We start from the raw sequence: 144,179 nt of genomic DNA, 5'->3' as shown, positions 1-144,179 counted from the left end.
TGAGTCTTGGGGTGTAGCATGAGCACCTAAATGAAGGCCTTTTGTGATGGACCAGCTTAGGAGGACCAGACCTATGATTGGTCGGGACGATTCTGATCTTAGGAAGCAGTTTGATCGACTGCATGGCATGGACTCGCCGAGTCGGATGAGCAGACTCGGCGAGTAGCTTGAAGAATAGCTGGGACTCGTCGAGTTGTTCTTCAGACTCGGCGAATGGAGTCGGGGTGGCCCCGCGATTCTTCCATGAGGAACTCGTCGAGTCAAAGGAGATACTCGACGAGTAGAAAGGGAGCATCCAGGAATTTGTGAGGACGACTAGACTCGCCGAGTCGCCAGGGTACTCGCCGAGTCCAGTCGAGATGACCGTTGACCAGAGTTGACCTGTGTGTGTGATTTCTTAGGGTCAGTTAACGTGGAAGATAAAAGTATTAATAAGAGATATATTGTTATAGGGAGCTTGTAGCTCGGCAGATCAGGTGCAAGTGATTTCGGGGGTTGCTAACTTCCAGCATCCACGAGGTGAGTCTTCTCACTATACTGTACCCGGAAGGGTTTGATTGTGTGACCGGAAGGTCGAATATGTTATGTGTTATGTATATATGCTATAAATGGAAAGTTAGTTGCTACGCGTGATATGCATGTTTATATGGGCCGGAAGGCAAAGTGTTATGTGATAGAAAGGTCAGGTATGATATATGATATATGTGCTTTATGTGTTAGAGTAAATGTATTATGTGCAGTATATGTTTTTGGGCCGGAAGGCAATATGTTATGGGCCGGAAGGCAAAGTACTATGGGCCGGAAGGCAACACGTTATGGTCCGGAAGGCGATTATCTCATGGGCCGGAAGGCATTGTGCAGTGGACCGGAAGATCAGGGCCTGGAAAGGCGTATGTGCGTAAGGTGTATATTGGGGAACTCACTAAGCTTCATGCTTACAGTGTTTTATGTATGTTGTTTCAGGTTCTTTCAGTAACGCGGGATGGCACCGGCTCGATTGTACACACCAAAGAAAGAGTTGTATTCTGGAGGATCCTGGTTTTCTACTAAGTGAAAATGGAACTATGTTTTTGTAATTCAAATGTGTATGAGATTTTAAACAAGTGATTTAATATTAATTTGATTAATTAAATGAAAATTTTGCCTTGAAAATCACGGTGTTACAAATTGGTATCAGAGCCTTGGTTTGAGGGATTCGGATACGCCTTCGGGTAAATCTGAACTCAAACTGAGGAAGTAAGAAAAAGTTTTCAAATAAATAGTTTTCTAAAAGTGAATAAGAGTTCAAAGAGAAAGCAAGAAAGAGCAGTGTGTACAATCAGCCAGAGCCAAACGGTGATTTCCCAAAATACCCTTACTTTTGTGTTATGAAATATCTATTATGCACTTTATGAGATATTATTGCATGCTAGAGACAGGCTAGGTATTTCATATCTTAGGACTAGAATGGCCTGATTTGTGATGCCTTAGCCTAGGATTTGTTGTCATATGTGCGTTATGCTTTTGAATATGTGATGAGCGAGAATATCCAGTTAGGACGCACGAGGGGTAGAGCTACAGAGTTCAGTGGTACTTCGGAGGATGAGTCGAGAAGGTGGAGCTATCACAGATAGGGAGACCTATGTATTCTTCGATGCTCGAATGCTGCTTGCTTTGTGCTTTGTGGAATTCTCGATGATGGGAGTCAGCTACTACGTGAGTATGATGATACTCAGGAGGTAGATGGTTGGCATCATTAGGAGCTCTTCAGCAGCTGATAGCAAAGAAGTGGGAGGACGGCGGAAGGGACTAGGGAGTAAACATAGCCAGATGAGTGCGCTGCTAGAGTAGAGGATTTCGCTGGGGAGCGAGTACACACGATGGATTGGTAAAAGAGGAGGTCGATCAGCTACTTAGGAACTCTGGGATGGCCCGTGTGGAAAGTATGGGTAGATGTGGAAGGTAGTATGGGCTCGTACTACTGAAAGCAGAGGACCCATACTTGATACAAGGAGCATTCTGAAGGTCCTAAGGAACAGGATGAGAAGTGATGTGATGGTTCGAGTACCATACATCGGAGCGGATTGCGGAGTGATGTTATGGTCTGGGTACCATACATCGGAACAGATTGAGGATAGATGTGATGGTTCGAGTACCATACATCGGAGCGGATTGCGGAGTGATGTTATGGTTCGGGTACCATACATCGGAACAGATTGAGGATAGATGTGATGGTTCGAGTACCATACATCGGAGCGGATTGCGGAGTGATGTTATAGTTCGGGTACCATACATCGGAACAGATTGAGGATAGATGATGTGGTTCGAGTACCGTACATCGGAGCAGATTGCGGAGTGATGTTATGGTCCGGGTACCATACATCGGAACAGATTGAGGATAGATGCTGTGGTTCGAGTACCATACATCGGAGCAGATTGAGGGGTGATGTTATGGTTCGGGTACCATACACCGGAGCAGATTGAGAAGGGATGTCATGGGATGAGTACCATGGTTCGTAGTGGATGATGCTTGTGACTATCTTGTTATCAGGTCATGATCGATGAGGTAGAAATCGGACGCTATGGGTTTTAGGCCTGTAGACCATGATTGAGTATGGAGAGGTATTCCTCGAGGGGAAAGGCGAGTGCCTAGCAGAGTATTTGGGTAAGGAGTTAAAGACAGAGGAAAACTTCGGTCGAGTCGAGCAATCAGTCGATAGAGGAGAGGTCACCTTCTAGGTGGGTGGTGCCATTATGTTCGTGTGCAAGACACGAGAGGCCTGATGTTTCAGTTTTGGATTGGGAGTACACCCTGCAGGTAGTTATCAACAATGTTTTCCCTCAGAGTATCAGGTAGCAGGTGTGCCGCGAGGCAGTGACTTATCCTGAGCAGACAGTCAGTTGGGACTGAGGTAGTCGAAAACCACACTACACCTAAGTGAGAATAGAAGGATGCGTCATAGTGGTAGCAGCGGAGAGTTCAGTCAAGTTTTGCAGTGCAGAGAGTTTTCGTCTATGATTGAGAGTGGGTCCCTGTCCTTGGGACAATTTCAGTGTTGGAACATTGGTTGATGAGCTGAGGTGAGAGGAACGATAATTGCGGTGCAGTCTATGAGCCAGGGATGTTATTGAGCAGTTGAGATGCTTAGTGTTCGATTGGTATGAGATTTGTAACGATTAGAAGCAGTTGTGATGAGAAGTTCTTGAGGAGTTCATCAGAGGTTCAGAGTATAGGGGGTCGATTGACTCCTTAAGGGGGAATTACTGGGCGTTACGTAGCACTTTCCTGGAGCAGGTACGATTTCGCTGGTGAAAAGTAGTTGTGGGTTGGGTGTGTGCTAATTGGTGATGGTTCGAACCCTGAGTGGGGGAGAACCGGGGGCACTATGTAAGAAAGAAAAGATTTGTCAAGAGTGGTTATAAGTGAAGTATATGGATATGCTGTAAGGAATCATGAGACCAGAGGTGTCGATGATCGAGGAAAAGGGTCAGAGTGAGTTAATGCGGGAGGTACTTGAGGAGGAGAACGAATGTATCTATGACAGGGGTTTGGTGTCGTTACAAGTAGATAGAGAATGTTTGGGTCGGTATGCGCATTCTTGGTTGGATTTTGAGCGTCAGAAGAAGGGTTTCGGAGAATCTTCAGCATATTTCGTAGCGTCAGCGTTTTCTCGTATTCCAATCGGGAAATTATATGCGTCGGAGTTGTAATGTGGGAAAATGTAGATCTATTTATGGGATTCTGAGGAGATGTATTATTGTATCTACATGATACTTGGGGTAGGAGATCAGTGGTCGTGGCAGGATCTTGTGATGTTCGGTTGAGGTATTCTGGGATATCCGGGTATGATATCTTTATTTCGGAGTTACTCGTGAATCTTGAATTGAATCGACTTGTGGTATATCAAGTATCTATGAATCTAGTGGGAGCCTCCGAGTATGGACATCCAGGGAGATTATTTGGGAGAGTGAATTTTCGCAAGATGGGCGTTTGTTATGATGATTGCCTTCATAGTCTATGACGGATATTCGAGTCGCGGTACTTACAAGACAGAGGGCGTTGTGATACTGCGGGGAGCTGAAGTACTCACTAGATGGCAAGACAATTTCAATGTTGGAATGTTTTCGAACAGTGTATGAGGTGGAAGAGTTTTGAGTTTGGGTAGCCCTGGTATTGAGTCTTTGGAGCTTGGATGTTGAGTCGGGGGCAAGACGGGGGTCTCTGTCTCTATCGGGAGATGCGGGGAAATGCGCAAGGAAGATGCGCAGCAGAAATCAGAGATTAGAGTTGAGACGATCCTCGGTTGGATTGTATTTTTCTCTCATGAGGAAAAGAGGATTTCGTGACTTGCGTGTCACCGGGCCGGGATAGTGGTCACGAGGAGGAAGTTAGTGGGATATTTGGATCACGATATGGGTGACCGTTGGGGGCGCAGCTGTGGAGTCAAAAGCTGATCTGGTACCCAGTCTTGAAGAGGAATATGGGAAAGGAGCTTATCATGATGACATATGAGGACACTTTAGAGTGAGTAAACAATCCAGACGCTCGAAGACATGCTTCGGGCAGGTGCATTAGATTTCTGAGAAAGTCGCGGTACGTATTGATCCTTGGTTGAGTTGTCTCATATCAACAACCATCATTAGTGCATTAGTATGCCGCCCTTTGAGCTGTTGCATAGGAGGTGGTGCCGGACCCTCATTTGCTGAGGAGAGGTAACGAATGGACCCGAGAGTCCTTGCGAGCGGATCCAGAACATGTGCGATACATGGAGTAGTGGCAAGGTCGTCAAGAGGATTTCCCTAGATAAAGGAAGAAGAAGGTATGTTGGGGCTAGTGCAGCATGTGCATGCGATTGCAAGCGGAGAACTCGGGAGAGTTGCTCTGAGAATTGAGAATGGGTCCCTCAGTTGTTCCGAAATGGATAAAGTGGGCTTAGGATCGGGGATCCGGTGATTCATGGTTTCCTAATCCTTATGGGTCGACTGATCGTTGAGATTTAGAACAGAGTTGCATCTTGGGTAATTCTCGGTTACAGGGAGTGGTGGACAGTGCAGAGATCGTGCTTGAGTCGACAGAGCAGATGCAGCAGGTGAATCAGAGGTTAATGATCGTCTAGAGTTGACAGAAAAGTTATGAGGACAGACGCTGTTGCAAGCATGTGTTTCAGGTCGGCGACTTCGTACTTCTGATGGTCTCTCCTTGGAAAGGGTGATTCGATTCAGGAAGAGGGGCAAGTTGGGGCCCCGATATGTTGGGCCTTTTTGTGAAGGTGCGAAGGTAGGACGTGTGGCCTATCGTTTGGAGCTGCCAACGGAATTGGGATGGATCCATGACACTTTTCATGTGTCGCAATTGAAGAAGTGTATAGCCGATGAGTCAACAGTGGTTCCACTAAAGAACAATTAGGTGGATGCGAGCCTGTGTTACGCTGAGAAGCCAGTGGCCATCAGGGATCGGAAGATCAAGGTTCTGAGGAACAAGGAGGTACCTCTGGTATTGGTTCGGTGGTAACCTCGGAAGAGATCGGAAGTGACTGGGGAGCCGGAACGTGAGATGCGGGAGCAGCATCCGGAACTATTTTCAGAGTGAGACTTTGAGGGCGAAGTCTGTTTCTAGTGGGGGAGAATTGTAACAGCCCGAAATCTCAAAGTATTGTTAAATCACATTTTGGGGTGTTTTAAAAGGGGGAATCGGCGAGTTGGAGCCTGACTCGCCGAGTAGGATCGCAGATTTGGTCGCGGGTTCGCGACTGGATTCGACGAGTCCAGATAGGGACTTGGCGAGTCTGCGCTGTTTAGCGTAAACCCTAGCTGTTCAGGTTTGGGGACGTATAAATGGGATCATTGGTCATCGTTGTTCCCTTTTTGCTGCTGAGAAGGACCCTAAATCGGTTGGGGGCATCTAGAACAACGATTAAAGGCTATTGGTGATTTTGAAGAAGTTATTGTTCAAGAAGGGGAAGGTTTTGGCTAAAGGAACAACAAGGGAATCATGTTCTGAGGCTTGGGGACACAGAGAGGGCATTATTCAGGTAACATTCCGGATTATATTATGTTATGTGAATGTTGTTGGATTAATGTCTAAGTCCATAACTATAATTGGTAAAACTTGACCCGACCCGGCATGGTCCATTTGGGTTGCATGGCATCATGCACTTGGATAGACTAAAATGAGAGAAATAACACTTAAGGTTTGTTAATATATTATAAGTTCTAATATATTAATAAGGTTATTTAATTAGTATTGATCAAGAATTAATTTGGAATTAATTAAGTGATCAAAAAGGAGACTAATTAAATATATGGGTTGATTGTGTAAATCATTCATTCTTATATATGTGGGCTTGTGATCCAAGATTCCTTATGTTGGACTAAGTCCATGGGGTGACCCATGGATACTCCATGGAGGTTAAAATCCATGGAGCATAAGGAATGGGTAAAGTCATGAGTTACATGGTGTAACCCTAATAGCCACCATATAAAAGAAACCCATGGCTCAAGAAATCGACACTATGTGTGTGTATGAGGGCTAGACGATTTCATGAAGTGTTCTAATTTCTCTCAAGTTATTCCAAGTGTATTTGGTGTTGTGTGAACCATTTGAGGTGTCACACTTGGGGCACTAGGCACTCAAGCTTCATGAAGACAAGCACCATCAAAGAGGTATGTATTCTATTTTGTTATATTAATAGTTTTGTATGCTAGATTAGGATAATACCTTGGATGTTCATATTTGCATGTATAATAGAGAAAACATAGATCCAAGGTATTTAGGGTTGCATGTACACTTAGGAGTGTTAGAATGCTCATAACCCAACAGTGGTATCAGAGCCTAGGCTTGTTTTCTTGTTATACCTGCAATAGAAGCTGAAAAATCGAGTTTTGATGCTGTCAGCCCAGCTGACTCGCCGAGTCCATGAAGGGACTCGACGAGTCCAAGGCAAAATGCATCCAACTCGCCGAGTTGTGTTCATGCACTCGACGAGTTAGACCCCAGACAGCATATCTTCGAGGTTTTTGGCTAGAAATGGACTAGGAACATTACCCTAAGTTGTTTTGAACTTATAAACTTGTTTTTTAATGAGGTAATGTTCATGCTAATCCATTTTCAAAGATAATTGTCAATAGATTCATGTTTTGTATTAGTTTAAAGGTTAGACTAATTACATGAAAAAATTTGATTTGAATTATCTTGTTCTTATGAGTTGCTTAGATTAATAGAAAAGTTGAGTGAAAAAATTGTTTTCAATCCATTTTAATCTAAGAGTTGAGTATAAAATGTGTTTGTGTAACTTATCCTCAAGTTACATGAAGAGTCACATTAAAGACTCATAAAACTCATAAAGTTGGCAAAGGTTACAAAAATGAAGAGTCTAGTTCTAATTAATTGGAGTTATGACTCCATAATTTGTCCTCAAGTTATGGATGACCAAGAGTCTCTTCATTAAATAAATAAAAAAAATAATAATAAAAAAAAATAATGTAACCTTAATTAATTCCATAAGTTATAAAGATAAAGGAAAGGTTAATGCTTTATTAGTTTAAAGTCTTCCATAATTTGTCCACAAGTTATGGAACTTGAAGAGTTTTTGGATTAAAACTACTTTAAATACATAAGTTATGGAATTAATTAGTTTTGAATAGTTTCAAAACTTGCCCTCAAGTTTTGGAATTTGTAAAGTTCTCTCTTATGAATACTTTAATTCCAAGTTAGCCCATAGAATTTTAAAAGTTAAAATTCAACCCTTATACTTTATAATATTATAAGTTAATATATATATATATATATATATATATATATATATATATATATATATATATGTATAAGAGTAAAGTCGGTCTTACCGTTAGTACGCCTCATTCACGAAGCCGGTCTATAAGGTGGGTATAAGGTTGTTGCCTATAAAATGGCAACTTAATGGGTGTCTACTCTCACCCACCGCTTGGTTGACTGGTGGAGGGTCGTTAGCCGAACGGGTTTGACAGGACTATAATTCTCCCTTCATTAAAAGTATTAATGATAAATACTAAGTAACTAAACTCTTAATAATTCCCAATCTTAGTTACTTAGGAAAATGTGAATAAGGTGCTAATCCATGAAATTACACTTTACACTTTGTCTAAGTCGTTAGTGGAGCGTGTGTGGTTAACCGGCACACTAACTTGGACTTAACAAGGTAGGTAAAGGGTTACTTAATATTTATCATAGTATCGATGGAGCGTGTGTTGTTAACCGGCACATCGATTGAGGGGTAATTTATTAAGGGTACCAAGTAATTTGCATGGTTACTTCACACCTTGTTTTGTGATCCTCGGCATCCCAGTCACAAAACCTGAAGGGCACACTCGAGATTGAAACATGCCATTAAACAGTTCAATGAATCTCAAAAGATCTAGGAGTTTCAAAAACCAATTAAAACCTAATAATACATTTCGTTTATCTTGGTGGAAATTGGTGAATCGTCATTCACCTACCTTCAAGTTATAATATAGTTTGTTGGGTCCTAGCCTTAATATTTCATATTGGGTGTCATATTAAGGACTTTAAAATCAACTATCTTGAATCTCTCCGAAAACATGTCTGGTTTAGACATTTATGATCTTCCCAAATCTCTTGAAACTAGCTTTCCTAAATGAAGATGATGTTCCAATGGAAATCATACTTCTGTCACCTCCTCCAATTATTCTCCCTACCCCACAAGTTCTTTAAAAGTTTAAAGTCACTCGAGCCCTATTGGCAAGTAAAGGTCTTGGTGTGATTACATCTTGGAGATGTAGTCACATATTGACAACCCGGGAGAGTTAGGTGTCAAAGTCTTGAGAAAGTTGGTGGTTCAATCACTTTCTAAGTCACATAGTGAGTTCTTTTGGAACACCTATGAAACAGACTATGACAAGACCCTTAATGATCTTATCTATTTGCTAAGATCAACTTCCTGAAACTTTATGGACATTGACAATGGTGACACTGGAAATACAGAAAAAAGCATTCTCTTCCCAATGGAGAGGGATCGGCCATAGTCAACTCGGTTGAACAAATGGTAAAGAGAAAAGCTAAGTCTGTAATAGTCCGGTGTACCATTATCAAAGGGTCCATATGTTTATATTGCCAAAGTAAGGGTCATTAGTTGCGAAGCTGCCTAATTTACCTAAGGATGTTAAAGTCAATAAGATTGACTCTACTTCAGGTAAAAGTCCACAAATCTAACTCTGCTAAGTTTCTATTCTGAGATTTTTTGATACATGATGTGACTGGGTCACATGGTAATGTTTTAAGAATCAAAGAAAAGTAAAGGAACTTAAAGAAAGAATATGCTGAATCTGATCGCGTAGATGGATTTCTATCGCGTAGTTTGAAGATCGGATTCTTGAGCTACTTCTTAGGAGTTATGAGATATTGCTTAGGAATAGATAACAACAAGTTTTCATATGGATTGTAAGGATAAGTTTTTCCGCATAGTTTTTAAAATAAAAGAAAAATTTTGATTTTATTTATTTTAAAAAATATCCTTACAATGGCATTTGAGGAAAAAAAATTGTTGCTTATATGATTCCATTAATAGCAAGAGTGGAAATACGAAATTGATTCCTTCATTTGTGGTAATGTCTAAATTTACCAAATAAGGAAAGATTCTCATCACCAAGTCTCAATTGGACCGAAACTTGGAATCGTGCAAGTTGTATAGCAAGATTAATGAGAACTTTCAAGTATTGGAAAAATTAAGATTAATTACTTGTTCACATGGATGTGTGAGTCAAGTAATGGACTAAGGGATCGAGTACATAGTCATGTGCACTGATTATGTCCACCATAAAAGATATAAGGCTATTCGTCATATTTTACTAGAGTTCAGTAAATATGATTATACTTACAAGCTTAAGTGTAACTCTGAGACATTGGAAAAGGTTCCAATGCATAGCAGAGCGAATAAGAAGAATCAACTTAGGCAGAAGGATAAAAGTTTCTCAAATCTGAAAAGATGGGAGAGTACTTTAGTATTAGTTTTGTGATCATCTTAATGATTAATAAACCATATCAAAATTTGTTCTCTAAGGAAGTCTTAGTGCATTCTTATGACTAAGAAGAAGGGATCTTGAATTGTTGAAATGGTTAAATTAAGAAGATGAGCCATACTTCGTTCCAATACAAGTCTTAGAGTCATACTCCAAGATTGTAATTTGAGTGACATGTCTTTAATAAAGTTTAAAAACACTTGACAAATGTAAGAGTAAAAGTTTTCTACTCTTGTACATTTGAAATTGGTAAGTTGTGATGTTTTGGATAAAACAAAGACCAACTTCGGCCAATTGTGTGAAGTGTTTGTCTTGATTAGAATCCACACTATCTCTTGGATGTTTGACAAGGGAGTCTTATATGTCAAGAGGACAGTGGGAGTCTTAAAGGTCTTGAAATTCTCAAGAACTAATCAAGAATGAAACCTGAAGTTCTTCACTAGCACACGACTTGAGGTTTATAACCTATCGTGTTGACATATTCTGTGCCCATTCTAGTTAAAGTTGGCTTTGCATATGAGTTCTTAGAGTTCTCAATGTGTTGCACAACAACTTGGAAGCAATGGTAGGCCCTTGAGCTGCCAGGTGGCAAGAAATTAAGATTGAGTTCAATCCATATGGTTTTGGATTTGTCATTATCCTTGTCTTGTGATTATGGTTTTGACAAATTCATATGGGTAGGAACTCATACACCAATAAATCTAAGTGTCATAAGGTTTCTCTCTGATTCATGAAAATGATAGTGAGGAAACACTTCCACTAAGTAGATTTTAGCTAGATAGCAATTGGGATATTTGCATTCTCAAAGTCGTTAGTGGAGCGTGTGTGGTTTACCGGTACACTAACTTGGACTTGTGAGAAATGGCAAAGGTCAAAACTATCAAGACTATGATTACGGAATCCCTTTTCATAGTTCTTAAAATTGTTTTGACACACCCATGAGCTATCTAAGGGAAGGTGTATGTTTTTGATAAAGTCTTATCAAAACAATCTAGGATCAGAAATCTGAACTTTGGTAATAAAGTCAATAAAGTATTGATTTCTAGAAGTCGAGCTTTCTGAGTATATGTCAAAGCTAGTGGGAGCATAAGTGTTATGCTAATAATCATCATGTTTGCGGGAGCATGATAATTACGATAAGTATTGCAAGCTAGCAATGTTAATTATAGAAAACAAAAGGTTTCAATTGGGAAAAAGTTGTTTTGCTATAATTAAGGGAGAGGAAATTATACTTCATCTCAAATCTATAAGCTTAGATCATGAGGTTTTAATCATTTAGTCAAGGATATATATGAATTTCATGTTGGAATGGCTCAACATAAGAAAATTCTGTATATGGGTCCATTATTTGCGTTCTTAAATTCGATTATGATTACGGCATCCCTTTTCATAATCTGAATTATGAGAACTTGGCAAATAGAAATGGAAATGTTATAGCAAAAGACTGGTTTAGTCTTTATGTGAGACATCATGAATCGTGTCCCATATGCTTCGGATATAGGATCGATTACATGTGCTATATTCATCCTTTCTAAAAAATTTCCAAATGCCTAGGGCATTAAGAATGGAAAAGGTTTAGAACTGGATATGACTAAAAGGATTAAACAATGGTCGAGGACAATCTAAGGTTTACCAAAGATTGGTTGCTCAAGGACAGTTGGAAGTATAGTGATAATTCTGGAAGGACCATATTGACATAATCTGTGAGGAGGCAACTCTTGTTCAGAAGTGATAGTCGAGATGGAATCTGGAAATGTTTCAAAGTTAGAATTTTCAATCTGTGTAAGATTAAGGAAACTTAATGCAAGAAGGATGGTTCCAAGGACTTGATCTCCTTTGGAATGCTCTGTAATGATTGTTGTTAAGTCTTTCTGACTTTGTGCATAATCATTACAAGAGGATCGATGCATATAAGTTTAGAATCTAACAGATTTCAGTAAATGACATGAATTTGGAATTCTTGCATTTGCAGTAAGGATTTGGGAGTGTGAAAAGAGAATCATTGAAGTTATGTTCATTTGATCTAGTTCACAAAATAAAGATCATAGACAAACATATTATGCATACTTGGTGTATGGCATGACTAGTGTTTAGAAAACATAGTGTACATGCTTGGAGCATGGGACAACTATTGTTTTAAATTCAAGAATAATGTTGATAGCTGAAACAATATACAATAAATAATGTGTAATCATATGGTGATAAATAAAAGGTGTTTTATTTATATTCATAAGTTCTGAGACCATATTGGATTCAATTATTATTGTGTTTCACTTTGCATGTTTTGACTTCCCGAATAAACTAGGTTATTCTTTCGGAATGACTAAGTTATTCAAACCATCCACAGTCGGTCATATGTTAGAAGTAGATATGAATTAAGACTGTCATGGGATGGCTTGTAGAGGTCTAAGATGTTGGACAAAGGGCTACAACTCTCATGAGTGCTCATAAGTTCTGAGTATTGGATTCAACCCGCGCTCATTGGAATTACTTCATGGATTTTATCACGAGTGATCATGAGACGATAATATCTTATATTCTTCAAACCTAGAGATATGAGTTGTTACTATGAGTTGGTTGTACATTGATTGCACGAAACTGCATTTGGTAACTCGGTGCTATAAAACGTGTCTTTGTGTATGATTCAACAAGTAGTAGAACAAGCCATATGAGTCGAAGTTTATCCATTCCTTTTACCTTCGGGATAAAAGCGATATCTGTGGGCCCCTCGATGATTTGATGATGACAAATGGAAGTGCTCGGCCGGGCCAGGACTGATTTGATTTGTTCAATTAGTCAATCGTCATAAATCGGAAATCGGGAAACAACAAATGGACAGAGAGAATGATTATAATCCATGTCTCAGTCCATATGATATCTAGAATGGAGGAATATATGATCCCTTATCTAATGGACAAGTCATTGACAAAGATCAGAGTTCATCTACAAGGTCAGAGTTCGACAGAAGCTTTTGAGAGCTACGATTGCCAGTTGGTTCCTGAAGTCATACGCAATAATAGTTTTAGACTTATCCAAGTGGGAGACTGTTGGATTAATGTCTAAGTCCATAACTATAATTGGTAAAACTTGACCCGACCCGGCATGGTCCATTTGGGTTGCATGGCATCACGCACTTGGATAGACTAAAATGAGAGAAATAACACTTAAGGTTTGTTAATATATTATAAGTTCTAATACATTAATAAGGTTATTTAATTAGTATTGATCAAGAATTAATTTGGAATTAATTAAGTGATCAAAAAGGAGACTAATTAAATATATGGGTTGATTGTGTAAATCATTCATTCTTATATATATGGGCTTGTGATCCAAGATTCCTTATGTTGGACTAAGTCCATGGGGTGACCCATGGATACTCCATGGAGGTTAAAATCCATGGAGCATAAGGAATGGGTAAAGTCATGAGTTACATGGTGTAACCCTAATAGCCACCATATAAAAGAAACCCATGGCTCAAGAAATCAACACTATGTGTGTGTATGAGGGCTAGACGATTTCATGAAGTGTTCTAATTTCTCTCAAGTTATTCCAAGTGTATTTGGTGTTGTGTGAACCATTTGAGGTGTCACACTTGGGGCACTAGGCACTCAAGCTTCATGAAGACAAGCACCATCAAAGAGGTATGTATTCTATTTTGTTATATTAATAGTTTTGTATGCTAGATTAGGATAATACCTTGGATGTTCATATTTGCATGTATAATAGAGAAAACATAGATCCAAGGTATTTAGGGTTGCATGTACACTTAGGAGTGTTAGAATGCTCATAACCCAACAAATGTGTGCATGGATTAGGGTTTAAGGAACCCTTTTGTGATTAGATTAATGGTTACCCTTGTCCCCCAAACGATTCTAACCCTGTGTTGGGACCCTTGGAGGTCCAGAAGATCCCAGATCTGTGCATTTTGGGAATTGGTGAAGGTTTTGGATTGAAATCCTTATGCCTTAGGTTAACATGGGAATTATGAGTCTTGGGGTGTAGCATGAGCACCTAAATGAAGGCCTTTTGTGATGGACCAGCTTAGGAGGACCAGACCTATGATTGGTCGGGACGATTCTGATCTTAGGAAGCAGTTTGATCGACTGCATGGCATGGACTCGCCGAGTCGGATGAGCAGACTCGGCGAGTAGCTTGAAGAATAGTTGGGACTCGTCGAGTTGTTCTTCAGAATCGGCGAGTGGAGTCGGGGTGGCCCCGCGATTCTTCCACGAGGAACTCGTCGAGTCAAGGGAGATACTCAACGAGTAGAAAGGGAGCATCCAGGAATTTGTGAGGACGACTAGACTCGCCGAGTCGCCAGGGTACTCGCCGAGTCCAGTCGAGATGACCGTTGACCAGAGTTGACCTGTGTTTGTGATTTCTTAGGGTCAGTTAACGTGGAAGATAAAAGTATTAATAAGAGATATATTGTTATAGGGAGCTTGTAGCTCGGCGGATCAGGTGCAAGTGATTTCGGGGGTTGCTAACTTCCAGCATCCACGAGGTGAGTCTTCTCACTATACTGTACCCGGAAGGGTTTGATTGTGTGACCGGAAGGTCGAATATGTTATGTGTTATGTATATATGCTATAAATGGAAAGTTAGTTGCTACGCGTGATATGCATGTTTATATGGGCCGGAAGGCAAAGTGTTATGTGACAGAAAGGTCAGGTATGATATATGATATATGTGCTTTATGTGTTAGAGTAAATGTATTATGTGCAGTATATGTTTTTGGGCCGGAAGGCAATATGTTATGGGCCGGAACGCAATAGGTTATGGGCCGGAAGGCAATATGTTATGGGCCGGAAGGCAATATGTTATGGGACGGAAGGCAAAGTACTATGGGCCGGAAGGCAACACGTTATGGGCCGGAAGGCGATTATCTCATGGGCCGGAAGGCATTGTGCAGTGGACCGGAAGGTCAGGGCCTGGAAAGGCGTATGTGCGTAAGGTGTATATTGGGGAACTCACTAAGCTTCGTGCTTACAGTGTTTTATGTATGTTGTTTCAGGTTCTTTCAGTAACGCGGGATGGCACCGGCTCGATTGTACACACCAAAGAAAGAGTTGTATTCTGGAGGATCCTGGTTTTCTACTAAGTGAAAATGGAACTATGTTTTTGTAATTCAAATGTGTATGAGATTTTAAACAAGTGATTTAATATTAATTTGATTAATTAAATGAAAATTTTGCCTTGAAAATCACGGTGTTACAAAAACTTACATGGTGTACAACTATAAACAGTAAGGGGACGAAGTGCTCTAAACTAAAAGTATACTTTTAAAATATAAGAATTTTACGAAAAGTATACAAGTATATCTACATACCTAACACAGTATCAGATGTAGAACAAAACAAAAGTATTTGGGTGTTGAACACTACAGTTAAACCTGGGCAATTATGTAATCATTTCTAGGGTCAATATATCTTAATCAACTATATTCATTCAAGACATAACCAACATGTGCTTGGGAGTGGCTGTGGTGTTGCAGTAGGCCTAAAACATACCAAGTATTCCTACCACAAGGTATCAAAAGAACAAAGCATACAACTTAAAATACTATAGGAGTATTTTAGTCAGAGCTGAATAGATTGTAGAGATTCATTCCAAGTGTTTCTACTCATTATTTCTTAGCGATAGTTTACTTGCGTTAGTAACCCTTCATTGTTTATCGCTTAGTAGAACACTTTATCTATCAGATAAAGATATAACTTGTTTTATATCTCTTGATTCAATAGTCAAAAGGACTTATCATCTTCTTCTTACTGATATAGAACAAGATTCCTCCAAAGAAAAGATCCAACAAAAAGAACAACAATCCTCAAAAAGATCCAGTTCCTCCACCTTCTTAGTTTGATCCCGCCATGTTTCAGGTAGCTGTTACTGCCACTGTGGCTGCCGCAATGTCACAAACCAATTCTGGTGGCTCTAGCAGGTCGGGAAGTGGTGCCCAATCCCTCAACCTCAATCAAAACATGGGACACTAGAAGGAGTGTTCCTATAAAGACTTCATGAATTCAAAATCCACATCTTTCGACGACAATGGAGGTATTATTGCCCTGACTTGATGGTTTGGGAAGATTGAGTCTATCTTCGAAATTTGTTCCTGTTTCGAAGCCAGTAAGGTTAAATTCGCCGCTTTCACTTTCACAAACAGAGCTCTGACCTGGTGGAATGGTCAGGTCAAATCCCTAACCCTACCGGTAGCAAATGGTATGGGTTGGGAGAGCTTGAAAGAGCTCATGCTTGCTGAGTACTGCCCAAGGGGCGAAATACAGAAGTTGGAGCACGCACTCTGGAATCTAAAGATGAAGGGTTCCGATATTGCTGCCTACACCACTAGATTTTGCGATCTAGCTTTCCATTGTCCGGGAATGGTCACCCCGAAAAGCAAGAAAATAGAAAGATAAATTTGGGGATTGATGCGCCCAACTCAAAGAAATGTCTTGGCTGCTAGGCTAAACACTTTCGACAGCGCCAAGTGCCTGGCACAAACTCTCACAGATCATGGCGTTGATCTTGATAAAGTGATAGTCGCTCCTAAACCAGCTAAGGGAAGTGGCGAGAAAAGAAAGTTCTGGAAACCACAAAAGGGACAGTCTTCGTAGGAGCCCTCCAAGAAACAACATACAGTGGTAGTTCATGCTGCTACTACTCTTGCCGCTTGTCACAACTAGAAATTTTGTGTCATATAAGCTATATACTCAAGTAAAGGTTGAATCAAAAATTTTAAAGCATGTTTGATGCCTATTATGTAACATCAAAATTTCAATCAAATACATCATACAAGTACTACACATAGTCATCAAACAATTGGAAACCCTAGAAGTTCTTGTTAAATCCATTTTTGGACTAGAACTTCCTTATTGAACCTAAGTGGACCAATAAGCTTCCAATTTGACTATTATGGGCTTAGAACCCTTAAATGGGCTCTAATTGGACCCACATCTATTTATTTCAACATTTTGGGCCATATTGGGCCTAGAATGCAATGAATTAAAAGCTTTGATCCATGATTAACTTAATCTAGCTTAATAGGGCATAAAAATCACAATTTTATCTTATAAGGCCAATGATCACCCAAACTAACTCTAATATTGGGCTTAGGGGCAAAAAGCCCAAAAACTTTTTTTTCCTTTCCAAGTTCTCGTCTCAAGGCCCAAACCCAAGGAAGGTTGAAGAGTTGACTTGCCATTGCCACCTCATTTTTATCTTTTGGACATCCATGCAACATATCACATATACCCATGCATACATCCCCTCAAAGTCACTCTTCTTCTTCTCTCCCACTCACTCTCGGCCGAGCAACACCCACACACACACAAATCTCTCACAAACTCTCTCTAGATCACTCAAGGCTTCTTTCTTCTTCTCCATCCAAAATCTCGAGATGTAGGAAGCATTCAAGGGAGTTCTTCCACAAAAATCATCATCTAAGGTAAGGTTTTGCTTGGATCTATGACTTGTATTCCTTGTTTTATCAAAAATCTCTTCCTAATCCATGCAAAAATCGTGATCTTGCACTGTAGAAAACACCATAAACTCGAAAACTTCATCAAGGAGTGCAAAGGCCAAAAATCACTTCATTTCTTCCATTCTTTCTTCAAAAACCGAATCAACACCCAAGGTGAGTTTCATACCCCCTTATTTTCGGTTTTTATAAGTTTTTGTGGGGGAGAATACAAGCAAAGGTGTAGATCCATCATTATGTGTATGTTGTGGTTGATTTCTATGCTTATATGTAGGTTTTGTATGATTTTGATGCTAGATCTAGTTATGAAATGCTAAAAACCGAGATATGTATTTCATTATAGCATAAAATATACTACTACATGCAAAGTATACTAAGAAAAATAGCCAAATGGCTTGACAACACTTAATTTGGGCTAAAAACTCATTTTTTTGACATAAAATGTTGAAAATACAAAGTTGAAGGGCCTAAAATGAAATATTTCGAAATCTGATGGGTGAGATGAGTCAAAACAGTTTACATAATGTATTTTCTGAAAATATACTATTTGGAGGGTTAAAAACATAAATTCCAAGCTTATTGGGCTAAATATGACATTTTCGGCCCAATGAGGCCCAATATGCGAAATTTTCTAATTTGGAGGACCAAAACTGCATTTTTCTGTAAAACAGTGGACTATAAGTGTTCCATGTACTTTTCAAAGGTTTAAAATGCTTTTCAAATTTAAAAAGGACCAAAGTTGCAAAAATTTTCCAAATTGGGCCAAAAATGTAAAAATTGCAAAAAAGAGGGGTTATAACCGAGAAAACTGCAATTTCAAGGACTTAAGCTGTTTTCTATGAAAAATATGCTGGAAAATACTTATTTCAATAATTTTTGGTGTTAAAATGTCAAGAAAATTGATTTAAGGACCAAACCGGAAAGTTTTTAAATAAAGGGGTGAAAAGGTTAAATTTTACAAATAAGGAGGGACTGAAAACAGAAAATTCTCAAGGCTAGTTCAATACGTGCAATTTGACCAAATGATGGTACCACGCCTATCGACGAAATACAATACATTACAATACCAAAAGTCGTTGTCAAACGAATTGGTTCGGTCTCGAACCAATAAAAATCCGAAACTACTAACGCGACGACACTACGACATTACGACATTACGATTCATAACTAATAACGATTGGGAAGTCACTATACATGCGAGTGTGCATAGACGTCTACGCACCATCTTTGGGCCCCAAAAGTGTAAAATCTTGTTTGTTGAGCCTAGCTAGCCCAATGACCTGATCTTAAGGCCCAAAGACCTCTCTCTTACGAAGTGTTGGGTTTTACCGATCCGACATAACGTAAAAGGACTTTCAATGGCAAACATGCTGCTGGTCCCCAAGGGTCCTTCAGTGCTGCTAGTAAAGTCTGTAACTCACGATTGCGGGTTGGGCTTCGGGCCCTTCGCAATTGCAATGGTCTTGAACGACGCGGGGAAATACCGAGGGTTTCGCACCTTCTCTTCTTCCCTCCGGTCGTGGGACTACACAAGTCCGGGAGGATTGAGTTGTGTGAAGAATTACGAGTGACGCCTAAAGGATCGCTTGTAAGGTTGTTGATTGGACGTTTTCATTAATGCACGTCACAACACTTCACCACCCACTGTATTCTCAATGCCTCCGGAGCTCAATGGTTTCCTCTAACGCAACGAAACAACGGTACACAAACTAAGTAAAGCAAAGTGATAGGAAAACGTCGGGTTTTCCTAGGGTTTTCAACAATTACAATTATGAATTACCGGTCGAATTTCACAACTCTTACGCTTACATCTATAGAATTCAAACAAGCATACTCATGGATCATCACATATTTTTACACTATTCTATTTTTAGAAAATATCGGATTTTCTGATGGTTTTCAAACAATACATTGGATTTCAAACACTACTTATGAACTCACCAACATTTCATATGTTGACGTTTTCAAAATACTTGTATTCTCAGGTAACAGATAAGGTGAAGGATGATTTGTACTCTATGACGTTTTACTGTGGTTTAAGTAGTATCAAACAGTTATTTTTTTTTTTGAGAATGTAATGTTTTGAACAATGTAATGAATGTAACGTTACCAGTTGTATCATTCCAAATGTTGGTGATGTATAATGTTATGGTTCATGTATATGCATTGTGATGGTATTCAATGAGTCACGATAGCCCTCGGACGTTTCCGCCGTCTGGTTCGGGGGTGTGACAGGTTGGTATCAGAGCTTTGTTTATAGTGAACTAGCATATCTAGCCACACATGGATATGCAACTATAAACCAAAAAGAGGGACTAACATAACTCTGAACAAAACAAGTAAATAAAACACCCTTGTTTGCACTAGGAATAGGAACATAACGCCGAACCAAACAAAAATAATACTAGTGTCTCGGTTAATTCGGGAACTGTTCTTAGTGATACCAAGGAGTGAATGCAGCCTGATCAACTACATTTTCTCCAAAGTAAAACTAACACACGTCCTGATGAGATCGGGATTTCTAGGGAATCTAAAACTATACCCCTACCACCGAAAAGAGAACGCCTGTTTAGCTTGTGAAATAGCGGTAGAGTCATAGGAAAGTGATAGCTTATTCGTATACTTTCTCCCCGTCTTCATGGAAGAAGAGCATCAGGGCATTCAGCTTCACCAAGCCTTAGGAGCACACGGTATACTCGAAGACGAACCAGAGGGGAATCAGGAGGGAGTCCACGGCGTTGAACCTGACAAATACATGGATACCGACTATGAGTTCGAGGAGACCGACGATGACATGGGGGAGGATCAGGCCCCGGATATAGATCACGTCGCATCTCCTGTTAGCGAAGCGCAACAGGATCACCACGTCCCACCAGTGAATCCCGCGAGGGAAAATCGCACCCTAGAAGCCAAGATTGCCGACTTGCGGCAACAACTGTTCGCCATGGAAGCACGTGTCGTGCAAGCAGAGCTGGAGAGGGATGATGTCATTGTAGACATGACTGAGATGGCTCAGCTGTTGGCTCAGGACTTCGGCATATGATATCACCGTTATAGTAGGACGCAGCTCATCGCGGTTAGGGATAGACTTATCATAGTAGGTCGTTAGGAAATATGCTATGTACTCCGACTCTATGTTTAAGTGACTACACTACTCATAGAGTCGTTATGCTGTCGAACTAGTATCACTCATGTATGCTCCTACGAGCAAATTTTCATGTATCAAATGCGGATAATATTAATAAATTTTTATGTGTTTTATTATGATATTGCAAATTGCTATGTGTTGAGATATTCTTATTGATTGGTAAATGGTAGTAGTGTTTAAGTTCGTACCATGCACCTAGTCAGTAGGATCACGACCTCACTGAAACAATATACCCTCAACATCTTTCCGTATTGTGACAGAAAGATGCCTCCCCAACCTGCTCGCGGAAACCCAGGACCAACCCCACCTAAAGTTGACTCAGCCGCTTTCCAGGCAGCTGTATCTGCAGCAGTCACTGCAGCGATTGCACAAATTCAACAAGGGAACAATGGAGGAGTCAATGGGCAAGGAGCCGGAAGTTCAAACAATGGAATGAATCAAGGACCCACCAAGACATGTACCTACAAGGACTTCACAAACGCCAAACCACGAACTTTTAATGGCACTGGAGGGGTGATCACTCTTAAGCGATGGATCGAAAAGGTGGAGTCGGTATTCGAGATATGCGACTGCCCTGAGCACATGAAGGTGAAGTTCACAGCCTGCACTTTTGTGGATCAAGCACTCACCTGGTGGAACGGACATGTAGAATCCATGACACTCCCTGTAGCCAACTCTATGCCGTGGACAGAGATGAAAGAAATGTTAATGGCAGAGTACTGCCCACGAGGCGAAATACAGAAGATGGAACAAGAGCTATGGAACCTCACTATGCAGAACGCGAATATCGATGCCTACATATCGAGATTTAGCGAACTATCTCTGCTGTGCCCGGGTATGATCGCCTCGGAAGGAAAGAAGATTGAGCGATTCATCTGGGGACTCACATCACCAATTCAAGGGAATGTGATAGCTGCAAACCCCGAAACATTTGACAGTGCAAAGAGATTGGCAAAAAGGTTGTACGACCATAACAACAAAAAGGGAGAGAAGCCAGTGGAGGCTGAGAAGACGAAGGAAGGAGATGGCAAGAGGGGAAAGAACAATAAGAGGAAGGGGCGCCAGGGCCCCGACACCTCCAAGAAGCAGCAGACAGTGGCGGTTAATGCTGTTACCGCATCGGTTCCAGCCGCACCCCATGCTCCAACCTCAGCCACTTCAAATGCTTCCAGACCTTATTCTGGTAATCTTCCCAAATGCAACAAGTGCGGTTTCCATCACTATGGAGAATGCAAGGATTTTCAGTGCACCAGTTGCAACCGAAGGGGTCACACCGCAAAGTAATACAAGGCTTACCCTCCCCATAACCAAAATCAGGGAATCAACAACAACAACGCCCATGCCAGCGGCAATAGCGCAGGGCCTAGCTACACCTGCTTCGGATGCGGGAAGACTGGACACATCCGCCGAGACTGTCCCAACAACAACAATTTAAGAAATGGAGGAACAGGAAGGATGTTGACCATGGGTCAGAGTGAGGCTATTCAAGACCCCTCTGTTGTTACCGGTACGTTTCTCTTAAACCACGCATATGCATGCATCTTATTTGACACCGGAGCGGAGCGAAGTTTCGTAAGCAATAAGTTTAAGCACTTATTAAAAAAACTGCCCCAAAAGCTAAATGAAACCTATACGGTGGAAATGGCCAATGGGAAAACCGAATCCACTGGGGAAATCTACACTGGATGTACCCTAACTCTTAATCAACACGTTTTTCGAATAGATCTAATGCCAGTGTCAATTAGGAGCTTCGATGTGATCATCGGCATGGACTGGTTAAGCCCCCACCATGCCGAAATTATGTGCCATGAGAAGGCCGTCCGTCTTCGTCTTCCAAATCACGAAACCCTAGTAATTTACGGAGACAAATCTAGCATGAACCTTCGCCTCGTTTCGTGTATCAAAGCACAAAAATATCTACGAAGGAACAATCTGGCGTTCCTGGCTCACGTGGTGGATAAAACCAAGGAGGAGATTAAAGTTCAAGACATTCCCGTAGCATGTGAATTTCCGGACGTGTTTCCTGAAGATCTTCCGGGAGTACCCCCAGAGAGACAGGTTGAGTTTCGAATCGACCTTATTCCAGGAGCAACTCCTCTTGCTAAATCACCCTACCGGTTGGCTCCTTCCGAGATGCAAGAATTATCCAGCCAACTTAGCGAACTTTTGGACAAGGGATTTATTCGACCTAGTTACTCGCCATGGGGAGCTCCGGTGCTCTTTGTCAAAAAGAAAGATGGATCTTTTAGAATGTGTATCGATTACAGAGAGTTAAATAAACTCACAATCAAGAACCGCTACCCACTCCCACGAATCGATGACCTATTTGACTAGCTCCAAGGAGCTAGTTATTTTTCTAAAATAGATCTACGGTCCGGATACCACCAACTCAAAGTCCGGGAAGAGGATATTCCAAAAACCTCTTTCCGAACTCGCTACGGACATTATGAATTTGTCGTAATGCCCTTCGGTCTAACGAATGCCCCTGCCGCATTTATGGACCTAATGAATCGAATTTGCCGACCGTTTCTCAACAACTTTGTCATTGTTTTTATCGATGACATCCTCGTCTATTCTCGAAGCAAGGAAGTGTTGGATAAGGTGTCTAAGTCCATAACTATTTTTGGTATGTACTTGACCCGACCCGGCATGGTCCATTTGGGTTGCATGGCACCATGCAATTGGATAAACTAAATGAGAGAAATAACGCTTGGAGATTATTAATATATTATAAGTTCTAATATATTAATAATGTTATTTGATTAGTTTGATCAAGAATTAATTTAGAATTAATTAAGTGATCAAAAGATAACTAATTAAATATATGGGTTGATTAAGTAAATCATCCATATCTTGTATAGTGGGCTAAAAGGCTCCATGGATCATCAAGTTGGGTTTCACCCATAGGATGCTCCATGGATGCTCCATGGGAGTTACAAACCCATGAGTCATGGAAATGAAGAGTCATGACACATTAGGGTTTAACCCTAGATGTGTCAACACTATATAAGGAATTTGATCTCCTCCCAAATCGGTTACACAAAGTGAAAAGAGGGCTTGGCCGATTTGAAGAAGTGAGTATACTCTCATAAGTTCTTCCAAGAGCATTTGGTGTTGTGTGAAGCATTTGAGGCATCACCACTTGAGGTGCTAGGCTCACAAGGTTTCAAGGAACACAAGCAACAACAAGGTAAGTTATTCTATCTATACTTTATGTTGAAATTGTTCCCCATGTATGCTAGATAGGATATAGCCTTGGAATTCAACTTTGCATGACAAATTAGACAAACATAGATCCAAGGTTATTAGGGTTGCATGTACACTTAGGAAGTGTTAGTATGCTCAAAACCCATCAGTGGTATCAGAGCCTAGGCTTGTTTGTTCTTATTTGTTCTTAAAAGTTGAAAACAGAATCGAAAATTTGCTGTCTGCGATCGGACTCGCCGAGTCCATGTGTATCTTCAACCAACTCGGCGAGTCATGTTCATGCACTCGGCGAGTAGGGTCGAATGAGTGCAGAATTTCGATTCAGTTGCTGGAAAATGAATTAGAAACATTACCCTAAACTGTTTTAGTAAATATAAACTTGTTTTTGGTGGTGTAATGTTTTGCTAATTCATTTACAACAACTAGTTATCAAAATTACAAAGTTTTATGTAATTTTTGATTATGTTCATATTCATGTTCTTGTTCTTATGAAGTTTTAGATGATCATAGGAATTATTTGTAACCTATTTGGTAGTTTAATTCTTGATCATAATGTGTTTTAATGGAGTCCATAACTTATCCTTAAGTTATGGAAAACCAAGAGTCACTTGAGTTAAAAAACCATTAAGAAAACACAAGAGTTATAAAAATGAAGAGTCTTCATTTTATGACTCTATTAAACTCATAAGTTACAAGAAATGAAAAGTTTTGAAAGTTACAAAACTTGCCCTCAAGTTTTGGAACAAGTAAAGTTAAGATAAAACTTTAGTTCCAACCCCTAGAATTTTAAAAGTTAAAATTCAACCCTTATACTTATATTATGATAATTTAATAATTATATATATATATGTATAAGAACAAGTCGTCTTACCGCTAGTACGCCTCATTCACGAAGCCGGTCTATAAGGTGGGTATAAGGTTGTTGCCTATAAAATGGTGACTTAATGGGTGTATATTCTCACCCACCGCTTGCTTGACTGGTGGAGGGTCGTTAGCCGAACGGGTAAGACAAGGACTTATAAATTCTCATTCAAAGTATGATGAATATATAAAGTAACTAAACGTTTTATTAAATTCCCAATCTTAGTTACTTTAGGAAAAATGTGAATAAGGTGCTAATCCATGAAATTACACTTTACACTTTGTCTGAGTCGTTGGTGGAGCGTGTGTGGTTAACCGGCACACTAACTTGGACTTAACAAGGTAGGTAAAGGGTGACTTAAAAGTTTATTATAGTATCGGTGGAGCGTGTGTGGTTTACCGGCACATCGATTGAGTGATAAACTTTAAAGGTACCAAGTGATTTGCATGGTTACTTCACACCTCGTTTTGTGATCCTCGGCATCCCAGTCACAAAACCTGGAGGGCACTCCCGAGATCGAAACATGCCTTTGAAAAGTTCATTGGATCTCAAAGAATCTAGGAATTTCTAAAACCTATAAAAACTAAATATTTAATATTTCGGTTTTCGTGGTGGAAATTGGTGAATCGTCATTCACCTACCTTTCAAATATGGTATAGCTTAGATTACGGCATACCTCTTCTAAGTTATATTATATTGTGATTGGGTCCTAGCCTTAATATTACATTTGGGTGTTTTATTAAGGACTGTCTTAAATCTAAACTAAACTCGTTCTTCTTTTCAGATGTCTTCAACTAATGCTTCTGGCTCGAATCCTAATGGCTCCTTTACTCTTATGAGTCTATGTGGGAAAGTCACCTTTGATGGATCCAACTTCAATAAGTGGATCAAAAACATCAGGATGATTACTCGCTACGAGGACAAAGAATATGTCCTTGACAAGGAGCTTAAGGAAATTGACGAGTCCACTGCAACTCCCCAGGAGATCGCTGACTTTCATACTCATGAAAGAGATGCAACCAAGGTGGCTTGCATCATGTTAGCCACCATGACAGCTGAACTCCAAAAGTCTTACGAAGACTTCTACCCTTATGAAATGCACCAAGATTTGATGGAAAGATACCATCAAAGTGCACGAAAAGAGAGGTACGAAGTCATCTGCTCCATGATAACAACCATGATGAAGGACGGAGAGTCCGTCACGAGCCACATGCAGAAAATGTAAAGGTATGTGGATCGGTTGCTGAAGCTCAATGTGAACTTTCCTGAGGAGCTTGCAATAGATATCATTTTGCACTCCTTACCATCGTGCTATGATCAATTCCGCATGACATATCACATGAACAAGGAAGAAGTCACTCTCAGCAAACTTCAGGGACTTCTCAAGACCGCAGAAACAGGTCTTAAGGGGAAGTCGGTTGCTATCACTCCTACTCCAGAAACAAATCTGGTCTTGGCAATCGGGCAGAGTCGAGGGAGGAAGAGAAAGAGATCTTCAAAGGGTACCAAGGCTCGGACCCTTGATGGCTGTTCTTCAAGTGGAACCAAGAAAGGTTTCATTACTCCTTCTTCTGACCCAAAAGAGGCGGAATTCTTCTATTGCCACGAAAAAGCTCATTGGAAGCGGAACTGCCCAAAGTACCAGCAAGATGTAAAGGATGGGAAAGTCAAACCCAACCATGCAGGTAGTTACACTATCATCTCTAATAACTCACCCCATTCGAAATCTTGGGTCCTTGATACAGGTTGCGGAATTCATATTTGCTGTGACTTGCAGGGACTAGGAAGAAGTGAGAATGTGGAGGAAGGAAGAATAAACTTAATCATGGGGAATAGGAAAGTTACACCTGTCACCAAGATTGGAGTTTATACTTTATCGCTAAGTAGTGGGTTAAATTTAGATTTGAATAAATGTTGTTATTCGCCAGAAATGGCAAGAAATATTATTTCCTTTCATGCATTGTACAAACAAGGTTTCACCTTTTCGTTTGATAATGAAGTTGGTTCGATTAATGCTTTCTTTAATAATGTACTTTATTTTAAAGCATTACCTTGTGATGGTGTGTATGAAGCTGTATCTATTGTAGATAACTTAGGAAATAATGTTTTGTGTATTGATTCTACTAATAATAATAACTTGGATAAAGCATCGTTATGGCATTGTCGTCTTGGACATATAAGCAAGAAACGCATAGGCCAACTCCAAAAGGATGGAGTCTTGGAGTCGTTTGACCTAAAGTCAAATGATAGTTGCGAATCATGCTTACTTGGAAAAATGACAAAGTCACCCTTCACAGGCTCATGTGAAAGGGGTGAAGGTTTGTTGGACCTTATACACACGGATGTGTGTGGGCCATTCAAACATGCCACAAGAGATGCTAATCGTTATTATTTGACTTTTACTGATGATTACAGTAGATATGGATATGTCTACTTAATCAAGCATAAGTCAGAGACTTTCGAGAAGTTTAAGGAATTTAAACAGGAAGTCGAGAATTAATTGGGCAGGAACATTAAGATACTTCGATCCGATCGAGGTGGTGAGTATCTTAGTTCAGAGTTCCTCGACTATCTAAAGGAATGTGGGATTGTCTCACAATTGACACCTCCCAGGACACCGCAGTTGAATGGTGTGGCTGAGAGGCGTAATCGAACCTTGTTGGACATGGTTCGTTCCATGATGAGTCGAGCTTCCCTACCAATCTCATTCTGGGGGTATGCCTTAGAGACTGCCGCCCATATCCTTAATCTAGTCCCTACAAAGAAAGTTGCCAAAACTCCTCACGAGATGTGGACTGGTAAAGTACCTAAAATAGACCACATCAAGATTTGGGGCTGCGAGGCTTTCGTGAGACGCGAGACTCATGATAAACTCGAACCCCGAAGTGAGAGGTGTATTTTCATCGGCTACCCACAAAATTCCTTTGGTTACCTCTTCTACAGACCTAGTGACAACGTGGTCTTTGTAGCAAGAAGAGGAGTCTTTCGAGAAAGAGAGTTTATAAGCCAAGGAGACAGTGGGAGGCAAGTTGATCTTGAAGAAATTCAAGAGTTAAGTGGTGAAGGAACTTCAAACTCTAGCCCTCAACTTGAGGAGGAAACTCCTGTTGAGCCAATTGACGAATCTGTACCTCTGAGACGTTCCACAAGAGTTAGGAGTGCACCTGAGCATTACTATGGATTCCATATTACTGCAGAAGGTGAGACACTTATTAGTGATGAGACACTAGTAAGTCATGATGACCCTAACAGCTACGAGGAAGCCATGGCGGGCCCCGAGTCTGCTAAATGGAAAGAGGCTATGGATAGCGAGATACAATCCATGTATGACAATCAAGTTTGGAACTTGGTTGAGAATGTACCAGGTCGAAAGACTGTAGGGTGCAAATGGGTCTTCAAGAAGAAGACCGACATGGATGGTAAAGTACACACTTATAAGGCTAGGGTGGTTGCAAAGGGCTTCTCTCAAATTCCTAGAGTGGACTATGATGAGACCTTTTCTCCGGTAGCCAAGATTAAGTCTATTCGGGTTCTGTTATCCATAGCCGCATTTCATGACTATGAAATTTGGCAAATGGATGTCAAAACCGCTTTCCTTAATGGCAAGTTGGCTGAAGATGTTCACATGAGTCAGCCAGAGGGTTTTGTCAGTAACGAGTACCCTAATAGAGTGTGTAAGCTTGAGAAATCCATTTATGGATTAAAGCAAGCACCTCGCAGATGGAATCTTTGCTTTGATGAAAAGGTCAAGGAATTTGGCTTTTCTAGGAGTGAAGATGAATCTTGTGTATATGTCAAGGCTAGTGGGAGTATAGTTAGCTTTTTGGTATTGTATGTGGATGACATACTACTCATAGGAAACGACATTCCAACCTTGCAGGAAGTAAAGTCCTGGCTTGGAAAGTGTTTCGCTATGAAGGACCTTGGTGAAGCTGCCTATATTCTGGGGATAAGGATTTTGAGAGATCGGAGTAAAAGACTAATTGGACTTAGTCAAAGTACCTACTTGGAGAAGATTATGAAGAGATTAAGAATGCATAACTCCAAGAAAGGAGAGTTGCCCATCCAGAGTAGCGCCAAGCTGAGTAAGACACAAAGCCCTAGCACTGAGGCTGAGATAGCAGAAATGAGACGAATACCTTATGCTTCGGCTGTAGGTTCGATCATGTATGCTATGACGTGTACTCGACCTGATGTAGCCTTTGCCTTGAGCATGGTTAGCAGGTTTCAGGGGAATCCTGGCAAGGCACACTGGACTGCGGTAAAGAATATTCTCAAGTACCTACGAAGGACTAAGGACTGGGTCCTTACCCTCGGTGGGAGTGATGACTTGAGAGTTGTAGGGTATAGTGATGCTAGCTTCCAGACTGATAGGGATAACTTCCGCTCTCAGTCGGGCTGGGTCTTTACCCTAAATGGAGGAGCAATTTCTTGGAAGAGTTCCAAGCAAGAGACAGTGGCAGATTCTTCTTGTGAATCAGAGTATATTGCAGCTAGCGAAGCAGCAAAGGAGGCGTTATGGCTGAGGAACTTCATTGGAGACCTTGGAGTTGTACCAGCTATTAAAGAGCCGGTGGAAATTTTCTGTGATAGTGAAAGTGCTGTTGCCTTAGCCAAGGAACCAAGGGATCACGGGAGATCCAGACACATCGACAGAAAATACCATTTCATCAGACATCGGATCGAAGAAGGACTCCTCGTGGCAAAGAGGGTATCATCGGATGAGAACCCAGCAGATCCCCTCACGAAGGGACTGACTCGGGTTAAGCATCTCCAGCATGCTCGGAGCATAGGGCTGAAGGATGATATTAGATTTAGTAGTTAGATAATCTTGAAATTTGTAAAGTGTAATTGACATTTGATGATGAATAAAAGTGTTTTATTTATGAGTAAAGTGTTGCTATCTCTTGTCGATCGTTTACTACATTTCTTTTGCATGTTTTGACTTCCAGAATAATTTTGTTTGGTTTAACATATTATTCAAACCTCCACAGTCGGTCATATGTCGGAAGTAGGTATGAATCAAGACTGTCATGTTTGGTTGTAGAGGTTTGGGACAAGGCTACAACAATCATGAGTGCTCATAATTTCTGAGCATTGGACACAACCCACGCTCACTGGAATCACTTCATGGAATTCTATCTCGAGTGATCGTGAGACGGTAATATCATATAAGTCTTTAAACCTAGAGATATGATTTGTTACTTACGAGTTGGTTATGCATTAATTGTACGAAAAACGCATTGGTAACTCGATGTTATAAAATTGTGCTCTTATGTGTAATTCAATGAGTAGTAGAACAAACATATGAGTCGAAGTTTATCTGTTCCTTCTTGGATTAGAAGCTGATATCTGGGCCCCTCGATGATTTTGTTTTGACCTATGTACCGGGCCCGGTCAGAACTAGATTGATGTGTTCAATAAAGTTCTTTGTCAATCAAATCGGAAATCGGGAAACAAATGTTGGACAATAAGTAAGACATTGTTCCATGTATTTGTCCGACTGATATCTAGAACAGAGGATTATATGATCACTTATCTTAAATGGCGTACCATCATCTTCTCAAGTTTCGAGAAACCTTGTAAAGAGCTACGATTACCGATCGGTTCCTGAAGTCATACTTGCAGTAATAGTTACTAGACTTATCCAAGTGGGAGACTGTTGGATAAGGTGTCTAAGTCCATAACTATTTCTGGTATGTACTTGACCCGACCCGGCATGGTCCATTTGGGTTGCATGGCACCATGCAATTGGATAAACTAAATGAGAGAAATAACGCTTGGAGATTATTAATATATTATAAGTTCTAATATATTAATAATATTATTTGATTAGTTTGATCAAGAATTAATTTAGAATTAATTAAGTGATCAAAAGATAACTAATTAAATATATGGGTTGATTAAGTAAATCATCCATATCTTGTATAGTGGGCTAAAAGGCTCCATGGATCATCAAGTTGGGTTTCACCCATAGGATGCTCCATGGATGCTCCATGGGAGTTACAAACCCATGGGTCATGGAAATGAAGAGTCATGACACATTAGGGTTTAACCCTAGATATGTCAACACTATATAAGGAATATGATCTCCTCCCAAATCGGTTACACAAAGTGAAAAGAGGGCTTGGCCGATTTGAAGAAGTGAGTATACTCTCATAAGTTCTTCCAAGAGCATTTGGTGTTGTGTGAAGCATTTGAGGCATCACCACTTGAGGTGCTAGGCTCACAAGGTTTCAAGGAACACAAGCAACAGCAAGGTAAGTTATTCTATCTATACTTTATGTTGAAATTGTTCCCCATGTATGCTAGATAGGATATAGCCTTGGAATTCAACTTTGCATGACAAATTAGACAAACATAGATCCAAGGTTATTAGGGTTGCATGTACACTTAGGAAGTGTTAGTATGCTCAAAACCCATCAGGAAGAGCATGGCCAACATCTTCGACAAGTCTTAGAAACTCTACGATCAGAAAAACTTTACGCCAAACTCTCCAAGTGTGAGTTCTGGCTGTGGAGCGTGAACTTCCTAGGTCATGTAGTCAGCCAAGATGGAATCCATGTGGATCCCTCTAAGGTCAAAGCTGTAGAAGGATGGGCAATCCCGACAACGCCCACGGAAATTCGTCAATTCTTGGGATTAGCAGGCTACTATAGGAGGTTCATTCAAAACTTCTCTAAGATCGCCAAGCCACTTACCTCGCTTACGCAAAAGGGCGTACCATTCAAATGGACAGACAAACAAGAGATTGCGTTTCGAACCTTGAAACAAGCTCTCTGTAGCGCACCTGTACTATCTCTGCCTGAAGGAACGGAAGATTTTGTAGTCTACTGCGATGCGTCAAATCAGTGTTTAGGTTGCGTTCTCATGCAACGTGGGAGAGTGATAGCCTATGCATCCCGCCAGCTAAAGACACATGAAGTAAACTACACGACCCATGACCTAGAGTTGGGAGCTGTAGTCTTTGCCCTAAAAATTTGGAGGCATTACCTTTACGGTACAAAGTGCACCGTCTTCACGGATCACAAGAGTCTCCAACACATCTTGAACCAAAAGGAGTTAAACATGAGGCAACGAAGATGGGTTGAGTTGCTAAATGATTATGAGTGTGAGATTAAGTACCACCCAGGTAAGGCCAACGTGGTAGCTGATGCATTAAGTCGGAAGGAGTACTCTAATCGTTGTACGAAAACTCTCTCGATAACCATTCAATCACACCTGGCCACTCAAATTGCAGTAGCCCAGTCAGAGGCCATGAAGACAGAAAATAGAGCAAGCGAAGTATTACGCGGAATGGAAAAGAACCTGGAGGCAAAGGAGAATGGAGTATACTATTTCATGAACCGTATTTGGGTCCCTAAATTTGGAGGGTTTAGAGATGTTGTCATGAAGGAAGCCCACAAGACGCGATACTCCATTCATCCCGGTTCCGATAAGATGTATTTGGATATTAAACAACACTATTGGTGGCCTAACATGAAGGCGAAAATCGCGACCTACATCAGTAAGTGCCTTACGTGCGCCAAAGTAAAAGTGGAATACCAAAAACCCTCAGGATTGTTACAGCAACCAACAATCCCTGAGTTGAAATGGTAGGGGATTTCTATGGATTTCGTGACCAAGCTACCCAAAACATCAGATGGATTAGACACCATATGGGTAATAATCGACCGACTAACGAAATCTGCCCATTTCCTGCCAATTAAAGAATCGTACAAGATGGAGAGATTGACGCGTTTATACATTCGAGATATCGTGAGACTCCACGGAATAACAACATCTATCATCTCGGATAGGGACAGTAGGTTCACGTCCCGATTTTGGCAATCACTCCATAAGGCGATGGGAACAAACCTCGATATGAGCGCCGCTTATCATCCACAAACGGATGGTCAAAGCGAGCAAACCATCCAAACACTCGAAGATATGCTCCGCGCATGCTTGATAGACTTTGGAAAGTCTTGGGATACCCACCTACCCTTAATCGAGTTCTCATACAAAAATAGTTACCATTCGAGCATCAAGGTGGCTCCTTTCGAAGCACTGTACGGGCGTAAATGTAGATCACGGTTATGTTGGGCTGAAGTAGGTGACACCCAGCTAGCAAAAACTCATACGTCGGACGAAACACTAACGGGACCGGAGATCATCCGTGAAACCACGAAAAAGATCGTTCAAATTAGAGCTCGATTGCAAGCATCGCGTGACCGAAAAAAGAGCTACGCTGACAAACGGCGGAAGCCCTTAGAATTTCAGGTCAGTGACCGACAACTGTTGAAAGTATCGCCCTGGAAAGGGGTTATACGTTTCGGAAAACGGGGAAAGCTAAACCCGCGATACATTGGACCTTTCGAAATCGTCGCCCGAATTGGTCCAGTAGCATACAGACTGCAACTACCCGCAGAGCTAAACGGTGTACACCCCGTGTTTCACGTCTCTAATCTGAAGAAGTGTCTCTCAGATGAAACACTCGTCATTCCTCTTGACGAAATCGAAATCAATGAGAAACTCCTGTTCGTTGAGGAACCAATTGAAATCATGGACAGGGAGGTGAAGCGTACTAAGCAGAGTCGCATCCCGATCGTGAAAGTACAGTGGAACGCAAAGCATGGGCCAGAATTCACTTGGGAACGCGAAGACCAAATGAAGCAAAAGTACCCTCACCTATTCTAGCTTTCTCAAATCTAGCTTTCAAACAGAATTTCGGGACAAAATTCCCTCTAACGGGGGAATGATGTCACAACTAGAAATTTTGTGTCATATAAGCTATATACTCAAGTAAAGGTTGAATCAAAAATTTTAAAGCATATTTGATGCCTATTATGTAACATCAAAATTTCAATCAAATACATCATACAAGTACTACACATAGTCGTCAAACAATTGGAAACCCTAGAAGTTCTTGTTAAATCCATTTTTGGACTAGAACTTCCTTATTGGACCTAAGTGGACCAATAAGCTTCCAATTTGACTATTATGGGCTTAGAACCCTTAAATGGGCTCTAATTGGACCCACACCTATTTATTTCAACATTTTGGGGCATATTGGGCCTAGAATGAAATGAATTAAAAGCTTTGATCCATGATTAACTTAATCTAGCTTAATAGAGCATAAAAATCACAATTTTATCTTATAAGGCCAATGATCACCCAAACTAACTCTAATATTGGGCTTAGGGGCAAAAGGCCCAAAAACTTTTTTTTCCTTTCCAAGTTCTCGGCCCAAGGCCTAAACCCAAGGAAGGTTGAAGAGTTGACTTGCCATTGCCACCTCATTTTTATCTTTTGGACATCCATGCAACATATCACATATACCCATGCATACATCACCTCAAAGTCACTCTTCTTCTTCTCTCCCACTCACTCTCGGCCGAGCAACACCCACACACACACAAATCTCTCACAAACTCTCTCTAGATCACTCAAGGCTTCTTTCTTCTTCTCCATCCAAAATCTCGAGATTTAGGAAGCATTCAAGGGAGTTCTTCCACAAAAATCATCATCTAAGGTAAGGTTTTGCTTGGATCAGGGACTTTTATTCCTTGTTTTATCAAAAATCTCTTCCTAATCCATGCAAAAATCGTGATCTTGCACTCTAGAAAACTCCATAAACTCGAAAACTTCATCAAGGAGTGCAAAGGCCAAAAATCACTTCATTTCTTCCATTCTTTCTTTAAAAACCGAATCAACACCCACGGTGAGTTTCATACCCCCTTATTTTCGGTTTTTATAAGTTTTTGTGGGGGAGAATACAAGCAAAGGTGTAGATCCATCATTATGTGTATGTTGTGGTTGATTTCTATGCTTATATGTAGGTTTTGTATGATTTTGATGCTAGATCTAGTTATGAAATGCTAAAAACCGAGATATGTATTTCATTATAGCATAAAATATACTACTACATGCAAAGTATACTAAGAAAAATAGCCAAATGGCTTGACAACACTTAATTTGGGCTAAAAACTCATTTTTTTGACATAAAATGTTGAAAATACAAAGTTGAAGGGCCTAAAATGAAATATTTCGAAATCTGATGGGTGAGATGAGTCAAAACAGTTTACATAATGTATTTTCTGAAAATATACTATATGGAGGGTTAAAAACATAAATTCCAAGCTTATTGGGCTAAATGTGACATTTTCGGTCCAATGAGGCCTAATATGCGAAATTTTCTAATTTGGAGGACCAAAACTGCATTTTTCCTGTAAAACAGTGGACTATAAGTGTTCCATGTACTTTTCAAAGGTTTAAAATGCTTTTCAAATTTAAAAAGGACCAAAGTTGCAAAAATTTTCCAAATTGGGCCAAAAATGTAAAAATTGCAAAAAAGAGGGGTTATAACCGAGAAAACTGCAATTTCAAGGACTTAAGCTGTTTTCTATGAAAAATATGCTGGAAAATACTTATTTCAATAATTTTTGGTGTTAAAATGTCAAGAAAATTGATTTAAGGACCAAACCGGAAAGTTTTTAAATAAAGGGGTGAAAAGGTTAAATTTTACAAATAAGGAGGGACTGAAAACAGAAAATTCTCAAGGCTAGTTCAATACATGCAATTTGACCAAATGATGGTACCACGCCTATCGACGAAATACAATACATTACAATACCAAAAGTCGTTGTCAAACGAATTGGTTCGGTCTCGAACCAATAAAAATCCGAAACTACTAACGCGACGACACTACGACATTACGACATTACGATTCATAACTAATAACGATTGGGAAGTCACTATACATGCGAGTGTGCATAGACGTCTACGCACCATCTTTGGGCCCCAAAAGTGTAAAATCTTGTTTGTTGAGCCTAGCTAGCCCAATGACCTGATCTTAAGGCCCGAAGACCTCTCTCTTACGAAGTGTTGGGTTTTACCGATCCGACATAACGTAAAAGGACTTTCAATGGCAAACATGCTGCTGGTCCCCAAGGGTCCTTCAGTGCTGCTAGTAAAGTCTGTAACTCACGATTGCGGGTTGGGCTTCGGGCCCTTCGCAATTGCAATGGTCTTGAACGACGTGGGAAAATACCGAGGGTTTCGCACCTTCTCTTCTTCCCTCCGGTCGTGGGACTACACAAGTCCGGGAGGATTGAGTTGTGTGAAGAATTACGAGTGACGCCTAAAGGATCGCTTGTAAGGTTGTTGATTGGACGTTTTCATTAACGCACGTCACAACACTTCACCGCCCACTGTATTCTCAATGCCTCCGGAGCTCAACGGTTTCCTCTAATGCAACGAAACAACGGTACACAAACTAAGTAAAGCAAAGTGATAGGAAAACGTCGGGTTTTCCTAGGGTTTTCAACAATTACAATTATGAATTACCGGTCGAATTTCACAACTCTTACGCTTACATCTATAGAATTCAAACAAGCATACTCATGGATCATCACATATTTTTACACTATTCTATTTTTAGAAAATATCAGATTTTCTGATGGTTTTCAAACGATACATTGGATTTCAAACACTACTTATGAACTCACCAACATTTCATATGTTGACGTTTTCAAAATACTTGTATTCTCAGGTAACAGATAAGGTGAAGGATGATTTGTACTCTATGACGTTTTACTGTGGTTTAAGTAGTATCAAACAGTTATTTTTTTTGAGAATGTAATGTTTTGAACAATGTAATGAATGTAACGTTACCAGTTGTATCATTCCAAATGTTGGTGATGTATAATGTTATGTTTCATGTATATGCATTGTGATGGTATTCAATGAGTCACGATAGCCCTCGGACGTTTCCGCCATCTGGTTCGGGGGTGTGACACCGCTGCTCCTGCAACTCAAGCACCTACCATCGGATATACTGGTATACTCCCTCGGTGCAGCAAGTGAAACTATCATCATAACCCTGGCCCATGCCGAGAAATGCTCTGCAACAGCTGTGGCAAGAAGGGCCACACAACTCGTTTCTACAAAAACTCCAGTCCAACCAACCAATCAGGCATCTGGAGCGGGTTTCAGTCAAGCCTGCTATGACCGTGGGGAGGTTGGACACTACAAGAGAAACTACCCCAAGGCAACAACAACCGGAAACACAGGGATAGTACTGATTATGGGACAAGAGGAACCAGTTGTAGATCCCACAGTTGTTATGGGTATGTTCCTCTTTGACAACTCTTATGCAAGCATTCTTTTTGATTCTGGTGCGGAGAGAAGTTTTGTTAGTCATGTATTCAAACATGATCTCAAACATAAACCCTAATCTTTAACCGAAGTGTTTAATGTTGACATGGCTAATGGAGAGAAAGAGAGCACTAACAACATATTCGTAGGCTGTACCCTTACCCTAAACAATCATTATTTTCCTATCGACCTCATTCAGTTTCCATAAAACAGCTTCATTGTCATCATTGGTTGGGATTGGTTGATCCCCAATTGTGCTGATATCCTATGTTAAGAAAAAGCCATTTGTCTCAATCTTCCCACTGGTGAAACCCTCATGATTTATGGTGATAAACTCAGTTCAAACCTCCATATCATTTCTTGCATCAAAGCCCAAAAACTTATGTGAAAGGGATGTCGTGCATTCCTAGCCCATGTTATTAATGAAAATATGGAAGTTAAAGAGCTCGAGAGCATCCCCGAAGTTTGAAACTTTACTGATGTCTTTCCTGAAGAGCTTCCTGGAATCCCTCCCGAGCGCCAAGTCGAATTTCGCATCGACTTAATCCCCAGAGCTACCCCCATAGCTAAATCTCGATACCTAGCACCAACAAAAATGCAGAAGTTATCCAGTCAGCTCAATGAGCTACTCAGCAAAGGATTCATCAGACTGAGTTCCTCACCTTGGGGAGCCCTGGTTTTATATGTGAAAAAGAAGGATTGATCTTTTTGGATGTGCATCAACTACCGCGAACTGAACAAGCTCACCGTAAAAAACCATTACCCTCTTCCTTGAATCTACGACCTCTTCAATCAACTTCAAGGAGCTAGCTACTTCTCAAAAATAGACCTAAGATCAGGGTACCATCAGCTATGAGTCCACGAGAGTGCTGCTCCTAAAACAACATTTCAGACTCGATATGGTCACTACGAGTTTGTAGTAATGCCCTTCGGTCTAACCAACGCACCGACGGTATTCATGGACCTTATGAATCGGATGTGCCGTTCTTTCTTAGAAAATTTCGTAAGAAATTCTCCGAGTGTGAATTATGGATTCGAAAGGTAACTTTCCTAGGTCACATGGTAAGCAAGAAAGGCATAAACATGGACCCTTCCAAAATCAAGGCGATAGAGAACTGGTCAGCACTGAAGACACCCACAGAAATCCGTCAATTCTTGGGTCTCGCTAGCTATTATCACAGGTTTATCCAAAACTTCTCTAGAATTGACAAACCTTTAACCACTCTAACTCAGAAAGGTGTAGACTTTTGTTGGAGTAAAAAACCAGACACTATGTTCCAAACATTGAAGCAGACCCTATACAACGCACCTATCTTGTCTCTGCCCGAAGGGACGGAGGACTTCATTGTCTATTGTAATGCATTTAATCAGAGCCTAGGGTTTGTCCTCAAGCAACTAGGAAAGTTATTGTTTATGCCTTGAGATAGCTGAAAGTTCACGAAGTCAATTATACAACTCACGATCTGAAATTGGGAGTAGTGGTCTTTGCATTGAAGATATAGAGACATTACCTCTACAGAACCAAGTGCACCGTCTTTACTAATCACAAGAGTTTACAATATATCTTCGATCATAAAGAGTTGAACATGAGACATCGGAGATGGGTAGAGCTACTCTGTGATTAAGAGTGTGAAATACGCTACCATCCCAACAAGGCCGATGTGGTAGCAGATGCCCTCAGCCGGAAAGAGTGCTCAGGTCGCAGTGTGAAAGCACTAACTATGAGTATCCATTCCTACTTATCGGCACAAATCAGAGAGTCTTGGATGCAAGCCCTAAAACCAGAGAACGTGGCGGATGAAGCCGTGAGAGGAATGGAGAAAAACCTAGAGATCAAGGGAGACAGAGTCTACTATTTCATGAACCGGATCTGGACCCCAATGTTCGGTGGTTACAGAGAGGTTGTCATGAATGAAGCTCACAAGACCAGATACTTCGTTCACCCAGGTTTGGAAAAGATGTACCTTGATCTCAAGAAACTATATTGGTGGCCAAACATGAAAGCGGAGATCTCTACCTTCGTGGGAAAGTGTCTGACTTGCGCTAAGGTGAAGGTCGAATATCAAAAGCCCTCAGGTTTGGTTCAGCAACCGAAGATACCTGAGTGGAAGTGGGGGAGGATTACTATGGATTTCTTCACCAAATTACCCAAACCTCTGAGTGGGTATGATACCATCTGGGTAATAGTCGATCGGTTGACAAAATCCGCTCACTTCCTGCCATTCAAGGAGACTTTCAAAATGGAGAGACTGACGCGAATCTACATTCAAGAGATAGTTCAACTGCACGGTGTGCCTATGTCCATTATCTCCGGTCGAGATAGCAGGTTCACTTCGAGGTTTAGGTAGTCCCTACAAAAGGCTCTTGGAACTAAGTTGGATATGAGCATAGCTTACCATCCTTAGACAGATGGGCAGACTGAGAGAACCATCCATACCTTGGAAGACATGTTGAGAGAATGTGTCATTGACTTCGGTAAGTCATGGGACACCCATTTGCCCTGGGTCGATTCTCCTACAACAACAGTTACCATACCAGCATCAAGGTTGCACCTTTCGAAGTCCTCTATGGCCATAAGTACAGAACCCCCCTGTGCTCGGCTGAGGTGGGAGACACGCAGCTAGTCAAGAGATAAGTCCCCAAAAGCACTATCACAGGCCTAGAGATCATCCGTGAAACTACAGAAAAGATCGTACAAATCCAGGAACGACTGAAAGCCTCACGAGACAGACAAAAGAGCTACACCAATAAATGACGAAAACCTTTGGAGTTCCAGGTTGGAGACCGTGTTCTACTAAAGGTCTCGACCGGAAAGGCAGGATACACTTTGGAAATCATGGAAAGCTGAATCCAAGATATGTAGGACCATTTGAAATCCTTTCTAGGATCGGTCCCATAGCATACAAACTTCGTTTACCTCAAGAGCTTAGTAACATTCATCCTGTCTTCCACGTCTAGAGTCTTAAAAAGTGTTCATCCGTTGAGACCCTTATGACCCCTCTCGATGAGATTGAAATCAACGAGAACCTCAACTTCGTGGAAGAACCAATCAAAATCATGGATCGGGAAGTCAAACAAACAAAACAAAGTCGCATCCCGATAGTGAAGGTTCGCTGGAATGCCAAGCGGGGACCTGAATGCACTTGGGAGCGTGAGGATTTAATGAAACAGAAGTACCCCCATCTTTTTCAAAGTCCATGATTTGTATCTTTATTCTTGAATTTCGGGACGAGATTCCCTCTAACGGGGGGATGATGTGACAACCCGAAACTTCTATTATGTACGATTGGTCAATTATATCAATGTTAAACTCGATTCCATCACCATTTAACACCGTTTAAGGGCTTGTTCTCATCATCATTGGCATGGATTGGCTGAGTTCTCATCACCATTTAACACCGTTTAAGGGATGTTAAACGATAATCCCTTTTCAATCAACCTCATGCCAGTCTCGATTAAGAGTTTCGATGTCATCATTGGCATGGATTGGCTGAGTTCTCATCATGCGGACATTCTATGTTACAATAAGGCCGTTCGCCTTAATCTGCCAACCAGCGAAACTTTCATTGTCTTGGGCGACAAACCAAGTACCACTCTTCGTATCATCTAAAGTATCCAAGCTCGGAAATGCCTACGCAAGGAGTGTCACGTGTTCTTGGCACATGTTGTAGATGTGAAACGCGAAGTCGAAGACATCAAGAGTGTGCCCGACGTACACGATTTTCCCGATGTTTTTCCCGAGGACCTTCCGTGAATACCACCCGCGAGACAAGTTGATTTCCGAATCGATCTAGTTCCCGGAGCTACCCCAGTAGCCAAAGCACCCTATTGATTAGCCCCGGCAGAGATGCAAGAGCTATCCAGCCAACTGAATGAACTACTTGGAAAAGGATTCATCAGGCCGAGCTTCTCGCCATGGGGAGCACCCGTACTGTTCGTGAAAAAGAAGGATGGATCATTCAGAATGTGCATCGACTACCGAGAACTCAACAAACTTACCATCAAGAACCGATACCCCCTACCCCGAATCGATGACTTATTCGACCAACTCCAAGGAGCCAACTACTTCTCCAAGATCGATCTGAGGTCGGGATATCAACAGCTGCGAGTCCTGGAGAGTGATATTCCCAAGACGGCCTTCTGAACACGATACGGACATTACGAGTTTGTAGTGATGCCGTTCGGACTAACCAATGCCCCGGCCGTGTTCATGGATCTAATGAATCGGGTATGTCGTCCATTCTTGGATAAATTTGTGACCGTATTCATAGACGACATACTCATTTATTCAAAGAATAAAGAAGAGCATGGTCAACATCTGAGACAAGTTTTAGAGATGTTACAGACTGAGAGACTATATGCAAAATTCTCAAAATGTGAATTTTGGATTAGAAAGGTGGACTTCCTCGATCACGTGGTCAGCAAGGAGGGAATCCACGTGGATCCATCAAAAATCAAGGCTATCAAGAACTGGTTTGCGCCAACTACACCAACAGAAATTCGCCAATTTCTAGGTCTTGCTAGTTATTACCAAAGGTTCATCCATAATTTCTCCAGCATCACAAAGCCTCTTACCACCTTAACCCAGAAAGGTGTGACCTACGATTGGGGAGAAAAGCAAGATGTTGCATTTCAGACTTTGAAACAGGCCCTTTGCAGTGCGCCCATCCTTTCTCTCCCAGAAGGGACCGAAGATTTTGTGGTGTATTGCGACGCTTCGAAGCAAGGGCTGGGCTGTGTACTAATGCAGAGGGGAAAGGTTATTGCATATGCCTCATGAACTGAAAACGCATGAGGTCAATTACACCACTCATGATTTAGAACTTGGGGCGGTGGTCTGCGCTCTTAAAATCTGGAGACACTACCTATATGGTACCAAATGCACTATATTTACAGACCACAAGAGCCTACAACACATCTTCGACCAGAAGGAGTTGAACATGAGACAGCGACGTTGGGTCGAATTGCTCAACGATTATGAATGTGATATTCGCTATCATCCAGGAAAGGCTAACGTCGTGGTAGATGCCCTTAGTCGTAAGGAGTACTCTGGCCGAAGAGTGAAGTCATTAGCCATTTCAATCCATTCGCACCTGTCGCCACAAGTCAAGGAAGCTCAAATAGAGGCCCTGAAACCCGAAAACGTGACAGGTGAGACCCTTAGGGGAATGGACAAGAATTTAGAAATCAAGAGTGACGGAGCATGCTACCTCATGAACCGAATATGGACGCCCAAGTTTGGTGGACTTAGAGAGGTAGTTATGAGCGAGGCACACAAGACTCCATACTCCGTACACCCCGGGTCAGACAAGATGTATCAAGATCTCAAACAACTCTACTGGTGGCCAAACATGAAAGCAGAGATCGCTACATATGTGAGCAAGTCTTTGACTTGCGCCAAGATCAAAATAGAACACCAGAAACCCTCAGGACTACTCCAACAACCTGAAATTCCTGAGTGGAAATGGGAGCAGATTTCCATGGACTTCATAACGAAACTGCCCAAAACTCAGGGTGGCCAAGATACTATTTGGGTAATCGTCGATAGATTAACCAAGTCCGCTCATTTCCTACCGATCAAGGAAACTGATAAAATGGAAAAGCTATCGAGAATCTACATCCGAGAGATCGTAAGACTCCATGGAGTGCCAATGTCTATCATCTCGGATAGAGACAACAGATTCACGTCTAGATTCTGGCAATCATTGCAAAAATCCATGGGAAAAAGATTGGACATGAGTACAGCCTATCACCCCCAAACTGACGGACAGAGCGAAAGAACGATCCAAACCTTGGAAGACATGTTGCGAGCATGTGTAATCGACTTTGGTAAAGCATGGGATGTTAACTTACCTTTGGTTGAGTTCTCTTATAACAATAGTTATCATACTAGTATCAATACTGCTCCATTTGAAGCCCTTTACGGCCGTAAGTGTAGATCACCTCTGTGCTGGACGGAAGTGGGCGACACACAACTAGCAAAAGGTCTAGTCCCTGATAGCACCCTCACTGGTCCAGAGATCATCAGAGAAACTACTGAAAAGATCGTGCAAATACGAGAACGACTGAAATCCTCGAGGGATAGGCAAAAGAGCTATGGCGACAAAAGACGTAAACCCTTGGAATTTCAGATTGGCGATCGGGTACTACTGAAGGTCTCACCCTGGAAGGGCATGATACGCTTTGGAAAGCATGGGAAGCTAAATCCTAGGTACATTGGACCCTTCGAAATCATTTCAAGGGTTGGTCCAGTAGCCTACAAACTCCGACTTCCAATAGAGCTTAACAAAGTACATCCAGTATTCCACGTATCAAACTTGAAGAAGTGTTTGTCCGACGAAACACTTGTAATTCCACTCGATGAGATCGAACCAAATGAAAATCTTAACTTTGTGGAAGAACCCGTCGAGATCATGGATAGGGAAGTTAAACAAACTAAACAGAGTCGCATTCCAATAGTAAAGGTCCGATGGAATGCTAAGAGGGGACCTGAGTTCACGTGGGAACGAGAAGATCAAATGCAACAGAAGTATCCACATCTCTTCCCCAGCCCCTAAGACTCTTCTTTTGTATTAAATTTTCGGGACGAAATTCCCTCTAACGGGGGGATGATGTAACAACCCGCTATTTCAAGTCAGTAAAAATCAAGTCCTGTAACCTCTTTAAGAAAGGAATTAGAATATCATCGAAAAATGAAGTATTCAAAAACTCTATTTGGAGTACACTATGTGGTAGTTATCGTCTTAAGGTTTCAAAACATATAAATAACACAAAAATTCGAGTTATAACGAAGAAGTTATGATCATTCTAAGTTTTACGACAAAAACCAGCAATACGAAGTTGCGTAAAAACGCAAAGTTTCAATAAAACACTTTCCAACCTTAGGTGTCTAAATGAAAGTCGTAGATATCGTTAAACTACAAACATGCATAAAAAGAACGCTCAAATCGGACATCGTATGAATAAGTTATGAATTTTTAAAGAAATTCCTTAATCACGTCATTTTAATAAATAAATAATAAAAATAATTCCGGAATTTGCCAACGGAATCTAAATGAAAGTTGTAGATCGTAGTCTCAACTTCGCGGGGATATAAAGAACGTCAAAAACGGAGTTCGTATGAAGGAGATATGAATTTTAGAAGTTTGATAAATAATTTATATATATTTTTTATTAAAACATCGGTATTATCCGAAGGGGAGTCAGCGTCCTCATCCGAGGTATGCGCTGCGTACTCCTGTATGCCCCGTGTACCCGAGGAACTTGGCCTCAAACCGTCCACGTCGCCCTATGCGAGGCATCCGACCCGCCCGTCCGACCCGCTGTCCCATCCGACCCAACTGCCTGAGCCATCCCATCCGACGCCGAGGCAGTCGAGGCTTCGGTCACGCATGACGTACGCGTACGCGCTGCGTACGAGTGTACGCCCCACGTACGTGGCCTCTCAGGCCCCCCTATAAATAGCATGCAAGGGTTCCCGGGAAAATGGCCAATTCTCTCTCCTTTTTCTTGCGTTTTACCTCGTTTTCCATGCTCGCACTACCCCGAAGCCCTGGTTATTTTGTGCAAGTCCCGAAGGTCGATTTTTCTCCCGAGGAATCCCGAGATTTCCGAGGAAAATCCATTTCCCGAGACGAAACTCTGCCCGATTTTCCATCTTGCTATCTTCAAACTTTCAAGTGAGTTCATACCCCTTTCAAACACACTTTAAATACATTTTAAATGCTTTTATACTCTTTTAGGGGGGGAATACTGTTGGATAAGGTGTCTAAGTCCATAACTATTTCTGGTATGTACTTGACCCGACCCGGCATGGTCCATTTGGGTTGCATGGCACCATGCAATTGGATAGACTAAATGAGAGAAATAACACTTGGAGATTATTAATATATTATAAGTTCTAATATATTAATAATATTATTTGATTAGTTTGATCAAGAATTAATTTAGAATTAATTAAGTGATCAAAAGATAACTAATTAAATATATGGGTTGATTAAGTAAATCATCCATATCTTGTATAGTGGGCTAAAAGGCTCCATGGATCATCAAGTTGGGTTCCACCCATAGGATGCTCCATGGATGCTCCATGGGAGTTACAAACCCATGGGTCATGGAAATGAAGAGTCATGACACATTAGGGTTTAACCCTAGGTGTGTCAACACTATATAAGTAACATGATCTCCTCCCAAATCGGCTACACTAAGAATATAGAGGGCTTGGCCGATTTTGAAGAAGTGAGGATTCTCTCATAAGTTCTTCCAAGAGCATTTGATGTTGTGTGAAGCATTTGAGGCATCACACTTGGGGTGCTAGGCTCACAAGGTTTCAAGGAACACAAGCAACAACAAGGTAAGTTATTCTATCTATACTTTATGTTAAAATTGTTCCCCATGTATGCTAGATAGGAATATAACCTTGGAATTCAACTTTGCATGACAAATTAGACAAACATAGATCCAAGGTTATTAGGGTTGCATGTACACTTAGGAAGTGTTAGAATGCTCAAAACCCATCAGTGGTATCAGAGCCCAGGTTTGTTTGTTCTTATTTGTGCTTAAAAGTTGAAAGCAGAATCGGAAATTTGCTGTCTGCGAATGGACTCGTCGAGTCTATTGGGGGGACTCGACGAGTCCATGAGTATCTTCAACCAACTCGGCGAGTGATGTTCATGCACTCGGCGAGTAGGGTCGAATGAGTGCAGAATTTCGATTCAGTTGCTAGAAATGAATTAGAAACATTACCCTAAACTGTTTTGGTAATTGAAAACTTGTTTTTTGGTGGTGTAATGTCTTTGCTAATTCATTTACAACAACAAGTTATCAAAATTACAAAGTTTTATGTAATTTTTGATTGTGTTCATATTCATGTTCTTGTTCTTATGATGTTTTAGATGATCATAGGAATTATTTGTAACCTATTTGGTAGTTTAATTCTTGATCATAATGTGTTTTAATGGAGTCCATAACTTATCCTTAAGTTATGGAAAACCAAGAGTCACACTTGAGTTAAAACCATTAAGAAAACACAAGAGTTATAAAAAATGAAGAGTCTTCATTTTATGACTCTATTAAACTCATAAGTTACAAGAAATGAAAAGTTTTGAAAGTTACAAAACTTTCCCTCAAGTTTTGGAACAAGTAAAGTTAAGTTAAAACTTTAGTTCCAACCCCTAGAATTTTAAAAGTTAAAATTCAACCCTTATACTTATATTATGATAATTTAATAATTATATATATGTATAAGAATAAAGTCGTCTTACCGCTAGTACGCCTCATTCACGAAGCCGGTCTATAAGGTGGGTATAAGGTTGTTGCCTATAAAATGGTGACTTAATGGGTGAATATTCTCACCCACCGCTTGCTTGACTGGTGGAGGGTCGTTAGCCGAACGGGTAAGACAAGGACTTATAAATTCTCATTCAAAGTATGATGAATATATAAAGTAACTAAATGTTTATTAAATTCCCAATCTTAGTTACTTTAGGAAAAATGTGAATAAGGTGCTAATCCATGAAATTACACTTACACTTTGTCTGAGTCGTTAGTGGAGCGTGTGTGGTTAACCGGCACACTAACTTGGACTTAACAAGGTAGGTAAAGGGTGACTTAAGGTTTATTATAGTATCGATGGAGCGTGTGTGGTTTACCGGCACATCGATTGAGTGATAAACTTTAAGGGTACCAGGTGATTTGCATGGTTACTTCACACCTTGTTTTGTGATCCTCGGCATCCCAGTCACAAAACCTGGAGGGCACTCCCGAGATTGAAACATGCCTTTGAAAAGTTCATTGGATCTCAAAGAATCTAGGAATTTCTAAAACCAATAAAAACTAAATATTTAAATATTTCGGTTTTCGTGGTGGAAATTGGTGAATCGTCATTCACCTACCTTTCAAATATGGTATAGCTTAGATTACGGCATACCTCTTCTAAGTTATATTATATTGTGATTGGATCCTAGCCTTAATATTACATTTGGGTGTTTTATTAAGGACTCTCTTAAATCTAAACTAAACTTGTTCTTCTTTTTCAGATGTCTTCAAATAATGCTTCTGGCTCGAATCCTAATGGCTCCTTTACTCTTATGAGTCTGTGTGGGAAAGTCACCTTTGATGGATCCAACTTCAATAAGTGGATCAGAAACATCAGGATGATTACTCGCTACGAGGACAAAGAATATGTCCTTGACAAGGAGCTTAAGGAAATTGACGAGTCCACTGCAACTCCCCAGGAGATCGCTGACTTTCATACTCATGAAAGAGATGCAACCAAGGTGGCTTGCATCATGTTAGCCACCATGACAGCTGAACTCCAAAAGTCTTATGAAGACTTCTACCCTTATGAAATGCACCTAGATTTGATGGAAAGATACCATCAAAGTGCACGACAAGAGAGGTACGAAGTCATCTGCTCCATGATAACAACCATGATGAAGGACGGAGAGTCCGTCACGAGCCACATGCAGAAAATGCAAAGGTATGTGGATCGTTTGCTGAAGCTTAATATGAACTTCCCTGAGGAGCTTGCAATAGATATCATTTTGCACTCCTTACCATCGTGCTATGATCAATTCCGCATGACATATCACATGAACAAGGAAGAAGTCACCCTCAACAAACTTCAGGGACTTCTCAAGACCGCAGAAACAGGTCTTAAGGGGAAGTCAGTTGCTATCACCCCTACTCCAGACTCAACTCCGGTCTTGGCAATCGGGCAAAGTCGAGGGAGGAAGAGAAAGAGATCTTCAAAGGGTACCAAGGCTCGGACCCTTGATGGCTCTTCTTCAAGTGGAACCAAGAAAGGTTTCATTACTCCTTCTTCTGACCCAAAAGAGGCTGAATGCTTCTATTGCCATGAAAAAGCTCTTTGGAAGCGGAACTGCCCAAAATACCAGCAAGATGTGAAGGATGGGAAAGTCAAACCCAACCATGCAGGTATTTACACTATCATTTCTAATAACTCACCCCATTCGAAATCTTGGGTCCTTGATACAGGTTGCGGTATTCATATTTGTTGTGACTTGCAGGGACTAGGAAGAAGTGAGAATGTGGAGCAAGGAAGAATAAACTTAATCATGGGGAATAGGAAAGTTACACCTGTCACCAAGATTGGAGTTTATACTTTATCGCTAAGTAGTGGGTTAAATTTAGATTTGAATAAATGTTGTTATTTGCCAGAAATGGCAAGAAATATTATTTCCTTTCATGCATTGTACAAACAAGGTTTCACCTTTTCGTTTGATAATGAAGTTGGTTCGATTAATGCTTTCTTTAATAATGTTCTTTATTTTAAAGCATTACCTTATGATGGTGTGTATGAAGCTGTATCTATTGTAGATAACTTAGGAAATAATGTTTTGTGTATTGATTCTACTAATAATAATAACTTGGATAAAGCATCATTATGGCATTGTCGTCTTGGACATATAAGCAAGAAATGCATAGGCCAACTCCAAAAGGATGGAGTCTTGGAGTCGTTTGACCTAATGATAGTTGCGAATCATGCTTACTTGGAAAAATGACAAAGTCACCCTTCACAGGCTCGTGTGAAAGGGGTGAAGGTTTGTTGGACCTTATACACACGGATGTGTGTGGACCATTCAAACATACCACAAGAGATGCTAATCGTTATTATTTGACTTTTACCGATGATTACAGTAGATATGGATATGTCCACTTAATCAAGCATAAGTCAGAGACTTTCAAGAAGTTTAAGGAATTTAAACAGGAAGTCGAGAATCAATTGGGCAGGAACATTAAGATGCTTCGATCCGATCGAGGTGGTGAGTATCTTAGTTCAGAATTCCTCGACTATCTAAAGGAATGTGGGATTGTCTCACAATTGACACCTCCCAGGACACCGCAGTTGAATGGTGTGGCTGAGAGGCGTAATCGAACCTTGTTGGACATGGTTCGTTCCATGATGAGTCGAGCTTCGCTACCAATCTCATTCTGGGGGTATGCCTTAGAGACTGCCGCCCATATCCTTAATCTAGTCCCTACAAAGAAAGTTGCCAAAACTCCTCACGAGATGTGGACTGGTAAAGTACCTAAACTAGACCACATCAAGATTTGGGGCTGCGAGGCTTTCGTGAGACGCGAGACATGATAATCTCGAACCCCGAAGCGAGAGGTGTATTTTCATCGGCTACCCACAACAATCCTTTGGTTACCTCTTCTACAGACCTAGTGACAATGTGATCTTTGTAGCAAGAAGAGGAGTCTTTCGAGAAAGAGAGTTTATAAGCCAAGGAGACAGTGGGAGGCAAGTTGATCTTGAAGAAATTCAAGAGTCAAGTGGTGAAGGAACTTCAAACTCTAGCCCTCAACTTGAGGAGGAAACTCCTGTTGAGCTAATTGACAAATCTGTACCTCTGAGACGTTCCACGAGAGTTAGGAGTGCACCTGAGCATTACTATGGATTCCATATTACTGCAGAAGGTGAGACACTTATTAGTGATGACACACTAGTAAGTCAAGATGACCCTAACAGCTACGAGGAAGCCATGGCGGGCCCCGAGTGTGCCAAATGGAAAGAGGCTATGGATAGCGAGATACAATCCATGTATGACAATCAAGTTTGGAACTTGGTTGAGAATGTACCAGGTCGAAAGACTGTAGGGTGCAAATGGGTCTTCAAGAAGAAGACCGACATGGATGGTAAAGTACACACTTATAAGGCTAGACTGGTTGCAAAGGGCTTCTCTCAAATTCCTGGAGTGGACTATGATGAGACCTTTTCTCCGGTAGCCAAGATTAAGTCTATTCGGGTTCTGTTAGCCATAGCCGCATTTCATGACTATGAAATTTGGCAAATGGATGTCAAAACCGCTTTCCTTAATGGAAAGTTGGCTAAAGATGTTTACATGAGTCAGCCAGAGGGTTTTGTCTGTAACGAGTACCCTAATAGAGTGTGTAAGCTTGAGAAATCTATTTATGGATTAAAGCAAGCACCTCGCAGATGGAATCTTTGCTTTGATGAAAAGGTCAAGGAATTTGGCTTTTCTAGGAGTGAATATGAATCTTGTGTATATGTCAAGGCTAGTGGGAGTATAGTTAGCTTTTTGGTATTGTATGTGGATGACATACTACTCATAGGAAACGACATTCCAACCCTGCAGGAAGTAGAGTCCTGGCTTGGAAAGTGTTTCGCTATGAAGGACCTTGGTAAAGCTGCCTATATTTTGGGGATAAGGATCTTGAGAGATCGGAGTAAAAGACTAATTGGACTTAGTCAAAGTACCTACTTGGAGAAGATTCTGAAGAGATTCAGAATGCTAGACTCCAAGAAAGGAGAGTTGCCCATCCAGAGTAACGCCAAACTGAGTAAGACACAAAGCCCTAGCACTGAGGCTGAGATAGCAGAAATGAGTCGAATACCTTATGCTTCGGCTGTAGGTTCGATCATGTATGCTATGACGTGTACTCGACCTGATGTAGCCTTTGCCTTGAGCATGGTTAGCAGGTTTCAGGGGAACCCTGGCAAGGCACACTGGACTACGGTAAAGAATATTCTCAAGTACCTACGAAGGACTAAGGACTGGGTCCTTACCCTCGGTGGGAGTGATGACTTGAGAGTTGTAGGGTATAGTGATGCTAGCTTCCAGACTGATAGGGATAACTTCCGCTCTCAGTCGGGCTGGGTCTTTACCCTAAATGGAGGAGCAATTTCTTGGAAGAGTTCCAAGCAAGAGACAGTGGCAGATTCTACTTGTGAATCAGAGTATATTGCAGCTAGCGAAGCGGCAAAGGAGGCGTTATGGCCGAGGAACTTCATTGGAGACCTTGGAGTTGTACCAGCTATTAAAGAGCCAATGGAAATTTTCTATGATAGTGAAAGTGCTGTTGCCTTAGCCAAGGAACCAAGGGATCACGGGAGATCCAGACACATCGACAGAAAATACCATTTCATCAGACATCGGATCGAAGAAGGACTCCTCGTGGCAAAGAGGGTATCATCAGATGAGAATCCGGCAGATCCCCTCACGAAGGGACTGACTCGGGTTAAGCATCTCCAGCATGCTCGGAGCATAGGGCTGAAGGATGATATTAGATTTAGTAGTTAGATAATCTAGAAATTTGTAAAGTGTAATTGACATTTGATGATGAATAAAAGTGTTTTATTTATGAGTAAAGTGTTGCTATCTCTTGTCGATCGTTTACTATATTTATTTTGCATGTTTTGACTTCCAGAATAATTTTGTTTGGTATAACATATTATTCAAACCTCCACAGTCGGTCATATGTCGGAAGTAGGTATGAATCAAGACTGTCATGTTTGGTTGTAGAGGTCTGGGACAAGGCTACAACAATCATGAGTGCTCATAAGTTCTGAGCATTGGACACAACCCACGCTCACTGGAATCGCTTCATGGAATTCTATCTCGAGTGATCGTGAGACGGTAATATCATATAAGTCTTTAAACCTAGAGATATGATTTGTTACTTACAAGTTGGTTATGCATTGATTGTACGAAAAACGCATTGGTAACTCGATGTTATAAAATCGCGCTCTTATGTGTAATTCAATGAGTAGTAGAACAAACATATGAGTCGAAGTTTATCTGTTCCTTCTTGGATTAGAAGCTGATATCTGGGCCCCTCGATGATTTTGTTTTGACCTATGTACCGGGCCCGGTCAGAACTAAATTGATGTGTTCAATAAAGTTCTTTGTCAAACAAATCGGAAATCGGGAAACAAATGTTGGACAATAAGTAAGACATTGTTCCATGTATTTGTCCGACTGATATCTAGAACAGAGGATTTTATGATCACTTATCTTAAATGGCTTACCATCATCTTCTCAAGTTTCGAGAAACCTTGTAAAGAGCTACGATTGCCGATCGGTTCCTGAAGTCATACTTGCAGTAATAGTTACTAGACTTATCCAAGTGGGAGACTGTTGGATAAGGTGTCTAAGTCCATAACTATTTCTGGTATGTACTTGACCCGACCCGGCATGGTCCATTTGGGTTGCATGGCACCTTGCAATTGGATAGACTAAATGAGAGAAATAACACTTGGAGATTATTAATATATTATAAGTTCTAATATATTAATAATATTATTTGATTAGTTTGATCAAGAATTAATTTAGAATTAATTAAGTGATCAAAAGATAACTAATTAAATATATGGGTTGATTAAGTAAATCATCCATATCTTGTATAGTGGGCTAAAAGGCTCCATGGATCATCAAGTTGGGTTCCACCCATAGGATGCTCCATGGATGCTCCATGGGAGTTACAAACCCATGGGTCATGGAAATGAAGAGTCATGACACATTAGGGTTTAACCCTAGGTGTGTCAACACTATATAAGTAATATGATCTCCTCCCAACTCGGCTACACTAAGAATATAGAGGGCTTGGCCGATTTTGAAGAAGTGAGGATTCTCTCATAAGTTCTTCCAAGAGCATTTGGTGTTGTGTGAAGCATTTGAGGCATCACACTTGGGGTGCTAGGCTCACAAGGTTTCAAGGAACACAAGCAACAACAAGGTAAGTTATTCTATCTATACTTTATGTTAAAATTGTTCCCCATGTATGCTAGATAGGAATATAACCTTGGTATTCAACTTTGCATGACAAATTAGACAAACATAGATCCAAGGTTATTAGGGTTGCATGTACACTTAGGAAGTGTTAGAATGCTCAAAACCCATCAAATACAAGTAAACATACGGTTATTATCGTGTATTTTATAAAGTTTCACTTCACTTGTTTTATCGAATAAATCACTTGGAACTCATTACTATTATGGAAAACTCTTGTTATACTTTGCGTGCATTAGACAGTATACAAAGTATATAATGATTTCAAAGTAACTTTCATTGTTAAGTCATTTTATACATTCTAAAAACTTATGATTTTGCTTTGTCAAACATTGTGAAAAAGGATAAACTTTGCATAGAAAACTATCACTTTAATACGGGCTTAGTTGAGAATCCATGAGACGTGTATATCTTCAAACGTTACTTTTCTTTATTAGAAAGTAATGCTGCAAGTCCTGTCTATAACCAGAGTCTCCCGTTCGGAGAACGTGTCAAATGTGTATAGATCTATACGGGAAGTCATGATCCCGCGCCCTGACTGTTAGCTACAGTCCGTCTTTTGGGGTGACAGTTGTCATAACGCTGCGACGCCTGAAGAACGTCGTTACAGGCATATTATGTTTAGTATGGTTATAAAACTCATCGGATATATAATTATTATGGTATTATGCTTTTATGAACGAGTAGCTATTAAAACTGTTCTTCATCTAATAAATGCGATCTTCGTATAGTTTACTATATAAAACTATGACACAACTTTTGAGAACGTCGGTTTCTTGCGATTTTCGGTCTTAGAGACTGCCATTTATGTTAGGAAAATAAGGGTTTCTCCTGCATACAAACCAAACAACTAATAGGAAAATAAGGGATTTTCCTGGTGCAATTATTTACAACTTATAACACGAACATTTATATGCATTTCATACTTTTATAAGAAAATAAGGGTTTTTCTTGGAAAACAAAACAACTCGTATCTCAACCATTAGGGAAAATATGGGATTTTCTGGATCTAATACATTCACTTTCAACACAACAAATCACAACTCTTTACATTTGAAATGCTGCGTTTTCTGGAAAATATACACCCATTTTGGAATGGCATCCAATTTTTCTAAACTACTTATGAACTCACCAACTTAATTGTTGACACTTTTTCTTTGAAATAACTTGTATTCTCAGGGAACCGCTAAGCAGGTTTGGGAATCAACTTTTGGGATTAACGCGCTGGCGTTAATTACTTCTTTTGGATGATGTTTATGTATTTATCTTTTGAACATGTAATGAATACAATTATGTCAACATCTTGGAAACTTTAATATATATGGTGGTGTGTACTTTCCTTTCTATGAACTGTTATGATACTGAATATTACGTCCTCCGCCCCCGTACGTTTCCGCCGTTCTGGTTTGGGGGTGTGACACCCACCCCTCTGTACAGCCGCACACCCCTTTGTACGGCTGCACACACTTCCTCAGGGCCGTACACCGACTTTGACATCCATATTTGGCCTTAAAATTGCAAAACCACTAAGAATGGGGCCTAGAACCACTCCTTGGATGCTTGTAGGACCTTGGAAACGCCTTAAAAAACACTCCCCATCATGAGTGTACGACCGTACACTCATTGTCCGTACATCCATGGTTGTATACACCTAAAGGGTGGCCGCACACCCATCATTGTACACACCTCCACACCGATCTTACGCTCGAATCCTACGCCAAATACTGAGTTCATACCCCTACGCTTTTATAGTTTTTAAAATGTTTTCAGGGTGGAATACAAGCCAAACATAAGGGTTTTCTTAAGTTAAAAACTAATGCAATTTCAATGATTTTACATCAAACATTTAGATTCATTAACCCTTTGTAATATGCGGAGCATAAGGGACGTTTTCTAAACATAATTGCATAGTTTTCAGAATAGTACATGAACACAACTTACAAATCAAACTATAATAGGTATAGTTTAGGGAATTCATTATCGGTTTTACAGATTCAAACACATAAACTTTGACAGATCTAGTTTATCCATTACTACATACAGAAAACAAGAGTATTTTGCTAAATATTTATCTTTGCGTATAATTATTTATACTCTACACCGTATACAAACGATTTCGAACACGTGAGCAACAGAGCAACACATAAACTAGTTAATACCGGATTGTGAGACCTTCTTCATAGTACCCTTCGGGGTACTGATAAATCCTCTACTTTTAGTATAACAAAAGTCTCCTGGAGGGAGAGCGTGAGATTTGTGAATAAATCTATTCGGGATCGACAATCCCACACATGAACTTTTAGCTACAATTAGGTAGGCATGCCTGGGGTGACAAATTTTGTAACATCTAACGCCTGAATAAACATCATGGAGGTAATCAGTCATATTAGAATGGTTATACGAACTCACAATAGTAACAACTAACCTTTGTTTACAGGATTTTCCTTCTTCAATAGTTTTATTTTAATTAATAAGACTACCTACTTACTACACGAGAGGGTATTCCAGGGATACAACCTTTGGTTTTATTTTAAGTAATAAAGCTACCTTACATACTGGTGATAGTTAGGGTTTTCAACAGAACATACGTCATTTACTGGTGGTAGCCAGGGTTTTCAACAGAACATACGTCATTTACTAGTGGTAGCCAGGGTTTTCAGCAGAACATACATCACTTACTGGTGGTAACCTGGGTTTTCAAACATAACATACATCACTTACTGGTTGTAGCCAGGGTTTTCAAACGTAATACATTTTACTTACTGGTGATTGACCAGGGTTTCGATACAAATGATATTTTACTTATAATGAACTCACCAGCTTCATGCTGATATGTTTTCAAAACCGCTTGTATTCTCAGGACAATGATAGACAGGTACTCTTGCCAGCTTTTGGAGAAGACAACATTTTGGAGTCTCGTCTGTTACTTTTATTATATACTGATGTATACAAACTATCTTTTCAAAAAAATGTAAATATTATTGTAATGTAATGGTTGTGTTTACTTTCATTGCTTTGATACGATTGTTGTGATACTACGCATGACGTCACCCACCCCCGGATGTTTCCACCGCCTGTTCTGACGGTTCAGGGTTGTGACATATATCAGGTTAATTTAATTTTAAGTAGAGAAATGGATTTTTGTGATTTGCAAAATGAGTCTTGTTTGGCGCGACACATTCCAGCTTATTAAGTCGCGATGCGAATTAAGTGATGGTCGCAGCGCAGTACCATTATGTGTACAAAACCCTAAATATCTGGCCATGGGCCCTATGTAAAATAGATAACATTTAAGGTTCTTTATTATCATCGACCTCTACCCCCAGATCATAAACCTAGCCTCCATGTGCATTCTTGAAAACTTATATATATATATATATATATATATATATGTATGTATATATATGTTTGAGAGATTCTTAGTATAAAATATATCTCTTGGATCCCCGTGAAGCCATTTCTAGCTGATGTTTCCACCTTCTAAACCCATTATAAGCATTGTAAGTCATAAAGTTCAAGCTTTTCATTGATTCATGCACAAAGATTGGCGTTGAAAGTGAATTTGATCATTTTGGTACATTAGAATTGATATTCTTGGAGTTTGGGGAAACTTCGGAACCTTGGATTGATTATGTTGTGAAATCTAGTCATTTTCAGCCATGCATAAGAACTTGGCCATCATAGGACATTTGTGCGTTAGGTTTTGAAATTTGGATTGTTTAGGTCATATATATTAATAAAGTTGGAAACTTTATCCATTAAGACCCTTGATTAATTCAGATGTCTAAGTTAGAGCTTCTATATTAAAGGATTATACACTTAATGAAACAAGTGCATCTGCTTGAAAAGCATGACACGACCATGGAAGGGTCGTGACGCGAGGTATGAAAGGGAATCATGACTGTTTTGTTGCCTTTTGATTGTGATGCGACTAGAGGCTTGTTTGCGGAGTGATGGTCGTTGACCGTTGACTTTGACTTATTGACCATTGGTCGTTGATTTTCTAACCAGTTAGACTTTTGGTCAAACTTTGTTGGATTTGAACTGCAGACTAAGGTTTGATCTCTGTTTGATTTAGGTAGTTTGTGTAGTTGATTCTTTGAGGAATCATATGAGTGTTTGGTTTCAACTCTTCATAACCGTGCGATTTTTCTCCCTATACTATGTTTAATAGTATATGTCATTTGTATGATATGATATAGGTACTGTTAATGTGATAATATAATAGACTATATTATTCTTTTGTATGTATGTTGATTGCTTGATTGTATGATACTTTTATGTGTCACGATTGAGGGGTTAATACTGGAACAATGTTAGCATAACACCCTGATTACAAAAGGATAAAAGATTTGTTTTCGGTCCTAGTTAAAAAATAAGAAATTATTCATAAAAAGCATTCCTTTCGGTGGTATATAAAACATCATCATCGAGAGTAAATAGCAAAAGACTTTATATTTTCAAAGTAGCTTCAAAATTGTAATGCAGATGCTACTGCAGTCAAGCTAGGTCCTTCTCTAGAAAAGCCTGAAACAATATTAATAACATCGAGTAAGAGAAAACACTTAGTCAACACAACAATCACCCATTATATTAATCATATACCTCCGAAAAGTTGATCACACCGTTGTCATGATTAATGGAAGACTAATCTGTCACAACTAGCATTTTAGGGCTAGAAATTCATATCCATATACAACTAGCATCCTTTGTTTAACTATGTAACATTATGTTCAATATAAGTTAATTTTCATATTATGCAAGTTTACACATCCATAATTTTTTTTATGTCGAAACCTTCTTCATGTAAACCCAAAATGTAACTCAATGAGTAGCGATCACTCCACTTTGGGCCGAGAGCCCTTATTTGGGCTGTACGTCAACCTCCTAATGGGCCTTATTGGGACATGAAGAATTATTTAAGACTTAATGGGCCCTATTTGAGCCGAGAACCCTTACACTTACCTCTTTTGGGTGCAAACTTGTATGTGAGCCCTCATGGGAAAAAAATCTCTAAGGGCTATGTGTTCTCGGTTGCAATTCAAATCTAATCCCAACATTCTTTTCTTTCCTTCCCTCTCCTATTCTCATTTATAAAAAAGGGGTGGACTTTTGAGTGCCACCTTATAATTTTATAACATATCAATGTTATAAACTAACATGTAACTAGGAAGGAAAAGTTTGTCCATGAAATATCTAGGTTAGTCATTTTTCCCCCCTTATCCCCCCCTCATCAGCCGAGAGCACCCTCACCCCCTCATTTCTCACTTCAACTTTCACTCACATCTTCCTCCTTCTCTAAATCTTCAAGAACTCTCTCATTTTTCCTCCATGAAATCTTGAGTTTGTGTGTTGCTTCAAAAGATCCTCTTGAAGCCTTTCATCCATTTGGTAAATTGTTAACTATTGTAACATCCCAAAATATCAAGAGTAGAGTTGAAGGGCTAAAAGAGTAAATTGAAAAAGGGAACTCGGTGAATCCATGGGTAGACTCGGCGAGTAGGGTCGCGATATTGGTTGCGTGTTAAGTGGCCGACTCGGCGAGTCCAAGGCTGGACTCGGCGAGTAGGCGCTGAGTGGAGAAAACCCTAATTCTTGGGGTTGAGCCCTATATAAAGAACTTAACATCCATTCCCCAACCTATTTACTCATCCTCAAGTCCAGAAACCCTTAGCATTCGTGTGTGAGTGAATCAAATTGCATTTGGGAGCTTGAAGGGTATTTGTTGAAGGAATCTTGGGAGTTTGGAGGCTTGGAGCAAGGGGATTTGCTTGGATTCGAGTTTCATTGCAGTTCGGGCACTCTTTTGAGGTAATATCTCGTTCTTTGGCTGTTGCTCATTTGAATTCATCATTTTGAGGTTTATGGGGAGCTTAACTTGGGATGTTTTGGAGTCTGGAGGTTAGATCTGAGGTTGCTACCTCAGATCTGGAATGGGGAAGGTCTAGAGTGCATTAAAGTCCATGTGTTTGAGTGCTTAGTGAAGCCATCATATCCCAAACCCTAGCCCTAAAGTGAATATGGCCTAGATCTCTTTGGATTCATGTAAAGTTTGCCACTTTACGTGATGGATGGGTTGTAGGAGGCTAGATCTATGTTTTGGATCAATTGCATGGCATGGAATGCTTCTGTATGGATTCAGACCGGTGGTACTCGGTGAGTCACATGGGTAGACTTGACGAGTTGCTTGAAAATCAGTCGGAACTCAATGAGTTGGACAAACAACTCGGCGAGTAGGTTGAAGATAGCCTTAGACTCGGCAAGTATGTTATTGGAATCGGCGAGTCTTGTCGAAGAGTCACAATATTTTCTGGTTGAGTCGAGAATCGGTGAGTCAAGGGATGACTCGGTAAGTTGGGTGCGGGTGGACTCAGAGTTGTTGGACTCGGCGAGTCTGGTCATGGATTGACGGAAGTTCTGAGCTTGGGGACTCGGTGAGTCATCGGGTTGACTCGGAAAGTAGAGCCAGTCAGGGTTGACTTTGACCGTTGTCCAGAGTTGACTAGTTTGACTTTGTGGTGTTAGTCAGCCAGGGTCAAGATGGTATTAAGTAGAGATATGCTTGTGTTGTAGGAGGATGATAGCTCGGGAGATCGAGCGCTAGTGATTCCGAGATACGCGAGGTGAGTCTTCTCACTATACGTTACCTTGAGTGATATTTCGAGTTGACCAGAGGGTCTTATGTGCTATGTATGAGATTATGTGTTCTATTAGAGATTACGTGCTATGTGTTAGATGTATGCAGTATGATAATATAGATCGGGCCGGAGGGTCCAACGATTCAGACCGGGCCAGAGGGCCCAATGAGCTATAACTGGACCAGAGGGTCCGGCGAGCTGCGGGACTAGAGGGTCCCGCTGAGACATCTTGACCGGAAGGTCGGGTTTAGCCTTGAGTGGCGTATTTGTGATATGTGGTATTTTGGGGAACTCACTAAGCATTTATGCTTACAGTTGTTGTGTTTGACGTCTCAGGTACCAGCGAGGACTGTGGGAAGGCGACGGCTTGACTTGTACACACCCACACCGAAGGAATTCATGCTAGAGGGATCTTCGGATTTGTTTTCAAAACAATGTTGTTATGGATTTGAGGTTATGATATGATATACATTTAGTGGTTTAAAAATGAAAAAATAAATTGGAAATTTTACGTTGTTACAAGTTTGTATCAAAGCCTTGGTTTGAGGGATTCGGATGCACCTTCGGGCGTATTTGAACTCAAACCGAGGATTTGAGAAATTTTACAACCAAAACTACAAATCTTATAAAAAGAAAAAGAAGTTTTGGAGACAAGCAGAGTGGAAGGTGTGTACCGTCAGCCAGCACCCGAACGGTGAATCCCCAAAATACCCTTACTTTTGTGCTATGAGATATTTATGATGCACTTTATGAGATATTATAGCATGTTAGAGAGAAGCTACGTATTCCATATCTTAGGACTAGAGTGGTCTGATTTGTGATGCCTTAGCCCAGGGATTGTTGTTTTATACGATGTGCTTTTGAGTATGTGATGAGTGACAATATTTAGTTGGAATCCTTGAGGGGATTCGAGTGGAAGAGTAATCTAGGGGAGATACCTAGATAAGTACCATGGTACTTAGCAAAGGAGTAGTTAAAAACTACGAGGAGAAGAGTTGCAGAGTTCGATGGTACCTTCGGGGATGAGCAGAGCAAGCGGAGTTATCACCCAGAGTGAGTTATATATATATTCTTCGATGCTCGAATGCTACTTGCTTCGTGCTTTGTGGAACTCTTGATGATGGGAGTCAGCTAGCAAGCGAATATGACGATATTCAGGAGGTAGATGGCTGGCATCATTAGGAGTTCTTTAGCAGCTGATGGCAGAGAAGTGTGGGAATCTAGAAAGAGCCTAAGGAGTAACTGTAGCCAGATGAGTGCGCTGGCAGAGTAGAGAATTTCGCTGGAGAGCAAGCACGCGATGGAATTGGGGATCGAGAAGGTCGAGCAACTACTTAGGAGCTTTGGGATAGGCCGTGTGGAAAGTATGGCTAGATGTGGTAGGTAGTATGGGCCTGTACTACTGAAAGTAGAGGACCCATACTTGATACATGGGGTATTCTGAAGTTTCTAATGAGCGTATTGATGAGTGATGTTATGGTTCGAGTACCATACATCGGAGTAGATGAAGGATTGATGATATGGTTCGAGTACGATACATCGAAGCAGATTGAGGAGTGATGTTATGGTTCGAGTACCATACATCGGAGCAGATGAAGGATTGATCCTATGGTTCGAGTACCATACATCGAAGGAGATTGAGGTGTTATGTTATGGTTCGAGTTGTTGGGTTATGAGCATTCTAACACTCCTAAGTGTACATGCAACCCTAAATACCTTGGATCTATGTTTTCTCTATTATACATGCAAATATGAACATCCAAGGTATTATCCTAATCTAGCATACAAAACTATCAATATAACAAGATAGAATACATACCTCTTTGATGTAGAATGTCTTCATGAAGCTTGAGTGCCTAGTGCCCCAAGTGTGACACCTCAAATGGTTCACACAACACCAAATACACTTGGAATAACTTGAGAGAATTCTACACTTCATGAAAATTGGCTAGCCCTCTCTAGAATCATACTAGTGCCGATTTTGTCAAGAATAAGATCTTTATATAGTGTTACAATTAAGGTAAACCCTAATTTTCATGACTTTCCATTTCCTTGATCCATGGGTTCAAATACACCATGGAGCATCCATGGACCATCCTATGGGTTTTAGCCCAACTTGATTATCCATGGAGCATTAGCCCACTATACAAGTATGGATGATTTACACAATCAACCCATAAATTTAATTAGTCTTCTTTTGATCACTTAATTAATCCTAGATTAATTCTTGATCCATACTAATTAAATAATCTCATTATTCTTATTATTAATATACTAGAACTTATAATATATTAATAACCATAAGTGTCTTATTTCTCTCATTATAGTCTATCCAAGTGCATGATGCCATGCAACCCAAATGGACCATGTCGGGTCGGGTCAAGTCTTACCAATTATAGTTATGGACTTAGACATTAATCCAACAGTCTCCCACTTGGATAAGTCTAAAACTATTATTGCGTATGACTTCAGGAACCAACTGGCAATCATAGCTCTCAAAAGCTTCTATCGAACTCTAACCTTGTCGATAAACGTTGAACTTTGTCAATGACTTGTCCATTAGATAAGGTATCATATGTTCCTCCATTCTAGATATCATATGGACTGAGACATGGATTATAATCATTCTCTCTGTCCATTTGTTGTTTCCAAATTTCCGATTTATGACAACCGAGTAATTGCACAAATCAAATCAGTCCTGGCCCAGCCGAGCACTTCCATTTGTCATCATCAAATCATCGAGGGGCCCACATATATCGATTTTATCCCGAAGGTAAAAGGAATGGATAAACTTCGACTCGTATGGCTTGTTCTACTACTTGTTGAATCATACACAAAGACACGTTTTATAACATCGAGTTACCAATGTGTTTTCGTGCAATCAATGTACTATCAACTCATAGTAACAACTCATATCTCTAGGTTTAAAGAATATAAGATATTATCGTCTCATGATCACCAGTGATAAAATCCATGAAGTGATTCCAATGAGCGCGGGTTGAATCCAATACTCAGAACTTATGAGCACTCATGAGTGTTGTAGCCCTTTGTCCAACACCTTAGACCTCTACAAGCCAACCCATGACAATGTTAATTCATATCTACTTCCAACATATGACCGATTGTGGATGGTTTGAATAACTTTGTCATTCCGGAAGAATAACCTAGTTTATCTGGGAAGTCAAAACATGCAAAGTGAAACACAATAATAATTGAATCCAATATGGTATCAAAACCTATGAACATAAATAAAACACCTTTTATTTATCAACATATGATTACACATTATTCATTGTATACTGTTTCAGCTATCCACTTTATTCTTGAATTTAAAACAATAGTTGTCCCATGCTCCAAGCATGTACATTATGTTTTTCTAAACACTAGTCATGCCATACACCAAGTATGCATACTATGTTTGTCTATGATCTTTACTTTGTGAACTAGATCCATTGAACATAACTTCAATGATTCTCTTTTCACACTCCCAAATCCTTACTGCAAATGCAAGAATTCCAAATTCATGCTATTTACTGAAATCTGTTGGATTCTAAACTTATATGCATTGATCCTATTGTAATGATTATGCACAAATTCACAAAGACTTGGCAACAATCATTACAGAGTATTCCAAAGGAGATCAATTCCTTGGAAACATCCTTCTTGCATTAAGCTTCCTTAATCTTACACAGATTGAAATTTCTGACTTTGAAACATCTCCAGATTCATTTTGACTATCACTTCTGAATAAGAGTTGCCTCCTTACAGATTATGTTAATATGGTCCTTCCAGAATTATCACTATACTTTCAACTATCCTTGAGCAACCAATCTTTGGTAAACCTTAGATTATCCTCGACAATTGTTTAATCCTTTTAGTCATACCCAGTTCTAAACCTTTTCCCTTCTTAATGCCCCAGGCATTTGGAAAATTTTAGAAAGGGTGAATATAGCACATGTAATCGATCCTATATCCGAAGCATACGGGACACGATTCATGATGTCTCACATAAAGACTAAACCAATCTTTTGCTATAACATTTCCATTTCAATTCGCCAAGTTCCCATAATTCAGATTATGAAAAGGGATGCCGTAATCATCATCGAATTTTAGAACGCAAATAATGGACCCATATACAGAATTTCCTTGGGTTTTGAGCCATTCCAACATGAAATTCATATATATATATATATATATATATATATATATATATATATATATATATATATATATCCTTGACTAAATGATTAAAGCCTCATGATCTAAGCTTATAGATTTGAGATGAAGTATAGTTTCCTCTCCCTTAATTATAGCAAAACAACTTTTCCCACTTGAAACCCTTTTGTTTTCTATAATTAATATTGCTATCTTGCAATACTTATCATAATTATCATGCTCCCACTAACATGATGATTATTAGCATAACACTTATGCTCCCACTAGCTTTGACATGTACTCAGAAATCAGCTGACTTTCTTACCAAACTTCAAATTTCTGATACTAGATTGTTTTGATAAAACTTTATCAAAATCATACACATTCCCTTAGATAGCACACTTGCGTATCTAAACAATTATGAAGAGGGATGCCATAATCATAATGGTTAGACCTTTTTGCCACTTCTCACAAGTCCAGGTTAGTGTGCCGGTTAACCAGACACGCTCCACTAACGACTTTGAGAATGCAAATATCACAATTGCTATCTAGCTAAAATCTACATAGTGAAAGTGTTTCCTCACCATCATTTTCATGAATCGGAGAGAAACCTTATGACACTTAGATTTAATGGTGTATGTGTTCTTATCCATGTGAGTTGTCAAAACCATAGTCACAAGACAAGGATAATGACAAATCCAATCTCATATGGACTGAACTCAATCTTAATTTCTTGCCACCTGGCAGTTCAAGGGCCTGCCATTGCTTCCAAGTTGTTGTGTAACAAATTGAGAATTCTAAGAACTCATATGCAAAGCCAACTTTAACTGGAATGGACATAAAATATGTCAACAGGATAGGTTATAAACCTCAACTCGTGTGCTAGTGAAGAACTTCAGGTTTTATTCTTGATTAGTTCTTGAGACTATCAAGACCTTTAAGACTCCCATTGTCCTCTTGACATATAAGACTCCCTTGTCATTCATCCAAGAGATAGTGTGGATTCTAATCAAGACCAAACACTTCACATAATTGGCCTAAGTTGGTCTTTGTTTTATCCAAAACATCACAACTTACCAACTTCAAATGAACAAGAGTAGGACACTTTTACTCTTACATTTGACACGTGTTTTAAACCTTCTTAAAGACATGTCACTCAAATTACAATCTTGGAGTATGACTCTAAGACTTGTATTGGAACGAAGTATGACTCGTCATCTTGATTTAACCATTTCAACAATTCAAGATCCCTTCTTCTTAGTCATAAGAATGCACTAAGACTTCCTTAGAGAACTAATTTTGATATGGTTTCTTAATCATTAAGATGATCACAAAACTGATACTAAAGTACTCTCCCATCTTTTCAGCTTTGAGAAACTTTTATCCTTCTGCCTAATTGGATTCTTCTTATCCGCTTTGCCATGCATTGAAACCCTTTCCAATGTCTCAGAGTTACACTTATGCATGTAAGTATAATCATATTTACTGAGCTTTAGTAAACTATGACGAATAGCCTTATATCTTTTGTGGTGGACTTAATCAGTGCACATGAATATGTACTCGATCCCTTAGTCCATTACTTGACTCACACATCCATGTGAACAAGTAATTAGTCTTAACTTTTCCAATACTTGAAAGTTCTCATTCATCATGCTATACAACTTGCATGATTCCATGTCCCGGTCCAATTGAGACTTGGGTGACGAGAATATTTCCTTATTTGGTAAATTTAGACATTACCACAAATAAAGGAATCAATTTCATATTTCCACTCTTGCTATTAATGGAATCATATAAGCAACAATTTTTCCTCAAATGCCATTGTAAGGATATTTTAAAATAAATAAAATCAAAATTTTTCTTTTATTTTTAACACTATGTGGAAAAACTTATCCTTACAATCCATATGAAAACTTGTTGTTATCTATTCCTAAGCAATACCTCATAACTCCTAAGAAGTAGCTCAAGAGTCTGATCTTTAAACTACGCAATAGAAATCCATCTATGCGATCAGATTCAACATATTCTTTCTTTAATTTCCTTCACTTTTCTTTGATTCTTAAGACATTACCATGTGACCCAGTCACATCATGTATCAGGAATCTCAGAATAGAAACTTAACAGAGTTTGAGTAGTGGACTTTACCTGAAGTAGAGTCAACCTTATTGACTTTAACATCCTTAGGTAAACTTGGCAGCTTCGCAACTAATGACCCTTCATTTGGCAATATAAACATATGGACCCTTTGATAATGGTACACGAGACTATTACAGACTTAGCCTTTTCTCTTTACCATTTGGTCAACCTAGTTGACTATGGTCAATCCGTTTTTCTTGGGAAGAGAATGTCGTTTCTATATTTCCAGTGTCACCATTGTCAATGTCCATAAAGTTTCAGGAAGTTGATCTTAACAAATAGATAAGATCATTAAGGGTCTTGTCATGTCTGTTTCATAGGTGTTCCAAAAGAACTCACTATGTGACTTAGAAAGTGATTAAACCACCAACTTTCTCAAGACTTTGACACCCAACTCTCCCGGCTTGTCAATATGTGACTACATCTCCAAGATGTGACCACACCTAGACCTTTAATTCCCAATAGGGATCGAGTGACCTTAAACTTTTCAAGAACTTGTGGGGTAGGGAGAATAATTGGAGGAGGTGAAAGAAGTATGATTTCCATGGAACATCATCTTCATTTAGGAAAGCTTGTTTCAAGAGATTTGGGAAGATCATAAATGTCTAAACCAGACATGTTTTGGGAGATATTCAAGATAGTTGATCTTAAAGTCCTTAATATGACACCCAATATGAAATATTAAGGCTAGGACCCAACAAACTATTTTATAACTTAGAAGAGGTATGCTGTAATCCAAGCTATAAAACAACTTGAAGGTAGGTGAATGACGATTCACCAATTTTCACCAAGATAAACGAAATGTATTATTAGGTTTTAATTGTTTTTGAAACTCATAGATCTTTTAAGATTCATTGAACTGTTCAATGGCATATTTCAATCTCGAGTGTGCCCTTCAGGTTTTGTGACTGGGATGCCGAGGATCACAAAACAAGGTGTGAAGTAACTATGCAAATTACTTAGTACCCTTAAGTGTTTACCCCTCAATCGATGTGCCGGTTAACCACACATGCTCCATCGATACTATGATATACATTAAGTTACCCTTTGCCTACCTTGTTAAATACGAGTTAGTGTGACGGTTAACCACACACGCTCCACTAACCGACTTAAACAAAGTGCAAAGTGTAATTTCATAGATTAGCACCTTATTCACATTTTCCTAAGTAACTAAGATTAAGTATTATTAAGAGTTTAGTTACTTAGTATTTATCATTAATACTTTTAATGAAGAGAGAATTATAGTCCTGTCAAACCCGTTCGGCTAACGACCCTCCACCAGTCAAGCAAGCGGTGGGTGAGAGTGGACACCCATTAAGTTTCCATTTTATAGGCAACAACCTTATACCCACCTTATAGACCGGCTTCGAGAATGAGGCGTACTAGCGGTAAGACTGACTTTACTCGTATACATATATATATTATTAACTTATAGTATTATAAAGTATAAGGGTTGAATTTTAACTCTTAAAATTCTGAGGGCTAACTTGGAATTAAAGTATTCATAAGAGAAAACTTTACAAATTCCAAAACTTGAGGGCAAGTTTTTGAAACTATTCAAAACTAATTAATTCCATAACTTATGTGTTTAAAATAGTTTTAATCCAAAAACTCTTCAAGTTCCATAACTTGAGGACAAGTTATGGAAGACTTTAAACTAATAAAAGAATTAACTTTTCTTTATTTTATAACTTATGGAATTAATTAAGGTTACACTTTTTATTTATGTATTATTTAATGAAGAGACTGTTGGTCCTCCATAACTTGAGGACAAATTATGGAGTCATAACTCCAATTAATTAGAACTAGACTCTTCATTTTGTAACCTTTGCCAACTTTTATGAGTTTTATGAAACTTAAATGTGACTCTTCATATAACTTGAGGACAAGTTACAAAAACCCATTTTTAAATCAACTCTTAGATTAATTTGGATTGAAAACAACTATTTCACTCAACTTTTCTATTAATCTAAGCAACTCATAAGAACAAGATAATTCAAATCAAACTTTTTCATGTAATTAGTCTAACCTTTAAACTAATACAAAACATGAATCTATTGACAATCATCATTGAAATTGGATTAGCATGAACATTACCACATCAAAAACATGTTTATAAGTTCAAAAACATCTTAGGGTATTGTTCCTAGTCCAATTCCAGCCAAAAAAGTTGAATTTATGCTGTCTGGGGGTCCAACTCGTCGAGTGCACTAACCAACTCGGCGAGTTGGATGCTTTTTGCCTTGGACTCGTCGAGTCCCTTCATGGACTTGGCGAGTCTGCTGGGTAGACAGCACAAAACTCGATTATTCAGCTTTTATTGCAAGTATAACAAGAAAACAAGCCTAGGCTCTAATACCACTGTTGGGTTATGAGCATTCTAACACTCCTAAGTGTACATGCAACCCTAAATACCTTGGATATATGCTTTCTCTATTATACATGCAAATATGAACATCCAAGGTATTATCCTAATCTAGCATACAAAACTATCAATATAACAAGATAGAATACATACCTCTTTGATGTAGAATGTGTTCATGAAGCTTGAGTGCCTAGTACCCCAAGTGTGACACATCAAATGGTTCACACAACACCAAATACACTTGGAATAACTTGAGAGAATTCTACAGTTCATGAAAATCGGCTAGCCTTCTCTAGAATCATACTAGTGCCGATTTTGTCAAGAATAAGATCTTTATATAGTGTTACAATTAGGGTAAACCCTAATTGTCATGACTTTCCATTTCCTTGGATCCATGGGTTCAAATACACCATGGAGAATCCATGGACCATCTTATGGGTTTTAGCCCAACTTGATTATCCATGGAGCATTAGCCCACTACACAAGTATGGATGATTTACACAATCAACCCATATATTTATTAGTCTTCTTTTGATCACTTAATTAATCCTAGAATAATTCTTGATCAATAGTAATTAAATAATCTCATTATTCTTATTATAAATATACTAGAACATATAATATATTAATAACCATAAGTGTCTTATTTCTCTCATTATAGTCTATCCAACTGCATGATGCCATGCAACCCAAATGGACCATGCCGGGTCGGGTCAAGTCTTACCAATTATAGTTATGGACTTAGACATTAATCTAACACAAGTACCATACATTGGAGAAGATGAAGGATTGATGCTATGGTTCGAGTACAATACATCGAAGCAGATTGAGGAGTGATGTTATGGTTCGAGTACCATACATCGGAGCAGATGAAGGATTGATGCTATGGTTCAAGTACCATACATCGAAGCAGATTGAGGAGTGATGTTATGGTTCGAGTACCATACATCGGAGCAAATGAAGGATTGATGCTATGGTTCGAGTACTATACATCGAAGCAGATTGAGGAGTGATGTTATGGTTCGAGTACCATACACCGGAACAGATGAAGGATTCATGCTATGGTTCGGGTAACATACACCAGAGAATATTGAGAGGAGATGTCATGGGATGGGTACCATGGTTCGTAGTGAATGATGCTTACGGTTTTCCAGTTATCCGGTATCGATTGATGAGGTAGAGATTGGATGCTATGGGTTTTAGGCTTTTGGGCCATGATTGAGTTCGAAGGGGCATCCTTTGAGACGGAGGTTGAGAGCCTTTCAGAGTATTTTGGTAAGGAGTCAGAGGGAGGGGAGAATTTCGGTCTGAGTTGAGCAATCAATCGATAGAAGAGATGTCACCTTCTATGACCTGAGTGGTGTTATTTATGTTCATGTGCGAAACATGAGAGGCATGATGTTTAAGTTTTGGGTTTGGGGGTAAACCCTGTAGGTTGTCATTGATGATGATTTTCCACCAGAGTATCAGGTAGCATGTGTGCCGCGAGGTAGTCATTATCATGAGAAGATAGTTAGTTAGGACTGAGATACTCATGGACCACGTTACACCTATTTGAGTATAGTAGGTCGTATTGTAGTGGTATCAGTGGGGAGTCCAGTAGAGTTTATCAGTGCAATGGTTTTTGATCTATGTTGGGTATTGAATATGGGAGTAGGTCCCTATTCTTTGGACGATCCATGTATTGGAACATTGGTTGATGAGTCGAGGTGGGGGAGTATGATGATTCGGGACCTGGAACGACTAGAGGCCGTCGTCACAAGAAGTTCTTGAGGATTTCATCTGAGGTTTAGAGTCCATGAGATCGATTGATTTCCTTAAAGGGGATTTTCGGGCGTTGCGCAGCACTTGCCAGGGGCAGGTGCGATTCTGCTGGTAAAAATAATTGGCAGGATGGTTGTATGCCAATTGGGGACGGTTCGAATCCTAGTGGGGGAGAATCGGGTATTTTATTTAGGGAACCAGAGATTTGTGCAAGAGCGGTTAAGGGTTGGATACAGGAACCTGCGACTTGAATTCATGGGATCAGGGTCATTGGTGATTAGGGAAAGTTGCAGGGCGAGAAAATGCAGGTGGTGTATGTCTGAGAGAGAGAGAGAGAGATGAGTGTCTCCACGGCAGGTGGTGAGTGGACAGGAATTTGGCGGTGGTCAGGGCCGTCTCAAGTGGAAGGCTAGTGATGACAAGTATGGGCAGTCGAGAACTTCTGGGTCGAAGTATGGAGCAGCCAACTTTCGGGTGGTTAGAAGATCATCGAGCAGCCAACTTCCGGGCCGGTATGTGTATTCTTGCGTGGATTCTGAGCAGTAGAGGAAAGGATTCCAGAGGATGATCAGTGTGTTCTGAAGCGTCAACGCTTTCTTTGTATTCCAAGTGAGTGTTTGGATACACTGAAGTTGCGCATTGGGTAAAATGAAGAATTATTATGAGGCTCAGAGGAATGTATTATTGTATATGTATGGTGCTCGGAGAAGGAGAATCAGTGGTAGCGGCAGGACATTGTGATGTTTGGTGATGGTGTTCCGTGGTTTCCGCGTATAGCGTCTTGATTTTAGAGTTATTTAGAGTCTTGAGTTTGAAGCGACTAGTGATGTATCATGTATCTAGGGTTCCAGTGGGAGCCCTTCGTGTATTGCCATCAAGAGGGAATTATTTAAGGAAGTGGATCTCTGTAGTGATGGGTTCTGTGTATAGCGGTTGCCGCTAGAGTCTGTAATGCATATTGGGGCAAGTGTGTGACTACCTATGATAGTCTTCGGTGCATGAGTTAGTGAGCATAGTGGGTCGTTATAATGAGAATGAGGGTGTTGTGATGCTACGAGGATCCATAGTACTCGCAAGCTAGAGAGAGAGAGAGAGTCGTGATACTACGGGGGGCGTAGTATTCGCCAGTCAGAGGGTGTTGTGATGCTACGGGGAGCCGTAGTACTCGTAAGCCAGAGAGAGAGTCGTGATTCTACAGGGAGCCATGGTATTCGCCAATCAAGGGGTGTTGTGATGATACAGGGAGCTGTAGTACTCACAAGTCAGAGAGTGGGAGTCGTGGTACTGCGGGGAGCTGTAGTACTCACTAGTCAGTTGGCGTTGTGGTGCTACGGGGAATCGTAGTACTCACTAGTCAGAGGTTGTCGTGATATTGCAAGAAGCCATAGAACTCGTTAGACGGCAAGATAGTTTGATGATGGAGTGATCTCTCATCAATGTACGATGCAGAGGAGTTTTAGGCTTGAGTAGCCCTAATATTGAGTTCTGGAGCCTAGTGGTTAAACTGGGTGGGGCTGGGGCCTCCGCGTCTGTCGAGAGATTCAGCAAGGTGCGTAGGAGATATGCGCAGTAGACTCCAGAGGTCAGAGTTCATTCGATCTTCGATCGGATTGTACTTTTTGTATGAGGAGAAGAGAATTTAGTGACTTGCGTGTCACTGGGCCAGAATATTTGTCAAAGGGAGGAAGTTGGTGTGATATCTTGGGTTATGATATGTGTGACCTTTGGAGGTTCAGCTGTGGGGCCAAAAGCTGATCTGGTGTTCAGTATCGAAGAGGGATATGAGAAATGAGGTAGAGTTTACCTTGGTGATGTCTGAGGACACTACAGAGTAAGCGAACGATTCAGACGCTCGAGGACATACTTCGGGTATATATATAATAGATTTCGGAGAGAGTTGTGACATGTATTTGCCCTTGGCAGAGCTTTCCTGCAACAACAACCATCAGTTGAGCACCGGTGTGACACCCTTTGAGATGTTGTATGGGAGGAGGTGTCGTTAGTGATGGGTTTTGAGCATTCTAACACTTCCTAAGTGTACATGCAACCATAATAACCTTGGATCTATGTTTGTCTAATTATCATGCAAAGTTGAATTCCAAGGCTATATTCCTATCTAGCGTACATGGGGAACAATTTTAACTTGAATGAAGGATAGAATAAATTACCTTGTTGTTGCTTGTGTTCCTTGAAACCTTGTGAGCCTAGCACCACAAGTGTGATGCCTCAAATGCTTCACACAACACCAAATGCTCTTGGAAAAACTTATGAGAGAACACACACTTCTTGAAATCGGCTAAGCCCTCTTGTTTTCTTAGTGTAGCCGATTTTGGTGGAGAATATGATTCTTATATAGTGTTGACACATCTAGGGTTACACCATGTAAACCCTAATGTGTCATGACTCTTCATTTCCATGACCCATGGGTTTGTAACTCCCATGGAGCATCCATGGAGCATCCTATGGGTAGTACCCAACTTGATAATCCATGGAGCCTCTTAGCCCACTATACAAGATATGGATGATTTACATAATCAACCCACATATTTAATTAGTTCTCTTTTGACCACTTAATTAATTATTGATCAAACTAATCAAATAATATTATTAATATATTAGAACTTATAATATATTAATAATCTCCAAGTGTTATTTCTCTCATTTAGTCTATCCAATTGCATGGTGCCATGCAACCCAAATGGACCATGCCGGGTCGGGTCAAGTACATACCAGAAATAGTTATGGACTTAGACACCTTATCCAACAGTCTCCCACTTGGATAAGTCTAATAACTATTACTGCAAGTATGACTTCAGGAACCGATCGGCAATCGTAGCTCTTTTCAAGGTTTCTCGGAACTGAGAAGATGATGGTACGCCATTTAAGATAAGTGATCATATAATCCTCTGTTCTAGATATCAGTCGGACAAATACATGGAACAATGTCTTACTTATTGTCCAACAGTTTGTTTCCCGATTTCCGATTTGTTTGACAAAGAACTTAATTGAACACATCAACTTAGTTCTGACCGGGCCCGATACATGGGTCAAAACAAAATCATCGAGGGGCCCAGATATCAACTTCTAATCCAAGAAGGAACAGATAAACTTCGAATCATATGTTTGTTCTACCACTCATTGAATTACACACAAGAGCACGATTTATAACATCGAGTTACCAATGCGTTTTCATACAATCAATGCATAACCAACTTGGAAGTAACAAATCATATCTCTAGGTTTGAAGACTTATACGATATTACCGTCTCACGATCACTCGAGATAGAATTCCATGAAGTGATTCCAGTGAGCGTGGGTTGAGGCCAATGCTCAGAACTTATGAGCACTCATGATTGTTGTAACCTTGTCCAACACCTCTACACCCAAACATGACAGTCTTGATTCATACCTACTTCCAACATATGACTGACTGTGGAGGTTTGAATAATATGTTATACCAAACAAAAATTATTCTGGAAGTCAAAACATGCAAAAGAAATATAGTAAACGATCGACAAGAGATAGTAACACTTTACTCATAAATAAAACATTTTTTATTCATCATCAAATGTCAATTACACTTTACAAATTTCGAGGTTATCTAACTACTAAAGTTAATATTATCCTTCAGCCCTATGCTCCGAGCATGCTGACGATGCTTAACCCGAGTCAGTCCCTTTGTGAGGGGATCTGTCGGATTCTCATCGGATGATACCCTCTTTGCCACGAGGAGTCCTTCTTCGATCCGATGTCTGATGAAATGGTATTTTCTGTCGATGTGTCTGGATATCCCATGATCCCTTGGTTCCTTGGCTAAGGCAACAGCACTTTCACTATCACAGAAAATTTCCATTGGCTCTTTAATAGCTAGTACAACTCCAAGGTCTCCAATGAAGTTCTTCATCCATATCGCCTCCTTTGCCGCCTCGCTAGCTGCAATATACTCTGATTCACAAGTAGAATCTGCCACTGTCTCTTGCTTGGAACTCTTCCAAAAAATTGCTCCTCCATTTAGGGTAAAGACCCAGCCTGACTGAGAGCGAAAATTATCCCTATCAGTCTGGAAGCTAGCATCACTATACCTAACTACTCTCAAGTCATCACTCCCACCGAGGGTAAGGACCCAGTCCTTAGTCCTTCGTAGGTACTTGAGAATATTCTTTACCGCAGTCCAGTGTGCCTTGCCTTGGTTCCCCTGAAACCTGCTAACCATGCTCAAGGCAAAGGCTACATCAGGTCGAGTACACGTCATAGCATACATGATCGAACCTACAGCCGAAGCATAAGGTACTAGACTCATTTCTACTATCTCAGCCTCAGTGCTAGGGCTTTGTGTCTTACTCAATTTGGCGTTACTCTGGATGGGTAACTCTCCTTTCTTGGAGTCCTGCATGCTGAATCTCTTCAGCACCTTATCCAAGTAGGTACTCTGACTAAGTCCAATTAGTCTTTTACTCCGATCTCTCAAGATCCTTATCCCTAAAATATAGGCAGCTTCACTGAGGTCCTTCATAGCGAAACACTTCCCAAGCCAGGACTTTACTTCCTGCAGGGTTGGAATGTCGTTTCCTATGAGTAGTATGTCATCCACATACAATACCAAAAAGCTAACTATACTCCCACTAGCCTTGACATACACACAAGCTTCATCTTCACTCCTAGAAAAGCCAAATTCCTTGACCTTTTCATCAAAGCAAAGATTCCATCTGCAAGGTGCTTGCTTTAATCCATAGATGGATTTCTCAAGCTTACACACTCTATTAGGGTACTTGTTGCTGACAAAACCTTCTGGCTAACTCATGTAAACATCTTCAGCCAATTTTCCATTAAGGAAAGCAGTTTTGACATCCATCTTCCATATTTCATAGTCATGAAATGCAGCTATGGCTAACAGAACCCGAATAGACTTAATCTTGGCTACCGGAGAAAAGGTCTCATCATAATCCACTCCAGGAATTTGAGAGAAGCCCTTTGCAACCAGTCTAGCCATATAAGTGTGTACTTTACCATCCATTTCGGTCTTCTTCTTGAAGACCCATTTGCACCCCACTGTCTTACGACCTGGTACATTTTCAACCAAGTTCCAAACTTGATTGTCATACATGGATTGTATCTCGCTATCCAAAGCCTCTTTCCATTTAGCAGACTCGGGGCCTGCCATGGCTTCCTCGTAGCTGTTAGGGTCATCTTGACTTACTAGTGTCTCATCACTAATAAGTGTCTCACCTTCAGCAGAAATATGGAATCCATAGTAATGCTCAGGTGCACTCCTAACTCTCGTGGAACGCCTCAGAGGTACAGATTCGTCAATTGGCTCAACAGGAGTTTCCTCCTCAAGTTGAGGGCTAGAGTTTGAAGTTCCTTCACCACTTGACTCTTGAATTTCTTCAAGATCAACTTGCCTCCCACTGTCTCCTTGGCTTATAAACTCTCTTTCTCGAAAGACTCCTCTTCTTGCTACAAAGACCACATTGTCACTAGGTCTGTAGAAGAGGTAATCAAAGGATTGTTGTGGGTAGCCGATGAAAATACACCTCTCGCTTCGGGGTTCGAGCTTATCATGAGTCTCGCGTCTCACGAAAGCCTCGCATCCCCAAATCTTGATGTGGTCTAGTTTAGGTACTTTACCAGTCCACATCTCGTGAGGCGTTTTGGCAACTTTCTTTGTAGGGACTAGATTAAGAATATGGGCGGCAGTCTCTAAGGCATACCCCCAGAATGAGATTGGTAGCGAAGCTCGACTCATCATGGAACGAACCATGTCTAACAAGGTTCGATTACGCCGCTCAGCCACACCATTCAACTGCGGTGTCCTGGGAGGTGTCAATTGTGAGACAATCCCACATTCCCTTAGATAGTCGAGGAACTCTGAACTAAGATACACACCACCTCGATCGGATCGAAGCATCTTAATGTTCCTGCCCAATTGATTCTCGACTTCCTATTTAAATTCCTTAAACTTCTCGAAAGTCTCTGACATATGCTTGATTAAGTAGACATATCCATATCTACTGTAATCATCAGTAAAAGTCAAATAATAACGATTAGCATCCCTTGTGGCATGTTTGAATGGCCCACACACATCCGTGTGTATAAGGTCCAACAAACCTTCACCCCTTTCACACGAGCCTGTGAAGGGTGACTTTGTCATTTTTCCAAGTAAGCATGATTCGCAACTATCATCTGACTTTAGGTCAAATGACTCGAAGACTCCATCCTTTTGGAGTTCGCCTATGCATTTCTTGCTTGTATGTCCAAGACGACAATGCCATAATGATTCTTTATCCAAGTTATTATTAGTAGTAGAATCAATACACAAAACATTATTTCCTAAGTTATTTACAACAGACACAGCTTCATACACACCATCACAAGGTAATGCTTTAAAATAAAGAACATTATTAAAGAAAGCATCAATAGAACCAACTTCATTATTAAACGAAAAGGTAAGCCCTTGTTTCTACAAAGCATGAAAGGAAATAATATTTCTTGCCATTCCTGGCGAGTAACAACATTTATTCAAATCTAAACTAAACCCACTACTTAGCGATAAAGTATAAACTCCAATCTTGGTGACAGGTGAAGCTTTCCTATTCCCCATGATCAAGTTTATTCTTCCTTGCTCCACATCCTCACTTCTTCTTAGTCCCTGCAAGTCACAGTAAATATGAATACCACAACCGGTATCAAGGACCCAAGATTTAGAATGGGGTGAGTTATTAGAAATGATAGTGTAAATACTTGCATGGTTGGGTTTGACTTTCCCATCCTTCACATCCTGCTGGTATTTTGGGCAGTTCCGCTTCCAATGAGCCTTTTCATGGTAATAGAAGTATTCAGCCTCTTTTGGGTCAGAAGAAGGAGTAATGAAACCTTTCTTGGTTCCACTTGAAGAAGAGCCATCAAGGGTCCGAGCCTTGGTACCCTTCGAAGATCTCTTTCTCTTCCTCCCTTGACTTTTCCCGATTGCCAAAACCGGAGTTGAGTTTGGAGTATGAGTGATAGCAACCGACATCTTAAGACCTGTCTCTGCAGTCTTGAGAAGTCCCTGAAGTTTGCTGAGGGTGACCTCTTCCTTGTTCATGTGATATGTCATGCGGAATTGATCATAGCACGATGGTAAGGAGCGCAAAATTATATCTATTGCAAGCTCCTCAGGGAAGTTCACATTAAGCTTCAGCAAACGATCCACATACCTTTGCATTTTCTGCATGTGGCTTGTGACGGAATCTCCGTCCTTCATCATGGTTGTTATCATGGAGCAGATGATTTCATACCTCTCTTGTCGTGCACTTTGATGGTATCTTTCCATCAAATCTTGGTGCATTTCATAAGGGTAGAAATCTTCATAAGACTTTTGGAGTTCAGCTGTCATTGTGGCCAACATGATGCAGTGGACTCATCAATTTCCTTAAGCTCCTTGTCAAGGACATATTCTTTGTCCTCGTAGTGGGTTATCATCCTGATGTTTCTGATCCACTCATTGAAGTTGGATCCATCAAAGGTAACTTTCCCACACAAACTCATAAGAGTAAAGGAGCCATTAGGATTCGAGCCAGAAGCAGCATTGTTTGAAGACATCTGAAAGAAGAGAACAAGTTTAGTATAGATCTATGAGAGTCCTTAATAAAACACCCAAATGTAATATTAAGGCTAGGATCCAATCACAACATATTATAACTTAGAAGAGGTATGCTGTAATCCAAGCTATAACATATTTGAAAGGTAGGTGAACGACGATTCACCAATTTCCACCATGAAAACCGAAATATTAGATATTAGGTTTTATGATTGGTTCTTAGAAATTCCTAGATTCTTTGAGATTCAATGATCTTTTCAAAGGCATGTTTCAATCTCGAGTGTGCCCTCCAAGTTTTGTGATTGGGATACCGAGGATCACAAAACGAGGTGTGAAGTAACCATGCAAATCACTTGGTACCCTTAAAGTTTATCACTCAATCGATGTGCCGGTAAACGACACACGCTCCACCGATACTATAATAAACCTTAAGTCACCCTTTACCTACCTTGTTAAGTCCAAGTTAGTGTGCTGGTTAACCACACACGCTCCACCAACGACTAAGACAAAGTGTAAAGTGTAATTTCATGGACTAGCACCTTATTCACATTTTCCTAAAGTAACTAAGATTGGGAATTTAATAAAACATTTAGTTACTTTATTATATTCATCATACTTTGAATGAGAATTTATAAGTCCTTGTCTTAACCGTTCGGCTAACGACCCTCCACCAGTCAAGCAAGCGGTGGGTGGGAGTAGACACCTATTAAGTCACCATTTTATAGGAAACAACCTTATACCCACCTTATAGACCGGCTTCATGAATGAGGCGTACTAGTGGTAAGACGACTTTGTTCTTATACATATATATAATTATTAAATAATCATAACATAAGTATAAGGGTTGAATTTTAACTTTTAAAATTCTAGGGGTTGGAACTAAAGTTTTAACTTAAGTTTACTTGTTCCAAAACTTGAGGGCAAGTTTTGTAACTTTCAAAACTTTTCATTTCTTGTAACTTATGAGTTTAATAGAGTAATAAAATGAAGACTCTTTATTTTTCTAACTCTTGTGTTTGTTTTTAATGGTTTTAATTCAAGTGTGACTCTTGGTTTTCCATAACCTGAGGACAAGTTATGGACTCCATTAAAACACATTATGATCAAGAATTAATCTACCACATAGGTTACAAATAATTCCTATGATCATCTAAAACATCATAAGAACAAGAACATGAATATGAACTTATTCATAAATCAAAAATTACACTTAAAACTTTGTAATTTTGATAACTAGTTGTTGTAAATGAATTATCAAGGACATTACACCATCTAAAACAAGTTTTCCAAGTACCAAAAAGTTTAGGGTAATGTTTCTAATTCATTTCCAGCAACTAAAGTCAAAATTCTGCAACCAGTCGACCGTACTCGCCGAGTGCATGAACTTACTCGCCGAGTTGGTTGAAGATACACGTGAACTCGATGAGTCCCTCTCATGGACTCGACGAGTCCATTCGTAGACAGCAAGATTTTCGACTTTTTTCAACTTTTAAGCACAAATAAAAAGCAAAACAAGCCTAGGCCCTGATACCACTGATGGGTTTTGAGCATTCTAACACTTCCTAAGTGTACATGCAACCCTAATAACCTTGGATCTATGTTTGTCTAATTATCATGCAAAGTTGAATTCCAAGGCTATATTCCTATCTAGCATACATGGGGAACAATTTTAACTTGAATGAAGGATAGAATAACTTACCTTTGTGTTGCTTGTGTTCCTTGAAACCTTGTGAGCCTAACGCCCCAAGTGTGATGTCTCAAATGCTTCACACAACACCAAATGCTCTTGGAAAAATTTATAAGAGAACACACACTTCTTGAAATCGGCCAAGCCCTCTTGTTTTCTTAGTGTAGCCGATTTTGGTGAAGAATATGATTCTTATATAGTGTTGACACATCTAGGGTTACACCATGTAAACCCTAATGTGTCATGACTCTTCATTTCCATGACCCATGGGTTTGTAACTCCCATGGAGCATCCATGGAGCATCCTATGGGTAGAACCCAACTTGATAATCCATGGAGCCTCTTATCCCACTATACAAGATATGGATGATTTACATAATCAACCAATATATTTAATTAGTTCTCTTTTGACCACTTAATTAATTCTAAATTAACTATTGATCAAACTAATCAAATAATATTATTAATATATTAGAACGTATAATATATTAATATTCTCCAAGTGTTATTTCTCTCATTTAGTCTATCCAATTGCATGGTGCCATGAAACCCAAATGGACCATGCCGGGTCGGGTCAAGTACATACCAGAAATAGTTATGGACTTAGACCCTGTAAAATGGTTTGGTCTAGGCATAGTCATAGATAGCAGTAGAAATGTAGTTATTCGTGTTTTGTTTTGGGTTTACGGTGTTTATGAGCAAAGTGGGTTTACGGCCGTAAACTGTTTACGGCCGTAAACACCTTACGGTTCCTAGTCGAGTCTTTAAATAGCGAGTTGTGTCAGTCTTTAGTTGTTGTTGATGCTTTCGTATATTTCCAAGTTGTATCAGACGTTTTGCAGTATTAAAGCGTATGCAAGCTTGGTATTTTGTTCTTTATTGATTTATTAATTCGTGTTTGCAACTGTTATTGTCTTTGATCGTTGGTAGATCAATTTTCGGGACTTTACAATTGGTATCAGAGCTCCCCCTCCAAGTCACAACGATCTTCAAATAAGCTAATGATATAAGCCATCAAAAAATATCATGTAACAACCCAAACTTTAAGATTCGTAACGCCACTTGATCGAGAAAATACAAGAAGTCGGAGATATAACAAGTCCTTAGCAGAGCTCGATGAAAAACTTCTGCTGTAAAGGATACTTCTCTATAAAAACCTTAGTAAAGCTCGATGAAGAACTTCTGTTGTAAAAGCTACCTTCATAATTCTCCCACAAGCTTTATCAAAAATCTTCAACTTTGAAAAGTCACAAATCCAATTTCGAATGGCCATACCAAATTCTCCCCCGATTTATAATCAAAAACATGATTATAAAGCCTTCAAATGGTCATGAGAATGATCTTGAATGGATAAAAATTTACTATGCTCCCCCGCGACAAAAAGATATACACAAAAAAATCCGAAAAAAATCGTGAAAACTTGACGTTAAAAAAAAACGACTTTCCGAACCGCCAACAACAACAACAACAACTAAAGACTAACACAACTCGCTATTTAAAGACTCGACTAGGAACCGTAAGATAGTGTACCTCCTCCTTACAATCATAACTACACATCCATCCCTATGAAACAAGAAGAAATTGACAGGGAGGCACATCTTAAATACGGAAAACCAGTTGGATTTGTGTCAGGAGGGGTTATTAATGTTGAAAATACTGATGCTTCTGTTACATGTGCAGGTAAAGTAGCAGAAGATGAGAACAAGGAGAACACTATTGAAAAAACAAACGTCTCTTTGAGCTCTGAGTCTGTTGCTTCGAACTCAGCTGCTTCTGATAAACCTGCCGTGGGTAAATACAGGCCACCAATTCCAACGCAACAGAGTTCTTGTGGCACGTGTACATGTGGGAACAACAAGAGACAAGGCAAGGATACGCCACCAGGGGCTGGAAGAGATAACTTCACAGTGAAGAAAAAGACTTGTTTTCACTGTGGAACACCTGGACACATTGCCCAAAATTGTCCAAATCACGCATACGTTCCTTACTATGCGCAAGGCTGGCAGAACGCGCCAAGAGGGAGATACTCCAAAAGAAACCCCTCAAGGTCACGTTTAGACCATGATGACTGGAATGCGCAGAAGGCCAAGAATTCAACTCCCAAGGCCAAGCATCCAACTCCCAAGGTCAAGCATCCAACTCCCAAGAACAAGAAGGTAATGTTGACCCAGAAGTCTAGTTTAAGAGATGCTCCAGTGAAACAAAGACCGGTTAGGTCAAAGTCATCTCGGCAGTCGGCTTCAAGTGCTAAATCAAGTGTCGAGGCACCCATCAGATCGAAAAAGAAATGGGTTAAATCCAACTACAAAAGGGTTCCAAAGGCTCACTCTCCCAAATCTCCTAATGCTTCTAACGTTTCTACATCTTCTGTTTCTGATAAACAGGATATGTCATGGGAGAGAGTATCGTGCGTGGATGACAAAGGTCGACCCAGTTTCAAAATGGACTGGGTTCCAAAGACCAACTGATCCCGCTCTGTGTCGGAGCAGCCATGGAGGCATATCATCATACTTCGGTTTGTTGGTAGTGGCTGTTCCAGGCACATGATAGGAGACATCTCTCAACTGTACAACACTCAGAACATTGTTTGGGAGAATGTGTCCTTTGCGGGAATGGAAGAAAAGAAGGGATCACATGGGGTTAGTGCTTAATGACATGAAGAATTTTCGGATATGTTCTGAGATTACGCATGCTATTCTTGGACCTTCTGGATGCAAATTCAATCGGTGACTTACGGTTTGCGTTTTCTTCTCTATACTCCTAAGTTTTTCTTAACCTGATTCGTTTTAAACACTAATTTTTGTTTTACGATAGTTTAAATTTGCGCATTTACTTTCGTTTTCTCCTATGCACAAATTTAGGGGGAGAAATAAAAAAAAACAAAAATTAAAAAAAAATTAAAAAAAAATCCAAAAACATTAGAAAATCAGAAAATTAAAAAACAATAATGTTGGTTATGAAATGTGTTTGAGGGTGATGTTTTGGGAAGTGATATTATCAAGTGATAACAGGCAACCTGAGTCTGCGTAACGTACCCGAAGTTGAAGGGTCTATGCTCTGACTTGATGCGTCGGTATGCACGAAAAAAATTTAAAATGGACTTGACTAGGGAGAGTTGAACTTAGGAAATTTATGGACTTGACAAATCTTGACCTAGTTAGATCCGTTCAGCATGACAATACGACGCTCGGATAGGTTGAGCAGGGAGATATATATGGGAATCTACTCGTCACATTAAATGAACCCGTACTTGGAACCGTGGTTTAACTTTTCCTCGATATGCGGATTCTGTCCTTAATTCCGGTTAGATGGGGCGACTGGTAAATTCCGATAAATTAGGTCTGTAGAATATCATTTTCTTTCTTTCTGTCTGTTAGTCATATGTTGTCTCCTTTGCGTGACTTCCAATCCGACCTGGTACACAACATATGCAACTCTATTTCTCTGTAGGCTATATATAAATGTGTGAAATACTTCTTATCTGTTAGCCATATGCTGTCTCCTTTGCGCGACTTCTAATCCGACCTGGTACACAGCATATGCAACCTTCTTCTTCTCAACCCCTCTGAAGTAGTTAGCAATAGAATTCTGAATCTCTTCTCTCTTTGAATGGTTGTCTGCTCACCCGGTGTAAGGAGTACTCTAGAAGTTCTTGATGGCTGGGGCATATCAGGAAGCGGGAAACACGTTCCAGTACACTTAAAATTGAACACATACAGATTGTCTATAGATCTCGCTGCTCAATTTAGGTGGACAACAATATTCCTGGTCGTCGTCAGATGAATGGACCTTAAGATATAGTATCTAAGAAATTAGGATCAGATATAAATTTTAGGTTTTTATGTGGACAACAATACCGATGATCGACCAGACAAAGATGTGAATATGGAAGGTACCGACAAGTGGATAAAGGTTGTCTAAAAAAAACTTTGATCCCAAATCTCTCTTAAAGTTAGATATCATTTTATTTTTGTTAAATTTATTATAGTTTCTTCTAATTTAAATATTAGGGGAGAATTAAAAATTAAAAATAATAAAAAAATCAGAAAAATTAAAAAAAAAATCCAAAAAATATTTTTCTTTCTGTTTTAATTTGTGTGCTAAGTTTTCTTTTAGTTTTGTTTTGTCTTGAAAAGTGATTTCAGGTATAGATAAGACTCATGGAGTTTGTGTTGAAGATTTATGAGCAAAAACTTCGTCCGTGAGCATCGAAGAATTCTCATTCGAAGGAGCAAGAAATGAAGATCATTCTTTCAACATTCAATCCTTCAACACCAGAAGCAAGGTGAAGCTGCAATTGAAGAATATGTGACGGATTGCATTGAAGCCTCCTCAATCGGTCTGCTGCTATTGTTGTACCTGCTGAAGTGATCCAGAAGATTTGTTCTCTCTGATGTTCTCTCTGAAGATTCTCAAGCTGAAAGCGCCATCTTTCAAGAATCAGTACGTCAAGCCTCCTTACTCAATGTGCGATCAATGCCAAACTCTGAAGAAAAGCCCAATTGCTCAAGATGAAGTCATTCATGGAAGATTCATATGTTCATCCTGATGCTGTGAAGAATTTGAAGCTTAATGCTGAAGCCAAGTTCCCAATGAAGATTATCAAGAAAGTCAGCTACTTTTTAGGGGGAGCTTGTTGGGTCATTAAGAAAGCTATAAACCAAGGGGGAGATTGTTGGGTCAAAATATGGTTTATACTTTACTTTTCTGGGCCATTATATTTTTCTGTAATATTTATGGAGTTTACGGTCATGTTTACGGTTGAGTTTACGGCTGTAAACACCTTACGACCGTAAACCCATTTACGGCCCATGTCCACCAAGCCCATATTCTCCAAGTATAAATATAGGTGTTAGGGTGAGGAGTAGACATTGATGAACACTAGTAGTTTACGGCCAGAGAGAAACGGGAGCTTTATGTGTGTGTGAATCTCGTGTATCCGGATTTTAATTCATATCATTAATACAATCGAGATTCATTTTTTTCTTCTTCTCATTCTTCTTATATATTTTATCTGATATCATCCGTTTGATTGGGATTCCACACCATCAAACGGATTTGACTGATACACAGGCAGATTAGGGACTTACAATTGGTATCAGAGCGAGACCAGTGTCAAAGGCTTTCAACAGTTGCGTTTTCAACCAAATCAACATCTACTGCAGTCTAGAGAGATTTATTTCAGTGGAAATCAAGGTTTCTAGAAGTTTACGGCCTGAGTTTACGGCCGTAAACTCCTCTTACGGCCTCATCTGCACTCTTCGAAATCGATAGTTCTTTTTAGTCTCCAAGCCTTCGCATTCACACCTTAGTTCTGAGATTTAATTGAGTTGTGTTTTAAAATTTAAACTGAATATTTTATTTGAATTTCATTGACCGTAAACTGAAATTTCTCACAGAAATTGACTTTCCGTTAATCGAAATTTGCATCATTATTTTTCCGGAGTTTAAATCAATAAATTTTCTTGGACCGTAAACTCAAGTTTACGGCCTAAGTTTACGGTAGAGAACTTACGGCTTAAGGGTTTACGGCTACGTTGATTGATTTTATAAAATTGAAATTAATTATTGAGTTAATTGTTAATTGCTAAAACAAGATAACTTTTGACCGTAAACTCCAGCTTACGGCCGGGAGTTTACGGCCTAGTATTTTCTGCCTGAATTTTCACGACAAAATCAACATTTTTACAGCCTTAAATTTTTTATAAATTTTAAATAAAAATGGATACACAAAATTCAACTCAATACCAAGAGCTTGATGCTGTGATGGGTACAACCACGCGAATTCCAAGACTTATGACAGCTGATGGTTTCCCCGAGTGGAAATATAGAATTGAGAAGTATATAAAGATGAAAGACTTTAAGATTTGGAAATGTGTCTTAAAGGTTCCAGTCAGAATCACCACTATACTTGGGGGAAAGTTAGTCGACAAGGAAATTGAAAACTACACTGATGAAGACTTTGAAAGGGTAGAAGAACAAGAAAAGGCTTTGGCCATTTTGACTATGGCTTTATCTCCAGACATTGCTTAAGGATTCAGAGAGTATACTTCTGCCAAAGCTCTGTGGGAAGCTCTCATTGAAGTATATGAGGGAAATGAAGACATGCAGGAAAGTCGCCAAGATATGCTGAGACAACGCTTCAATATGTTTAATTATGTTCCTGGAGAGACTCTCGAAGCCCAACTGCAGAGATTTACCACTCTCAACACTGAGATGACTGTGGCAGGGATTTTCTATACGAAGTCAGAGATTAACAAGAAACTACTAAATGCTCTCCCAAAATCTTGGGACATGAATGTAGCAGTAATCAAGAAGACTAAGGATCTTAGTCGACTTTCCCTAGCTGAAGTGATGGCTGTCATCAAAGCGTGTGATATTGATGACAAACAGCGAGAGATCAATCATGTGAACTCATACTCATCTGCCAATCTTGGCATTTCATCTAATAATGCTCTCTCTTCTTTCTCCTATACTTCTGAAGGTTCATCTTCCTCTGCACCGGTCATTCCGTACCCTCAAGGACAGCCAATTACATCCATCCAAAATGCTTCATCCTCTAATGTGGCCTCTTCAACAAAGGGAAAGGAGGGTGATGAAAACCTTGTCTTTGCAGCAGGACTTGTGAATTGCTACAATGCTCTCGTAGCTGGGGAACTTCCTCCTCAACTTTCATTTGCAGATCTCGATCAAATCCATCCAGAGGATGTGGAGGAAATGGACATCACATGGCAAATTGCCATGGCTGTATTTAGGGCAAAACAGTTTGCCAAAAAGACAGGAAGAACAATTGGGGAATGAGTGCTGATAAGAAGGTTGGATTCAACAAAGGAAAGCTTCGATGTTTTAATTGCCACGAGCCAAGGCATTTTGCTCGTGATTGCCCACACCCTGATAGGAGGGTTAATAATGACAGAACAATGGTTGCAGTTGGGAATAATCGAAGCAGTGGTCAAGCAAACAATGAAAATGCTATGGTTGCACAATCATTTGACTGGGATGATCAAATACAAGCTCTAAATTTGTCTGGACTAGGAAATTCTCATCTAGCACAAGTGAGGAATGACGCTCAAGCAAGGACTGCAGCAGCTGAAGACAACATGATGAAACTTCAATTTGGCTTGATGGTATCCTCCTCCCATGAACCTAACTCATACAAGGTAAGTCTCCCATCATGTTCTAAGGCTTGTATAGATTATGTGAAAACTTTACAGGATAAAATTGAGACATTAGGTAATGAAGTAGAAAATCTTAGGATTCTTCGTGAACTCAATGATAAATTAATAAGAGACGTAGAAGACCTTAGATATGAAGGGTATCGACTTCGAAAAGGACAAAAACCACTTAAAGCTCAACTAGAATAAAAAATTAAACACTTTAGGAGACTCCAGGAAGACTACAGCAACAAATGTGAAAATTACAATTATGTAGTCAAACAAAATGCTGAGCTTGTAGCTGAAGATGAATCATTGAAAGGAAACCTTGAGACCGCCAAACTTGATGTCAGAAAATATGATTTCTCAAGTGAGGTGGTTGCAAATATGATAGACCAAAGTATGCAGTTTAAAAGAAATCAATCAAAAGGTCTAGGATATAAATTTGTACCTCCTCCCTTCAATCATTCATACGAGCCCAAGCCTTTGTCCAAAGAAGAGATTGCCAATGAATCATTTATGATTTATGGCAAGCCCTCTGGTTTTGTTTCGGGAGAATCTATTAATGTTGAAAGTACTAACATTTCTACTTCTCCTGCAGATCAATCCTTGAATCAGTCAAAGCACAAAGTTGAAGGATGTGTTTCTGAAAACAAAATCGAGTCCAAACCTGAAGCTTTTATTTTAAATAAAGACAATTCTTTGTTAAATGTTTTGAGTGACAATTTTTCTTGTGGTGTTTTAAATTATTCTGATACAGTAGCTGATGTTTCTGATACAGTTTTGAATGTTTCTGATATATCTAATAAATCTTTGAACACTTTGGTTGACAATTTAAACGTCTGTGATAAAAATATTAATATACCATTAGTCTCACAACCCTCAATAAATAAAGCACCCTCACTTGTCTCACAACTTGATAATACTGCATATTTTTGTGAGACAAGCAAGGGTGTTTGTGGGGAAAACAAATCCGACAAATGCAGCACAAGTTCTAACAATAACTATCAGATTTGTTTTAATTGTGGCACTAAGGGTCATATTGCTAGAAATTGTCTTAATCGAATGTTTGTGAGTTATAATCTTCCAAGAGGAGAGAACGAATTCAGAGGAAGATCATTAAATAGAAATTCCTCTAGGAGTCGATCTCGAAATGATTATTGGGTAGATAAAAGAAAAAGAAAAGGGGGTATATTTCACAATCATAAAAGGTTTTTTAATCGTCTTGTCCTAAACAATCTGCAAAGGTCAAGCTCTTCCCAAAGCAATAATGGATCTTCAACCAATTCTGGTAGAAGTAACTCATGCTTTAAGTAGATCGTCAGACATAAAATGACAAAGTTGACTGAATTTTTAAAAAAACCTAACTATATATGGAAACCCAAATCTACTCCCAATACATCATCTGTATCCTCAGAGAAGCTTATGTGCAATAAATCTGAAAAGGCATTGGGATCACCCAGGAAGATCATGACCTGGGTGCCCAAATCTAATTAAACCCACCCATTTTGCAGGGGCAGTTGCGGGGAAATGTCGTCAGACCATGGTTCGTCGACAGCGGCTGTTCCCGGCACATGACAGGAGACATCACCCAATTGAACAACATTCAATCATTTAATGGGGGATACGTCTCTTTTATGGGTGGAGATGGAGGAAAAATTACACAAAAGGGCACGGTATCAAATGGAGTCTTGAGTTTTGAAAATGTGAATTTCGCTCCAGAGCTAAAACACAGCCTGCTAAGTGTTTCGCAAATCTGTGACAAAGGCTATTCTACGCATTTTACTGACAAGGAATGCATGATTTTAAAGCCAGGTCTTGTCATCCCTGAAGAATGGATTCTCGTAAAGTCAAAACGGGATGGAAATGCTTATATTATCGATATGAATAGCAATCTTCCAAAGCAGGTTACTTGTTTGTTCTCCAAGATCTCTGAGCAAACCGCAATGTTATGGCACCGAAGATTAGGTCACGCCAATTCCAAAAATCTCAATCGTCTTGCAAAGAATGAGATGGTCCGAGGATTACCTGTCAAAGACTTTATCACATTTGAGAAATGTGTGTCCTCTGCTCAAGGAAAGCATCATCAAAAGCCACATTTACCGAAGCAAGTTAACTCAATAAGTCAGGTTCTACAACTTCTTCACATGGACCAATTTGGCCCAGTGAATGTGTTAAGCATCAATAGGAGTTCTTACTGTCTAGTTGTCATTGATGATTTCTCTCGTTTTACGTGGGTTTTCTTTATATCCAACAAAGTTGGCGTCGCTGAATTGATCAAGAGGTTCATCATACTTATTGAGAATCAGACCAATAATAGGGTGAAGGCTATTCGCACCGATAATGGTACAGAATTCAAGAATTCAGTTCTCAATTACTTCTGTTCTGAGAAGGGGATCTTACATCAATTTAGTTCCGCTCACACACCTCAAAAAAATGGTGTTGCTGAGAGGCAATAAACACTGCCTGTTAAGGATGCAGCAAGGACGATGTTGTGTGACTCCAAGCTCCCTGTTTTCTTTTGGGCAGAGGCAATAAACACTGCCTGTTATGTTCAAAATCGAGTACTCATCAACAAAGCTCAAATGAAAACTCCATATGAAATTTACTATGGTCACAAACCGTCAGTTAGTCATTTTCAAGTTTTTGGTTGTCCTTGCACCCTTCTTCACCTAGATGCCAATCCGAAGTTTAATGCCAAAGCTGATGACTGCTATCTTGTTGGGTATGCTGCACGTACCGCTTATCGAGTCTACAACAAGAAAACCAAACAGATTGTGGAATCGTATGACGTGCGTTGGTTGGAAGAGAATGAGACAGACGCGAGAGTGGGTCCGGACTGGTTATTTGATTACACGTCACTTTTCAAATCCTTAAACATGTGCTCAAATGATGTCTCAAGAACTGATCCGCATTTGAAGAGTATCTCTGAAGATGAAGTCGAAGAAGTAGTATACAAACCTGTATCTAAAACCTCCAATTCACTGAAAGAAAAATCTAAAGCTTTTACTGAATGGGGTTCCTCCGTTTCGCACAAAGGAGAATCTTCTGATCCAGTTGAGGGGGAGTCTTCTGCTTCATCTGAGGGGGAGCCGTCTGCTGAAATTGAAGGGGACTCTTCTGCAACATCTTTTAATCCTCAATCAGACCACATTGATTCTTCGAATGTTGAATCAAGTCCTTCCACATTATTAGAGAAAGAGTTCATTCCAACCGATGCTTCCGCTGTCTCTTCAAACCTGATGGAATTACTCTTTCCTGACCTTATTGCAGATGAGTATGTTGCAGAACCATCTAGTTCTACTCAACAAGCAAATCAAGGAGGACTTAACATTCACACTCTACCTGTCTCCATCAATGACATCAGCCAAGAAATTCCCTCTAGGATTCAACGAGATCATCCGCTCGAGAACGTTATAGGCCAGCTAGACAGTGGTGTTAAAACCAGAAGTCAAAGTGGAGACTTGAATACATGTCTGTATTCTTGTTTCATTTCTCAAATTGAGCCCAAAATTGTAGAAATGGCTCTAAATGAACCTAGCTGGGTGGATGCGATGCATGAAGAATTGCATCAATTTGAAAAACTAGGTGTATGGAAGTTAGTTGAGTTACCAAAGGGCAAAAAGTCTCTTGACACACGATGGGTTTATCGTAACAAGCAGGACGATTCAGGGGTCATTGTGCGAAACAAGGCCAGATTGGTAGTTCGCGGATTTCGACAAGTCGAGGGTCTTGACTACACTGAGGTTTATGCTCCCGTAGCTCGCCTAGAGGCCATTCGTATCTTCTTGGCGTACGCTTCGTATATGAACTTCACTGTTTTTCAAATGGATGTCAAGACTGCCTTCTTGTATGGCAAGGTGAAGGAAGAAATCTACGTTGATCAACCTCCAGGGTTTGTCGACCCGAAGTTTCCTAATCATGTCTACAAGTTGGATAAAGCGTTGTATGGACTGCATCAGGCTCCTAGAGCATGGTATGCAACTTTAACAAAGCACTTGCTCGAATGATGTCTCAAGAACTTATCCGCATTTGAAGAGTATCTCTGAAGATGAAGTCGAAGAAGTAGTATACAAACCTGTATCTAAAACCTCCAATTCACTGAAAGAAAAATCTAAAGCTTTTACTGAATGGGGTTCCTCCGTTTCGCACAAAGGAGAATCTTCTGATCCAGTTGAGGGGGAGTCTTCTGCTTCATCTGAGGGGGAGCCGTCTGCTGAAATTGAAGGGGACTCTTCTGCAACATCTTTTAATCCTCAATCAGACCACATTGATTCTTCGAATGTTGAATCAAGACCTTCCACATTATTAGAGAAAGAGTTCATTCTAACCGATGCTTCCGCTGTCTCTTCAAACCTGATGGAATTACTCTTTCCTGACCTTATTGCAGATGAGTATGTTGCAGAACCATCTAGTTCTACTCAACAAGCAAATCAAGGAGGACTTAACATTCACACTCTACCTGTCTCCATCAATGACATCAGCCAAGAAATTCCCTCTAGGATTCAACGAGATCATCCGCTCGAGAACGTTATAGGCCAGCTAGACAGTGGTGTTAAAACCAGAAGTCAAAGTGGAGACTTGAATACATGTCTGTATTCTTGTTTCATTTCTCAAATTGAGCCCAAAAATGTAGAAATGGCTCTAAATGAACCTAGCTGGGTGGATGCGATGCATGAAGAATTGCATCAATTTGAAAAACTAGGTGTATGGAAGTTAGTTGAGTTACCAAAGGGCAAAAAGTCTCTTGACACACGATGGGTTTATCGTAACAAGCAGGACGATTCAGGGGTCATTGTGCGAAACAAGGCCAGATTGGTAGTTCGCGGATTTCGACAAGTCGAGGGTCTTGACTACACTGAGGTTTATGCTCCCGTAGCTCGCCTAGAGGCCATTCGTATCTTCTTGGCGTACGCTTCGTATATGAACTTCACTGTTTTTCAAATGGATGTCAAGACTGCCTTCTTGTATGGCAAGGTGAAGGAAGAAATCTACGTTGATCAACCTCCAGGGTTTGTCGACCCGAAGTTTCCTAATCATGTCTACAAGTTGGATAAAGCGTTGTATGGACTGCATCAGGCTCCTAGAGCATGGTATGCAACTTTAACAAAGCACTTGCTCGAACATGGCTATACACGTGGTACTATCGATCAAACATTATTTATAAAGCATGTCGACAAGGACCAGATACTTGTTCAAATATACGTTGACGACATAATCTTTGGATCAACAAGCCAACAACTTTGCAAGGAGTTCGAAAGTGTAATGAAGAAACGATTTGAAATGAGTTCTTTGGGAGAAATGACCATGTTTTTGGGGCTTCAAGTCAAACAGAATTCAACCGGCATCCTTCTTCATCAAGCCAAGTACATGGATGATATTCTTGAGAAGTTCGCACTTCATGATGCTAAATCTGCCTCAACACCGATGGCTGAACGACCTCTCCTGACTCCAGATCCAGAAGGCGAACCCGTAGACCAAACTCTTTATCGATCGATGATCGGATCCCTAATGTATCTTACTGAAAGTCGACCAGACATTATGTTCGCAGTTTGTCAATGCGCTCGCTTTCAGGCTAATCCTAAACTCTCTCATCTTATTGCTGTTAAAAGAATTTTTCGGTACATCAAAGGAAGCCCTAAATTGGGTCTTTGGTATCCGAAGAATTCTGAATTTAATCTTTATGCTTTTACTGACAGTAATTATGGAGGTTGTGAGCTTGACAGGAAATCAACTTCAGGAGGATGTCAATACCTAGGTGACAGACTAGTTTCATGGCAATGCAAGAAGCAGCACACTGTCTCGACTTCGACTGCAGAGGCAGAATATGTGGCAGCATCAGCTTGTTGTTCTCAAGTTATTTGGATCCAACATCAGCTGTTGGACTACGGTTTGAATTACTCAGAAACCCCTATCTATTGTGATAATGAGGCTGCCATACAAATTGCTAAGAACCCAGTCCAACACTCTAAAACCAAGCACATCGATATTAAAATTCACTTTATCAGAGACTGTTATGAACGATCTTTAATTCGAATCGAACAAGTCCACACTGATAACAATGTGGCTGACTTGTTCACAAAACCTTTTAACAAAGCTCGTTTTCATGTGCTTGTGGGATTTCTGAAAATGATACGTTTTGAGGATTAAATTTTTTTTCAATTTTCTTTTTCTTGGTTTGTTTTTTTTTTTGTTTTTTATTTTTTATTTACTTCTCTATTTTATTTTTTATTTTATTTTTATTTTATTTTTATTTTATTTTAATTTTAACATTTTACCAAGTTTGTCTTCAATTTTTGTTCGGTATGTTTAAATTTGCGCATATTTTTGTCTTTTGTTTACAATTCTTAACTATGCACAAATTTAGGGGGAGAAAGAAAATACAAAAACAACAAAAATTACAAAAATCCAAAAATAATGTCATTTCAGTAAATAATCTAAATTAGAGTTATTTCAAAGCAGCCTTCGTTGTAAGTAGTGTGATGGGAAATGATATTAATAAGTGATAAAGGACGACCTGAATCGGCGTAATGTACCTACGTTGAATCATCTACGCTCTGCGCTCGATGTGCTGGTAGGCGCGAAAGATTTAAAAAAAAAAGGAGGGGGACTTGACTAGGAAAGTTAAACCTAATGAATGTAAGGACTCGACAAACTTGACCTAGTTAGATCCGTTTAATCTGACATCACGACGCTCGGATAGGTTGAGCAGGGAGATAAACAAGAGAATCTACTCGTCACATTAATTGAACCCGTACTTGGAACCGTGGCTTAACTTTTCCTCGATGTGCGGATTCTGTCCTTAATTCCGGTTGAATGGGGCGACTGGTAAATTCCGATAAATTAGGTCTGTAGAATATCATTTTCTTTCTTTCCGTCTGTTAGTCATATGTTGCACCCTTTGCGTGATTGGAAGAGATCCGACCTGGATTGCAACATATGCAACTCTATTTCTCTGTAGGCTATATATAAATGTGTGAAATACTTCTTATCTGTTAGCCATATGCTGTCTCCTTTGCGCGACTTCTAATCCGACCTGGTACACAGCATATGCAACCTTCTTCTTCTCAACTCCTCTAAAGTAGTTAGCAATAGAATTCTGTATCCCTTCTCTCTCTGAATGATTGTCTGCTCACCCGGTGTAAGGAGTACTCTGGAAGTTCTTGATGGCTGGGGCATATCAGGAAGCGGGAAACACGTTCTAGTACACCTAAAATTGAACTCATATAGATTGTCTGTAGATCTCGCTGCTCAATTTAGGTGGATAACAATATCCCTGGTCGTAGTCAATTAAATGGTCACAAGGAAATTTCATGTAAAATTTAGGAGATATAATAATTACCAAAAATTTACAATTAGGTATATGCCCGAATCATGTCATTGGTAAAAGGTCCAAAATGTCACAAATCTTTCGCGTTTAAGTGGACCACAATACTGGCAATCGGTCAGACGAGGATGTGAAAATAAGGGTACCGACAAGTAGAATAAGGCCGTTCAATATCTTTGATCCAAGCATCACAAAAGAAACGATAGTAAAAATGATTCTTAATTTATTTGACGATGGTTTTTATTTAATGTTACCTTTTATTTTTTTATGTTTTATTTTATTTTTAATTTAATTTTAATTTTATTCTTAATTTTATTTTTATTTATTTAATTTTTATGTTAAGTTTTTTTTATTTTTTTATTTTTATATAGTACTTAAAAAAAACTTCATGGTATGTTTTTTTTATTTTATTTTAACTTTTAAATTAATCCTCAAAAGGTTTTATTTTTATTAATTGGCGAAAAATTAGACAGACTGGGTAGCTCACAGGCAGGAGGGTAAGAAAGGTGGAAAGGTAAAAGAATAAAAAAAAAGGGGGAGTTCACGGCCGGAATCTCCCCACTTATCAGTTTCCGGCCGCAAACCTCTCCCGAAAGGCTCTCAAGGTGTCGAAATTTTTTTCTTCGATTTTCGGAAAAACAAGTATATCATCGTGAAGGTAGCATCGTGTAGATCACGAATATATATTTCGTTTCACGGAATCTCATCGCATTGGGCTTAAAATTAAATAAACTCAAGTTGAGGAGTTTACGGCCGTAAGCTTAGGCCGTAAACTCTGAAACTTGATGATTTGGATTCGAAATTGTTTTGTAATGACGCGACTTCTTGTTGTGTTCACGACTATATGCTTCTCGTTTGTCGTCTCAAAGTGAAAGACAAATTTTTGGCCTTTTTCGGTGTAGATATTCATAGGCCGTAAACTCCCAGTTTACGGCCCGTGAATTCAAGTGTAACTTTTCTGGACGGTTTGAAATATTTCAATGATAATTATGCATCGTATTTTCGAAGTAATTTCTAGGCCGTAAACTGGAGTTTACGGTCCAAGAACATTTGTCGATTCAAATTGTTTGTTTGACTGGGAAACAATTGTTTTTTTTGCTTAAACCGTGAACCTAAATTTTCCTAAGGGAGTTCTTCTGGCCGTAAACTAGAGTTTACGGCCCAAGAACCAAAATTGTCAAAACGTTTAATTTTTAAGAAACATACATCTCTAATAAATAATTTTTATTTTGATCAAATTTTATTGTCATATGTTTGTCAAAATAAGTTTTATCATTGGTGTAGGTTTCTTACAATTGTGTTTGAGTGCAGGAAAATGGCAAATCTCAAGTTTGCAGACATGCACAATCTGGCGATAGTTCTTGCTGATCCACCTGTCGTTCATTCCGACATGCTTTCAATGATTCACAGGTTGCGTGAATGTTGTATTGCATCAGCTTTGACAGTTAATCCGGTGATCTATCAGAACATAGTTCGTGAGTTTTGGGCGACGGCAAGGACGCAGCTGGATAATGATGGAAATTTCACAGTCGCAGTGAGGGTGCAAGGACGAGATATTGTAATCGATGAAAGTTTTGTTCGAAATGCGTTGCTGATTTATGATCAACTGAACTATCCGACGGAAATTGGAATAGAGGATGTTCAGAGAATACTACGACGTATGAGTTATGAAGGAACCTACCCGCCAACGTTGAAAAAGCTGCTTCATCCATATTGGAGATTTCTGGCTCATGTGTTCGTAAGTTGTATATCCGGTAGAAGGAGTGGGCATGATGAAATTTCTCAATGCACAACTGGTGCATTGGTATCCTTGGCCTTTGGAATTCATTTCAATTTCTCAAAGTTCATCCTAGAGGAATTTGTCATAAACATTCGGGCTTCTACAAGGGATACTTTTCTCCAATATCCCCGCTTCATTCAATTGTTTGTCGAGATGCAGTTTCCTGAGGTTAGGAAGTTAGGAGATACCCTGGATATGAAATCGTTGGGTCCACACACTATGGGACTTATTAAGCAAAACCGAAGAGGAAAAGTTGTCTTTCGAGGGCGTTATCAATTGGATAAATTCGGTAAGTTTACAGAATTGGATGAGACGCCAGTGTCATATGAATCATCAGAACCGACTTCCTCTGAGAAAACGTCTACTGAGGGTTCGACTCCAGCAAACTTTGTGATAGACGTGACTGAAGATGATGAAGATTCACAAGCTCAGAAAGATCAAAGTACCTCTAGTCATGAACATGAGTCGAGTGAAAGACAGGATGAAAGGGAAGTAGGTACCGGTGATGATGGACAAGACTCATTTGAAGATTTTGATCTTACAGGATTTGATAATGATGATATTGCAGCTTCTTTAGCTAGTAGTGCTAATGTTGTGTCCAACGAGATATTTGACACGATTTTTCAAAATGTAGATGATAGTGTTTTACCGTTAACTGAGAAAACAAAAAACGAGCGAAACTTTTACTCCAATTTCCGAGCAGATGGTGTCAACTTCAACTCCAATAGAGGTAGTTGTGGGATGTTCGCCTCATGTGTCTATTTCTCCTACATCTGAACCATTTGTTAGTGTAATACCTTTACAGGCTGAGCATCCTCAATCTAAGAGGAGAAGACTTGATGAAAGACAATCCGAGCTAATTACTAGTTTGGTGAGTGGTCTTCCTACACCACCAATCACTACTGCTACTACACGACTTTCTGTAACAAAGATGTTTGCAACTGGACCTAGTTCAGTCTTTGATGTTGGTGGAGTTGGATTAATGTCTAAGTCCATAACTATAATTGGTAAGACTTGACCCGACCCGGCATGGTCCATTTGGGTTGCATGGCATCATGCATTTGGATAGACTATAATGAGAGAAATAAGACACTTACGGTTTTTAATATATTATAAGTTCTAGTATATTAATAATAAGAATAATGAGATTATTTAATTAGTATTGATCAAGAATTAATCTAGTATTAATTAAGTGATCAAAAGAAGACTAATTAAATATATGGGTTGATTGTGTAAATCATTCATTCTTATATATGTGGGCTTGTGATCCAAGATTCCTTATGTTGGACTAAGTCCATGGGGTGACCCATGGATACTCCATGGAGGTTAAAACCCATGGAGCATAAGGAATGGGTAAAGTCATGAGTTACATGGTGTAACCCTAATAGCCACCATATAAAAGAAACCCATGGCTCAAGAAATCGTGACTATGACTAACACTAGGTGTATGTATGAGGGCTACACGATTTCATGAAGTGTTCTAATTTCTCTCTAAGTTATTCCAAGTGCTTATGGTGTTGTGTGAACCATTTGAGGTGTCACACTTGGGGCACTAAGCACTCAAGCTTCATGAAGACAAGCACTATCAAAGAGGTATGTATTCTATCTTGTTATATCCATTATTTTGTATGCTAGATTAGGATAATACCTTGGATGTTCATATTTGCATGTATAATAGAGAAAACATAGATCCAAGGTATTTAGGGTTGCATGTACACTTAGGAGTGTTAGAATGCTCATAACCCAACAGTGGTATCAGAGCCTAGGCTTGTTTTCTTGTTATACCTGCAATAGAAGCTGAAAAATCGAGTTTTGATGCTGTCAGCCCAGCTGACTCGCCGAGTCCATGAAGGGACTCGACGAGTCCAAGGCAAAATGCATCCAACTCGCCGAGTTGTGTTCATGCACTCGACGAGTTGGACCCCAGACAGCATATCTTCGAGGTTTTTGGCTAGAAATGGACTAGGAACATTACCCTAAGTTGTTTTTGAACTTATAAACTTGTTTTTAAATGTGGTAATGTTCATGCTAATCCATTTTCAAAGATAATTGTCAATAGATTCATGTTTTGTATTAGTTTAAAGGTTAGACTAATTACATGAAAAAGTTTGATTTGAATTATCTTGTTCTTATGAGTTGCTTAGATTAATAGAAAAGATGAATGAAATAGTTGTTTTCAATCCATTTTAATCTAAGAGTTGAGTATAAAATGTGTTTGTGTAACTTATCCTCAAGTTACATGAAGAGTCACATTAAAGACTCATAAAACTCATAAAGTTGGCAAAGGTTACAAAAATGAAGAGTCTAGTTCTAATTAATTGGAGTTATGACTCCATAATTTGTCCTCAAGTTATGGAGGACCAAGAGTCTCTTCATTAAATAAATATAAAAAAAAAAAATAATGTAACCTTAATTAATTTCATAAGTTATAAAATAAAGAAAAAGTTAATTCTTTATTAGTTTAAAGTCTTCCATAATTTGTCCTCAAGTTATGGAACTTGAAGAGTTTTTGGATTAAAACTACTTTAAACACATAAGTTATGGAATTAATTAGTTTTGAATAGTTTCAAAACTTGCCCTCAAGTTTTGGAATTTGTAAAGTTTTCTCTTATGAATACTTTAATTCCAAGTTAGCCCTTAGAATTTTAAAAGTTAAAATTCAACCCTTATACTTTATAATATTATAAGTTAATAATATTTATATGTATAAGAGTAAAGTCGGTCTTACCGCTAGTACGCCTCATTCACGAAGCCGGTCTATAAGGTGGGTATAAGGTTGTTGCCTATAAAATGGCAACTTAATGGGTGTTCACTCTCACCCACCGCTCGCTTGACTGGTGAAGGGTCGTTAGCCGAACGGGTTTGACATGACTATAATTCTCCCTTCATTAAAAGTATTAATGATAAATACTAAGTAACTAAACTTTTAATAATACCCAATCTTAGTTACTTAGAAAAATGTGAATAAGGTGCTAATCCACGAAATTACACTTTGCACTTTGTTTGAGTCGGTTAGTGGAGTGCGTGTGGTTAACCGGCACACTAACTCGTATTTAACAAGGTAGGCAAAGGGTAACTTAATGTTTATCATAGTATCGATGGAGCGTGTGTGGTTAACCGGCACATCGATTGAGGGATAAACACTTAAGGGTACCCAGTAATTTGCATGGTTACTTCACACCTTGTTTTGTGATCCTCGGCATCCCAGTCACAAAACCTGAAGGGCACACTCGAGATTGAAACATGCCATTGAACAGTTCAATGAATCTCAAAAGATCTAGGAGTTTCAAAAACCAATTAAAACCTAATAATACATTTCGTTTATCTTGGTGGAAATTGGTGAATCGTCATTCACCTACCTTCAAATTGTCTTATAGCTTGGATTACGGCATACCTCTTCTAAGTTATAAAATAGTTTGTTGGGTCCTAGCCTGAATATTTTCTTATTGGGTGTCATATTAAGGACTCAAAGATCAACTATCTTGAATATCTCCCATAACATGTCTGGATTAGACATTTATGATCTTCCTAAATCTCTTGAAACAAGCTTTCCTAAATGAAGATGATATCCTATGGATATCATACTTCTCTCTCCTCTTCCTATTATTCTCCCTAACCCACAAGTTCTTGAAAAGTTTAAGATCACTCAAGCCCTAATGGCAAGGCAAGGTCTAGGTGTGATCACATCTTGGAGATGTAGTCACATATTGACAAGTCGGGAGAGAAGGGTGTCAAAGTCTTGAGAAAGTTGGTGGTTCAATCACTTTCTAAGTCACATAGTGAGTTCCTTTGGGACACCTATGAAATAGACTATGACAATACCCTTAATGATCTTATCTATTGTTAAGATCAACTTCCTGAAACTTTATGGACATTGACAATGGTGACACTGGAAATACAGAAAAAGCATTCTCTTCCCAATGGAAAGGGATCGGCCATAGTCAACTCGGTTGAACAAATGGTAAAGAGAAAAGCTAAGTCTGTAATAGTCCTGTGTACCATTATCAAAGGGTCCATATGTTTATATTGCCAAAGAAAGGGTCATTAGTTGCGAAGCTGCCAAATTTACCTAAGGATGTTAAAGTCAATAAGATTGACTCTACTTCAGGTAAAAGTCCACAAATCTAACTCTGTTAAGTTTCTATTCTGAGATTCCTGATACATGTTGTGACTGGGTCACATGGTAGTGTTTTAAGAATCAAAGAAAAGTAAAGGAACTTAAAGAAAGAATATGCTGAATCTGATCGCATAGATGGATTTCTATCGCGTAGTTTGAAAAATCGGATTCTTGAGCTACTTCTTAGGAGTTATGAGATATTGTTTAGGAATAGATAACAACAAGTTTTCATATGGATTGTAAGGATAAGTTTTTCCGCATAGTTTTAAAATAAAAGAAAATTTTTGATTTTATTTATTTTAAAATATCCTTACAATGGCATTTGAGGAAAAATTGTTGCTTATATGATTCCATGAATAGCAAGAGTGGAAGTATGAAATTGATTCCTTCATTTGTGGTAATGTCTAAATTTACCAAATAAGGAAAGATTCTCATCACCCAAGTCTCAATTGGACCGGGACTTGGAATCATGCAAGTTGTATAGCATGATGAATGAGAACTTTCTAGTATTGGAAAAATTAAGACTAATTACTTGTTCACATGGATGTGTGAGTCAAGTAATGGACTAAGGGATCGAGTACATAGTCATGTGCACTGATTAAGTCCACCACAAAAGATATAAGGCTATTCGGCATAGTTTACTAAAGCTCAGTAAATATGATTATACTTACAAGCTTAAGTGTAACTCTGAGACATTGGAAAAGGTTCCAATGTAAGGCAGAGCGAATAAGAAGAATCAAATTAGGCAGAAGGATAAAAGTTTCTCAAATCTGAAAAGATGGGAGAGTACTTTAGTATCAGTTTTGTGATCATCTTAATGATTAAGAAACCATATCAAAATTAGTTCTCTAAGGAAGTCTTAGTTCATTCTTATGACTAAGAAGAAGGGATCTTGAATTGTTGAAATGGTTAAATCAAGAAGATGAGTCATACTTCGTTTCAATACAAGTCTTAGAGTCATACTCCAAGATTGTAATATGAGTGACATGTCTTAAATAAGGTTTAAAACACTTGACAAATGTAAGAGTAAAAGTTTTCTACTCTTGTACATTTGAAATTGGTAAGTTGTGATGTTTTGGATAAAACAAAGACCAACTTCGGCCAATTGTGTGAAGTGTTTGTCTTGATTAGAATCCACACTGTCTCTTGGATGTTTGACAAGGAAGTCTTATAGGTCAAGAGGACAGTCGGAGTCTTAAAGGTCTTGAAATTCTCAAGAACTAATCAAGAATGAAACCTGAAGTTCTTCACTAGCACACGACTTGAGGTTTATAACCTATCGTGTTGACATATTCTGTGCCCATTCTAGTCAAAGTTGGCTTTGCATATGAGTTCTTAGAGTTCTCAATGTGTTGCACAACAACTTGGAAGCAATGGTAGGCCCTTGAGCTGCCATGTGGCAAGAAATTAAGATTGAGTTCAGTCCATATGAGTTTGGATTTGTCATTATCCTTGTCTTGTGACTATGGTTATGACAATTCACATGGATAAGAACACATACACCATTAAATCTAAGTGTCATAAGGTTTCTCTCCGATTCATGAAAATGATGGTGAGGAAACACTTTGACTAAGTAGTTTTTAGTTAGATAGCAATTGTGATATTTGCATTCTCAAAGTCGTTAGTGGAGCGTGTGTGGTTTACCGGCACACTAACTTGGACTTGTGAGAAATGGCAAAGGTCAAAACGATCAAGACTATGATTACGGCATCCCTTTTCATAGTTCTTAAAATTGTTTTGACACACCCATGAGCTATCTAAGGGAAGGTGTATGTTTTTGATAAAGTCTTATCAAAACAATCTAGTATCAAAAATCTGAACTTTGGTAAGAAAGTCAATAAAGTATTGATTTCTAGAAGTCGAGATTTCTGAGTACATGTCAAAGCAAGTGGGAGCATAAGTGTTATGCTAATAATCATCATGTTAGTGGGAGCATGATAATTACGATAAGTATTGCAAGCTAGCAATGTTAATTATAGAAAACAAAAAGGTTTCAACTAGGAAAAAGTTGTTTTGCTATAATTAAGGGAGAGGAAATTATACTTCATCTCAAATTTATAAGCTTAGATCATGAGGTTTTAATCATTTAGTCAAGGATATATATGGATTACATGTTGGAATGGCTCAACATAAGGAAATTCTGTATATGGGTCCATTATTTGCGTTCTTAAATTCGATTATGATTACGGCATCCCTTTTCATAATCTGAATTATGAGAACTTGGCAAATTGAAATGGAAATGTTATAGCAAAATACTGGTTTAGTCTTTATGTGAGACATCATGAATCGTGTCCCATATGCTTCGGATATAGGATCGATTACATGTGCTATATTCATCCTTTCTAAAAATTTCCAAAATGCCTGGGGCATTAAGAATGGAAAAGGTTTAGAACTGGATATGACTAAAAGGATTAAACAATTGTCGAGGACAATCTAAGGTTTACCAAAGATTGGTTACTCAAGGACAGTTGGAAGTATAGTGATAATTCTGGAAGGACCATATTGACATAATCTGTAAGGAGGTAACTCTTGTTCAGAAGTGAGAGTCGAAATGGAATCTGGAAATGTTTCAAAGTTAGAATTTTAAATCTGTGTAAGATTAAGGAAACTTAATGCAAGAAGGATGGTTCCAAGGAGTTGATCTCCTTTGGAATGCTCTGTAATGATTGTTGTTAAGTCTTTTTGACTTTGTGCATAATCATTACAAGAGGATCGATGCATATAAGTTTAGAATCTAACAGATTTCAGTAAATGACATGAATTTGGAATTCTTGCATTTGCCGTAAGGATTTGGGAGTGTGAAAAGGAGAATCATTGAAGTTATGTTCAATTGATCTAGTTCACAAGGTAAAGATCATAGACAAACATAGTATGCATACTTGGTGTATGGCATGACTATTGTTTAGAAAACATAGTGTGCATGCTTGGAGCATGGGACAACTATTGTTTCAAATTCAAGAATAATGTTGATAGCTGAAACAATATACAATGAATAATGTGTAATCATATGGTGATAAATAAAAGGAGTTTTATTTATATTCATAAGTTCTGAGACCATATTGGATTCAATTATTATTGTGTTTCACTTTGCATGTTTTGACTTCCCGAATAAACTAGGTTATTCTTCCGGAATGACTAAGTTATTCAAACCATCCACAGTCAGTCATATGTTGGAAGTAGATATGAATTAAGACTGTCATGGGTTGGCTTGTAGAGGTCTAAGTTGTTGGACAAAGGGCTACAACACTCATGAGTGCTCATAAGTTCTGAGTATTGGATTCAACCCGCGCTCATTGGAATCACTTCATGGATTTTATCACGAGTGATCATGAGACGATAATATCTTATATTCTTCAAACCTAGAGATATGAGTTGTTACTATGAGTTGGTTGTACATTGATTGCACGAAACTGCATTTGGTAACTCGGTGCTATAAAATGTGTCTTTGTGTATGATTCAACAAGTAGTAGAACAAGCCATATGAGTCGAAGTTTATCCATTCCTTTTACCTTCGGGATGAAAGCGATATCTGTGGGCCCCTCGATGATTTGATGATGACAAATGGAAGTGCTCGGCCGGGCCAGGACTGATTTGATTTGTTTAATTAGTCAGTCGTCATAAATCGGAAATCGGGAAACAACTAATGGACAGAGAGAATGATTATAATCCATGTCTCAGTCCATATGATATCTAGAATGGAGGAATATATGATCCCTTATCTAATGGACAAGTCGTTGACAAAGATCAGAGTTCATCTACAAGGTCAGAGTTCGACAGAAGCTTTTGAGAGCTACGATTTCCAGTTGGTTCCTGAAGTCATACGCAATAATAGTTTTAGACTTATCCAAGTGGGAGACTGTTGGATTAATGTCTAAGTCCATAACTATAATTGGTAAGACTTGACCCGACCCGGCATGGTCCATTTGGGTTGCATGGCATCATGCATTTGGATAGACTATAATGAGAGAAATAAGACACTTACGGTTATTAATATATTATAAGTTCTAGTATATTAATAAGAAGAATAATGAGATTATTTAATTAGTATTGATCAAGAATTAATCTAGTATTAATTAAGTGATCAAAAGAAGACTAATTAAATATATGGGTTGATTGTGTAAATCATTCATTCTTATATATGTGGGCTTGTGATCCAAGATTCCTTATGTTGGACTAAGTCCATGGGGTGACCCATGGATACTCCATGGAGGTTAAAACCCATGGAGCATAAGGAATGGGTAAAGTCATGAGTTACATGGTGTAACCCTAATAGCCACCATATAAAAGAAACCCATGGCTCAAGAAATCGTGACTATGACTAACACTAGGTGTATGTATGAGGGCTACACGATTTCATGAAGTGTTCTAATTTCTCTCTAAGTTATTCCAAGTGCTTATGGTGTTGTGTGAACCATTTGAGGTGTCACACTTGGGGCACTAAGCACTCAAGCTTCATGAAGACAAGCACTATCAAAGAGGTATGTATTCTATCTTGTTATATCCATTATTTTGTATGCTAGATTAGGATAATACCTTGGATGTTCATATTTGCATGTATAATAGAGAAAACATAGATCCAAGGTATTTAGGGTTGCATGTACACTTAGGAGTGTTAGAATGCTCATAACCCAACAGGTGGCCCTTCAGCTCCTCCTAGTTTTTTTGTTCCAAGATTTAATAGGGATGCTGCTTCTGAGAGACTAGCTTTGCATATGGCAGAGGAACAGCTTCGTTCGTCTAGCCCTCAAGAAAGGAACATTTCTATGAATGAAGGGGGTGTTCCTGATGATGATTCATCTGATGATAGTTTACGAAAGGAGATCTCGGTTTTAAGTCAGAAGAACATAGAGCTTGACATTCAGGTAGCTGAACTTCGTGCTCAGAACATTGAGCTACGTACTCAAGTGTCTAAACTTCAGTCAGATAGAACTTATCTTGGCGAACAACTTGCAGAAGTTAGGAGGGATAGAAAAGTAAAAGATAAGCAGATTTCTAATCTTTAAGAACATTTCAATCTGCTGACTTCAAGCTACTTCGAACTGAAAAAAAAAAACTGGAGGATGATTTTGGTGAAAAATATAAAACAAGCGTAGAAGAACAGAGAATAAATTTACATGTACAAGCATATCCAGTAGATGTGCTAGCTAGTCAGTCTTCTGGTTCTGCTGAGTGTATTGGAGTTGTTCCTCCTATGGCTTCTCATATTCAAGAGATCATTCGGAAAAATCAGGAAGATGATACTGAAAGAGGGCAGTTGTTGTTCAAGCGAAATGTTACTCAGAGCAATTCTAAAGGGGAATCTTTGATCACTGTCACTGATCTTGAAGTTGTTTGATTCAGAGATACTTTTGGAGATCGGTCGGGTGTAGCTGCTTGGGGATTTCACGATCCTCTTCGACTTTGGATTATTATTCGCAAGAGTGGTAATTCAGAGTTGTATAAGGATATTCATGCTTTTAGTTCATTGACAAGGGTTGATCTTACAAAGTTATCACAAGCTCCGTTTATCAATTTATTAAATAATTCTCAGGTTTCGCAGTTCAAATTTTTTCTAGATGAGCAAGTAAAGAAGGGATTTCCTACAATGCCAACTGCTGAGTCAATCATTCTGGAACATTCAGATGTGTTTGAAGCTTCTTCTGATAAACCACTACAGTTGGTTATGTGGCCACCCACGACTCAAGTTAAACAATTTCCCATTATTCAAGGTTATAAAGACGGATCTCTCGGTTCTATGGAGTGTTGGGTTTATGATGAAGATACTTGTGGTGCGGTCATTAAACTCAAGAATGGGTGCATATGGTTGTATGATCGAAGAGACCTTCTGCAGTTCAGGAAGTGGGATATTCATTATCTGAGCAACTTTCAAATCAAAGTGGTTGAAGATATCTATGAACAAAGAGCCAAGGCGTATACCAGGATGGTTGCTGAGATTTTGAGCAAAAGAATGTGGAATAGTGCTATGGGTCAATCGGATGTCATGCTGGTGAAGAAAGGAATGGGGCCAAGCTAGTCCAAACCAAGGGGGAGATTGAAAGACCCTGTAAAATGGTTTGGTCTAGGCATAGTCATAGATAGCAGTAGAAATGTAGCTATTCGTGTTTTGTTTTGGGTTTACGGTGTTTATGAGCAAAGTGGGTTTACGGCCGTAAACACCTTACGGTTCCTAGTCGAGTCTTTAAATAGCGAGTTGTGTCAGTCTTTAGTTGTTGTTGATGCTTTCGTATATTTCCAAGTTGTATCAGACGTTTTGCAGTATTAAAGCGTATGCAAGCTTGGTATTTTGTTCTTTATTGATTTATTAATTCGTGTTTGCAACTGTTATTGTCTTTGATCGTTGGTAGATCAATTTTCGGGACTTTACAGACACCTTATCCAACAGTTAGATCGGTGGTCATTCAACAGCGTGATTGCGGTGGTGGTATGGAATGACATCATGTTGGGGTGACTGCTGAGGACACGGAAAGGATTCCGTGGGTGTAGAGCCAAGAGTCTCAGGATGGATGTAGGGATGGAGTCTGGGACTCCCAGCTTGATTTTGATCAGGGAGTCGTGTGTGTAGGGGTGGTTCCCCCTGTGTAACAGCCCGTCATTTCAAGTCAGTAAAAATCGAGTCCTGTAACCACTTTGAGAAAGGAATTAGAATATCATCGAAAAATTAAGTATTCAAAAACTCTATTTAGAGTATGCTATGTGGTAGGTATCGTCTTAAGGTTTCCAAACATATAAATAACACAAAAATCCGAGTTATAACGAAGAAGTTATGACCATTCTAAGTTTTCCGACAAAAACCGGCAATACGAAGTTATGTAAAAATGCAAAGTTTCAATAAAACACATTCTGACCTTAGGTGTCTTAATGAAAGTCATAGATATCGTTAAACTACAAACGTGCATAAAAAGAACGCTCAAATCGAACATTGTATGAAAAAGTTATGAATTTTTAAAGAAATTCCTTAATCATGTCATTTTAATAAATAAATAATAAAAATAATTTCGGAATTTGCTGACGGAATCTAAACGAAAGTTGTAGATCTTAGTCTCAGCTTCGCGTGGATATAAAGAACGTCGAAAACGGAGTTCGTATGAGAAAGATATGAATTTTTGAAGTTTATTAAATAAATTTTATATAAAAATAAATCAAAAATCCGGTAATATCCGAAGGAGGGGTCAGCGTCCTCATCCGATTTATGCGCCTCGTAACCTCGTATGCCCCCGCGTACTCGAGGCCACGGCCTCGGATCGTCCACGTCGCCCCTATGCGAGCCTACCCCGTGATGAGAATTGTTATCGAGAATTTAGAACAGAAAAGATAGATTTGAATGATTTAAGATGAAGAACACAGAGAGTAAATATTAATCAGATCTTATATTGATAAAGACTGATTACAAAGTTAAGCAAAAGTGAGTTCAAGCATCGTCCTACAACTTCTAGCCTAAGTCCCTATTTATAGGGAACCATCAAAAAGTATACTAAGTCTATACATTTTATCTCCGCATAAAAATGACTTAGTAAAATAACATAAAATGCGAAACTATACAAAACACTCTATTCGACTTTTACAATATACATCAACATTCTCCCCCTTTATAAACAGTCGATACAATTCAATTCATAAGCTTTTGAATTGCAGAGTGAATTGCCTTTCGCACCTCTCCATACCAGGAGATCACCTTCTTCAAATCCTTCTTGTTTCCTTCGTTATTTTTCTTGCAATTGTTCATACGTACAATGAAGTGCGTATATTGCGAAGAATTATATCTTTCAATCTCCGAGACCTTGAACAAAAATTTCTTTGTATTACCTTTTGTGTCTCTAACTGAAAACACCATACCAAATGGTTTGAGGCAGATTTCTCCAACATCATACTTTGACAAAGCAGATTGTGTCAAAGTCTCCTCCCATGGAACTTTCACTTCCCTTCCTACGACATGTGCTAATTCATCATCAGTAAGGGCTAGACAATCGAAGTAATTGTCTATGAAAGTCTTCACATGTGCGAAGCCAGCTTTGAACACATCTGTATCAGATCCTTTTAGATTGTTTTCTTCCATATGCTTCAAAATCAGTGCTACTTGAATCAAGTCATTGCAATTCATCAAAGGAAAGTCAGCAACTGTGAAGTCATATTGTTTGTTATCAGCTTTGATAACAAAGTATCTGAAATTCTATAACATCTCTTCAAACATAATATATTTCTTGATCGTCACAACCTTCTTGATCTTCATTAACGACCAAACTTCATCAAGATTCTTCCCCAAGACAGCATGAAATCTTATTTTCATTTGAGTGTACTCATTCGGATTATCAAATTTCTCACTGATCTTGTATTGTGCATTGATGAATAGCATTTCATTAATGGGGAAGTCCAACTGGCAGTGATCTAAGTTCACAATATCATAACTTCTTTTCGGCTTTTTCTCGAACTCATACATCTCCCTACACACAACTTCTGACTCTATGGTTTCATAAGAGTAAAGTTTTGCGGGATTTCCTTTGTTCATGGAGGGAGGATCACTTGCCCGTTGCCTCATAATGCTCTGGACTTGCCTCATCTTCTCCATCTCAGCCTCAGCCTCTGCTTTCAACTCTTCTTTTGATTTTTCATATAAAATTCCTTTCCTTCTTCCTACAACATCATGTTGGGGTTTTGAGCTTGAACCACCTTCATTTCTTCCAATAACAATACCCTTGGTAATTGTTCTTGTGGTGATTGTTGTTGCATAAATCGGCTTAGAAGGAATTGGAAGAGTAGCAATAAGCTGAGTCGATATCACTCTTCCCATAGTTTTCACATCCTCTTCTTTACTTCGTCTTTCTTCTCCCCCTTGAACCCCTGTGGAAACAGGTGGAGCACCCTTTGGAAGTAAAGAAGTAAAATTGGTCAGTGGAGTAAGGGCTTTGTGAATAGCTTGTTCTAAAGTATTAATCTTTAGAGACAAGAATTCTGGAGTAAGAATTTGAGAGGAGGAAGAATGCGAAAGAGCTGTTTTTAGATCAGTGACCAACTGGATGAGCTGATCAAATTTCATCATGATTTCTGCTTTGTGATCGGCAAGAACATGAAGATTATGTAGCTTTTGAAGCTGAGAAGAAATATCCACAATTTGTTGTTGAACTGCATCTTGTTTGTTGTGGACATCGTGAAGATCCTTCGCAAGTTTAGACTTCAACTCCTGAATTTTGAAGTTGACGTCTTCACAAACCTTTTTAACATCTTGGACAAAAAGAACATGACGTTCTTTTGTAACTGCGCGAAGATCTTGAACTGTAGAATTAAAATTATGGCCTTGAGACATAATTCTGAGCTCATTGTTTTTATCAGACTGAGCAATTTTCTCCATTATTCATTTTTCTGCTCCTTTAATCATGATATCAACCTCCATGGCAGATATTGAGGACATTCGACCTGAATCAACCTGTGATTGAATTATGGTCTTCAACTTTTGATTCAGTGTTTTAAACTGTTTTCTTGTCATCAGCATATGATCAGGAATATCTTCTTCATCTGAATCAAAAGGAATATCATCAAGTATCCCCCCAAAGTCACCTCCTTCGACTTCTGGATCTGACATTGGTTGCGAAGGTTGAGGATTTTCAGGTGATTGCGAAGGGAAAAGTGTGGTGAAAGGGTTTTGTAGAGCATGGTCAAAAATGTTTGAAGTGGTAGATAAAGTGGTAATGGGTAAGGAAATGGGTAAGGTTGTTTGAACGGATGGTGCAACACTCAGGATAGGTGCCCCCGTATAAGATACGTTGACAAGCATATCAGAAATAGGAACCTCCTCAGTAACTGATTTGGTAAGAACTATTTCGAGTGGTTTGGTTTGGGAGATAGTGGTAGAAATTTGGGAAGTGGGAATGATAGGTAAAGAAATAGGTACCATTGTGGTGACAGGTGGAGTTTCTGGGACAATCTCTTCTTCAGATGATTCATTACGAATAACCATCCTCCTTTGCTTTACCATTGTACGTTGCATGTTTTTCGCAACGTCTTTAGCTCGTTGTCTCTTCTTCGTGGGAGATACTGGCGCTGGAATATTGCGAATAGTAACACCCTTACTACTCACTTCCACTTTGCGAATCTGCTTCAGTACCCCAGACTTGGAAGGTAAGAGTTCCTTCTTCGACTTCTTGGAAGGTTCCTCAGTTGAAATGACTTCAGCTGGTACTGATGAAGACGAACCCTTCGCAAGTTTCTTGCCAGCCTTCTTTGTTTTAGATGGAGTTGCAACATCTAATAAAACTCCAGTTGGCTCATTTGTATCAATAGTTCGCAAATATCTTTTTGTGAGTGGGAGAGACTTTGCGAAGCATCGCATCTGGAATTCGAGCTACATGTGTAAAGATCGCTTCATCATCTTCTACAACTTTGGGAAATTGATAGAAAGAAAATTCAGCAACTTCAACATTTGACAGCATCGGAATCTCTTCTTTCTCATACACGTGTTCAAGAATCAAACTCCAATATCTTGCACACGAAATTCCCTTCTCCGGAGTTGTGTGTTGTAAACTTTTGACAAATTGCTTCCATAGTTGTGTTGCGTAATCAACACTAATGTCATAGTATATGCCCATCACCATGGCATATACTTCCATTCTTCCTCTATCCAACCCAACTACTATGCCTGTAAGACATCGGAGAAAAATTCCAAAAAGAAAATTCCACATACACAGCAACCTAGATTTTCTGAAATCACTAATTTTTGTTAACTCTGGTTGATGCCCCATTTCGTTAAACATATGAATAACCTGGGAGTTGACAGGTTTGATGAAGGGAGGGTTGTTTGGAATTTGTAGAATTTCCACAAACAAGTTCTTTGATAGTTTAACTCGATTGTTGTTGATGAGATTAAAAGTAATCACATCTGCTGTGTGATTGTATGAAGTCGTGGAAGCGGCACATGATAACCAAACCATTGGAACCAGAGATGAACTGAACATTGCAGTTGCCAAAGAAGAACGTTTTAGAGCAACAATCAGCATCTTTAACCCTTCAGGATAAGAAGAAACTTTGGGATCAACTTTGTAGTTAGTGCTTTGAATCTTCATCAGAGACTGAGAAAGAAACTCATCGGTGTTGGAAGTAGTGGCCGCCATTGTTAGGGTTTGGAAAAAGAAAGTTGAAGTTTGGATCAAGGTTGAATCTTGGAAGTGTTTGTGAGAGTTCTTGTTTGCGTAACCGTAACCAGTGTTCTTTAACCCCCTTTTATAGGTTGCTCAAAATTGATTTGAAATTGAAGCGGGATACATTTAATGTTATCCGACATGGCACCTTGAAAGTCGGATCATGACTGCAAAAGGTAACAACATTCCAAAAAGTAACTGTCACATCTCCTTGAAAACCGGACAAAATACCAACGATTTTGAGTATACAGCCTGTCAAGTATCCGTTATAGAATAGTAACCGGTAAAACCCTTCGCATGGAAGCAAGGCTCACTCACTTTTGGGATTTAAAGTGAACTCAAATGCCAGACTTGCGAAATCATCAGTCTGAGTTGGTTGTACTCAGAACCTCAAGGATTTCGTGTGTGCATTGTGCCAAACGAAATAATATAAGAAACAAAGATATTTGGAATGTGGTGATGTCAACAATTCAATGTGACATGAATGCAGTAAAACCCCGGGCAAAGCTTACTTCGTTAATTATCAAGAGAGATAATCAACTGCTTGTATAGTGTCCCGTGAATTACAATCGAATACTTATAGAAAAGTATCGAAGGGCTTCTTTTTAAAACTCATTTTGGATTGGTTTGAAATTTCATTACATATCAACCTTAACATAAGGTGAGAAAATGTAAATGAAATTACTTGTTTGACCAGTGTAGTCAGTGACAAGTTGGTTTTGGAAAAATATTTATCATGACAAGAATGTGCGAATGAAACTTACACTGAAATCATATTCAAATGAAAAGTTTGTTCTAGATCTTGTTGGGTAACCAAACATTCTGGGTTCGGAATATTTGATCAAGACCACACATGCAAATTGAATATGATTTGAAGTTTCGAAATTTTGATACAGAAACAAAAGTTTCATAAAAATCTGGAACAAAGTTCCCCGTCAATTCCTTAAGGTGTATGATTTTTGGGTTTCACTTTCATCACGGATTCATGATGACAGGTCATTAACACAGAGTTCTGATTTGTCTAGGTTTTGATTGGTTTGATCAAAAACCTCAAGGACAAATCTTTTCAAAAAAAAATTTGGATTGAAAGAATTGTTTGGTTTAAAAAGATTGGATGAGAATCGAAGTGTACCTCTGTTATAACGGACAAAACAGAAAACTCTTTACTCATTTGAGAAGAGTAAGGTAGCTCATTTTTGACTTATGCGAATATAAGCCTTTATGGGAAGAAATTATCATGTGATAATGTCATCAAGGCTTTCTTTGCACACATAGACTCATGTCGAGGCTTTTGGTCTACATACAGCAGCATACTTCTAGGGACATCCTAACTAGTCTTAAAAAAAAATTTATACCTTCCTATAGAAACAAAATGTATGACCACTTCGCATTCTAGCCCTGCAGTAAATTCTAAGCACACAATTGAAAAAACAAAGAAAAATAAAATCTTTTTGGATTTTTTATTTTTCAAAAGAGAATACAAAGAAATGTAAATCTTTTTGTACTTTTGAATTTTTCAGAAGAAAATACTAAAAAAAATGAAAATCTTTTTGTATTATTGATTTTTCAAAATAAAATACTAAAAAAAAAATGAAAATCTTTTTGTATTTTTGATTTTTCAAAAGAAAAGAAAGTAACATATATAAAACTTTCCTAAGTGGATATTACCATAGATGCGAAATGATATGGATGCGAAGCCATGCGAAGCCTCTGAATGAACAGTAACTTCTGAACAATGTGAACGCATCTTTTGAACAAAACATTTATGCTTGTGTGGATGAAATTGAATTCGCATTAAGCATCCCCAAACCTGCTAAAATTCGAACAAATAATTTTTCATCAAGAGGTTTTCTAAAAATATCAGCAAGTTGTTCAGTTGTTTTGAAAAAATGAATTTCAATATTCCTATCTTTCACATGATCTTTGATAAAATGATATCGAAGAGCAATGTGTTTTGTCTTTGAATGTTGCACTGGATTATGACAAATACGAATCGCACTTTGTGAGTCACAATACAAAGGAATCTTTTTCATGTTGATTGCATAATCACGAAGTTGACTCTGAATCCATATGATTTGCGAAGTGCAAGCAGCCGCAGAGATGTATTCTGCCTCAGCAGTTGAGATAGCCACACAAGTTTGTTTCTTTGATTGCCAGCTAACTAACTTTCCATCTAATAATTGACATCCACCAGTCGTACTTTTTCAATCTAAGGTACATCCTCCTAAATCAGAATCTGAAAAAGCTTGAATGAAAAATCATGTTTTCGCAGGATACCAAAGGCCTAATGAAACAGTTCCCTTTAAATATCAAAAGATATTTTTCACTGCCGTCAAATGTGGTTCTCTTGGATTTGCTTGATATCTAGCACAACAACAAACCGAAAACATAATATCAGGTCTACTCACAGTTAAGTACAATAAAGACCCTATCATGCTACGATACACTGTTAAATCAATAGCAGGAGTGTCTAACGAAGGAGTTAGTCATGTTCCTACTGCCATAGGGACTCTGAGCTTCGTGCTATTAAGCATTCGAAACTTTTCAAGCAAGTTCTTTGTATATTTTTCTTGATTAATGAAGATTCCTTGCCTTTTCTATCTTATGTTTAAACGAAGAAAATTATTAATTTTTCCCATCATGCTCATTTCAAACTGACTTTTCATTAAATTTTCAAATTCAAGTGACAATGCTGGATCAGTTGAACCAAAGATAATATCATCAACATAAATTTGAACAAGCATTAGATGACACCCAACTTTCTTGTGAAATAACGTGGGGTCGACTGATCCTTGTTTAAATTTAGATTGTTTCAAGAAATTTGTAAGTGTTGCGTACCAGGCCCTTGGTGCTTGTTTTAACCCATATATAGCTTTATCTAAAATATAAACATGATCAGGATGTTCAGTGTTTACAAAACCTGGTGGTTGTTCAACATACATTGTTTCTTCGAGTTTGCCATTTAAGAATTCACATTTAACATCCATTTAATAAACATCAAAATGTTTGTGAGTTGCATAAGCTAAGAATATGCGAACTGCTTCAAGTCTTGCAACAGGTGCGAATGTTTCTTCATAATCAATGCCTTCTTGTTGGGAATATCCTTTAACCACTAGTCTTGCATTATTTCGAATAATATTGCCATCTTTTTCGGTTATGTTTTTAAAAATCCATTTTAATCCAACAATTGAAACATCAGAAGGTTTAGAAATTAATCTCCAAACCTTGTTTAGTTCAAATTCAGCCAATTCAGATTGCATAGCAACAACCCAATCTGAGTGTTCCATAGCATTCTTGACTGTTTTTTGCTCTATTTTCGAAATAAAGACATTAAACATACAAAGTTCTTGGTTAGTATTCAGTACCTCATTTTTCGCATGAATTTGAGCTCTAGTCAACACACCTTCTTGTAAATTTCCAATTACCTGTTGTTGTGCATGATTTCTTGTCCATTTCGCAAGTGGTGGATAATTTGGATCATAATCTAATAGTGCATCTTCATGCATATCTTCATTTTCAGATCCTGCAACAGAAAATATATCATTAAATTCATGAAAGTTTGCATTGTTATCATGACTATTTGTCTCTGTTTCATGAAGTTCTCTCTCAACATGATCTACATTTGGATACTCCCCCTCAAAATTATGTGCATTTTGATTTTGCGAATGCTCCCCCTCAACTTGATGTTCTTGTTGATTTTGTGAATGCTCCCCCTCAACTTGATTTTCTTGTTGATTTTGTGAATGCTCCCCCTTGTGTGTTCCTCATCCATATGAGGATTTGGTGTACTTTCACAAGTTATCGACGTTGAAGTTGTTGTTGATTCATCAGTATGTTTTGAGGATTCTGATGTTTGTTTATTAGAAGCATTGTTTTCTGCATCAATTGCCCTGTCAGGAATTCCAAAAATGAAGTCATAATCAAAATCATTAATTTCAGAATTATCAATTTGAGTATTTGAATCCACAAGTATTGGTTTCTGATTGAATTTACTATCAATCTGTTTAAGATAGTAATCGTCAAATGTTAAATTGAAAGTTTCTTCAATTTTTCTTGTTCGTTTATTGAGGACTCTGTATGCAACTGAATTCTGTGAATATCCTAAGAAGATGCCTTCATCAGCTTTTGTTTGAAACTTTGACAAATTATCTTTGAGATTCATAATAAAGCACCTGCAACCAAAAACATGAAAGAATTTTACATTAGTTTTCCGATTATTGATTATTTCATATGGAGTAACATTGAATCTTCTGTGAATGAATGATCTATTCTGAGTAAAACATGCGGTGGATACAGCTTCTGCCCAAAGATATTGAGGTAGATTCGCATATGTGAGCATGGTTCTGGCTGCTTCGCATAGACATCGATTTCTTCTTTCAACTACACCATTTTGCTGTGGAGTATATGGTGATGAGAAATTATGCGAAATACCTTTGTTTGTATGAAAATTGTCAAGAGTTTGATTTTTAAACTCTGAACCATTATCACTTTTAATTTTTCGTACATTCTTTTTCAAACTAATTTCAATCTTTTTGATAAAATAAATCATCGTCTGAGCAACTTCAGATTTCAACCTGAGAAAAAATACCCATGTGAATCTAGAGAAATCATCTACAACAACTAAAATATACCGCTTTTTATTTATTGCTGCAACAGTTGATGGTCCACATAGATCAATGTGAAGAAGTTCCAATGGATCTACTAGCTTTGAATCTATGACAATCGGATGACCTTTTCGATGTTGTTTTCCTTGTTCGCAAGCTGCACATAAAGAATCATTGTCAAATTTTAATATTGGTAAACCTCAAACTAAATCTTCAGTTACAAGTTTGTTTTCCTTTTTCCCACAATTGTTTTGATGTCAAGTGTAAACATATCACCATATCGTTTGGATTTCAGAAGTATTTCATTTGTCTTTGCATTTGAGATGATACTTCCTTCTTCATTAAACACTACTTGATTTCCAGTACCCACAACAAGTTGTGATACACTAATCAAATTGTGTTGAAGTCCTTCAACATATGCAACTTTGTTTACTGTGAAGTTTCCATTGGTGATTTTCCCATATCCTTTCACTTGACACTTGTGATTATTTCCAAATTTGACAACTCCAGCATTCTCCAAGCTTCGGTAATCTCGCAAGTTTTCCTTTCTTCCAGTCATATGACGAGAGCAACCACTATCAATATACCATTTTGGATCATATTGCTCGTCACATAACACCTGCATTTATTGAAAAAATTTAGGAACCCAAGACTTATTGGGTCCATCATTAGTAGAATGAAACAACTTTTTTGGAACTTAAAAACCACGTTTTCACTTTGTTTGTAACTGAATCCATTATATCAGCATCATTAGTTCTAGATATTGAAATATAGTCATTCAATAGTTTTGGATTCGCATTGATTGTTATCTTATCCTTCACAACATTCGCATGTTTCATAACTGCTTTCCATTTTTGAATCGGAACTTGCGAATTATGAGAAGACGTACTAGCAGTTGAAGAATTATTTGCGACCTTATCAAAGGCACTTTTGATTTCTTGTTCTGAAAACTTTGTACTTTGATATTTCTTTCCTTTCCCTTCAAACCAATTATTGATCATATTTACATCAGTCTTTCCTTTGATGTATGAAACTTTGGTTTTTGTTGATATTGAAGGATTTGGAAAATTTGGTTGTTGTGGTGAAAATTTCGCTTTGACTTGATTTGATTTCTTCAAATTTGATGAATTATTCGTGAATTTGTCAACATTTGGAAACTTTTGATTATTTGCAAATTTTTGCGAATTCTCAAATTTTCTATTGTTGTCATATTTGTTGTCATATGAATTATTCGTGAATTTGCCAATATACGAAACTTCGTCAACAGAATTTATTTGTTTATGAAAACTCGAAGTTGTGTTAGTGTTTTTATTTTGAAATTTTGACGATGTTTTTGAAACTTGTTCTTTTTCATTATTCACAACTTGCCAGAATATTGCTTTTCTTGCTTGTCTTTTTGAAACATTATTTTCTGTTGAATAAGTTCCAACCATCAATTTGAATTCTTGAGAATTTAATTCCACTTCAACCTTTGAGTTTTCAACTTTTTCAAAAGGTTTGTTTGATTTTTCACCTTTAACCACCCATTTTTGTAATGATTTTTGTTTTTGAAACACATAAGAATTTTGAGTTAAATTGTTTTCTACTGTGTTTTGATATGCGAAGAAACCTTCAGATGTTGACTTTTGATTTTCTTTTTCAATCATTTTATTGAACTCAGGATGAATTTTCTCAACATTTCCAGTAGTAACAAAAACTTGATTTGGAAAAATAGCGTTATCAGTACATACAAAATTTGGATATACCACTGTGTTGGTTTCCAAATAATGTGCGCCTTTGTCATTTAAAACTTTGTCAAATTCTTTTGTATTTTCAAACACTTGATCAACCACAACCCTTTGATGTGTTTCAGTTGAATTTTTCTTTTCTTCTTTATTTTCATTAGTATCATCAGATTTCCAGCTTTCAACTTCCACATTATCAAAATTACAATGTTGCGAAGTTGAAGATTTATCAACTTTATCCTCTACTATTGAATCAACTATTATTTCTTTACCTTTGATCTTAGATGTGATATTAATGATTGACAATTGAGAACAATCAATCTCTTCTTCTTCTTCAATTTCACTGATTTCACTCACATTATCAGAATTTTCATCAATATCAGCATAATTGAATTGCGAAGTAAGAGTTGAATTTTCGGTTTTCTTTAAGATTTTCACTTGTTCACTTTTTGTCAAACTTTCATTTACAATGTCAACCAACTCATCAACATTTAGAAATTCATCAATTTTGACAATACCATATGAATATCTATCATCCAGTATTTTGTCAAATTGAGCAATTGTACTTTCGCAATCATAAGAAACAACATCAACTTTTTCACGCTCATACTCAAGAAAAGGTAAAACTTTTCTATGTTGCTCTTTGCTAATATCAAAAGAATGATGTAAAGCAGTTAATTTTGCATACAACCTTTTTGCTGAGTTACAATAGATGTTTCTTTGTGCCAGTAACAATCTAACATCATTCGAAAGATTATTCCTATCACAATATATGTTTTTGATTTGCATTTCTAATTTTTCAACTCTGCTCTTCTTTATTTCTAAATCCCTTTGTGTCTCACTAAGTTGCACATTCAATTTCTTAGCTTCATTACTAGAAGACACAATAACAGAATCAAAATAAGCCACAGTATCATCAAACGAAACAATTTCAGCATCATAAGCAGATAAAGGAATATTAAAAGATTCAAGAATTGCACGTAGCTTGGTTGTCATGGGAGATTTGTCTGTGGATTTAGACATAAAACATTTCCCAGAAATGTTCTCTTCGTAGTCCTCAAAACATGCGAACATGGCTCCATGTGTTGGATGCCTCATTTCTTCATCATCAGATCCTGAAGACCAGATCTGATACGTTCCACATTCTTCTCCATCCGATTCTCCCTTAGCAACCAAAGACACTCCTTTGTTCTTTGCACGTAACTCTGCAATCTTTTCAGAATAGTAAGCTTCATCTTTGACTTTTTCTTTCTTTTCTTCTTTCTTTCGCAACATGCAATCAGCTGCGAAATGATTCGCACCATTACAGTAGTGGCAATAAATTCCTGAATCACCCTTCAACTTTTTCTCTTCATTCGCATTCTTCTGTTTTCCATCTATTTTCTCCATTTTCTTCTTCTCTTCTCCTCCAGTTCTTGTTACATCATTTTTCACATCACTATTCCTTCCTTTTGGATTAAAAGGCTTTTTGAAAAACTTTTTAACTTTGTTGTTTGAATAGTATGCTACTGCTTCATCATCTGAGTTCATCAAAAATCCTTCTACATCAGAACCATCTTTTTCATCAGTTTCTGTTACTTTTGAAACAAGAGCCAAAGGACCACCAATAGCTTGTTTTGATTCTTCATACATTTATGTGACCTCACATTCATGTGTTTTCAGTTGATTGTAAAGATCATTCAATGTTGTTGTATCAAAACATTGTTGATTCTTTATCATCATGCTCACACCACGCCATTCCTTGCGAAGACTCATAATGAAAGTTAAATTGAACTCCATGGTTGATCTAGTAATTCCATACCTATTGCAGCGAAACATAAGCTCATTCAGACGATCATAACAACTTTCTAGAGTTTCTGAATCCTTTTGTCTGAATTCCTTCAGTTCAACGAGGCACTGCTTCACAGAGTTGATCTTCGTCTTTTCACTACCTTGATATTTTTTTTTTAGAGTATTCCAGATCTCTTTTGCTGTTTTACAACTACGAATGTAATTGTAAACCACAGGAGGTAGAGCACCTCTTAATTCTCTCATGCATCTCTTTTCATTTTTCTTCAATCGATTGCGTTGTTCTTCAACATCAGTAGACGCAGCAGATGATCCAATTGGTTGAACATTAGCAGGAGCTAGTACTGTTCCATCGATACACTTCCAAAGTGTTGGATTAATGTCTAAGTCCATAACTATAATTGGTAAGACTTGACCCGACCCGGCATGCTCCATTTGGGTTGCATGGCATCATGCACTTGGATAGACTATAATAAGAGAAATAAGACGCTTATGGTTATTAATATATTATAAGTTCTAGTATATTAATAATAAGAATAATGAGATTATTTAATTAGTATTGATCAAGAATTAATCTAGGATTAATTAAGTGATCAAAAGAAGACTAATTAAATATATGGGTTGATTGTGTAAATCATCCATACTTATATAGTGGGGTAATGCTCCATGGATAATCAAGTTGGGCTAAAACCCATAGGATGGTCCATGGATGCTCCATGGTGTATTTGAACCCATGGATCCAAGGAAATGGAAAGTCATGACAATTAGGGTTTGCCCTAATTGTAACACTATATAAAGATATTATTCTTGACAAAATCGGCACTAGATTATTCTAGAGAGGGCTAGCCGATTTCATGAAGTGTAGAATTCTCTCTAAGTTATTCCAAGTGTTTATGGTGTTGTGTGAACCATTTGAGGTGTCACACTTGGGGCACTAGGCACTCAAGCTTCATGAAGACATTCTACATCAAAGAGGTATGTATTCTATCTTGTTATATTGATAGTTTTGTATGCTAGATTAGGATAATATCTTGGATGTTCATATTTGCATGTATATTAGAGAAAACATAGATCCAAGGTATTTAGGGTTGCATGTACACTTAGGAGTGTTAGAATGCTCATAACCCAACAGTGGTATCAAAGCCTAGGCTTGTTTTGTTGTTATACTTGCAAATGGAGCTGAAAAATCGAGTTTTGATGCTGTCAGCCCAGCAGACTCGCCGAGTCCATGAAGGGACTCGACGAGTCCAAGGCAAAATGCATCTAACTCGCCGAGTTTTGTTCATGCACTCGACGAGTTGGACCCCAGACAGCATATCTTCGAGGTTTTTGGCTAGAAATGGACTAGGAACATTACCCTAAGTTGTTTTTGAACTTATAAACTTGTTTTTTAATGTGGTAATGTTCATGCTAATCCATTTTCAAAGATAATTGTCAATAGATTCATGTTTTGTATTAGTTTAAAGGTTAGACTAATTACATGAAAAAGTTTGATTTGAATTATCTTGTTCTTATGAGTTGCTTAGATTAATAGAAAACTTAATTGAAATAGTTGTTTTCAGTCCATTTTAATCTAAGAGTTGAGTATAAAATGTGTTTGTGTAACTTGTCCTCAAGTTACATGAAGAGTCACATTAAAGACTCATAAAACTCATAAAAGTTGGCAAAGGTTACAAAAATGAAGAGTCTAGTTCTAATTAATTGGAGTTATGACTCCATAATTTGTCCTCAAGTTATGGAGGACCAAGAGTCTCTTCATTAAATAAATAAATAAAAAATAATGTAACCTTAATTAATTCCATAAGTTATAAAATAAAGAAAAGTTAATTCTTTATTAGTTTAAAGTCTTCCATAATTTGTCCACAAGTTATGGAACATGAAGAGTTTTTGGATTAAAACTACTTTAAATACATAAGTTATGGAATTAATTAGTTTTGAATAGTTTCAAAACTTGCCCTCAAGTTTTGGAATTTGTAAAGTTTTCTCATATGAATACTTTAATTCCAAGTTAGCCCTTAGAATTTTAAAAGTTAAAATTCAACCCTTATACTTTATAATATTATAAGTTAATAATATATATATGTATAAGAGTAAAGTCGGTCTTACCGCTAGTATGCCTCATTCACAAAGCCGGTCTATAAGGTGGGTATAAGGTTGTTGCCTATAAAATGGCAACTTAATGGGTGTCCACTCTCACCCACCGCTTGCTTGACTGGTGGAGGGTCGTTAGCCGAACGGGTTTGATAGGACTATAATTCTCCCTTCATTAAATGTATTAATGATAAATACTAAGTAACTAAACTCTTAATAATTCCCAATCTTAGTTACTTAGGAAAATGTGAATAAGGTGCTAATCCATGAAATTACACTTTACACTTTGTCTAAGTCGTTAGTGGAGCGTGTGTGGTTAACCGGCACACTAACTTGGACTTAACAAGGTAGGTAAAGGGTGACTTAATATTTATCATAGTATCGATGGAGCGTGTGTGGTTAACCGGCACATCGATTGAGGGGTAATTTATTAAGGGTACCAAGTAATTTGCATGGTTACTTCACACCTTGTTTTGTGATCCTCGGCATCCCAGTCACAAAACCTGAAGGGCACACTCGAGATTGAAACATGCCATTGAACAGTTCAATGAATCTCAAAAGATCTAGGAGTTTCAAATCCAATTAAAACCTAATAATACATTTCATTTATCTTGGTGGAAATTGGTGAATCGCCATTCACCTACCTTCAAATTGTTTTATAGCTTGGATTATGGCATACCTCTTCTAAGTTATAAAATAGTTTGTTGGGTCCTAGACTTAATATTTCATATTGGGTGTCATATTAAGGACTTTAAGATCAACTATCTTGAATATCTCCCAAAACATGTCTGGTTTAGACATTTATGATCTTCCTAAATCTCTTGAAACTAGCTTTCCTAAATGAAGATGATGTTCCAATGGAAATCATACTTCTTTCATCTCCTCCAATTATTCTCCCTACCCCACAAGTTCTTGAAAAGTTTAAGGTCACTCGAACCCTAATGGCGAGTGAAGTTCTAGGTGTGGTCACATCTTGGAGATGTAGTCACATATTGACAAGCCGGGAGAGTTGGGTGTCAAAGTCTTGAGAAAGTTGGTGGTTCAATCACTTTCTAAGTCACATAGTGAGTTCCTTTGGGACACGTATGAAACAGACTATGACAACACCCTTAATGATCTTATCTATTTGCTAAGATCAACTTCCTGAAACTTTATGGACATTAACAATGGTGACACTGGAAATACAGAAAAGACATTCTCTTCCCAAGAAAAGGGATTGACCATAGTCAAGTAGGTTGACCAACTGGTAAAGAGAAAAGGCTAAGTATGTAATAGTCCCGTGTACCATTATCAAAGGGTCCATATGTTTATATTGCCAAAGGAAGGGTTATTAGTTGCGAAGCTGCCAAATTTACCTAAGGATGTTAAAGTCAATAAGGTTGACTCTACTTCAGGTAAAGTCCACTAATCTAACTCTGTTAAGTTTCTATTCTGAGATTCCTGATACATGATGTGACTGGGTCACATGGTAATGTTTTAAGAATCAAAGAAAAGTAAAGGAACTTAAAGAAAGAATATGCTGAATCTGATCGCATAGATGGATTTCTATCGCGTAGTTTGAAAATCGGATTCTTGAGCTACTTCTGTTGGGTTTTCAGCAATCTAACACTTCCTAAGTGTGCATGCAACCCTAATAAACCTTGGATCTATGTTTGTCTAAATACATGCAAAATAATAATTTTCCAAGGTTTATAACCTATCTAACATGGCATGGGGAACATTTCAACATAAAAGAGTTAGAAGAGATTACATACATTTTGGTGAGTTTGGTTCTAAGGAGTTTGAGGGCCAAGCACCAATAGTGTGAATGCCTCAAATGGAATCACAAACACCACAAACTCTTGGAAAACTTTGATGAGAGTAGACACCTTGTATAAATCGGCTACACACATGCACACACACACTAGTTCACTAGTTTTCTCTTAGGCTCCATTTCATGCTCCATAAGCATGCTTATATAGTATGCATGGTTAGGGTGAAACCCTAATAACCCATGTCTTTTCCTTTTCCAAGGATCCATGGGTTAAAAGCTCCATGGATCATCCATGGACTTCCACATAAGCCTAGCCCATTAACAAATGAGTATTAGCCCACACTATATAAAACAAATAGCCCATAATTTAATTAGTATTCCTTTTAATCTCTAAATTAATCCATAATTAATTTAAGACTAAAACTAATTAAATAACGTAACTTCATATTAATATATTATAACTCATAATATATTAATAAACATATGTGTATAACTCTCATAAAATTATCCATAATAGTTTGGATGAGATGCAACCCAAATGGACCATGCCGGTCGGGTCAAGTATATACCAAATAAGTTACGGACTTAGACACCTTATCCAACAGACTCCCACTTGGATAAGTCTAATAACTATATTTGCCTATAACTTCAGGAACCAACCAGCAATCGTAGCTCTCGAAAACTCCCTCGAACAATGAAGACTCTGTCGAACTATGAAGCACCATTTTAGATAAGTGATCACATAATCCTCTGTTCTCATGATATCAGCCGGACAAACACATGGAACTATGTCTTGCTTATTGTCTAGCAGTTGTTTCTCGTTTTTCCAATTTGTTTGACGAAGAACTTCACTGAACACATCGGTTTAGTTCTGACCAGGCCTGGTACATGGGTCAACACAAAATCATCGAGGGGCCCAAATATCGCTTCTATTTCTAGAAGGAACAGATAAACTTCGACTGATATGCTTGTTCTACTACTTATTGAATTGTACACAAAGGCACGTTTTATAACATCAAGTTACTGATGCGTTTACGTGCAATCAATGCACAACCAACTCATAGGTAACAACTCATATCTCTAGGTCTAAAGATTTATATGATGTTATCGTCTCACGATCACTCGAGATAAATTCCATGAAGTGATACAAGTGAGTGTGGGTTTATACCAATACTCATAACTTATGAGTACTCATGAATGTTGCAGCAACCATTGCCATGTCTAAACACCTTTAAGGCATCTACAAACCCAATTCATGACAATCTTGATTCATACCTACTTCCGACGTATGATCGATTGTGGAGGTTTGAATAAATTAATTATTCTGGAAGTCAAAACATGCAAAACTGAAACAATAGTAAATAATTGACAATGATAGTAACACTTTACTCATAAATAAATCACAAATTTTATTCATCATCAAACGTCGATTACATTTTACAAGTTTCAGGAAAACTATCTAATCTGTAAAACTAATATCGTCCCTCAGCCCGATGCGTCTCGCATGCAGAAAATGCTTAACCCTCATTAGTCCCTTCGTAAGGGGATCTGCAGGATTCTCATCTGACGATATCCTCCTTGTTACAAGGAGTCCTTCTTCAATCTTGTGTCTTATGAAATGACATTTTCTGTCAATGTGTCGGGATCTGCCATGATTTCTTGGTTCCTTGGCTAAGGTAACCGCACCATTGTTGTCACAGAAAATCTCTATAGGTTCCTTAATAGCTGGTACAACTCCAAGGTCTCCGATGAAGTTCTTTAGCCATATCGCCTCCTTCGCTGCTTCACTCGCTGCTATATACTCTGATTCACAAGTCGAATCAGCCACCGTCTCCTGCTTGGAACTCTTCCAAGAAATTGCCCCTCCATTTAAGGTAAAGATCCAGCCCGACTGAGAGCGGAAATTATCCCTATCAATCTGAAAACCAACATCACTATACCCTAATATTCTCAAGTCATCACTGCCACCAAGGGTAAGGATCCAATCCTTAGTCCTCCGCAGGTACTTGAGAATGTTCTTTACCGCGGTCCAATGAGCCTTGCCAGGGTTCCCCTGATACCTGCTGACCATGCTCAAAGCAAATGCCACATCAGGACGGGTACAAGTCATAGCATACATGATCGAGCCAACTGCGGAAGCATATGGTAATTGGCTCATCTCAGCTATCTCTGCCTCTGTACTCGGACTCTGAGTCTTACTCAGTTTGGTATTGCTTTGGATCGGTAAATCTCCTTTCTTGGAATTCTCCATGTTGAACCTTTTCAACACCTTATCCAAGTATATACTCTGACTAAGTCCAATTAGTCTTCTACTCCTTTCTCTTAATATCCTTATCCCTAGGATATAGGTAGCCTCCCCTAGGTCCTTCATAGCAAAGCACTTCCCAAGCCAGGACTTAACCTCCTGCAAGGTTGGGATGTCATTTCCTATGAGTAGTATGTCATCCACATACAGTACCAAGAAGCTAACTATACTCCCACTAGCTCTGACATACACGCAAGACTCATCTTCGCTTCTCAAGAAGCCAAACTCTTTTACCTTCTCATCAAAACAAAGATTCCAGCTACGAGATGCTTGTTTTAATCCATAAATGGATTTCTCAAGCTTGCATACTCTATTAGGGTACTCTGCATTGACAAAACCCTCTGGCTGATTCATGTACACATCCTCAGCCAACTTTCCATTAACGAAAGCGGTTTTGACATCCATTTGCCATATTTCATAATCATGAAATGCTGCAATGGCTAACATAACCCTAATAGACTTAATCTTTGTTACCGGCGAGAAGGTTTCATCATAATCAACACCTTGAGTTTGAGTAAAACCCTTCGCAACCAGTCGAGCCTTATAAGTATGCACTTTTCCTTCCATGTCTGTCTTCTTCTTGAAGATCCATTTGCACCCGACTGTTTTACGGCCCGGTACATTGTCAACCAAGTTCCAAACTTGATTGTCATACATGGACTGTATCTCGCTGTCCATAGCCTCCTTCCATTTAGCAGACTCCGGGCCTGCCATGGCTTCCTTAACACTGCTAGGTTCATCCAAATTTACTAGTGTACTATCACTAATAAACGTATCACCTTCCGTAGTAATATGAAAACCATAATAAAACGAAGGTGTGTTCCTAACCCGTGTGGAACGTCTCGGAGGTACAGACTCGTCAGCTGGATCAACAGGAGTTTCTTCCTCAGGTTGATTGCTAGTGTCTGAGGTTCCTTCACCAATTGATTCTTGAATTTCTTCAAGATCAATCTGCCTCCCACTGTCTCCTTGGCTTATAAATTCTTTCTCGCGAAAGATCCCTCTTCGTGCTACAAAGACCACATTCTTACTGGGTCTGTAGAAAAGGTAACCGAAGGATTTCTGTGGGTAGCCGATGAAAATACACCTTTCACTTCGGGGTTCAAGCTTATCATGAGCTTCGCGCCTCACGAAAGCTTCGCAACCCCAAATTTTGATGTGGTCCAAATTGGGAACCTTCCCAGTCCACATCTCATGAGGTGTTTTGGTAACCTTCTTTGTAGGGACTAGATTAAGGATATGGGTGGCAGTCTCTAAGGCATACCCCCAAAAAGAGATTGGTAACGAAACTCGACTCATCATAGAGCGAACCATGTCCAACAAGGTACGATTACGCCTCTCAGCTACACCATTCAGCTGTGGTGTCCTAGGAGGAATCAATTGTGAGACAATCCCACACTCCTTAAGGTAGTCAAGGAACTCGGTACTAAGATACTCACCACCTCGATCGAATCGAAGCATCTTAATGTTCCTGCCCAATTGTTTTTCTACTTCCTGCTTGAATTCCTTAAACCTTTCAAAGGTTTCGGACTTGTGTTTGATTAAGTAGACATACCCATATCTACTATAATCATCAATAAAAGTCACATAATACCGATTAGCATCCCTTGTGGCGGTTTTAAATGGCCCACATACATCAGTATGTATTAGGTCCAACAAACCCTCACCCCTCTCACAAGTTCCAGTGAAGGGTGATTTTGTCATTTTTCCAAGTAGACAAGATTCACAACTATCATCTGATTTAAGGTCAAATGATTCCAAGACTCCATTCTTTTGGAGTTGGCCTATGCGTTTCTTGTTTACATGTCCCAGACGACAATGCCACAATGATGCTTTATCTAGGCTAGTAGAAGAATCAATATACAACACATTATTTCCTAAGTTGTCTACAATCGACACAGTTTCATACACGCCATCACAAGGTAATGCTTTAAAATAAAACACATTATTAAAGAAAGCATTAATACCACCACATTCATTATCAAACGAAAAGGTAAAACCTTGTTTGTACAAAGCATGAAAAGAAATAATATTCCTCGCCATTTCAGACGAGTACACACATTTATTCAAATCTAATTTTAACCCATTATTAAGCAACAAGGTATAAACTCCAATCTTGGAAACAGGTGAAGCCTTCCTATTCCCCATGATTAAGTTTATCTTCCCGTGCTCCACATCCTCACTTCTTCTTAGGCCCTGCAAATCAGAACATATGTGAATACCACATCCTGTATCAAGCACCCAAGAGTTAGAATATGTTGAGTAATTAGACAATATAGTGTAAATACCTGCATAGGTGGGTTTCACTTTCCCATCCTTTAGATCCTGCAAGTACTTAGGGCAGTTTCGCTTCCAGTGTGCCTTTTCATGGCAATAAAAGCATTCAGCATCCTTGGGAATGGCAGAAGGAGTGACAGAACCGTTCTTAGTCTTTGATGAGGAGCCTTCAAGAGACTTTCCCTTGGTACCCTTTGAAGGGTGCTTCCTCTTTTTCCCTTTGCCTTGCCCAATAGCTAAAACAGGGGTAGAAGTTGGAGTAGGAGTAGTAGAGGTAACAACCGCTTTACCCTTAAGACCGGTTTCAGCGGTCTTCAAGAGTCCTTGAAGCTTGCTGAGGGTAACTTCCTCCTTGTTCATATGATATGTCATTCGAAAATGATCATAACAAGAAGGCAAGGAGTGCAAAATGATGTCAATTGCCAACTCCTCGGGGATGTTAACATTCAGCTTCAGCAAACGGTCCACATACCTTTGCATCTTCTGCATGTGGCCCGTGACGGATTCACCATCCTTCATGCGGGTAGTTATTATGGAGGAGATTATTTCATACCGCTCCTGACGAGCACTCTGATGGTACCTTTCCATCAGGTCTTGGTGCATCTCAAAAGGGTAGAAATCTTCATACGACTTTTGGAGCTCGGCTGTCATCGTGGCCATCATGATACATGCCACCTTAGTAGCATCTCTCTCATGAGTCCTGAATTCAGCGATCTCCTCAGGAGTAGCAGTAGACTCATCAGGTTCTTTTAACTCCTTATCGAGGACATATTCCTTGTCCTCGTAACGAGTAACCATCCTGATGTTCCTAATCCAATCCATGAAGTTGGAACCATCAAAGATGACCCTCCCACAAAGATTCATGAGAGAGAAAGAACCAGTTGGGTTAGAGCCTGAAGCATTAGTGTTGGAAGACATCTGAAAGAAGAAAGTAAGTTTAGATTAGATATTTAGGATCCTTAATAAGACACCCAAATGTAATATTAAGGCTAGGATCCAATCACAATATATTACACTTAGAAGAGGGATGCTGTAATCTAAGTAATAATATATTTGAAAGGTAGGTGAATGACGATTCACCAATTTCCACCATGAAAACGAAATGATTTATTAGGTTTAATTGGATTTGAAATTCCTAGATTCTTTTGAGATTCATTGAACTTTTCAATGGCATGTTTCAATCTCGATTGTGCCCCTCAAGTTTTGTGACTGGGATGCCGAGGATCACAAAACAAGGTGTGAATAACCATGCTAATTCACTTGGTACTCTTAATATTATCACCTAATCAATGTGCCGGTTAACCACACACGCTCCATTGATCTATGACAAACATTAAGTCACCCTTCGTGATCCTTACTAGTCCTAGTTAGTGTGCCGGTTAACCACACACGCTCCACCAACGACTTGGTAAGGTACAAAGTGTGAATTCCATGGATTAGCACCATGTTCACATTTTCCTAAAATAACTAAGATTGGGAATTAAAAGAGTTTAGTTATTTTATAATATTCATTATACTTTTAATGAGGATTTAAAGTCATTGTTCTACCCGTTCGGCTAACGACCCTCCACCGATCAAGCAAGCGGTGGGTGAGAGTATACACCCATTAAGTCGCCATTTTATAGGCAACAACCTTATACCCACCTTATAGACCGGCTTCGTGAATGAGGCCTACTAACGGTAAAACGACTTATTCTTATACATATATATAATAATTAACCATTAATGTTATAAATAGTATAAGGGTTGAATTTTAACTATTAAAACTCTAAGGTTTGGAATTAAAGTTTATTAAAGTGTGTGAAACTTTACAAATTCCAAAACTTGAGGGCAAGTTTTGTAACTTTGCAAAACTCTTCATTTCATAACTTATGAATTAAAGGTTCATAAAAATGAAGACTCTTCATTTTCATGTAACTTATGTGTTTTAAGTGTGTGTTAAATGAAAATGACCTTTGGTAATCCATAACTTGAGGACAAATTATGGACTCCATTAAAACACATAAATGATCAAGAATTAATTCTAAACAATTCAGCAAATAATTCCTATCATTTTCTAAATTCATAAGAACATGAACATGATCATCAAAAATTCAAGAATTATATGAACACATAAAATCATGGAATTTTGATATATGCTATTGTAAATGGATTAGAACAACCATTACACCAACTAAAATAAGTTTTATAACACCAAAACAATTTAGGGTAATGTTTCTAGTCCATTTCCAGCAGCAAAAGTCGAGATTCTGCATTCTTTCAATCCTACTCGTCGAGTGCACGAACTTACTCGCCGAGTAGGTTGAAGTTTGCCTTTGACTCGTCGAGTCCCCCCAATGGACTCGGCGAGTCCACCATGCAGACAGCAACGATTTCGACTTTTTTCACTATTTTGCATCAAGTATCAAACAAGCAAGCCTAGGCTTTGATACCACTGTTGGGTTTTCAGCAATCTAACACTTCCTAAGTATGCATGCAACCCTAATAAACCTTGGATCTATGTTTGTCTAAATACATGCAAAATAATAATTTTCCAAGGTTTATAACCTATCTAACATGGCATGGGGAACATTTCAACATAAAAGAGTTAGAAGAGATTACATACCTTTTGGTGAGTTTGGTTCTAAGGAGTTTGAGGGCCAAGCACCAATAGTGTGAATGCCTCAAATGGAATCACAAACACCACAAACTCTTGGAAAACTTTGATAAGAGTATACACCTTGTATAAATCGGCCACACACATGCACACACACACTAGTTCACTAGTTTTCTCTTAGGCTCCATTTCATGCTCCATAAGCATGCTTATATAGTATGCATGGTTAGGGTGAAACCCTAATAACCCATGTCTTTTCCTTTTCCAAGGATCCATGGGTTAAAAGCTCCATGGATCATCCATGGACTTCCACATAAGCCTAGCCGATTAACAAATGAGTATTAGCCCACACTATATAAAACAAATAGCCCATAATTTAATTAGTATTCCTTTTAATCTCTAAATTAATCCAGAATTAATTTAAGACTAAAACTAATTAAATAACGTAACTTCATATTAATATATTATAACTCATAATATATTAATAAACATATGTGTATAACTCTCATAAAATTATCCATAATAGTTTGGATGAGATGCAACCCAAATGGACCATGCCGGTCGGGTCAAGTATATACCAAATAAGTTATGAACTTAGACACCTTATCCAACAACTTCTTAGGAGTTATGGGATATTGCTTAGGAATAGATAACAACAAGTTTTCATATGGATTGTAAGGATAAGTTTTTCCGCATAATTTTAAAATAAAAGAAATTTTATTGATTTTAGTTATTTTAAAATATCCTTACAGTGGCATTTGAGGAAAAATTGTTGCTTGTATGATTCCATTAATAGCAAGAGTGGAAATATGAAATTGATTCCTTCATTTGTGGTAATGTCTAAATTTACCAAATAAGGAAAGATTCTCATAATCCAAAGTCTCAATTGGATCGGGACTTGGAATCATGCAAGTTGTATAGCATGATGAATGAGAACTTTCACATGGATGTGTGAGTCAAGTAATGGACTAAGGGATTGAGTACATAGTCATGTGCACTGATTAAGTCCACCACAAAAGATATAAGGCTATTCGTCATAGTTTACTAAAGCTCAGTAAATATGATTATACTTACAAGCTTAAGTGTAACTTTGAGACATTGGAAAAGGTTCCAATGCATGGCAGAGCGGATAAGAAGAATCAAATTAGGCAGAAGGATAAAAGTTTCTCAAATCTGAAAAGATGGGAGAGTACTTTAGTATCAGCTTTGTGATCATCTCAATGATTAAGAATCCATATCAAAATTAGTTCTCTAAGGAAGTCTTAGTGCATTCTTATGACTAAGAAGAAGGGATCTTGAATTGTTGAAATGGTTAAATCAAGAAGATGAGTCATACTTCATTCCAATACAAGTCTTAGAGTCATACTCCAAGATTGTAATTTGAGTGACATGTCTTTAAGAAGGTTTAAAACACGTGTCAAATGTAAGAGTAAAAGTGTCCTACTCTTGTTCATTTGAAGTTGGTAAGTTGTGATGTTTTGGATAAAACAAAGACCAACTTAGGCCAACTATGTGAAGTGTTTGTCTTGGTTAGAATCCACACTATCTCTTGGATGTTTGACAAGGGATTGTTATAGGTCAAGAGGAAAGTGGGAGTCTTAAAGTCTTGAAAGTCTCAAGAACTAATCAAGAATAAAACCTGAAGTTCTTCACTAGCACACGCCTTAAGGTTTATAGCCTATCGTGTTGACATATTCTGTGCCCATTCCAATCAAAGTTGGCTTTGCATATGAGTTCTTAGAGTTCTCAATTGGTTGCACAATAACTTGGAAGCAATGGTAGGCCCTTGAGCTTCCAGGTGGCAAGAAATTAAGATTGAGTTCAATCCATATGATTTTGGATTTGTCATTATCTTTGTCTTGTGATTATGGTTTTGACAAATTCATATGGGTAGGAACTCATACACCATATAAATCTAAGTGTCATAAGGTTTCTCTAAGATTCATGAAAATGATGGTGAGGAAACACTTTCACTAAGTAGATTTTAGCTAGATAGCAATTGTGATGTTTGCATTCTCAAAGTCGTTAGTGGAGCGTGTGTGGTTTACCGGCACACTAACCTGGACTTGTGAGAAGTGGCATAAAGATCTAAGCATTATGATTACGGCATCCCTTTTCATAATTGTTTAGATACACAAGTGTGCTATCTAAGGGCAGGTGTATGTTTTTGATAAAGTCTTATCAAAACAATGTAGTATCAGAAATCTAAACTTTGGTAAGAAAGTCAATAAAGTATTGATTTCTAGAAGTCGAGCTTTCTGAGTACATGTCAAAGCTAGTGGGAGCATAAGTGTTATGCTAATAATCATCATGTTAGTGGGAGCATGATAATTATGATAAAGATTGCAAGTTAGCAATGTTAATTAAAGAAAACAAAAGGTTTCAATTGGGAAAAAGTTGTTTTGCTATAATTAAGGGAGAGGAAATTATATCTATAAGCTTAGATCGTGAGGTTTTAATCATTTAGTTAAGGACATATGTATTAATTTCATGTTGGAATGGCTCAACATAAGGAAATACTATATACGACATCCCTTTTCATAATCTGAATTATGTGAACTTGGCAAATAGAAATGGAAATGTTATAGCAAAAGACTAGTTTAGTCTTTATGTGAGACATCATGAATCGTGTCCCATATGCTTCGGATATAGGATCGATTACATGTGCTATATTCATCATTTCTAAAAGTTTCCAAATGCTGGGGCATTAAGAAGGGAAAAGGTTTAGAACTGGATATGACTAAAAGGATTAAACAATTGTCGAGGACAATCTATGGTTTACCAAAGATTGGTTGCTCAAGGACAATTGGAAGTATATTAATAATTCTGGAAGGACCATATTGACATAATTTGGAAGGAGGCAACTCTTGTTCAGAAGTGATAGTCAAAATGGAATCTGGAAATGTTTCAAAGTTAGAATTTTCAATCTGTTTAAGATTAGGAAACTTAATGCAAGAAAGTTGTTTCCAAGGAGCTGATCTCCTTTGTGCATAATCATTACAAGAGTAACAATGCATATAAGTTTAGAATCTAACAGATTTCAGTAAATGACATGAATTTGGAATTCTTGTATTTACAGTAAGGATTTGGGAGTGTGAAAAGAGAATCATATTGAAGTTATGTTCAATTGATCTAGTTCACAAAGTAAAGATCATAGACAAACATAGTATGCATACTTGGTGTATGGCATGACTAGTGTTTAGAAAACATAGTGTACATGCTTGGAGCATGCGACAACTATTGTTTTTAAATTCAAGAATAAAGTTGATAGCTAAAACAGTATACAATGAATAATGTGTAATCATATGGTGATAAATAAAAGGTGTTTTATTTATGTTCATAGGTTTTGATACCATATTGGATTCAATTATTATTGTGTTTCACTTTGCATGTTTTGACTTCCTGGATAAACTAGGTTATTCTTCCGAAATAACTAAGTTATTCAAACCATGCATAGTCGGTCATATGTTGGAAGTAGATATGAATTAAGACTATCATGGGTTGGCTTGTAGAGGTCTAAGGTGTTGGAAAAATGGCTACAACACTCATGAGTGCTCATAAGTTCTGAGTATTGGATTCAACCCGTGCTCATTGGAATCACTTCATGGATTTTATCATGAGTGATCATGAGACGATAATATCTTATATTCTTCAAACCTAGAGATATGAGTTGTTACTATGAGTTGGTTGTACATTGATTGCACGAAACCGCATTTGGTAACTCAGTGCTATAAAACGTGCCTTTGTGTATGATTCAACAAGTAGTAGAACAAGCCATATGAGTCGAAGTTTATCCATTCCTTGTACCTTCGGGATAAAAGTGATATCTGTGGGCCCCTCGATGATTTGATGATGACAAATGGAAGTGCTTGGCCGGGCCAGGACTGATTTGATTTGTTCAATTAGTCAGTCGTCATAAATCGGAAATTGGGAAACAACAAATGGACAGAGAGAATGATTATAATCCATGTCTCAGTCCATATGATATCTAGAATGGAGGAATATATGATCCCTTATCTAATGGACAAGTCATTGACAAAGGTCAGAGTTCATCTACAAGGTCAAAGTTCGACAGAAGCTTTTGAGAGCTACGATTGCCAGTTGGTTCCTGAATTCATACGCAATAATAGTTTTAGACTTATCCAAGTGGGAGACTGTTGGATTAATGTCTAAGTCCATAACTATAATTGGTAAGACTTGACCCGACCCGACATGGTCCATTTGGGTTGCATGGCATCATGCACTTGGATAGACTGTAATGAGAGAAATAAGACACTTATGGTTATTAATATATTATAAGTTCTAGTATGTTAATAATAAGAATAATGAGATTATTTAATTAGTATTGATCAAGAATTAATCTAGGATTAATTAAGTGATCAAAAGAAGACTAATTAAATATATGGGTTGGTTGTGTAAATCATCCATACTTATATAGTGGGCTAATGCTCCATGGATAATCAAGTTGGGCTAAAACCCATAGGATGGTCCATGGATGCTCCATGGTGTATTTGAACCCATGGATCCAAGGAAATGGAAAGTCATGACAATTAGGGTTTGCCCTAATTGTAACACTATATAAAGATATTATTCTTGACAAAATCAGCACTAGATTATTCTAGAGAGGGCTAGCCGATTTCATGAAGTGTAGAATTCTCTCTAAGTTATTCCAAGTGTTTAGGGTGTTGTGTGAACCATTTGAGGTGTCAAACTTGGGGCACTAGGCACTCAAGCTTCATGAAGACATTCTACATCAAAGAGGTATGTATTCTATCTTGTTATATTGATAGTTTTGTATGCTAGATTAGGATAATACCTTGGATGTTCATATTTGCATGTATATTAGAGAAAACATAGATCCAAGGTATTTAGGGTTGCATGTACACTTAGAAGTGTGAGAATGCTCATAACCCAACACAAAGTTCTTCATCAATTCCATTTAAGTAATCTTCCATTCTATCAGCCCACTGATCATAGTATTATGGAATTAACATTGGAATTTTGGTTGATGAACCAAGCAAGTGAGAGAAAGAAGTCATTGAATTCATGTTGAAGTTCGCCATTAATGAACACAGAAAATATCTAAAAACTTGAAACCTTGATGAATTTCAGAATTTATCAAACGAATTGATCACAAATCACTAATCGATTACTTGATTTAACAATTCAAATGCAGAATCAATTCAAATCTGAAGATCAAAAGTGATTTTCAAAATAAAAAATGAGCGGAAAATTTTGAGTAAATTTGTAACTCAAAAAGCAAATGATTCTTATACGAAAATCAGATCTAAGCAGTTTGAATCCTGCTCTGATACCAATTGATGAGAATTGTTATCGAGAATTTAGAACAGAAAAGATAGATTTGAATGATTTGAGATGAAGAACATAGAGAGTAAATATTAATCAGATCTTATATTGATAAAGACTGATTACAAAGTTAAGAACAAGTGAGTTCAAGCATCGTCCTACAACTTCTAGCCTAAGTCCCTATTGATAGTGAACCATCAAAAAGTATACTAAGTCTATACATTTTATCTTCGCATAAAAATGACTTAGTAAAATAACATAAAATGCGAAACTATACAAAACACTCTATTCGACTTTTACAATATACATCAACACCCCCCCCCCCCCCCCCCCCCGGTCCCATCTGAAGCACGATGCAGCCGAGGATGCGGTCAGCGATGACGTCCCGTACGTGCCGCGTACGGGAGTACGCCCCGGGTACGTGTTCCTTCCAGCCCCCTATAAAAGGGATGCGAGGGTTCCCAGAAAAATTACTCATTCACTCTCCTTTTTCTTGCGTTTTTCCTCGTTTTCTGTGCTCGCACTACCCCAAAGCCCTGGTAATTTTGTGCAAGTCCTGAAGGTCGATTTTACTCCCAAGAAATCCCGAGAATCCCGAGGAAAATCCATTTCCCAAGATGAAACTCTGCCCGATTTTCCATCTTACTATCTTCAAACTTTCAAGTGAGTTCATACCCCTTTGAAACACACTTTAAATACATTTTAAATGCTTTTATACTCTTTTAGGGGGGGAATACAATTAAACATACGGTTATTATTGTGTATTTTATAAAGTTTCACTTCGCTTGTTTTACCGAACAAATCACTTGGAACTCATTACTATTATGGAAAACTCTTATCATACATTTTGTGCATTAGACTTATGCAAAGTATAAAATGATTTCAAAGTAGTTTTCGTGGTTAATTCGTTTTATACATTCTAAAGACTTGTGATTTATGCTTTGTTAAACATTGTGAAAAAGGATAAACTTCGAGTACAAAAACTATCACTTTAATACAGTCTTAGTTGAGAATCCATGAGACGTATATATCTTCAAACGTTACTTTTCTTTATTAGAAAGTAATGCTGCAAGTCCTGTCTATAACCAGAGTCTCCCGTTTGGAGAACGTGTCAAATGTGTATAGATCTATACGGGAAGTCATGATCCCGCGCCCTGACTGTTAGCTACAGTCCGTCCTTTGGGGTGACAGTTGTCATAACGCTGCGACGCCTGAAGAACGTCGTTACTGTTGGATTAATGTCTAAGTCCATAACTATAATTGGTAAGACTTGACCCGACCCGGCATTGTCCATTTAGGTTGCATGGCATCATGCACTTGGATAGACTATAATGAGAGAAATAAGACACTTACGGTTATTAATATATTATAAGTTCTAGTATATTAATAATAAGAATAATGAGATTATTTAATTAGTATTGATCAAGAATTAATCTAGAATTAATTAAGTGATCAAAAGAAGACTAATTAAATATATGGGTTGATTGTGTAAATCATTCATTCTTATATATGTGGGCTTGTGATCCAAGATTCCTTATGTTGGACTAAGTCCATGGGGTGACCCATGGATACTCCATGGAGGTTAAAATCCATGGAGCATAAGGAATGGGTAAAGTCATGAGTTACATGGTATAACCCTAATAGCCACCATATAAAAGAAACCCATGGCTCAAGAAATCGTGACTACACTAACACTATGTATGTGTATGAGGGCTAGACGATTTCATGAAGTGTTCTAATTTCTCTCTAAGTTATTCCAAGTGCTTATGGTGTTGTGTGAACCATTTGAGGTGTCACACTTGGGGCACTAAGCACTCAAGCTTCATGAAGACAAGCACTATCAAAGAGGTATGTATTCTATCTTGTTATATCCATTATTTTGTATGCTAGATTAGGATAATACCTTGGATGTTCATATTTGCATGTATAATAGAGAAAACATAGATCCAAGGTATTTAGGGTTGCATGTACACTTAGGAGTGTTAGAATGCTCATAACCCTACAGTGGTATCAGAGCCTAGGCTTGTTTTCTTGTTATACCTGCAATAGAAGCTGAAAAATCGAGTTTTAATGCTGTCAGCCCAGCTGACTCGCCGAGTCCATGAAGGGACTCGACGAGTCCAAGGCAAAATGCATCCAACTCGCCGAGTTGAGTTCATGCACCCGAAGAGTTGGACCCCAGACAGCATATCTTCGAGGTTTTTGGCTAGAAATGGACTAGGAACATTACCCTAAGTTGTTTTGAACTTATAAACTTGTTTTTTAATGTGGTAATGTTCATGCTAATCCATTTTCAAAGATAATTGTCAATAGATTCATGTTTTGTATTAGTTTAAAGGTTAGACTAATTACATGAAAAAGTTTGATTTGAATTATCTTGTTCTTATGAGTTGCTTAGATTAATAGAAAAGTTGAATGAAAAAGTTGTTTTCAATCCAAATTAATCTAAGAGTTGATTCTAAAATGTGTTTTTGTAACTTGTCCTCAAGTTATATGAAAAGTCACATTTAAGTTTCAAAAAAACTCATAAAAGTTGGCAATGGTTACAAAAGATGAAGAGTCTTGTCCTTAAGTTATGAAGGTTCAAGAGTCACTTCATTAATAAATAAATAAATAAAATATGTAACCTTAATTAATTCCATAAGTTATAAAATAAAGAAAAGGTTAATTCTTTATTAGTTTAAAGTCTTCCATAATTTGTCCACAAGTTATGGAACTTGAAGAGTTTTTGGATTAAAACTACTTTAAATACATAAGTTATGGAATTAATTAGTTTTGAATAGTTTCAAAACTTGCCCTCAAGTTTTGGAATTTGTAAAGTTTTCTCTTATGAATACTTTAATTCCAAGTTAGCTCTCAGAATTTTAAAAGTTAAAATTCAACCCTTATACTTTATAATATTATAAGTTAATAATATATACATGTATAAGAGTAAAGTCGGTCTTACCGCTAGTACGCCTCATTCACGAAGCCGGTGTATAAGGTGGGTATAAGGTTGTTGCCTATAAAATGGCAACTTAATGGGTGTCCACTCTCACCCACCGTTTGCTTGACTGGTGGAGGGTCGTTAGCCGAACGGGTTTGACATGACTATAATTCTCCCTTCATTAAAAGTATTAATGATAAATACTAAGTAACTAAACTCTTAATAATACCCAATCTTAGTTACTTAGGAAAATGTGAATAAGGTGCTAATCCATGAAATTACACTTTGCACTTTATTTAAGTTGGTTAGTGGAGCGTGTGTGGTTAACCGGCACACTAACTCGTATTTAACAAGGTAGGCAAAGGGTAACTTAATGTTTATCATAGTATCGATGGAGCGTGTGTGGTTAACCGGCACATCGATTGAGGGATAAACACTAAAGGGTACCCAGTAATTTGCATGGTTACTTCACACCTTGTTTTGTGATCCTCGGCATCCCAGTCACAAAACCTGAAGGGCACACTCGAGACTGAAACATGCCATTGAACAGTTCAATGAATCTCAAAAGATCTAGGAGTTTCAAATCCAATCAAAACCTAATAATACATTTCGTTTATCTTGGTGGAAATTGGTGAATCGTCATTCACCTACCTCCAAATTGTTTTATAGCTTGGATTACGGCATACCTCTTCTAAGTTATAAAATAGTTTGTTGGGTCCTAGCCTTAATATTTCATATTGGGTGTCATATTAAGGACTTCAGATCAACTATCTTGAATATCTCCCATAACATGTCTGGTTTAGACATTTATGATCTTCCCAAATCTCTTGAAACAAGCTTTCCTAATGAAGATGATGTCCCATGGATATCATACTTCTTTCTCCTCCTCCAATTATTCTCCCTACCCCACAAGTTCTTAAAAAGTTTAAGGTCACTCAAGCCCTAATGGAAAGGAAAGGTCTAGGTGTGATCACATCTTGGAGATGTAGTCACATATTGACAAGCCGGGAGAGTTGGGTGTCAAAGTCTTGAGAAAGCTGGTGGTTCAATCACTTTCTAAGTCACATGGTGAGTTCCTTTGGAACACCTATGAAATAGCCTATGACAAGACCCTTAATGATCTTATCTATTGTTAAGATCAACTTCCTGAAACTTGATGGACATTGACGATAGTGACACAGGAAATCCAGGAAAGCATTCTCTTCCCAATGGAAAGGGATCGGCCATAGTCAACTCGGTTGACCAAATGGTAAAGAGAAAAGTCTAAGTCTGTGATAGTCTTGTGTACCATTATCAAAGGGTCCATATGTTTATATTGCCAAAGTAAGGGTTATTAGTTGCGAAGCTGCCTAATTTACCTAAGGATGTTAAAGTCAATAAGATTGACTCTACTTCAGGTAAAAGTCCACTACTCTAACTCTGTTAAGTTTCTATTCTGAGATTCCTTATACATGATGTGACTGGGTCACATGGTGATGTTTTAAGAATCAAAGAAAAGTAAAGGAACTTAAAGAAAGAATATGCTGAATCTGATCACGTAGATGGATTTCTATCGCGTAGTTTGAAGATCAGATTCTTGAGCTAATTCTTAGGAGTTATAAGATATTGCTAAGGAATAGATAACAACAAGTTTTTCATATGGGTTGTAAGGATAAGTTTTTCCGCATAGTTTTAAAATAAAAGAAAGTTTTTGATTTTATTTATTTTAAAATATCCTTACAATGGCATTTGAGGAAAAATTGTTGCTTATATGATTCCATTAATAGCAAGAGTGGAAATATGAAATTGATTCCTTCATTTGTGGTAATGTCTAAATTTACCAAATAAGGAAAGATTCTCATCACCCAAGTCTCAATTGGACCGGAACTTGGAATCATGCGAGTTGTATAGCATGATGAATGAGAACTTTCAAGTATTTGAAAAATTAAGACTAATTACTTATTCACATGGATGTGTGAGTCAAGTAATGGACTAAGGGATCGAGTACATAGTCATGTGCACTGATTAAGTCCACCACAAAGGATATAAGGATATTCGTCATATTTTACTAGAGTTTAGTAAATATGATTATACTTACAAGCTTAAGTGTAACTCTGAGACATTGGAAAAGGTTCCAATGCATAGCAGAGCGGATAAGAAGAATCAAATTAGGCAGAAGGATAAAAGTTTCTCAAATCTGAAAAGATGGGAGAGTACTTTAGTATCAGCTTTGTGATTATCTTAATGATTAAGAAACCATATCAAAATTTGTTCTCTGAGGAAGTCTTAGTTCATTTTTATGTCTAAGAAGAAGGGATCTGGAATTGTTGAAATGGTTAAATCAAGAAGACGAGTCATACTTCGTTTCAATACAAGTCTTAGAGTCATACTCCAAGATTGTAATATGAGTGACATGTCTTAAATAAGGTTTAAAACACTTGACAAATGTAAGAGTAAAAGTTTTCTACTCTTGTACATTTGAAATTGGTAAGTTGTGATGTTTTGGATAAAACAAAGACCAACTTCGGCCAATTATGTGAAGTGTTTGTCTTGATTAGAATCCACACTATCTCTTGGATGTTTGACAAGGAAGTCTTATAGGTCAAGAGGACAGTGAGAGTCTTAAAGGTCTTGAAAGTCTCAAGAACTAATCAAGAATAAAACCTAAAGTTCTTCACCAGCACACGACTTAAGGTTTATAACCTATCGTGTTGACATATTCTGTGCCCATTCTAGTTAAAGTTGGCTTTGCACATGAGTTCTTAGAGTTCTCAATGTGTTGCACAACAACTTGGAAGCAATGGTAGGCCCTTGAGCTGCCAGGTGGCAAGAAATTAAGATTGAGTTCAATCCATATGGTTTTGGATTTGTCATTATCCTTGTCTTGTGGTTATGGTTTTGACAAATTCATATGGGTAGGAACTCATACACCATTAAATCTAAGTGTCATAAGGTTTCTCTCCGATTCATGAAAATGATGGTGAGGAAACACTTCCACTAAGTAGATTTTAGCTAGATAGCAATTGTGATCTGAAAGTCGTTAGTGGAGCGTGTGTGGTTTACCGGCACACTAACTTCGACTTGTGAGAAATGGCAAAGGTCAAAACGATCAAGACTATGATTACGGCATCCCTTTTCATAGTTCTTAAAATTGTTTTGACACAACCACAAGCTATCTAAGGAAGGTGTATGTTTTTGATAAAGTTTTATCAAAACAATCTAGTATCAGAAATCTGAACTTTGGTAAGAAAGTCAATAAAGTATTGATTTCTAGAAGTCCAGTGATTTCTGAGTACATGTCAAAGCTAGTGGGAGCATAAGTGTTATGCTTATAATCATCATGTTAGTGGGAGAATGATAATTACGATAAGTATTGCAAGCTAGCAATGTTAATTATAGAAAACAAAAGGTTTCAATTGGGAAAAAGTTGTTTTGCTATAATTAAGGGAGAGGAAATTATACTTCATCTCAAATCTATAAGCTTAGATCGTGAGGTTTTAATCATTTAGTCAAGGATATATATGAATTTCATGTTGGAATGGCTCAACATAAGGAAATTCTGTATATGGGTCCATTATTTGCGTTCTTAAATTCGATTATGATTACGGCATCCCTTTTCATAATCTGAATTATGAGAACTTGGCAAATTGAAATGGAAATGTTATAGCAAAAGACTGGTTTAGTCTTTATGTGAGACATCATGAATCGTGTCCCATATGCTTCGGATATAGGACCGACTACATGTGCTATATTCATCCTTTCTAAAATTTTCCAAATGCCTGGGGCGTTAAGAATGGAAAAGGTTTAGAACTGGATATGACTAAAAAGGATTAAACAATTGTCGAGGACAATCTAAGGTTTACCAAAGTTTGGTTTCTCAAGGACAATTGGAAGTATAGTGATAATTCTGGAAGGACCATATTGACATAATCTGTAAGGAGGCAACTCTTGTTCAGAAGTGATAGTCAAAATGGAATCTGGAAATGTTTCAAAGTTAGAATTTTTCCAATCTGTTTAAGATTAAGGAAACTTAATGCAAGAAGGATGTTTCCAAGGAATTGATCTCCTTTGGAATACTCTGTAATGATTGTTGCAAAGTCTTTCTGACTTTGTGCATAATCATTACAAGAGGATCGATGCATATAAGTTTAGAATCTAACAGATTTCAGTAAATGACATGAATTTAGAATTCTTGCATTTGCAGTAAGGATTTGGGAGTGTGGGAAAAGAATCATTGAAGTTATGTTCAATTGATCTAGTTCACAAAGTAAAGATCATAGACAAACATAGTATGCATACTTGGTGTATGGCATGACTAGTGTTTAGAAAACATAGTGTGCATGCTTGGAGCATGGGACAACTATTGTTTTAAATTCAAGAATAATGTTGATAGCTGAAACAGTATACAATAAATAATGTGTAATCATATGGTGATAAATAAAAGGAGTTTTATTTATATTCATAAGTTCTGAGACCATATTGGATTCAATTATTATTGTGTTTCACTTTGCATGTTTTGACTTCCCGAATAAACTAGGTTATTTTTCCGGAATGACTAAGTTATTCAAACCATCCACAGTCGGTCATATGTTGGAAGTAGATATGAATTAAGATTGTCATGGGTTGGCTTGTAGAGGTCTAAGATGTTGGACAAAGGGCTACAACACTCATGAGTTCTCATAAGTTCTGAGTATTGGATTCAACCCGCGCTCATTGGAATCACTTCATGGGTTTTATCACGAGTGATCATGAGACGATAATATCTTATATTCTTCAAACCTAGAGATGTGAGTTGTTACTATGAGTTGATAGTACATTGATTACACGAAACGCATTGGTAACTCGATGTTATAAAACGTGTCTTTGTGTACGATTCAACAAGTAGTAGAACAAGCCATATGAGTCGAAGTTTATCCATTCCTTTTACCTTCGGGATGAAAGCGATATCTGTGGGCCCCTCGATGATTTGATGATGACAAATGGAAGTGCTCGGCCGGGCCAGGACTGATTTGATTTGTTCAATTAGTCAGTCGTCATAAATCGGAAATCGGGAAACAACTAATGGACAGAGAGAATGATTATAATCCATGTCTTAGTCCATATGATATCTAGAATGGAGGAATATATGATCCCTTATCTAATGGACAAGTCGTTGACGAAGATCAGAGTTCATCTACAAGGTCAGAGTTCGACAGAAGCTTTTGAGAGCTACGATTGCTAGTTGGTTCCTGAAGTCATACGCAATAATAGTTTTAGACTTATCCAAGTGGGAGACTGTTGGATTAATGTCTAAGTCCATAACTATAATTGGTAAGACTTGACCCGACCTGGCATGGTCCATTTGGGTTGCATGGCATCATGCACTTGGATAGACTATAATGAGAGAAATAAGACACTTACGGTTATTAATATATTATAATTTCTAGTATATTAATAATAAGAATAATGAGATTATTTAATTAGTATTGATCAAGAATTAATCTAGAATTAATTAAGTGATCAAAAGAAGACTAATTAAATATATGGGTTGATTGTGTAAATCATTCATTCTTATATATGTGGGCTTGTGATCCAAGATTCCTTATGTTGGACTAAGTCCATGGGGTGACCCATGGATACTCCATGGAGGTTAAAATCCATGGAGCATAAGGAATGGGTAAAGTCATGAGTTACATGGTGTAACCCTAATAGCCACCATATAAAAGAAACCCATGGCTCAAGAAATCGTGACTACACTAACACTATGTATGTGTATGAGGGCTAGACGATTTCATGAAGTGTTCTAATTTCTCTCTAAGTTATTCCAAGTGCTTATGGTGTTGTGTGAACCATTTGAGGTGTCACACTTGGGGCACTAAGCACTCAAGCTTCATGAAGACAAGCACTATCAAAGAGGTATGTATTCTATCTTGTTATATCCATTATTTTGTATGCTAGATTAGGATAATACCTTGGATGTTCATATTTGCATGTATAATAGAGAAAACATGGATCCAAGGTATTTAGGGTTGCATGTACACTTAGGAGTGTTAGAATGCTCATAACCCTACAGTTACAGGCATATTATGTTTAGTATGATTATAAAACTCATCGGATATACAATTATTATGGTATTATGCTTTTATGAACGAGTAACTGTTAAAACTATTCTTCATCTAACAAATGCGATCTTCGTATAGCTTTATTATATAAAACTATGACACAATTTTTAAGAATGTCGTTTTCTTGCGATTTTCGGTCTTAGAGACTGCCAGTCATGTTAGGAAAATAAGGGTTTTTCCTGTATACAAACCAAACAACTAATAGGAAGATAAGGGATTTTCCTGGTGCAATTATTTACAACTTATGACACGAACATTCATATGCATTTCATACTTTTATAAGAAAATAAGGGTTTTTCTTGGAAGACACAACAAATCATATCTCAACCGTTAGGGAAAATATGGGATTTTCTGGAAAACATACACCCATTTTGGAATGGCATCCAATTTTTCTAAACTACTTACGAACTCACCAACTTAATTGTTGACACTTTTTATTTGAATTAACTTGTATTCTCAGGGAACCGCTAAGCAGGTTTGGGAATCAACTTTTGGGATTAACGCGCTGGCATTAATTACTTCTTTT

Source organism: Lactuca saligna, chromosome 2, assembly GCF_052625555.1.
Source record: "Lactuca saligna cultivar CGN05327 chromosome 2, ASM5262555v1, whole genome shotgun sequence".
NCBI classification, from domain to species: Eukaryota; Viridiplantae; Streptophyta; class Magnoliopsida; order Asterales; family Asteraceae; genus Lactuca; species Lactuca saligna.
This window is presented reverse-complemented; position numbering follows the sequence as displayed.